Here is a 139,700-nt window from a genome sequence, read left to right as displayed (position 1 = left end):
AACCATCTCCCAACTAAAATTGGTCTTAATTGGCAGAAATCGGGCTTGCGCGCGTCTCCAAGTTTAAATCCATAAACCTAACCAATCGAGTTCGGGAAATTTCCAAATTTGAATATGTGACAAAGGACACGTAATTTTTTTTTTTTTTATGAAGACACCTAAACCCAAATCTTTTTAGATTCAGCCCAATAAATCGCTCAATGCAGCACCAGAAACTGGGTCTGTTTCCGAACGTCTATTTTCCAAAATCAATTTGGTTCAAGGTTCAAGATATGTCTGTTTGATCTGAAATTTGAGTATGTTAAATAGAAGATATAACAAATAACTTTTGTGAATAAACCATTTATAAACTCGAACCCTAAGGGTCAGTAAATACCCCTAGAATCCTAATAGGTCGGGATTTCTAGTATAGTCCGACTTTCTGTTTAAAGATAACAGAGCTAAAATCGTCTTCTTTTTAATACTAAAAAATCCTGAGAAAAATATATGTTATGATTAAAGGTGTCTAAAACATTTTTTTAGAAGGAAATCACTTCAAAATCGCAACACATCTCAGTCTATAAAATTAGTAAACCGCAAGCGTCCAGAAGTTCGAATTGCAAAAAATCTACTGATTTGGACTAATCCACCTCAAATGTACTAATCTCACTAATTATATTAACATTAATCCATTCTTAAGCTAATCTAAACAACCCTTAAGCATAAATCAATCTCCTAAGCAAGTTTAGGCATTAATCAAAGAATTAGGAGCTAAACTCACTTAACGACAATTCCGACGACATGAGTGTGATAGCGGTGGCGAGGGCTACTCACGGTTAGGTCCAAAATGTCATGGAGGCGATCAGCAAAAATGGGTCTCGGCGGTGGTTTGATTTGGCATGAACGGCGGGCGGATGGCTCGTGGATGAGTGGTGTGGCTCTTTGGCGGTGGACGGGCGGTTTGCGGACAGTGATGGTACACGGCCATGGCACAAGATGGTGGCTGGTTTGGGACAGGACAGCAGCACACGGTGCTGTTTTTTTGGGAGCAAAACAGAAAAGAAACTGAAGAAAGGAAGAGAAGAGGAAGAAGGGAGGGGGTTGTCATGAGGAGGAAGGGGGAAGAGGAGAGAGAAACAATAAGGTCATGGGAGGAAGTTGAGGGGAAATTGCAGTAGAAGAAGTTGGCGTACGTGAGGGGGTGGAAAAGTGGGAAAGAGAGGGAGAAAAAGAAGAAAGAGAGCAAAAGAAGTTACCGTAAGTGTGGGGGTGGAAAAGTGGGAGAGAGAGGGAGAAAAAGAAAAGGGAGGAAGAAGACTTTCGGCTGAATGAGAAGGGAGCGTAAAGTAGAGGAGAAAGAAGAGAGAGAGGGAAGAAAAATAATGATAGCAATATTGTTATTGTTTTTTTTTCTTTTTCTTCCAATCTCTGATTTTTCATCCGATAATTTCTTTTTCTGAAATTTTGTGATGTCACATAGTTAATCGTGGTTAGGATAGTTAACCGTGGTTAGGTTATTTAACCATGGTTATGTTAATTAAGTTGGATTTCTCTTCAGATCTGTTTACTGGACACTCGTCATTTGCCATTTTCGTTGGTTAAAATGTACTATGATTTTGAGGTTATTTCATTCTTAAAAATATTCTAAACATCTTCATTTATGACATATATTTTACTCAAGATTTTATAGATTTAAAAGAATAAGATTTCAGCTCCGTTTCATGCAAAGCAGAATCTCGGTTTGTTTTGGAACCAGTGACCTTCTGGTGTTGAAAGGATTTTTATTAACTCTTAGGGTTCGATTTTTGAAAGATTTTCTTCACAAAAGTTTTTCATCATATCTTGAAGTTTAACATATCCAAACTTCAGAGCAAACAGATGAGTTTTAGACTTCAAACCAAGCTGGTTTTGGAAAATATAATTTCTGGACACGGATACAGTTTTGGTAACGGTTGAAGCGATTTAATTCTCTTATTATAGGGAGATCTGGGTCAATATTTCTTCATGAAAAGTATTCGTTTAGGTGTCCTTTATAACATATTCAAATTTGAGAATTTTCTGAACTCATTTGGTTATTTTTTTGGAATTAATCTTGGAGATGCGCGAGTGGACCTAGTTTCTGCTAGTAAGGACCGGTTGTGGTCTTATGGTTGTTCTTGGTGTCTTGCTTGCTAGAAAATGTACATTTTGTGATTTGGTTGATTGTTGGCATACTGAGAACTTATGCATGATATTATGTGGATGGTTGTTCTATGATGGTTGTTTATTATTATTGCAAAATGTGACCTTATGGGCAATTAGATAGAAAATAAATGAGGTGTCGGGTCCGGACATCAAAACTTATTTGCTCAATAAAATAATAAGGTTTTAAAGTAGGTGCGTGCAAAGTCTGACCGATTAATTTTGAGTATGAGAGCACTTACGAAATTATTTCCAAAAGTTTTGAACAAAAAAAATGGGGTTACTCTAAATTGTTTCCAAAAAAAGGGGTTGCACAAAGAATTAGAAAAGAAATATGGTGTCGGATTTGGACGCCAAGTTTTATGTGCTCAATAAAACCGTAAGGTTTCAAACTAGATGCAAGCAAAGTTTGACGGGATGATTTCAAATACATGACCCCATATAAATTTATTTCAGAAGGTTTTGAACAAACATAAAAAAAAAAAGAGTTGCAAGGCTTATTATTTGAAAAAGGGATTTTGGTTTCTTGGCTAATGAGGAAGATAACAATGAACTTGAGTGATGGTGTGCTCATGTGATCACCTAAATACCCTGATACGTTTACACGGGGTAGTAAAACCTGTCCTGATGTGTTTACGTAGGACAATACCTAATTACGTTCGAATGCCCCCAAGTCAACGGGAAGTCGTTCGCGGATGGATTTCAAAATGATGCTCCTTACAGGAATGCCGTCTTGATGCGTATACACGGGACATTACCGTGCTCGATGGGGTGAGATGATGCCCGGTTATGCTAGATGACCGCTGACTTTTGAGTTGGTCGTGGCCGTTAGGTCATAATAATTGGAACACGCCTGAATGGTTGTGACAGTTACGCCTGATTATGGGGCAAAATTGTGTGACGCGGTATGAGACGTGTCATAATGGTTTTACCTTATAATCGGGACCCATGTGATTGTTTAAATGATGAAAAGTATGTGTTCCGGTTATTAATTATGCATGCTGTATCTATAAATGCATATGTGATGCACTAATATGCAGGGACGCGTCGAGGCGATGTGAGTTTTGTGTGGTGCGTGTTTAGGACTGCCTTCGAGACGAATTTACGTCTTAATTGGGGTTTAGGGTTTTGATTCACTGAGATTTATGTCACCCCGTCGTGGTTAACCCTTTTTCAGGGTCGTAGCATGGATATCTACTGAGTGCGGATGTGGTGGGCACAAGATGCGACACCTTTTTGGCTGATTCTACCGTTAGTAAAGTAGGTTGACCCTAATCTTTGAGGATTTTGATAGGGTCGATAGGAAGTGGCCGTAGAAAGACTTGTACTATTAAACTCCCTAAGGGTAACAGTGAATAAATGAATATGTGGTCTTCGGCAACATTTGTTGTGTTTCTACTATCCCTATGTTTGTTTGTTGGTTGAGGGTTTATATAATTCGCTTCTGCATGCGTTTAATCAAAAGAAAAGAAAAGAAAAAAAAGAATGGGTCGGCGACGCATCCTGGGACGTTGCACTTTTAATTGATCGCCAAGGGATGTGCGCGTGCCCAGGGTTTGAGGCATGACAATTACGTTCATTACTTTAATGCGTTGATACCTGCACGCCCAACACCCCTTAAGTTCTTATCTGTATATTTGTTTTCTCCAGGAGGAATGGATACCCTCTAAGTGCCTTATGTTGTGGAAGTCTTGAGGTCCAGATTAAACCAAGATGAAGTCTTTTAAAAATTTATTTAGGTCTAATGCCTCTTTTTGCGTTACATACATGTTTGTATGTCATTTTCAATAGGCAAGTGCCTCATAGATGGTAGGTAATGGTGTCTCTTTTAATGTTGTGTATGTGCATTGCGCATAGAAAAGTGAGGTCAATTAGTGAACTTACGTACCCTTTGATTCTCACAACTAATAGCAAAACATTATTGAGAATGAGGCGCATGTAATAGCAATACAAACAAGATTATAAAAGCACAAAGAAAGGAAAAAGGAAATGGAGGTTCTCGAAGCAGCTTTGGCAAGTTACAATATTGCAACTTCCTACGACTGTCCAATAAATTGCATGAGGAGCAAGACTCGTAATGTCACAACCCCAATTCCATTTCTAAGGTCTTGAGCGGTAGGGGTTATTTTCGCGACCCCAACTCCATATCTAGGGTCTTGAGCGGCAATGGTTATTTTTGCAACATCCCATACTCGTCGTCATCCCAATTTTTTTTTATCTTGTTATCATGTATATACGGAAACATGAATAAACAACTCCCTAAACAAACAACAGTTGGAAGACTGGGACAAACATCACACATAACACACTAGTTTATATTATAACAATACTTTTACAAACTCTTTTTCTACGGGTCAATTGATCCTTTTTGGAGAATTAGATGGTCTTCCTAAACAAGATCATACTATAGTTTCCACATAGGCCACGGGAATTTTCGATCTCCGCTAGCATGACTGCAGCTCCCAACACTAACGTGAGACTTCTATGCTTATAAGACTGAAAGATAAGGGAGTGAGTTTTGGGGAAAATTCCTAATTCTCTACTAGGAAAACATCTTGTTATCAAAACCTACCAAGTACAATACTCATAAACAGTGTCGATGGTAGATCAATAGCAAACTTATTGTTACATCTCAAATACATGCAGATATCCATAACAACATGCTTCAATGCATGCTTACCTTCGGCTTCTCAATGAACGAATCAACATATCATACTTATGCATAATCAGCACTCATGCAAATTCATTTAGCTTCGTTGTGACTTGACCAGGTCCTCTCGGCTCGACCGAGGCTTCCAACTTCTTGCTAGGCTTCCTGGCTCGAACAGAGTATCTCGGCTCAACTAAGGCTTCTCGAGGCTAGTTTCCCGAGGCTTCCGAGTTCAAAACCTAGACATCTTGACTCAATTAGGGTATCCCAACTCAACCGAGACATCCCATTCAATGAACGAGATATCGCAACCAATGTTGTGTGGCGACAAACGCTTTTTCCTCTTTAAGTGCATGCATAAATGTATCATACAAGGCGGTTCTTATATTTTCTCTTAGCTGACACATGCATAACTCGAAGGCATGCTCATTCCTTCGTGTGTGTTATGAATTTCTGATACTTCACCAGCAAATATGTCAAGAATAACCCATGGTCCATGATTCACTTAACGTCGATCCTCGCATCGGACTAAGCTTAGAAACGGCACGCCTTAATGCCGATCCAAGACCTTGAGCCTTGGGTACACCTCGCTTTAGTGATGATCCCGAGCTTGACAGACCTTGGTTCCAACTTGATGTGAATATACATGTATCGAGAATGACTCTCGATTCACGTTTTGATTCAACGCCAAGCACAAAGTCTCCCGTGTCCACTTGAACTATAAAAATCGTCATGATTGGTGCCTTACCAAGACCTCGTGGATTTGAGTGATTCCTATACCGATCAAGGTATAAGATCGACACGCCTTAATGTCGATTCAAGACTTTGCAGCCTTGGGTGACCCCTGCACCAAGCGAAACTTGGACCTGACATCCTATTTATGCCAAAACCAAGGCCTTATGGCTTGGGGCGACATTGCCTTGCGATGAACTCAACTCGAATGAACCCCGGCCTCATTCCGAGGTGAACAACTCAAGCACAAACATGAGCAAAACTATACAAAAGATCCAACATCCTACCCACAGCTTAACGGGTGAGCACCTAACTAGACTTGACAATGGAGACTATCACCCTAGAGGAGACATAGGGATCTTACTAACTTGGATGAACCTCAAGAACTAGTTTGAATGACTCGATGAAGGGCGATGGTGCGAGGTCGAGAGAAATAGAAGAATGGCGTGTAAAAGGGCAAGAGGGGAGAAGAGGGCTCCAAGCGAGAATAAATGGAGTGGTTTCCCTATTTATAGGCTCAAAACTCATCATTACATTTTCCAAGTGGCTCAATTATCTTTCTTAAAGTGGCACAGCTATAACATCAAGGTGGCAAGCCTAGTTTGCAAAGTGGCATGCCTAGGGTCCTAGGAAAACACTTGTCATCTTCTTATTAGACCACCTACTCCATGCCATCATGACTTAACCTACTTGTTTTGCAAGGAGAATCTTATGGTAATGATGATCATATCTTCAATGGACACCTAAGCCAATGAGTCATCAGCTTCTTATCTAAGGTAAACCTGTTGGTCATCATTACAAAATATTCAGGGGACACCTAAGTGGGGTGACTCATCATTGCAGTTAATGAGGTATTCTAGAATCTTCTATTATATCTTATCTCGATTGGTCCATTTGTCCAAGAGTCCCTTAATTCCCAAGGTGAATCTTTGGTAATCATTACCAAATTTATAAATATCTATACAAAGTGGTAAGTCATCATTCTTCAAGAATAACCTAGGACATTCTAGAAACTTCTATTTTGTCCATTTCCAAAGAATATGACAACCATGGGAAATATGCCATTGCAAGTGCATCCAGAACCGGGCAATGGCTTTTTGTGTACATCCCTAATTGACAATTCTGATACACCCGAGGTCCGTGGCAAAGCCACCCTTGGTGTGGTTGTCGTAGGCAAAATTGCCTACTTCGGCTAAGTCGGTGACCTAGGGCATGGGCTTAATTGCTGACCCTTGGGTCGGCTTTGGTCGAGAATAACAGGCTTGTAGCTAATTCAAAGCTCGAGGTAGGCTCGGGCGCAAAACCTAGCACACAGTAGGGTCCTGACTGGATCCAAGATCCATCACAATGGGTCCATGACTAGCCCATGATCAAGCATACGTAGTCCATAGTCGGCTCTCAATTGATGTGGTTGTGTGGGGGCGATTGTGACTAATGCACGGTCGCATCGGATCAAGTCATGGTCATCCACAGTCAGTAGATGACCGAACAAGATCACCCACAACCAGCACATGACTGCTCTAGATTGATCCATGATCGCCATCGATCAACCCTTATGGTCGAGTAGCTGTTTCATGGCCAAATGGCTCGGGGCCACTTACATGGTTGGTGGATTGGTTCATGGCTAATCCCTTGATCAATCCATGGCCAATCCTTTGCCTCCCTTCTAGTCGAGCCAATTAGTCCATGGTCGATCCTCAGAACTATCCATGACCAATTATTATCATTGACACACCGAACTTATAGTCATTTCTCATAGGATCGAAAATCTGGATGTTACACATAAAATACTAAACAAAGCCAGACATCATCTTAGGATGTGTATAATAATCATTTTTTTTTATTAAAACTATTTTTTTGTTCTTGAAGATAGGTTTGAAATAGAATTCCATTCAGTAACATAATTTCATTTTTCTATTATTGGAACAAAGTTTTAGTTTAGAAATAAATTTGGAACATAAATGAGAAATAAAATTTTCAACTTCTCTATTTCTTGGACTAGAAATAAGAAATAAAAACTATTTGCATCGCTTGTTTTCGCTACTAGTTGGCTGCTCATCTATCACCACCGCTGCCCAGCAAGCACCCGAGAGGGACAAATAACTAACACTAACTTCCACTAAAAATATCGTTCTAATTTTTTATTTTGTATCCTTCATAAAATTATATTTTGCATATATTATGAAGATATGAGATTTTTTTTTTTGTAATTTTCTTTTCATTTTTTAATATCTCCCACACTACGCCGGCTCCTTTCTAATATCATAACAACCTTTCTTTTGGTCCGTTGTATTTATCATAACAATTCGAATGTTTCATTTTCTCTTTCAAAAGCTTAAACTCAGAGAAAACAAACTATACGTGAATAGTCGTTCGAATAAAATCGGGTCTAACCAGAGGCTCAGGATGGTTAAACCAGCCCAACCTTGAGTTGGCGAGCAGAAGAGTATTGAGACCGTCGGTGACAAGGAAGTGTTCACCGTCTTCACTCGATATCAGTGAGACAAAAAAACGAAAAAAAAAGAAAATAAATGCAAAAACCAAAAACTTAAAGTTGAAAATCAAAAACCGAAAAATCGATGAATTTAGTTCGGTTTAGAAGTTTTTCCTAATAGTTTAGTTCGGTTGGGTTGGGTTTTTACACGAGACTGTCCGCTCATGCAATGGTGAAATCGAAACCGGCCAAAAGAACAAAGAAAGAGTGAAACGAAGTCCCGAATTTGCCAAGGAGGCGATGGGGGCCAACAAGTGTGAAGAAGCTCAGCACAAATTTGACCAGAGAATCGCTCGCCTTTCTTGATTGAATCCCGAGCTTGCCGTTGGGGAAGGACGAGGAAGAGCAGGTGACATCTGGGGTGTCGTCCGGGCGGTACCATAAGCGGACGAAGTGACGCTACCTGAAGGACCCATCTTTGTGTGGCTCTGATATATGGTCGTCCATACCAAGTGTTTGTCTTAATGCCTGACTGAGCACTTTCGAGACAGGTGTCCACTACATTCTGTCTCCCGGGCGTACGTTCATTTGCTTTTTATATCAAAGTAGTCAGATCACCGTGCCGCATAAGCTTGTGTCATCGCTGGAGCTCATTGCTCATGCAAGCTACGGGCTTTAGCATTGACCCGTGACAGCTATGCGGATGCTACCGCTAGCTAGTCGTAGAGCTGCTCCTTATGCTGCTTCCAGTACTTGTTTATGGTTTTACCTTATTGGGTATCACTCAAGATACGAATCGTAGGTAGTGATGGATATGTTGATGGGTGTTTGATTTGCTTCATGAGAGTTCATCTCTCTGACATCACTGCCTTGCTTGAATCGATGGATATTCCTGTTTGGTCTCTGCTTATTTTTCCAAGCATGTAGTTTGAATCATTGAGTGAAGTTTCTCAACTGTTTCATGGTGTTTGTAGATGAGGTGCGTGAAACCTTTGAGCTTGTTCCAAGACTTATTGATGGCTCATACGAAGAAAAAAGGCCGCTTGCTAGGCTTGGATGTTGTCCCTCTGGGGGATTTCTCTATTTTCTTTCTTGGGATCCTAACCTTGTTGTGGTACACACAGTTGTCACCTGTGAAATGATCTTTGTTGTTGCCACAATTGCAGCGTTCTACTTAGGAAGAAGACAAATATTGACTCAATGGCAACTGATCTTCAGAGTTTGATGAGTCTGCCTTTCAGCCTGCTTTTGTGTTAGTATCTCCATTTCTCGGAGGAATTTTTCCTGTGGGAATTCCTGTTTGGATGCTTCCTATAAAGAAGCTTTTCCAATCCAAGTGTTTGGGTTGACTGGAGCATTTTGCTTATCGTACTTGGTCTGGCTTCCAAATATGACTATAGTTGTGCGAACGACCTCAACAAAGAGTAAGTTCTCAGTGTTGGTTCTGCTTACAGCTTGGTGTTTGTTATTGTTTATTCCCTAAAATAGTATTGTTAATTTCTTGTCTCATTATTTCCTATCTAAAAGCAGGATATTGCTATTGCATTGAGTTTACCTGGGCTAGAATCATCAGAACTGGTATCTCAATTAGATCATACCTGAGGTTTTGGGGGTTAATTTCCTGAAAAACTCTCAACTTGAGGTCCAATCCCAATTTTGCCCCGAACATTTTTTTGTCTAAAATAATCCTCGATTTAACTGTAGCTCAAAGTTTGCCCATGCTTCCAAAAATCGCTATTGGTTTCTTCAAGATAATCAACATCAGGAGACTGCTATTATTCTATATGTAGGTCAGTGTGTTGATGAAAATGCAAATTTTGACAACAAACCTCTCAAATAATCTTGAAGAAACTAGCATTGATTTTTGAATGCATGGGTAGCTTTGGGACTAAAGTGAAATTTGCGAATTTATTCTATACGAAAAAAAAAAGTTCTGGACAAAATTGAGATTTGACCTAAAGTTAGGGGTTTCTTAGGCAGTTATGGCCAGGTTTTGGTCAATTATCTTATTGTTTCTCAGTCTCGTATCACAATATCCTTACTAAATGTGTATGTGCAGTAATTTGCATGGTCTTGGAAAAGTTTCTATGGGGGCCTGATTAGTTCCTGTTTCCTTGTATATGTGCAGGTCTCTGAATTCTTGCTACTTGGATTTGTGGTTGGCTGCCCTCTTGACCGGTTTCGTAGTCCCAATCGTGATGTACGTCTCCTTTAAACTATTATTTTCTATAACTTTTCTGTCATGCTATTTATAAATTACTATCCTTTCTGTCCTCTGTAATCAGGCTGTGCAAATGAAGGTTTTTATTGACGAGCTTTCTAAAACAGGAAAACTTGAAGGTGTTTGTTATACATATTGGGAAGAAACCTTTACGTCAAAGGTGCAAGTTGCTTTCCCTCCTTTTTCAAAGTCTTAGCCTGACGTCCTGTTTTTTCACTAAGGTCCGAATTGTGACGGTAGAAGGAACAGCATGAACCATAAATAATGCTTTAGTTTGTACAGCTTTAAGTTTGTATCCTCTAGTATATGTCCCACATAATTCGATGTGCTCGCAAAGCTGCCGATTTGCCAACAAATGCGATAGCCCTATGTTAAATAAATAATGCCTCTTCTCAAAAGTTCTGCTGCTATACAATTTGAAGGCGGTTTTCTCATCGAGACTCACTTCCTTACTTTCCCATTTGGGCTTCCAGCATTACTAGGTTGTGTTCTTAAGTGGTCCAGCGGCAGTTCCCATTGTTCACAAATGGAAAGCTAAATTCAACTCCTTTTCGCAATTGAGTGTCTTGTTGTTATTTTAATCATGGGGTGCTAATGCATTGTCTGTTTACAGAACGTGGAATTGCTGTTACAACCTTTGACGTTGCATCCAGTAGTAGCGAAGACAATAATGGACAAGTTTGCTGCTATGGGGATACTCCAGGTAATTAGCTTTTCACATCTTCCTAGGAAGAAGTAGCTCATCCCTCTTACTTTCTTTTTGCTAGCATAGATCACCGTTTCATGACTAAGTACACAAATGTCAAAGTTGAAGGTTTTCTTTAGGATAGGAATGAAAAACGGGACTTGGCTGATGAACAGGCTTCCCTTCAACACTCAAGCATTGTTGGTGCATAGCAATTAGCAATACCTCCAGGCTGCAACAGATAGAAGGAAAAAGGCGACATGGATTTTTCCTTATTGTTCTGCATTCAATTGTTTATTGAAGATATCCTATATACAGTGTGTGAACTTTTTATTTTGAGGCCACCGTCGTCTGTTGTTGAACGCTACTATTGTTTTGGGCAGGGATATTTGGATTATGCCAACAAGAAGCAGAGATCAGAGTCTTCTGAATAGGACATATGCGAGAACTTTGGTGGCCTTTTTCATTTTCAGAGGATAGCTTGCATGTAAATTGCAAATTGCGATGGTAGAAACCCAGTGCCGTTACCACCTGCTGCTAATGCACAAAGGGATGAGTAGATATTTTAACGAGTTTTGGCAATTTTTGGTTTGTACGTTGAGAGGAAAAGCACAGGAGGGTGTCAAAAGACTCTGTAACCAGTGGAATGTAGCTTGACTCTCTCCCTCTCTCACAGAGGGTACACAAGACCAGAGTACACAAGACCGTCTAACAAGTGACTGAGTGAGATTAATCACTCTCTCTCTCTCTCTCTCTCATTCTCATCAGCTAAAGCCACGAAAGATGTCGCTATGAATTGATGACCCTCAGATCGACGACCCTCTAGTCAACGCATCTGGTTGTTTGAGCATGATCTTATTATTAATGTAACTTTGATCACCGCGCGAAGATTCGATGGTTAGGAAATCCGTTTTCCCCGGACAAACAGTCTACTCCAACAGCCAAAAACTCATCTAACTTCAGCACCACGCATCGCTCATTCAAAGTTTTTATCCGCCAGAGAAATAATCAACCAACTTATAGCATCGTAGCACCAGAATATTATAACTTGCTTGCTACATCCGCAATTAGCGCCTTTAGTTTCCTGAACGATTTCATACAGCAGTAGGAAACCGGAAGCTGGACTTTATTGGCATCTTTACATTATTAACGCAGTGCAAATTCAACAACAAAACATGCGAAGTAGACATCTTAGAGGTATCCTCATGATGAGTCAAGAGGATGCTTATTTTTCAGATTACTTCTCATCCTCACAGGGGAAAAGAAGTTCCAGCGCTCATGCCACTCCCAACAGTTTCTTGATGTCCTTCTGCGACAATAACAACCGCAATGCCTCAGTCAAATAGCCAAAAAAAGTCAACAAACTTCGACTATGATCATCAAAGAGTAGACTCTCACCTCGATGCTAAGAGGAGAAGTAGTGGGTGCATAGCGATCGACGACATTTCCTTCTTTATCGATGAGGAACTTGGAGAAGTTCCACTTAATGTTATCCCCAAAGAGTCCGCCCTTGCTTGATTTCAGGAACTTGTAAAGAGGATCAGCATTTTCACCATTCACATCAACCTATAGAAAAAGCAATCAGATTCTTCATCCTCACTTTTTTTTTTTAAATTCAAACTGCAAATTGCCAGTTGCTAGGAAATATAAGGGAACTGCAGATACGACTCCAAAAAACTCTTGAGAGATAGTTCACCATATGCTCTTCATCTTCAGAGAAGGACCTCATGTATATCTTTTACCTTATCAAAAATGGGATATTCAGCCTTGAATCGAGTGCAAGCAAATTCTACGATCTGCTCATTTGTCCCCGGCTCCTGAGCTCCAAACTGATTGCATGGGAATGCTAATATCTCCAACCCTGCATCACATCAGAGTGACATCCTCTTTAAATTTTCTAGAATCTCCATATGCTAAGTGATACCAATAACCAACTGCTTTTTCTGATACGATATATCTTTATTATCCTGTTAAGGCCAGGATTCCACTAAAACACAAGATACTATGGGGCATCAGGGGAGGCATAGGAGACCTTGATTCTTGTATTTCTCATAGACCTGACTGAGTTCAGTGTAGTTTGAATTGGTCAGTCCACTGCAACAAACATACCGATAAAAAAAATTAGAACATGGTGGACCAACCCGATTACTAAAACACTGAGCTACTCCCAAGCTGAATTGCATAAAGAATTCCAAATGATAAAAGGCATGAAATATGATATTGCTTTTAACCAGATCGGCCAAGATTAAAGTCCAACCAGATGTTCCCTGTTACGGGGCATAAACACAATCCTGAGAATTACCACTGCGAAGCGACGTTGACAATCAGCAAGACCTTGCCCTTGTAGGAACCGAGATCGACATCATTTCCTCGAGCATCCTGAATAAAAAAAGGAACCCGAATCTCCAAGTCTCAGCACAGCATAACATCATGGTCCTCAAATGATTCACAACCTCTCAGCACACGGCACGACACACATGATCTCGCTCCCTGACCAACTTACCCCAACAACTTACTCAAAACTCGATATTTGAATCAACAAAATCCGATATTTGAGCGAATTACATAGATAAAAGGGAAACTTATACATCAAAGGTGCTGTAGATTGGTCCATTTTCAGATTACCACCTAAACTTTCAAAAACCTCCAAAAACAAGGCTACAGAAAGAACTTTGGAAGGCCTCAGCTTTACATAGATTACAAGAAAGTCTCGACACCAATTCAATAAAAATGTCATCTTTCTGAGCTAGAAAAATCGAAGCGTCGCTGTGAATATAAAAAAACAAAATCTTCGCTCAGAAATGACCCAAAAAAGAAAAAGAAAGGCGAACTTTATAATAGAGGTTAACATTTCTGATACGGGGCTTTGGAAAAAGGCCTCAGCTTTACATGGATTACAAGAAAGTCTCGACACCAATTGAATAAAAATTTCATCTTTCTGAGTTACATAAAATCGAAGCGTCGCTGTGGATATAAAAAAACAAAATCTTCGCTCAGAAATGACTTGAAAAAAAAAAGAAGGCGAACTTTATTATATGGGTCGACATTTCTGGTGATGGGCGACTCCCGATTCACAGTTCCCCCGCGAAATCACAAAAGGGAAACCTCGAGAGAGAACCGACCTTGACGGTGAAGTCGTAAATCGAACCCTTCGAGGACTGACTCGCCATGGCACGGCTCGATCTCCGATCGCGCGAGACGAAGCTCCGACAACCGAAAGGCGGCGGCGGCTTGATCGGCGGGCCGGGCGCGGGGAGCGACGAGATTGGGCGAGGGGAGAGAAGGGTTTGCTGAGCTACCGAAGGAGAGAAGGGAATGGGAAACGGCAGAGCAGAAGAAGAAGGAGAAGAGGAGGCGAGAGGGGCGCGGAGATTTCTGCAGCGGAGGAGCAGAGCTTTTGTAGAGGAGCAGAGCATCTGGTGTCAAAGCCGTCGCTGGTTTTCGGATATTTCAGCTGGGCTCTCACCTCTTCTTTTTTCTTTTTCTTTTTTGTAGCGTAGTTCCGGGTGGGGCCGCGGGGATTACGTTCGCACGTGGCGAGCGTGGAGCCGCCCACGTGGACGTGCCGGTTGGGTGGAACGTGGACAGACGCGCGCGCGGTTTTGGTTGGTTCGATCCGCGCTCTGCGTTAGCGCTTGTGTTTCCATTTTTTTTTCCCTTGAATTCGTACAAAGTTCGTTTTAGTGTAATTTTATTTAGGTTAACGTCACAAAAAATCTTGATATATATATATATATATTGATGGCTCAGGAATCGACGTACAGAACCCATCAGCTAGCGACGCCACATTTAAGTCATGCAAATGCAACTGTGATGACTCGAACCTCCTCCCAACCGGAAAAGGGGGAAACTCCCCAACCAACTCATCCACAGTGGGGTGGGTAAAAATCATGATATATTAATGATAAATTTATTTAAAATTATTAATTTTACAATGAAAATCTTAAAATCGATACGAAATTTACTGAATATGAGTTTTATAAATATAAAAAAAAAAAAAAAACCCAAAATCAATACTTGTGACAAAAATACCACCCGTGGTGGCGGCGTAGTGGTTGAGCTTCGCTCCTTTCTGAGAGTTCGAATCACTACGTCGTCCGCCTTTGTTGGAAAAAAACCCACGACTTGTTTGGGGCGAGAAAGGGTGGTGGTGATTCTCTCTCTTCTTCGGGGTTTACTCGCCGCAAAGTGGCGCACAGAAGTTCTCCAGACAAAAAAAAAAAAAAAAAATACTTTTGACAAAATTATCATCATTATTTTCCACTCAATTGAATTAAAAAATTAGAGTTGTTACAGCCATCAATTGTCATTTGTCATAAAACTAGTAATAACAAATGATATAGTTGTCACAATTCAATCAGTTTAGCATTTTTTGTGATATGAACCCTTTTATTTATGACTCGAAGTGATTTTAGATAATAAGCCCATTGAATAACAATCAAAGTAAGCGTGAGAATATAGTTGAAATCATAATCAAGAATATAATCATAACTACCCAACAATGATGATGACATCAACCTGAACAAAACAAGAAAGAGATACTGTAGATTATGCACGTACGAATGGTTAATCATTTATGTATTCCCAATTGTTGTCATTTTTGCACTAATGTATCGCTAATCATTGTACCAGTCACCCATTTGCACGAAGAACATGGACCACCTTCAACATGTATTTGGTACTATGGCGAAACCGACCCGATGCGACAAGGTAGTATTTAAACCGATCTTCATGGGACAGAGGCATGACATTGTTTTGTCCAGAGAGTCATGATTCAGGAGGGGGACCATATTTAATCTCATGAGGCCGATGTTTATGGAGGCAAGTAGGCACTGGAATCTCGGAAGAGGAGGTTTGGAATATGGCGGGGCGAGACGCTCCAACATCGTCGGCCTCTTCGTTATGAACCGGTACAGCACCCCGGTCCGAATCGAGCTCCCGTGCCACCCGGATCGAACTTCTGCTTCTTCTGTCGCTGACGCCACTCGTGATTTACGTGGACCCTGAGGTGATCGAGCTGCCAGTGTGATCGTCCTACTGCAAAATACTGAGTCATGACTAACTAGTAGACCCGACCATCAAGTTCTTCAGACTTCCAAACGCTTGTTCTGAGAGTTTGGGCCCAAGATTCTCTTAGCCCTGACCCCTCTTTCCTCTTCCGCTCATTTGGTCTGCAAGATTGATGTTTTTCGCAGATGGGTTATGATTATTGTAGATCCATGGTAAGATTCAGAATCAGAAGTGGCCAACAACAGCAAAGAAGTTGTTTATTCACATAAAGATCACAAAGATGACCCATTTCAATACTCAACTACGCACTGAATCTTCATAGGAATCCCAAACAACACTGCCACATATCTACAGTTACATCCAGCTGACTAATTTCACCCCAATGAACTTGCTGCAAATTTTATTCTTGAAAAGATTCATCCCTATATATGCATCAAATAGACAACCAGGCGCATCATCAGTTCATTGTTATGACATGTATCTGAAGGTTGTCGAGCTGCCTTGGCCTCCTGTATTTCTTCAGCAATGGACCTGAGTTTGGGCGTAGGAACCTGGTCCTCGGCATAGGGGTCAAACGCATTGCCTCGATGGACTCAAGCATAGGCATTAGCACTGGAGTCCTGGGCCCAACCTAACCTCAATTGACCCATGCCCAGGCGCTTGGATCCGAGGCTTGGCCTTGATGGACCCAGGCTTGAGCGATTGGGACATGGGCTCAACCTCTCTAAACTTAGGCTTGGTATCGAGGAGCCGAGCACGGGCATCGAGTGCTCAACCTCAATTCTAGTGGATCCAGGACCAGTGTTTGCGCTCATGCTTGGGACTTGGGATCTGGACTTGAGATCCCAATACCCATGCCGGCTTCTTTGGTTATTCATGCTCAAGTTAGTAGCATATGGATATTGCATATCTATTTAAGAAAATCAAATGAGATTACTTTTAAAAAAATAGTTAAAGGAAATGTCGCATTTCATGAAATCAACAAAGCTTTGATCATGTCATATATTCACACTTACTATAAATGATGTTTATGAAAAATTTCAATCTTTAGTAATACCGAAAAAAAAAGTTTGTTCAACCACTAAGATCATAATTACCCATCAACAATAATGACATCAATCCAAACAAAAATATTGTTGATTAGGTGACGTACGAACAGTTAAATGGTTCGGTTCGGTTCGATTTTTCAGTTTTACTTTTGTGTTTTTTTATTTTTCCCTACATACACCCATTTCTATAAAATTTTATTTTTTTAATTCAATTTTGTAATTATTTTTTATTCCTTTTATTTTCTTTTATTTCCTTTTCTTCTTCTTCTTCTTCATGGCTGGTCGCCGCCGCTGCGACTAGACAATGAAGAAGAAGAAAAAAAAAAAAAAAAAAAAGGAAAGAAAAATTTAAAAATGATTTAAAAAAATAAAAAGAAAAATTTTTAGATTTTATCGGTTTGGTTCGGTTAATCGAACCGAAAAAAACGAATTTTTCAAGTTCGGTTTGGTTCGGTTTTGGTTCGGTTTTTTACACCCCTACCAACCAGTACAGTACCCCGCTCCGAATCAAGCTTCTGCACCACCGAGATCGACCTTCTGCTTCTTCTGTTGCTGATGCCACTCGCGATTTACATGGACCCTGAGGTAATCGAGCTGCCGGTCCGACCGTTGTACTGCCAAGCTTCACTAATATATCTATCAACGCATGTTCTAAATGCAAATGGGTGAACCGTGTCCCCCAGAATGCTGAGCTATGACTGGCTAGTGGACCATCAAGTTCTTCAGACTTCAGACGCTTGTTCTTGAGAGTTTGGGCCCAAAACTTTCTCTTAGCCCTGACCCCTCTTTCCATTTTCATTCATTTGGTCTGCAATATTGATGATTTTTGCAGATGGGTTTTAATTTTTGTAGATCAATGGTAAGATTCAGAATCAGAAATAGCAAAGGAATTATTTATTCACATAGAGATCGCAAAGATGACCGATTTCACTGCTCAAATACACTCTGAATCTTCATAGGAATCCCAAACAACACTGCCACATAAATACAATTACAATCAGCTGACTAATTTCACGCAGACGAACTTGCTGCAAAATTTATTTTTAAACAGATTCATCCCTAAATACGCATCAACTAGACAAACTGGTGCATCATCAGTTTACTGTTATGCCTTGTATCTGAAGGTTGTCAAGCTGCATTGGTCTCCTGTACTTCTTCAGCAACAGCGAACAGCAGACGACGCTGACCGACGACGCAGCCATTGCAGCGCCCGCGATCCAAGGAGGCAGGCGGAACCCCGTGGAAGGGTAGAGAGCCCCAGCGGCGATCGGGATTCCCAGGACATTGTAGCCCAGCGCCCAGATGTAGTTCAGGCGGATCCTGGAGAATGTCGTTCTGGAGAGGTCAATCGCGGTTATGACGTCCTCCAAGTTGCTCTTCATTAGCACGATGTCTGCTGCCTCGATGGCAATATCTGTGCCCGCACCAATCGCCATCCCCACGTCCGCAGCCACGAGTGCCGGTGAGTCATTGATGCCGTCTCCCACCATCGCTACAATGTATCCTGAAGCCTGCAGATATTAAAGGTTGTGGTCCAAAGCAAACAATATTACTCTCAATGCCTGCGTGGAAAAATGTCCCGAGTTTTTTTTATTAAATTCTTCCTTTTTGGGGATGAGAATAGCATGTTCAATCACCTGCAAATCCTTCACTTTCTCTGCCTTCTGCTCAGGTTTGGCCTCTGCTATCACGGTGTCGATCCCAACATCCTTGGCAATGGAATTCGCAGTTCCCCAGTTATCACCAGTCACCATGATGCTCCTCACTTTCATCGAATTGAGGATCGATATCACCTCGTGAGCGCCCGGTTTCAGCAGGTCTGAAATCGCGATGACTCCAATCAGTTCCCGGTCTATAGACACCAGTATCCCAGTCTGCGCCATCCCTTCGGTCTCGGCCATGATCTCTTCTGCTTCGACTGGAATGGCAACGTTGTGCTCTGACATCAAGCTCTTGTTTCCCACAATTATCTCCCGGTTATGAACCACGGCCTTCACTCCATGGCCAGGGATCGACACGAAGTCGCTGGCTTCAGGCCAGGCGGGATTCTCCTCATCGTCCCTGAACTTTTTTGCGTACTCAACGACAGCCTTGGCTAATGGATGTTCGCTATTCACCTGATACACATCTGTTAGTCTGATGGGTCTTTGACGGCTCAGTCAACACAAAGCAGCCTTCGAAAAAGATAGAGAACCGGAAAAATGGAAGGACTCATACCTCTGTTGCGGCAGCCAGTTCATAAAAGTCTCTCAGCACCAGGTTTTTCAGAAGTCTCGTGTTGACCACCACGGGCTTTCCGACCGTGAGCGTCCCCGTCTTGTCGAACACTATGCAATTAACCTGCCATTTCGAGGAAGCAGAAAAGTACAGAAAAGGGTTTGAGATGTGAATTACCATGAGAGACAATAGACGCAATCAACCGATTCGAACATGTTCCTGGAGAAGTGTAATGTATGACATAAGATTGGCAACTTCTTCCTAAGATGGTTACCGAGTGAAATCATCACTTCACACTTTCAGATGAGAGATGACAGAATAGAAGGTAATATTACATATCTGGCAACGATCAACAATCTCAAGATGCTAAAATACTACATACAAATTTTTTTGAAAGGACCTAAGGTTGTGTGGCATTATCTAGGATTGTGGTCGGAATTTGACGGCATGAAAAGTTTGGATACGAACCTTGTGTGCACTTTCCAGTGCTTGGCCTCCTTTGATGAGGATTCCTTGAGATGCGCCGACTCCAGTCCCGACCATCACTGCGGTTGGAGTTGCGAGCCCTAGTGCGCAGGGGCAGGCGATCACCATCACCGATATCCCAAACTGGAGAGCGAGCTGAAAGCTGTCCATGGAGGATGGAATCCAGGACTTTGGGTAGGCATGGAACTTTCCTGTTAAAAACCATGCGAGCCAAGTCGAAAACGAAAGGACGATCACCTGCCAAACCAGATAAAATTAGTGAAATTTACGTAGCACGGGCCAGTAAGGAAGCAGTGTAGGTAATTGACATACCAGGGGCACAAAGACCTTGGAGATGCGGTCGGCGAATTTCTGTACTGGCGCTTTGGCCATCTGAGCAGACTCCACAAGCCGAACAATCTGGGCAAGCGCGCTCTCTGAGCCTACCCGAGTCGCTTTAATATGCAGGATGCCGTTTTCATTCACAGTGCCTCCGATCACAGCATCCCCTTTCCTCTTTGCCACGGGCCGCGCTTCTCCTGTAATCATGCTCTCATTGACATGACTCTGTCCCCAAATCACGAAACCATCCGAAGCTACTTTCGTGCCCGGAATGATCTTGATCACGTCATTTTTCTGTATTAACCGACTGTCTATCTCTTGTTCGCTCACCACATTTCCCTCAATATCGAGGGTCAACAAGATCGCCGTCTCAGGTGCCAAGTCCATGAGTTTTGCAATGGCCTCAGACGTCTTTCCCTTTGCCTGAACCTCCAGATACTTCCCCAGCAAGACGAACGAAATAAGCATCGAACTAGTCTCAAAGAAGTCCGTGCCTCTGAAACTCGTAGAAGTCGCGGCACTCAGCACAGAGTAAACAGAGTAGAAGTAGGCCGTGTTGGTCCCCAAGGCGATCAGAACATCCATATTGGCTGAACCATGGCGCAGAGCTTTGTAAGACCCGATGTAGAATCGACGTCCAATGACAAACTGTACCGGGCTCGAGAAAATCCACCTGAGAAGCTCACCTACGCTCATCATTTTCACAATTTTGGTGTCCAACCCGTGTTTAATCCCAGGGAGGTACATGAAAACCATGGACAGCAAGAAGACAGGGATAGTGAAAACCAAGCTCCATAGGAAAGATCTGTAATACTGCTTGATCTCCTCCTGTCTATAAGCATCTCTCCCTCCTTCACCCTGGGGAAATATCGCTGCTTTGAAGCGACCCGACCCAGTCGACTCAATTACTTCGATGAAGCTCCTTGGCCCCATCAAGTCGGGCTTGTAAGAGAGGGTGAATTTGCATACCTCGGGATCGGTAGTGACATCTTCAACCCCGGAAGTGCTTGGAGAGAATTTACCAGGATTCTCATGGAATGATCGGTCCTCACACCGTCAACTTTGAGATGTATGTTGCTTACGTCTTCCCCGGTACTGACGAGTACGGCTTCGAACCCAGTGTCCTCGATAGTCTTCAACAGGAGATCCAAGTTAGTCACCCGAGGATCATATTGGACCTGCGCTTCCTCGGTCGCCAACGCTACCTGGGCCTTTTGGACACCCTGGACAGCCTGCAAAGCCGACTCGACTGTGGAAGAGCACGAGGTGCAGGTCATCCCGTTGATGCGTATGCGGCATACTTGAGTGGTTCTCTGGTTCGTCTCGTCCTCGATCAAGGTGGCTTGAAACCCGACATCGTCGATAGTCTCGCGTATCGTTTCCTCCTGTAGGAAATTAAACACAACGACAAACTCGAGGCATGATTCCAACCGCGAAACAGAAAAATCAACCCGCCAAACATTTTACTTTGAGAAACTGCAGGTTTTGATAATAAATTCAACCTAGCAACAGCATCTTATGATAATTTCTCCTAAAAAATTCAGCAACATATGCCAAACTCATCGCAACCACGGTGCAGTGCCAGAAGATCTCATGCTCCATTAGAAATCGATACGAGCAAAAAAAAGGCAAAACATGCGCAGATTGCCCGAGATCCTTGGTATCAGAAGTCGAAAACTTACATTTACGAAGCTCGGATAGTAAAGAACCTGAGCCCTCCCGTTCAGCACGTCGACGATGGCCTCACGGATCCCCGGAAGCCTCTTGACCGCCTTCTCGACCGACCCAGCACACGCCGAGCACGTCATCCCCACAACCGAGAGCAACGCCCTCGCCTCTTCCGCCGCCACATCCTCCCCCGCCGCCGAGGCGCCTTTCGGGATCTTGGGCATGGAAGGGTAGTGCGGCCTCGGGGATAGGTCACCATGGCTCTCCTTGCGGATGCAGGTCAGCGCGAAAAGCTTCGCCGCCATGGAAATTGTTGCAGGAGCTTCGTTGCGATTGCAAAGTGGAGAAAGATTCGTTGAGATTTCGAATTTAAAGTAATATATATATATTCCTTGCTTGTCTGATAAGAATTCAATTTGGAGTTGAGGTTTGACAATTGATATTCAAAAAATTATTTTGTAATCGTCGGTGATTCCTCAGGTCCCGCCATTACTTTGTTTTAACGCTATGTGATGATGTCCAACATTTGTGCGCCCCCAAACTTCTTTTTAGGAATTTTGAAATGGAGAGATGGTCGATTTGAATCCAAATATATCTTGTAAACTCAATTTATATTCAATTAATTGCAGATCCACTGAAATTCATTAAGATATTATATGGTAATGAAGTGCGATCCAGTAGTTATTATCAGAGGGAAATTCAATTGGGACAGAAAAAAAAAAAGAAAAAAGATTTGGGTTAGAATTTAGATTCAAGCTAACATTGATACTTTATAAAGGAATTGGGCCTATCTTTCTCGTGCGATCAGTTCTTATATTAAAGTGTTGGCAATCCGTCCATGCTTCCAAGCTAAGTTAACCTTAAAGAAGGATTAAAATGACACTATGCCAATATCATTTTTTGCCCAACACTCTACAGCATCTAGCTTTCTTTGTGAATATTTCCCTTAAAACAACCATTATCATCGACTTTATCATAGGCTTTTCTTGATTTAAATTATTTCATATAAGTTGATCTCCCAATAGATATATATAATCACACAATTAGGAGAAGTAATAATCACATCACATTGTAATCAACATTAACTAAGTGGCTCAAGCAATATTACTCTAGGAGAGACAGAGGACAGAGAAGCAAAGGCCCGAAGCACAACAACAGCATCGGAGAAGATGCTAGGTTTCAGACGTTTTTAATGAATATAGTTATGGAAGAAATTCATATGTAAGGTGAAAGTTTTTGCATAAGAGTTATGATAAGTATTAGGCTGGCCGCCTTTAGCAAAAACTTTGATATGCTCACCATTGGATGATTGATGTGTGCAATGGAGCATAATTAGGTAACCAAATTATTCCACATGTCAATCATTTATAGGTGAATGTGTAAATCAATTTTTACACTAGCAATAGATCTAAAAATAAAACCCAGATATTTAATTGATATTTGGGATTTGTTATTATTTCATGAGAACTTGTTGTTTAATTAATCAAGAATTAGTTCATCTCAAGTTTCATATCTCTCTCTCTATATGTGTGTATGTATGAGTTATTTCAGATATGCAAGACACTAAAAAAGAAACCGAATCATATATCGTCAATCTGGTTACCCGAAATTTCATTTTGCACCTAGTAATTCTAAATTGTCCAAGTTTTCCGTCTCAAGTTGGAGAAAACTCTAACCATGCTTCTAACTAGTTGATTACAAAAATGGACAATAAACATTTACTTTAATTTTACTTAAGTTTGTAGGTGATGTCTGTAACCCTTACTCTGCCAATCACAGGCGTGGTTTCAAGAAAAATATAGCATCATATAAAAGGAAAGCCTAAAAGAGTAATTCAAAGCAAACTTCGTTTCCCAATATGGCAAAACTTTCGACAAACTCTGAAATTTCTTTCATGACCTAATAAAAAATAAGCTGGCAACGTGGAGTAACAAAACACAAGATGGATGAATTGAGAATTGAGAATGTCAACGTCTTCCCAAATTAATGGAAATCTGATTGACAGCTAATTATCTCGTGTGGTAGAGAGAGAAAGAGAGAGAGAGAGAGCAAGTGAAAATTTAAAAGGTGAGGGACGTTACTTGTGATGAACTTATCCGGGAGCGGTGCAATTGCGTACTAAAATTTTGTACGTTTCCCAAATTTATAGTAGCTGCCCAAGACTCGATTAAAATAATGATTGTTTACCTTTCGATCCTAACGTCGAGTGACCTCAGAACAAATGTTAAACAACTCCACATCGCTTTGCATCTTACCCAATCTTTTTATATTAATTGAGAATCGTCATAAGGGAAGTTTGCACAATGTATTTTATAAGCAGATGCAGTTTCCAACCAATTTGTCTTTGGGAATCTCGATTCGTCCGGTATCATGTTTGACTCCTTCTTGGCGCAGGTGAATCATGGAGATTCCCCCTCAGATGCAACAAGGCGTTGCGCTTAGGGCATCCCTCTTGTATTCAAAATTCGAAGATTAGCCGAGGTCACTAAGTTCCAATCTCTCAAAAATCGGGCGAATTTCGCCGGGACTGTTGGGTATTATTCGGTACATTGGTTTTTTTCAGGTATGCCAGTTACCAAGCGGTATTCTCGAGGCACCCGTGCGAAAGCGTTAGGCAGAGAAAGTCCCAAGTCAGAAATGTGATATGAAGGGGGAATTGTCGGCCGGCGTACGGCCGGCGTACTCTTATTGGTCTGAGTACGTAGCTCAAGGTATTATCTTTAAAGTTCTAGGTACGTAATTTAGGGTATTATCTTTCCAAGCGCAAGGCTCTCAACGTCCAAGAAATTGACCCTCGATTAATTATCATTAAACATCGATTATCGTTTCCCCCCAAGTGATTATCTCTCTCGATCAAGTGATTTACAAAGAGGCAAGCAGAGACGTGCAAGATGAACTTACTCGTGCGACTAAAGTACACGTTTCAAGAAATTCGTTAAATAGAGAAAAAAATATTGATCATGTCTACCGCTGACTTCATCAATATTAAAATTCCACTACACATCAATGTCATCGTTTTTTATATTTCGCTCCGCCAATCGTTGGAACAATGTCATGTCCTTCATTTCCCGTCCTAATACGTTCGCGTCCCTGATGGAGACGAGGATTCCGTCCACGTTCTTAACGTAATTATTGCCGTAAACGCTTGGTGCAATTTAAGCCGTTGGGGCATGAGAGTCATCATTAACTTAGGAATTATTATTTGGGGTATAAAGAAATTTTTGAACCTTAACGATCGGGTCGATGACGTATGCCATAGAAATAATTATACGATCAAATTCATTCGCACATCGATTATTTAAGGGCAGAGGTGTAGCTTCCGTCTTCCACCAATAGTGAACCTAATCAAAAGTTCTTATTCTAATATTGCCATTTTCAAACAATGACATCCTAGATCGGTCTCGGTACAAATATAGAAGTATTTATGCGGGGTCGACAAGGTGCTCAACACTTATAAATTTGACATATGGAGACCAAAGCAAAGTGTTTATGCGGGGTCGACAAGGTGCTCAGCACTTATAAATTTGACATTTGGAGACCAAAGCATACTCTACATGTTGCTTGACAATCAAGTTAAGTGTAAGAAATTGAAAATTTAACGATTGATAAGAGACTAAACTCACTCGATAATTGTAAATGGTATTGACTTCTTCTTTTTTGGTCAAAAAAGGGTATTGACTTAAAATGTCTAGTTTAGTCGAAAGTCACCTGATGGGGGTAAGTAAGGAGTGAATTGCCAAAATCTTTCAATAGTAGATGATGGTTAGGTTTTCACCAATGATGTTGATAAGACCTACCAAATTAGTGATATACAATGACCGAACCCCATTTATGATCAAGCGAGTCCTTTATTCTATTCTTCATATTGAAAATAGTCAACACCTAAAATTCAGAAAAAATTATCCAAAAAGTCTTAAGCTTATTGCACGGCAACCAATTCAATTTTAAGCTTTTAGATTGTGCTAATTTAGTCCTAAAATATTTGATGATTTGTCAATTTTGTTTTAAATATTTTAATTGTGCCAATTTAATCCTAAACCTTTTGGTGGTTTCTCAATATAGTCCTTTCAGTCAATTATCCAAATAATAAGTTTAAGACTAAATTAATAAATCGTAAACGTTTATAACTATATTTGTACAATTGAAAGGTGTAACACTGAATTGGCTGCCGTTTAGTAAATTTAGAATTTTTGGACAATTATTCCCCTAAATTTCAATACTTAGATTCTCCTATACCATGTATCAACGAGCTAGCAATTGACAACGTTAGCACCACATAAACCCACCTCCTGGGTTTTTCTGGTGGATTGTTGGTCAAATACTTGTTCAAATCAACATCTGTCCTTATATATCTCCCCGGAAATATTAAGAAAACGAAGGTGAAGCCGACGACCTCCTCGAACAGGACAACTGAATCGGCACTCTTGATTAAATAAAGAATCTTAACGCCGACGTGGCGTGGCTATTGTTAAAAGGGAAAGGCGACACAAATAGTTTTTAAATATTAGTTCAATGTGTAATGTAATCGTATGAATTTTAATTCATTCAATGCAATACTTAAATTTTATCTAATATGCAATGCCGCATTTGGACTTTTAATTTGTTCAACACAATACTTAAATTTTAATTTGATATTCAATGTGATTTCTGAACTTTTAAATATTTTCATATAGTGTATGGACTAACTAAATATTCACCAATAGTTCAAGAACCAAGTTGTATGAATTAAAAGTTTGGGGACGACACTACATATTAGATCACAATTCAAGACTCACATTATACAAATCAAAAGTTCAAAAGCAATAATGTACATTGAATCAAATTTTAAAGATCATTCGTGCTATTATTCTTATAAAAATCTGCTAATTCCTGGATCCTTGCCCACGTCATAAAGTTTCGTATCCCGGATTAAAGAAGAAAACGAGTGCGAAGGGCATGCGTGTCTTTAAAAGGTTTATTGGACCGTATGTCAAGAGCTAGCCACTGTCATGCGCCGTTTTTAAGGGAGATGACTTCATCTATGATGCGCTTCTTGTCTGGCTGATCAGAGGAGGGCTGATAAGTGGTCATAATTAGTTTGGAACTAATTCAGCCCTAAACAGAAAAGAATGCAACATAAATCAATTTAAGAACGAAGAAAACCATTAGCCGTGCAATGTGGAAGGACCATGCAACAGGTGATCCTTCTGAGAAAAAAACAACAAAATCTTAAATCGAATCTAGCTCGCATGCATTGTTGGATGAGATAAGCCTCACGTATAGGCGATGCCTACTCCATCAACTAGGCTTTTTTCTAATGAAATGTCGTTGGGTTTATCTAGGGCCCCGTCTATTGATAATCAGCTTGTTCCTAAGTGTAGGAGAAAAGAATCACGATGGCTTGCCATGCATCAAGATTACATTATTATGTAGCTGAGAAAAACCTGGAGATTCCCTATCAGATGCAACAAGGTGTTGTGCTCAAGACATCTATCTGGCATTCAAAATTCAAGGTTAGCCGAGGTCATTGAGTTCGAATCTCTCAGAGGTCAGACGACCATCACGAGGACCGTTTGGTAGGAGTCGCCTTCATGGGAGAGAGAGCAATAATCTATTGGCAAGTTAGTGGGGGACAAGTGATGGGCTCACCTATCTCGAATCTATATATTAAAGTGGTTCTAAGAGTAATTATAGCTCTAACACCAAAAAAATAATATTATAAAAGTCGATCAAAATTCCGCAACTAGTGCAAGACTCTTATGTTGATGCGAATCATACCTTCAAAAACTCTTCTGCGGCCTTAGGAGTGACCGGTGTTGGATTATTAAGGAGAGCACCAACTCTTAAAGACCATTTCTTACCCATGATCGAAGGGAAAATTGTCAAAAAATTCCTAAATTTGTTATATTAATACCAATTTATTCATGAACCTTTTGACTTGGTGCCAATTTAATCATAAATCTTTCATGATTATGACTTAATCTTAAATATTTTGAATTAGTGCCAATTTTGTCCTAAAACATTTGACTTGGCGCCAATTTAGTTATTCTGGTTAATTTTGGCAGATATTGTTGATGTAAACCGGATAGTTTACGTGATACAACTAATGTTGATGTGGATAATTTTAAATAATTTTTAGATTTATTTATAACAAAAAAAAATTATTTTTCTCTCATTCAACTTGCCCGTGCGACCAAACTCCAAGTTTCAAGAAAATTCGGTAAATAGAGGAAGATATTTATCGTGTCTACCGCCGACTTCATGAATATAAAAAAATCCACTACACGTCAATGTCACCGTTTTTTCTATTTCGCCCCCCAATCGTTGGACCAACGCGTGTCCTTGCCTTCCCTTCCTAATACGTTCACGTCCCCTACTGGCGACGAGGATTCCGCCTACGTTCTTATAGCAACTATTGCCGGAAATTTTCGGTAAAGTTTAAGTCGTTGGGGCATAGAAAATGTCGTCAATTTATGGATTGTTATAGGGGGTATAAAGAAATGTTTGACTCTTAACAATCGGATCAATGACGTATGACGTAGAAACAATTAAGATCGAATCCATTCGTCAATGGCGGAAGCGTAACTTATATCTTCCACTTGTAGTGAACCTAACTGGAATTCTTATTCGAACATCGTGCCATTTTCAAACAGTAACATCCTAGGTCGGTCTTGGAACGAATATAGAAGAATTTATGCGGGGTCAGCAACGCGCTCAACACTTATCAGACTACACATTGCTTGACAATCAAATGAAGTATCAGAAATTCGAAATTTAACAATTAAGAAGAGACTAAACTCGCTTGGTGACTCTGAATGGTATTGATTTAAAATGTATCTAGTTTATTTGAAACTAGAGATGAACATGATTTCGGGATAGAACCTAAAGCCGAAGAACCAGACCAATGGGAATCTATCCGGTTTCAAGTTTTAAGGTATGTAAGGTAAGTTTCAAATTTCAAATTTTTTTTTTTGTCCATCCTACTCTACTCCTACTTGAATACTTATTATCATACTTTTGCTTATTTTCTTATAAGGCGTGGGAGTGAAATCCACATATAAAATTAAATCACTTATACATCAATTTTCTGAGATTGTGGAGATTCGAACTCTCCACATCTCCCTTCCATGTGAGAAAAGTGGCCAATAGAGCACTCAAGTTCCAAAAATTGAGGAATCTATTTTGACAAGTAGGTTTCAGGTTTTAAGTAAGCGGATGAACCTGGAATGAGTTTTAATATTTTTCTTGGTCTACGTCTTGGCGCAATCCTTTGGTATCCCATAACATTCGATAATAAGTGTATAATCCTAAACCATTAGTCTAAGCTTTCAGTTTATGATTGGAATTTTACTTTGTTAATATTTCATATTTTTCATGTGTCTAAATATAAGTTGTGGACAGTGAAATTTACCAATAAGTAATGGTCATTAAAAGTAATAATTCACTACAATTGTTCAACATATAACATAAGTAAAACTTAAGTAGACTCCAGAACCGATCCTAAAACCTATGACAGGGTAGGTCTCACATTTTAGGATAAGTTTCAGATTCTATAAAATGAGGAACTCGTTTTAATGGATAAATTCTAGGTAAAATATATATGACATCCGGAACCATTTACCCCTAATTGAAACTCACTTAATGGGGTAGGTGAGGAGTCAACTGCTGAATTATTTCAATTGAAAATGTAAGCAACCATGGTTAATATTTCCCCAATGATATTGATAAGACCTATCAAATTAGTCATGTACGATGACTGAGTCCCATTTATGGTCAACTGAATTCTTTATTCCATCTTCCATGCTTAAAATTATGAACACCTAAAATTCAGTAAATAAATTCTCGTACACCAAACCAGTAAATTGTTCAGTTTGTAATCCACAAGCTAGCAAGCGAAACAAGGTTAGTACCATACAAAACCACTGCCTAGTTTTTCAATGGATCGTCGATCAAATGCTTGTTCAAATTGACATCCGTCCTTATGTGTGTGTGTGTAATTAAGTGATTACAGATTAAAAGGTCTATGTTTGTTTGGGTCAGTATTATAAGGGATAAGAAATAACGTAGAGTAATTTCAAATATTTATATAGTTAAGAAACAAATCAGGTGAAGAAATGAAATATAGATGAAGATTAAGCTAATTATTATTTCAATCATAAAATTATATGAAAAGTAATGACAATGTGATCTCACATAGGGGCAGTAATCCGCATTTGAGTAGAGATCCCACTGATTTGTGTGAAAAATGATAATAATGTGATCTCACGCAAAGGCGGTAATCCACACTCAAGCAAAGATCCCATTTTATGTACGATAAAAGAAAATGTGATCTTCTATAAGGGCGGTAGTCCGCTCGCATGTAGAGATCTCACTTAAAACAAAAGTAAAAGAAGACCAATAATATGAAGTAATAATGCCAACCAAAACTTGGTTGGTTATATTATTGAGTTATAAGAAAACTTACAGATAGCTGATACAAGTGATCAAAGATGATTACAAGTGATCAAGAGTGATTACAAGTGATTGGGAAAAGATACAAGTGAAGGACAAATGAAAGTGAAAGGATGTGATCAAAAGAGGTGTTTAGGACACGACAAGACAAGAGCACAAGAACGTAAGTAGGCTAAAGGCAAGCGGTGCCCCCCTTTCTTCTTCTACATTCCCTTTTATAGGCAAGGCTTGGATGAATTTTTTTTTTTTTTTGGACGAATTCTATAGTAGCATCTTTAGTCTCATTCTGTAGCAACATCTTCAAATTATTTTCTTCAAAAAGGAAAATGATGTTATTCTTTGAAAAACTTTTTTTGTCTTTTTCATCTTTTGTTTCTTTTGGTAATTGGTGATCAGTAATTTCCTCTATTCTTCCCCATTTTCATTTGACAAGTTGATTCCATATCAATCATCTTCATTAGTATTGCCACTATGATGGGATCGATCATCATCAGAGAAACTTGGAGATTTTGGAGGTGGCTTTGTGATTGGGAATTTCACCATGACTTTTGCTAATGCACACCCATATTAATCTAGTGACCGCATGGCAGCCAAACGAGCTTGGGCCAGTGATTTTTGCTGAAAAAAATTTAGTAATTCTGTGACCAGGTGATTTGTGATTTTGCTGATTTAGCCAGTTCAGAACTGCTTCCTCGAAAAAATTTTCTGTGAATTTAAATTGTCCCACTACTTAATCTTGAATCTTCTAAGTAGATGGAGGGGGTGTGAAGGATGAAAAGGCTAGTTATAATCAAATTCCTAGGCAGTTTAAAAAAAAATAATACATAAGATTTGAAAAATATGATTCATGATTGGTTGGTTTGAAATAGGTGCGAAAGATTTTTAAGCTTTATATAAAATGTTGAGATAATATTTCAATGACAAGACAAAAATGACTCCATCACTTTTGGAAACAAAAAAGGTAATTGCTCAGTGTTAAAATATGTTTTTTTTTATAAATTAAAAAAAAGAGCCAAGTGTGATGATCATCATTATTTTGGTGGAAAAAAGCATTCCACCAAGATTTTTAGTAATCGCAATAAGTGAAGGTCCGAAGATATGGTAATTCGGTGGTTAATCTGGCATCAAATTGTAATTGGGTATGACAATTGGGTTTCCAAATTTCTGGAGGTATGACTTGGAAAATTGTGGCTATTGACTAAGTGATGTTAATCTTATTTTCAAATGATGCAAAATGTTTAAATGTGACAGATTTAAGGATTTGTTCATAATAAGCTTGTGGTTTTGATAGATTAGTTGGTGGGTAATGCCAATTTTCTGGAAAATGTGTTTTGCATAAACTTTTGAGTTTTCATGGTGGAAATCTCTTTCAACTACCATGAAGGTTTCATGTTGACTTTTGGTGATGAATTGTGATTTGGCTAAAGATTGTGATGTTGTTATAGAAATAACAGTTAGAGGGCTTTACTATCATAGAGGAAGGGGATGGTTTTATGATAATTTCACTATTTATCATTTTAAGTGATTGTGATTCTTTTGGATTGCGAAAGGCTAATGGTGATAGGTTTAAAGTGATCTCAATTTGTTTTGATAGATTTTCTTGAGCAATGTTTGCCCAAGTTTGATTGGAGTAGATAATAATAGTGATTTTTTGGGTTTGTGATCTAGTTTGAGATTTGTATTGTTGTGATAAAGTAGTTTCTAATTTTGTTTGGGAGAGTAATAGAGATAGATATGGAGTAAGGATATGAGATATTGATTGCAGTAATGGTATTTGTTGAGCTTTGATTATGTCTAACCATATCTACAACTGAGGTGATTATAATGATGGTGGAGAATGTTGGATTTTAAGTGATTGTTGAGCTTTCATTATATTTAACCAAGTTTGGAGCTAGTCTACTGCTGGTGATTGGGGTTGTGATTCTAAGATTTCAACAATGGTTTTGCCTTTGTCTTTTTTGGACTTCAACATTGTTTTCCCTGCAAAAATACTCTCATTAGAAAATCAGACAAAAAATCTGATGATCTATTAATAAATTCAATATAAAAATCAAAGACAAATAATATAAGCAATATTTAATGCATCCTTTTGTAGTACTTCTTTTGTTGATTTACAACCAATGCCTAATAAAAACTCTTGATTTAAAAGATTGCCTTGGAATTTAGAAATTGCTAAAACAATGGCTAATATTTCTTTTTTAATGGTAGAGTAATTTTGTTGAGTTTAGTTCCAATGTTTAGAAACAAATTGCACTATTTGTTCTTTATTATTATTATTATTTTACTTGATTTAGAATACCTCCATAACCTATATTTGAAATATCTGTTTCTACTATTTCGAAAGCCAAAGGACCAACAAAATGGAGCTAAAGTATTTCTTTAACATGGGTTTTGCTTTGTTTAATAATATTAATGTGAGCTAATGTCCATGGTGGATGATTTTTCTGTAATTTTTTAAGTAAGGGTTTACATAAAATGTTAATATTTGTGAAAAAAAATCTATAATATAATTGAGAATCCCTAGGAATCTTTAATTTCATCAGGACATTTTTTTGCAAAAAGAATTGATCTTTCAATTGGTATGATAGTTCCTTGAGAAATGTAAAGTCCTAAAAATCTAATTCTTATTTGGAAAATGATATTTTGGTTGAGGAGACTACTAAGCCATTTTTCTTGATAATACATATGAATACTAAGATATGTTTAAAGTGTTGATCTATACTAATAGAGAAAATTAAAACATCATCTATATAAACTAAAATATATTGAGAATAAGGATTAAAAATGCCATTCATTATTAATATAGAAGGAGCGTTTTTCAAACAAAGGGTATCACATTCCGTTCATATTACCCAAATAATACTGCAAATGTTGTTTTGTATCTATCTGCTTCATCTATTTGAATTTGCCAAAATCCTGATTTCATATCAAACTTTGAAAATATTTTTAAGTTATGAAGTCGATTTAGTAAATCCTTTTTGTTTGGAATTGGATACATAATCCATTTTAATACTATATATAGATGTATTAAGAAAAATGAGCGTGAACTTGATGACCTCATTGGACAGGACAAGTCAATTGAATCGGCATTGATGAACTAAAGAATCTTAAAAGTCGGTCTAGAGTGGTTAAGAGGAGAATGACACATATAGTTTTTAAAGTTTAGTTCAATGTATAATATGGTCCTATGAATTTTTAATTTATTCGATGTGGTCCATGAACTTTGATATTTTTTATTTGTTTATACGTTATAGGGATTACGTTAAACATTCATTGATGATTCAAGGACTATTTTGAGCAAATTAAAAGTTTGGGGATAACATTGAATATTAGACCGTAGTTTAGGGTTCACATTGCGCAAATTAAAAATTTAAAGACAACAGTATATATTGAATCAAAGTTTAGAGACTTTCATGCTATTATCATGGTAAAAATGTGCTAAATCTTGCATTAGGAATAAAACAAGCGTGAAGGGCATGCGTGTCTTTATAAGGTTTTTTGGACCGTATGTCAAGAGCAAACCATCATCATGCGCTAGTTTTTAGGGAGACGACGTCACATATGATGTGCTTCTTCTATGGCTGCTGGGAGGAGAGCTGATAAGTGGTTATAGTTAACTTGGAACCAATTCAACCCTAAACATAAAAAGAAATGCAGCATAATCAATTTAAGAACGAAGAAAACCATTGCCCGTGCAATGTAGAAGGATCGTGCAATGGGTCATCCTTCAGGGAAATAAAAAAAACAACAGAATCTTAATTTGAATATAGCTCGCATGCATTGTTGGATGAGATGAGCCACATATGTGATTGATGCTTGCTCCATCAACTGGGCTTTTTCTAATGAAATGGTTACCGGGTTTATTTGGGGTCCTGTCAATCCAAAATGGGCTTGTCCCTAAGTGTAAGAGAAAAGAATCATGATGGCTTTCCATGCATCAAGATTACATCGTTATGTAGCTGAGAAAAAGATCGTAAAATTTTCAATCATACACTTGTGCCACCTTTGTGTAAAAAAAAAAAAAAAAAAAAAAGGTTCTTTCAGACTAGTACACTTACGCCGCATCCATATAAAATCAATTTTCATATCACAAAGTTCATAAAAGGGATATATTTGTGCCACACTCACCACAAATTAATCTTTATGTCACATAAAATCATAAACTAGTACCCCATGTTACTGTTGCTTTAATTTTGCCCAAAGATATTGGTAGGTTTTTCATGAGACATATCGATATTAGATTTTCTGTGACATGGAAATCAGTTTAGAGTGAATGTGGCATGAGTATGCTATTTTGAGAATTTTTTGTAATGAAAATTAGTCGAGGTAAACGCTGCATAGGTACACCGTTTTAGGATTTTTTTTTTATGGTATTAATCCCAAAACGAAAGAATGAAATTTATCCCCCAAGTTAATTAATCAAATTCTGTAGCTTCATTTTGGGGGCCCAATAGACTGGCTTGTCCAGCAAGAAAAGAGTCCGTCCAACCCAAAAGCCCTCTGTTTTCCAATGGCTTGACTCCTTTCCCAATTGACTATTTCGTTCTTAACCATGTCCATTGGATTGAACCACAGGCGACCGGGTCGAGTGTATAGAGTCACAGAAAATGTCCAGTTTCGTTCATGATTATCCTCGCGCATTCGCAACCGCCAATCGGAGATCGGGCAATTGACGTGACAGATCTATTAGCAATTGAGAATAAAAATGATGACACCTAATCCGAACCGATCTCTAACCAAATTTATTAGGTCCATTGCCGACCGGAAGTTCCTCATTTTCCGCCTCTCACGTTTGTGTACATGATTGATCACGGATGATCAAATTCAGACAGGAGTCGTGAGATGGGACTTCGTTTCCGAGAAGATTCTTCGTAGGGGGGACAATCTATTTCCGTCCCATAATCCTCCGGCCCACCTGTAATAATACTCCATCCTAGGATCCCAACACACCTAAGATGCGGCACCCGCAATGACCGACCCGAAGCTTGTTTCAGCGTAAAGCCAAAACCAACCAAATCGGGAAAATTGTTAAAAAAAATTCTTTAATTTATTACACTTTGAACATTTTAATTATATCAATTAAGTTCTATAACTTTTCATATTTTGCCAATTGAGTTATTCTACCCAATTGATTTGGAAATTGCTAGCGTGAGCATCGGTTATTCTAAATGACACGGCTGGCGTTGATATTGACATTTTTAATAATATATATTTGTACATTTGTTTGGTTTCTTTCCTTTTCTTTAGCTTTTCTTTTCTTTGAACTCAGGATGGCGAGGGTTGGGATGCCCTAGCCAATACTGGGCGAGAGCAATGTGGCCCTTGCTAAATCTAGGTGAGAGCTGCGCACCCTCACTTTGGCCAACAAGGGCGTTGCAGCCTTCGCCCAAGCCCTCACCGGACTAAATCCAAACAAAGGTAAAGAAAAGAATGTCCACGTTAGAGTCAGCCGTGTCACATAGGATTGTCGACTTCTACATTAGTAATTCTAGCCAAAATTGGTCTTATGAACTCAATTGGCAAAATGTGAAATATTTAGGACTCAATTGGTATAATTGAAATGTTTATAATTAAATTGTCAAAAATGTAATATATTTACAACTTTTTAACTAATTTTTCATAGTAAATTGGCAACGTGGATTCACAATGGTCTAATGCGTGCAAGAACTATATAATTCCAGAATTACTCGAAAATTAAGTTATAGAAAATTATCTTTTATGGTAGAGAGAAGGGAAGGACTTTACTTGTGAGAAATGGAAATGGTGTGATGGTTTATCTAGAGTTGTGCTATCGCGTGCTAAAAGCTTTCTAAGGACCCCGTATTCATAGTTGCTTCACCCGACAAAAAACTCATTTAAAAGAAAATAACACACCAACTACAGAAAAAAGGATTAATAGGCGTCATATTAATTGTGGACTTTTCAATCCTAATGTCGAGCATCCTCGGAACATATGTAAGGAACCATGCCCCAATGAGCCCCATACACAAGCAATAAGCGCTCCATCAACTGGCCTTTTCTAATAAAGTGTCATCGAATATATCTAGGGTCAATCGATTGATAATCGACACGTTCCTAAGTACAAGAGAAAAGAATCGTGATATCTCTCCATGGATCATAATAGCATTAGTACGCAGCTGAGAAAATATGTAAAAACTATGGAAGAACGATTTTAACAGTTAAGAATGTCCTTTCAAATATGCAATGTCACGTATTATCCTACGACGGAAGTACGGAGATGGAAATGGAGACGCAATGATGAAGAAGCTAAGGGAGATTCGAATGTAATGACTTTTAGTTGATGGAAGTCCATCTTCGATGATCAATTTATGGTTATTAGCACATATACTAGGAGATTCTTCAAAATATGATCCGACCAAGCAATATATCAAATTGAATAGTATGTGCTTCAAAAGCTGCTAGAAGCAATTATTAAGCATGCTTAATTAATTTCAACTTTTAATATTATAATTACATGCCGTGCGAGAAAAACAGTGCATTGAAATTGTATATAAAGCAACAAAATTAAGGAAGAAATGTACCAAAAAAGAAAGAAAGAGTCGGGCCAACCTAAAAGCCGACACACTACCACTGATTGGCTCAATTCCTAATTTGACCAATTTGTTTTCAATTTATTTTCTCGTCGACCATGTACGTCTGGGTCTAAGAATATCTCCGGTATCATTTGCGACTATAAACATACATTCACAACCACCGATTAGAGTCATGGTTTCTTTCGATGAGGATGGAGCAAAACACAACCATACGTAAAATCTTTTTATCGATATGATTCTTTTCTTTCTTTTCCAAACTGAATCTCTTAAGTGCATCTGCCTGGTATCCATAAAGATTATAGTGTTTTATCACAATTTTATATGTCATCTCCTGTGGCCTTGATAACTCTTATTGATAAGCAGATAGCATAAAGAGTGAACCTATTAGTTAGGTTGATATACAAATAGGGACTTGAAAAATTCGAACTCATGATATGTTAACTCTGATTTTATGAAAAAATTTGTGAGGTCATTACTAACTATTTTAAAAGCTTAAGCTGTTAGATAAATATATGATTTAATATTTAATTATTCTATCCAATTCTTCCAACGATGGACAATCTATTGCCAACCTAGTATCCTCCGGCCCACTTGCAATGAAATTCATCTTAGGATCACAGCACATGTGGATGGGGCAATTATACACGCAATGGCCGACCTAAAACATGTTTTCAGCGAGTAGCCAAAACCAAGAAAAATCACCCGTCTCTTTCGTTTTTTTAGGGTAAGTGGCCAAGAGCCTGTCCAGTTGGCCTATGATATGGACTTTTGAAGCGATTATGAACAGTCCTTTGCAATCATCAAAACGCGCATGTCCCTTCCTTTTTCTGAAGAGATCTCTTCCTCAGCTTTCCTAGTTCTCACATAATTCCCATTATTAATTGGCTCGTTATGATGAACTGTTTCCGCAAATGAAACTCATGCTCAACTTCTTCGAACGCGAGTTGCGGTATTAGTTTAATCTCTACGATATTTTGATTTTGACATAAACAATCCGCGAACAGATTAACATGGGTTGCAAGGTGCTCTCTTTTTTCACTTCCGATAGAGCTCGAAATCGAATCATGACCGATCATAAGGATGTGCACGGCACACGAGTCACGAAACACACGCATTATGGATCGCATCGAGCCGTGTCGAAAGCAAATCCTCCTCCCCAGACCGCACCCAACTCCGCAATCTCCTTTCCCCACCGCCACGGCCAACACCGCCACCGACCGCCGCCCGCTTCGGTCCTGGATCATCCCTCTTCCCCAGATCACAACGGTGCATGAAGCAAATCCAGAATCGGATGAACCCAGCCGACAAAAAAAATGCACCGCCCATCGTGCAGAGCGAAGTCCAAGTGTCGAGTGGCAAAAGGCGAAACGTCTCTTCCTGTCCCTCGAAAGAAGAGACGTCCCCGCGACCCTATCTGTCTAGGGAGGTCTGGAGGGGGAGGTGGTAGCTGGGGCAGGATTTTCTCGACGGGTGGTCGCTGGCCGAGATGAAATATCTACGAGGCACGCGCGATGGGCCGCCAGAATTCAGAGTTTTGGATGTTGGGATGCCCCGTGAAATATCGACACAAAGGGATTGTGGCCACGAGAAGGCGACGGATGATGGTTCGTGAATCTTGTGCGAGGTTGGTGGAACGTAAGCGCTTACGTCCCCGGCCAATCACTTTTGCTTGTCCTTATTTTGCCTCCCATGCCGCAAGATTCCGACCTTCCGCGAAACGTTATCGGCTGTGGCAGTGTTTGGTGCGGACCTCTCTTCCCTGTGTCCCCCACCACAAGGGCACTGGACCGGTGTCGGCTTGGTCAATTCAACCGGAAAAAGGTCCCAACTTTCGAACGGAAAAGGTTTTCAATTGATTAAATAGGTTTAAACGGACGCCACCCACTGATCTAGCTCAATCTTCTGAAACGCTTTTGAAATCACCGTCTCATCTTTGGTCTCAAGTCATCACCACAAAATTCATGGTCTCCAACCTTGACTAGGATAGACCTGGATTTGAGATTTTTCTATTCTTCTTAGGGAATCATGTGTACTTTTTTTTTTATTTTGATTGTTGGCCATTTTGGGGGTTGTTTATATTTCTATTACCTTTTCCTTTCCTTTAAATATAATTTATAAACTGACCCAAACGAGCATAATTCACATGCCCATACAACATCCAAATTAATAGCATAATTCACGCACGTATACCCGCACACGCGAAAATTTATTGAATAATCGCGGTCCACTTTAGCCCAACCAAACCTCATTTATCGAATTATTCAATTCTCACGTAAAACTCATTTTATTTTATAATTCATAATTGTGGGCTCCGTTTATTGAAAATGTGTAAGTAAGAGAATTGTTCCGACCGTGGATACTGAACAATCATATACAATGAAAACAGAAGAAATAAGGAGAGGAGGAGGAGGAAGCAAATCCCGAATCTGCGAGCAGGCTGTCCTAAATGCCACCAAACATAGTTTTCCTTGGGGAATACATGACTTGGTTGACCGGGCCGCCGCCAATTCCATTAGTCCTACCATCAGTTTGACCTATGAAACGGGTCATCACTGACTCGTTCAATGGATCAAATCCACCGGTTCGATTGTGATAACGAGCAGACCGATTCACATCGACTAGTTGTCGAGATTGACCCGACGTAACTGTGCACGAAGTAAATTCCCATGGTCCTTTTAAGTCCCTCACTATTTAGCGAGTAGATAAACGAAACCAATATAGCTCGGCGTGCTTGTTCTCTCGTTGTCGAACGTGTTAGAGGTCCTTGTCAACGTTTGACACACGACAATTCTATGAATGCTGTTTGTATGGACGGGATAGATTTTGTCCTCTTCGAGGACTAATCTTGCAAGTAAACATCAATAAACAAGAGTATCCCATTCGAATCCACATACTTGGGGCGCGCAAGTGGGTAGGTTTGACCACGCAAAAGCAGCAAGAAAATCACATGTTGTTTCGGTGATTTCGCCAGGCACGGCGACCTTGAATTGCGGCCCTTGAAAGCTGCATGGGGGCAAAATTTAGAAAAAGAGGCGGCCACTTGCGGAGCCTTTAGTCAATTTGGCTCTTGGTGAAATTTGGGAGCTTCCATTCGAAGCCTTTCGCCAAGGACAAGCATCATTTCAGGGTAGAACCGGAAGTTAGAGAACCAAATCTATGGGAATTAATATGGTTCTAAGTTTTAGGATATGCATGATAGTTTCCCCATTTCAAAAATTGGGAAACTTGTTCAAACGGATAGATTTTAGGTTTCAAGTGAAACTAAGAACTTGGAAGCTGGAGCAAATCTTTGTGTTTTTCTTGTTTAATTTATTTGTACGATCCTGTGGTATTTAATGGTATTCAATAATGGGTGTGTAATCTAAAACCAATGGTCCAAATTCTATTTTCAGCAATATTCATAATTAAGATTTTTACTTTATTAATATATCATAATCATCATGTATTTGCGGATTATAGCAAATGATATTATTAGATGTAATGATTCACTAGTAGAGGTAGAACATGGATAAACACTGGAACTGACCTTGGAACTTGTGATGTGGTAGGTTATAGGTCAAAAAAATTAGAGAGCCTATTTCAACGGATAGATTTCAGATTTCAAGTAAAATTTTGACGGAACTTGAAACTGTTAACTTCTATCTTCTACCGAAATTGGAAGCGGAGCCCTCGTGCGAAACTTCGACAATGCTGCCGATAGTTATATGATTAAAAAAAACGTCGGACTAGGAAACTTAATGACGACAACGCGGTAGTTTGCGCGAATCATGTGGGTTGAACGTGATGGGATGGGTGCTGAGCAAGTCATCAAGCACTTGTCGTTTTAGCAATGGGGGATTGGCTGGGCAGCTTGCTTTTCTCTGTGGTCATTGTGGGTCTCGTCATTTTTTTTTTTAAAGATTGAATGGTTCGAGCGAAAGCGAAGCGTTAGACCGTTTAGGTTTCCAATGAGCTTAAGGCCTTTTCATGACCTACTTAGATCGGTCACCTAATTTGATTTGGAGATGCAATTTCCTCCCATAATTTACATTGGTCTTCGATTCTAGAAAGGTCGCACGCGCAGAAAACTTTGACCCTTCAATACAGTCAGTTTGGGATGGTGAAACGTCAAAACATCGCCATGAGTTGGTTAGTCAGATCATAGTACCACAAAAGACCGGCGCGGAAAAATGACCATCAGTCCCGTCTCCCTTATTATTATCTTTGTAAATGGGAAAAATTAGGTGATCAAGTCTAATCATGTTGTATGGATGCTGATTAAGTTATAAGTTTCAATTTTACCAATTTAATTCTAAACTTGTGCGTGAAATTTTGATGTAATCATTTAGTCAAATTTTATCTGTGGAATTGATAAGTTCATTTGCATTTTAATCAAGGCTTTATGAAAAACTTCTCTTAGATTAAAAAAAAAATTAGAGAGCATCATGTCCTCAAAATCCTTGTGACGAAGTAGCTATTTACAGATATATTGTAGCCTATATATATTATGTATAAAAAAAAATGAATTGAGCCAATTTCACTATGTTTTTGTGCCTTTGATTAACACTAAATGATATCTCATCTCATTTCCTTTCGACTTTGATTTGACGTCAGTGGGGCTATTAATTTCACCATAGTGATTAAATTAATGAGAAACATAGGAAGGATATTCTCTAATTAGTGAGTAGGAATAAACCATGTTGTGATGTTGATGTGCTTTCCTTTGTCTTTTGACAGCTTGGGCTTATTCTGCGGTGGTGGATGAACTTGAGTTGTAAATGTGCCTATATGTCAATTTGCAAGATGAACACTAGTGATATTTGCCATATAAGAAAATGAGACATATGTCTAATTAAACCCCTAAGATCACGAGATACAACTTTATAATTATAGTAAATCGAAAATAGACATCCACTTTATGGATGATTAATTTGTTGGAACAGATAGAATCGATGCTCGGGACATTTATAAGGGATCTTTCTGGCAAAACAAAGCGGATGTTACATTATAAAGAAGCTGGAATGGTTAATCGACACGCTTATGAAGGCATGATCTTAAAAGTAATGGACAAATTAGGCAATCGAATATATTCCGATCTTAATAAACATATATAATCTTTGCCTTTGTTTTGATGGTTCGATGCTGCCATTCCTCCAACACTTTTAACATATAATCAATTATACAAAGCACCAGATATGTCCCGTATTATAATTGTTGGATCTTATTTAATGAAAGAAGATAATCTTAAGTAATATGTGTATATGCACTTTAACGTCCTTTTGATTTTTCGATCACGTCATCATTCTGCTCATTTATTGAAAAAAAAAATCTCTAGAAGGAATTTATTCCGATACTGATGACAATTCTCTTGCACTTAAAAAGAGATCAGTGCATGCTCACTGTATGTATCCCATATTTTATTTCGACATAATTACTCAAAACCCCCTGTGATATTTTGCACCATTGCAAAATTAAATTTTGAAAAGTTACAGATTACTCTCTCGTCTTTACCTTATATGTGCAACAGTCCTTGAGCTTTGAAAAGTTAAGTGCCACCCACTGAACTCGGATTTTTGCTGAAGTTGTTAATAAATTTGTCCATGTTACCCTGAAATGTTACTTGAAAGAGGAACTATTCATTTTTTTGACCAAGATAACTATATAAGATGGTTAATATAAATTAAAAATAAATAGATAGGATGCATAGTTGTGATGAAACTAGGAATCTTTAGTAGAGGTTTCTTTGATAAAGAAAAATGACTTAATCCATTGTTAATACTTAATCGTGGTGCAGACAAAAAAACCAGCCATACCAATAAGAATCAAAGTGTAAGGGAGTAATCCGTAACTTTTCAAAATCTGGGGGTTATGATGCAATGGCGCAACAATTGAGGGGAATGATTGGGAATTTTGTGAACATGATTTTAGGATAGAATCTATAACTTGAGAACCGGATCAGTGGAAACTTGTCTAGTTCTCCGGAACTTGAGAACGGGATCAGTAGGAACTTGTCTAGTTCCAAATTCCAAAGTATGTATAGTAGGTTTTAAGTTTCAAAATTTAGAATACTTGTTTTGATGGATAGATTCCAAAATTTAAATTGGTGAAACCCCAAACTTGAAATCTGTAACAAGCTTTTGTATTTTCTTGGTCTATATTTTTGTGTTAGCCTACGGTATTCCATGATATTCGATGATAAATGGTTCATAATCCTAACTTTCATTTTATGACTAAAACTTTTACTTTATTAATGTTTCATATTTTTCGTGTGTTAAAATATATAGTTACTGAATTGTAATAATAGAAAATGATAATTATTAAAGACAATAATTTATTGAAATTATTCAATTAATAATAAAGATGGAACATGGATAAATTCTAGAACCTACGAAATGATAGGTTTCAAAGTATACAAAGTGGTTCTAGAAAATGATGAATATTTTTAAACGGGTAGATTTCAAGTTTCATATCCCAAGTGAAATTTGTTCGAAATATGAAATGGCTCGCCTTTGTTGTAAGATGATGTCAAATTTAAAGGAACTTTTGGGCACTTGAGCCTTTTATCTATTTATGTTATTATTCGAACTTCGTACACATCATTTTATTGTTTTTTCTTTTTAGGGGCCAAAATAAGGACAAACGAGTCAAAGACGAAAAATCTTACGTCAGTTGATGTCGGTACGTCGGTCGCGTGCATTAACTTCCTGGAAGAAGAAGGAAGAATAAAGAAGAGACCAATCTTCTCAAATGAACCTTGACAAAAAGGCCTTGGGAAGCACCAAAAAGGCGAAATAAAAGAGAACCTTATCGAAACGGCATACGAATGCGAGCCCGTCGACCACCACACCGGCAAAAATCCAACTTCGCTTCTTCCAAGAAAAGGGTAAGCAAAAATGCCACTACTCTCGAGTCACGGGTCATAACTGACCACGTCTCACGGGGCAGGCCCACACACAATGCGACCAACCCTTGCATGCTCCCATTTGTCGAAGCTAGATATGCCAGACGGATAGGTCGGATCGAATCGCAAATTGTCCAGTTCAAATTGATTTGTCGAAGCTAGATATGCCAGATGGATAGGTTGGACCGAATCGCAAATTGTCCAATTCAAATTGATTTGATTTTCATACAATACAAATATAATGATCATCTCTAATCAATCGATAAATAACTCGATCCATATTATTAAAACATATTTATATTTAGCTATATCTAGAGTAACTTATATTTCAAAGTAAGTGAGTACAAGTTAGAGTGAAGAAAAGTCATAAAGATGGCTTGGTTTGGAAACTTATTTAATGCCTATATTGTTCTAGACTCATCATTTCAAATCCGATTATGATGCATTTGCTAACTAACTCATATGACAATTCAGCCTATTAAATATAGGTTAGAAGATGAGTTTATGACTCGTTTTGATAGGTGCAGGTGGCACGTATGAATCAACCCCATTTTAGCTGCTAAAAAGAGACGAGAGGTGCACACAATGTGACAATTGAGATCGAGTGGCTTCACATGCATTTGAAAAATGAAATTTTTTCGCACAGCATAACAATTCTTTTGTATGCTCGATGCACGCAAGTCTAGCTCCCTCATTGTTCGATACGTGCACTTAAGTATTAAACGCAATAATATATAACTCACATGAATGAAATCAATTGTAAAGCATAAAAATAATGAAATTCACATCATCATGGTTAGGCTACATCGTAATCCTAACAAAAGAAAATTAGAACATAATAGAAGAAAAAGTAAAAATATAAATCAAATCCATCATCTTGAATCAAAGAACAAGAATTCTGTTACCACTTTTGTCTTCTTTTCAAAATACTTGAAAAACTCTTAGAAGAATGAAAAACGATCTAACTCTTTCCCCTAAAACCCTAGCTGTCTCTCTCTCTCTGTCTCTATTTATAGGATATATCCAAGATATCTATCTCCCAACGCTTGCAGATAACATTGGGAACAAAATCAAGAATTTCCTGATTTGATATCCATCTTTCACTGCTGCTTTTATTTGAATTTCGATAGTTACAATTATTTTCCTTATCCTCTTCATATCTCATTATTCTGCATAAATAAGAAAAATTCAAATAATCAGAAGGAAATCCAAATATTTTCTCACAGATAATGCATTAATTACTGTCTAAAATAGGTAAAATAACCTTATTTTTATAGAGTTATCACTCATGCTACGGCTCGCACGGTTTGGGCGGATTCCATGCATTTTCCACTCATAAAAAGCACCATCCACCCCACTCTTCGCACATTCTTGCGAGAACTTGGGCTTGGGCATTGATTACACTCATAACGGTGAATGTCAAATGTTCTTGCAATTGTGTAAAACTCATATATTCTTTCGTAGAATCAATACACGCGATCGACTTTAACTCAACTCGTGTGATTATGATATTTGACGGGTGCCAACATTACTCAACTAGCTCTCTCCATTTAGAAAATTTCCCTAAAAAATCCGTAACCAAAAGGAATTTTCTCTCTCGGATCTAGATCGATTCGATCGGACGGTCACGGTCACGGTCACGGTCACGATCACGATCACGATCGATGAATTCGCAGGCGCCAGACAAGCGGTGCATCATCGTGTTCCCAAGACGCACCTCTCTCCTACTTCTTCGCGGGCCCCACCCCGGCCCGGCCAGGGGGAGGAAGAAGCCGACGCGTCCCCGACGTCCCCCCGACGTCCCCGTCGGGAAGCCGTCGTCAGCGCCCCGTCCACGTGGCGGCAGGTCGGCGGAGATTCGCGGAAGCCAAAACAAAACAAAGCAAAAGCAAAAGCAAAGCAAAGCAGAAAGCTGTAGCGCAGCTCCCGAAGGTGGGGGAACACACGCCCGCCCGACCTCCAAGCGGCCGTCCGACTCGCCACGTGGCGGCTCCCGCGGGCCCCGCGGGCCCCACCTCGCCCCCCAGTCGTCACCTTCACCGAACGCGCCCTGGTCGCGGAGCCACCTCGACCCTTCCCTCCCCTTCCCCCTCCCCCGTCCTATATACAGCCGCGAACCCTCGGCTTTCTCCGCCATCGAAACGCTCTCTCAGCCTTCTCCCCGTCTCTCCTCCGTGCGGATTCGCGTTCTCGTTCTGATCTCCGTTTGTTCTCGGTCTCCCCGAGCGATCGGTTGAATTTTTCTTCTCCGGTCTATTCGTTTGGTTTGGTTTGGTTTGGTTTGGTTTCGTTCCTCCTGTGATTTTAGCCGGATATGGAGAAGCTCGCGCTCACGCTCTCCGGCCTGCTGGCCAAGGTGGCGTCCGACTTCCCCGACCGGAGGGCCATCTCCGCCTGCGGGAAGTTCGACCTGACGCACGCCCGGCTGCAGGAGCTCGTCGACCATGCCTCCGCCCTCCTCGCCGTCTCCGGCGTCGGCGCCGGCGACGTCGTCGCCCTCACCTTCCCCAACATCGTCGAGGTACGTCCCCCACACCCCCGATCGTCGAGCCAGTTCGCGAAGTACGGCCGCATGCATGCCTTTTTTTTTTTTTTTTTTTTTTTTTGGGTGAGGATTCTCGTTTCCGCGATGATCCGATGGAAAATTGCCGATGACGATGTTTGAATTCGTCGCGGTAGCGATGGCTTCCCGATGACGAGTTCGATCGTTTTTGTGGAAGATGGACTAGGAAAATGCGGGATGGGAAGACGTTCCTCCGTGCTTCGCAGTTCTTCGAGAACAGGGGGACGGAAATGGGGTCGATTTCCATGAAAGAAAAGTGCGTCTAAGGCATGAGATTTCTGTGAGCGCGTGATTACTGTTTAACATGAAGTTTTGCAAAAGCTAATCGGAATAAATTGAACAGGGTAGAGCATGAAAGGCATCTTCTGTCGTGTTCTGGGTTCTTTAGGATGTACAAGCATCGATTTATGGAAAAACAAGTTAGAATTCATGAAAAGTAGATGGATGGTTTTAATGGAGTCCAACACTGACAACCCATTTGTCTGCATATTCTGAAAAAATACGTGCTTGGATCTCTGCTGTGTGCGGCGATTGGTATGTTGCTTTGCTGATTGCAAAAGTGTGTTCTGTTTTGCAGTTTGTGATCATGTTCCTGGCAGTAATCCGATGCCGAGCCACAGCGGCTCCACTCAACTCCGCCTACACGGCGGAGGAGTTCGAGTTCTACCTCGCTGACTCGGAATCCAAGCTCCTATTGACACCGAAAGAAGGAAACCAGCCAGCGCAGTCCGCCGCCTCCAAGCTAAACATCCCCCACGTGACCGCAGAGCTTCACTCGCCAAATTCCAAAATCACTCTCTCTTCGACCAAGGTAGAGCCGAGCGTTGACTTGATGTCCAAAGTCGTCAATGAACCCTCAGATGTGGCTCTGTTCTTGCACACCTCTGGCACCACGAGTCGCCCGAAAGGTGTGCCACTGACTCAGCTCAATTTGGCTTCATCGGTTCAGAACATCAAGTCGGTGTACAAACTATCGGAGATGGATTCTACTGTGATTGTGCTTCCGTTGTTCCATGTGCACGGCTTACTTGCTGGATTATTGAGCTCTTTAGTTGCTGGAGCTGCCGTGGCCCTCCCGGCGGCTGGTAGGTTCTCAGCATCCACATTTTGGGCAGATATGATTTCGTACAATGCCACTTGGTACACAGCAGTCCCTACAATCCACCAGATCATCCTGGACCGCCACCTCAGCAAGCCAGAGCAGACTTACCCGAAGCTGCGATTCATAAGGAGCTGCAGCGCGTCGCTCGCACCATCTATCATGGCTCGGCTCGAGGAGGCATTTGATGCACCCGTGCTTGAGGCTTATGCAATGACGGAGGCTGCTCACCTGATGGCTTCAAACCCCTTGCCCGAAGATGGGCCGCATAAGGCTGGGTCAGTCGGGAGACCCGTGGGGCAGGAGATGGCGATTTTGGACGAGCACGGGGCCATACAGGCAGAGGGTGTGAGCGGTGAAGTGTGTATAAGGGGACCGAACGTGACCAAGGGCTATAAGAATAATCCAGAGGCAAATAAGCAGGCCTTCCAGTTCGGGTGGTTTCATACGGGTGATCTTGGGTTTATGGATTCAGATGGGTACTTGCATTTGGTTGGTCGGATCAAGGAGCTCATCAACCGTGGAGGTAACTTCATTGGAGTGCTGAAATATGGCCATTTTGTTTGCCATAACTGTGTTTTGAAAGTAGCTTCGATAGATTCTTTGTTGTGGCCAATGTGGTAAACTTCGGTTTATGCTTTGCAGGGGAGAAGATATCACCAATTGAAGTCGATGCTGTGCTTCTGGCACATCCAGATGTTGCTCAAGCAGTTGCCTTTGGAGTCCCGGATGATAAGTATGGCGAAGAGGTAAACAAACATTTCATTCTTCATTGCTGTGTTGCCTAGTGTTTCTCCTAAAGAATCAGCTCTTTCTGTTCATCGATTTCCTGAGAGATTGAACATTTCTTGAGGCGGTAGTCAAAACTTAGATGACTAGGAAGGACATTTTCGCTCACAAGTTTGGAATGATCAATGCCCGGTTGGTTCATGTGCAGATTAATTGTGCTGTGATTCCGAGGGAAGGTGTCGTGGTAACAGAGCAGGATGTGATCCAGTACTGCAGGAAGAACCTTGCAAGCTTCAAGGTCCCGAAGAAGGTTTTCATCACGGACTCCGTCCCGAAAACTGCCTCCGGGAAGATCCAGCGCCGGATTGTGGCGGAGCATTTCCTCGCGCAGATCTCAACTGCCAAGGTCCCCAAGTTTGGTGCTTAATCATCTCCTTAAGAGCGCGCGAATGTTAAGGTCGGAGTTCATTTTCAGTACCAAATATCAAGTAGGTCGTCCCAAACTCGGGAAAAAACCTAAGCATAAGGGTTGACTTTTTGTCCGTCTCTATATTGCTGACCGGCATGCTCTCTTCACCGATTGCCGGTGGTAGAATGGAATTTGCATTCGTTCTTTGTACATACGCATATTGGTATCAATGAAAAGAAAAATAACGTTCTTGTCCTAAGGAACTTCATGATGACTAGTTCATATCATGGCTTTCATCTTGGTCTGAAATCTTCCCTCTATGACATGACTGCTGCAAAATTCAAGTACTGAACACTACACAAGAAAATTAGACCACAACCAGGAGACACTATTACAACCGGTCCAAAGGCGAGCCGTCGTTGTGATGGATCGGGAAGCAAGAGCTTCTGGCTGGACTGTCGCGCTATCATCGAACCTCCCCTCTCAAGGGCAAGCGACAGGTCGCATTTGCATACACGGAGCCGTCGCCGGAGCTATATGAGAAATCTTATTTCGAACGTAACAAACGTCCTTAATCCATCTATAACCAAAGTCATAATAGTTTACATCATCCGGAGGAGCAGATAATGGTAATTTTTCGCAATCACTAGCTAGATACAATGGCCAAAGTCCAGAAACTAATCAGGCAAATTGGCTGGAACTCCTCCCGCGTGCGATTCAACGAGGTCGTTCCTTGCTTGAAGAGCTCGAGCGCGTTGCTTGATTACTCTACAAAAGAGGCGCTTGATTATCGGACTTATTTCCATGTTCTTCAACCGTTGCGTCCATTCCCAGTCGACCCCAGGTGCTGCCGTGCACGTCATGGAAAAGGGACCGCCATTTGCGCCGCCAAAATGCTTTCCCTTTCATCAGTTGTCGACGGTCATGAGGAGGTGGCGACTTTGCCTTCGCTGGCATGGTTCGTTGCGACCGTTGCTTAGAAGTCAATTAGTTCGAGCTTTTATCTTCGTGAAAAATCCCAACTTGGTCTTGTGAGCTCAGTTCACATGCACCGTTGGATGGAGGTAAGTCTTCTATAAAATTCAAATAATCCAACGGCGTATGTGCATTGGTTTCATGTGCACCGTAATTATGCAATAACAGTTCTCGATGTGCGTCGCCATTTAGCAAAGTGTGAACGTCTCTCAAAGGCTCAAATTTTGTTGACTAGATTTGACACGAAATCAAACTTCATTGAGAATTAATTTTTTGAGGGCCTTCCAACAATAGCCCTTTGCCCAAATCAGACTCGGGATATTGAGATATCACCCTTCTTAATCTTGCTCTTTAATCTTGAATGTACCAAAAATCCTGTGATCATTCCCTATCAAGTGATATTTCCGTGTAGATTTTATCACAATTCAAAAATTTTCCAATCCTTGATAATCGCCACAATTAGAATTAAAACCAAGGACATATCACAACCTTTCAATTGTCCACTCGACTATTTTGCCAATATTCGATAGCAACAACTTTCTGTAATGGAATTGCATTTTCAAAAAGTTCGAGTGCCCGGGCTCTCTCAAGTACATACCAATTCACGACTTAGATTCAAGTTCTTAACATGCAAATGATTTTTCAATTAGGAGTTGCCACTAATCTTTTTTTGGTAGGTCGATCAGAAACCCAAATAAAATAACAAGAGATTTACTTTACTTCTGCAAACCAGACTAAGCCAAATCGTGTACCTCACCCAAGCTATCTCGGAGTTGAAATAAGGAAATCAATCGATGACAACATGCTTCAACCAACTCTTGGGCCTTGTGGAACAAACTCAAGGCCATTGAAGAGCCAACTAATTAATCACACTGATGTTTGTCATTTTCTAGCTACATGTGATGTCATTCTCCATGTCACAATCAAAATTTTGATTTCGCCCTCACAACAGCTCTTTCTCCCTTGTTTCCTCCCCCCCAAAAGAAAATGATATGGAGCTTAAAGAAGAAATTTTGTCAGAAGCTCATCATAGTAGTATAGTATTCATCCAGGCAGCACAAAGATGTATTAGAATCTGTGCTAGCATTATTGGTGGAATGGTATGAAGACAGATATCGTGCTCATGGGAGTGAGCACTGGTCTAGGACTGACCCTGGACCGACCCAATCTTGCCGGTCCTAGTATGGTTCCCAGGGAGACTGGGTCGGTCTTTGATCCTAGGATTCCTAGACTAACACTGTACGAGTTGGTCCTCGATCCTGAGAATTCAGGGTTGGTCCAACCCATATGTCAGTATCAATTAGACGGCCGATGCCAATCAATATCCACATTAGTATTAGTTGACACAAATGTAAAAGTTTTATGATTGAATTGACCAAAAAAATCACTGGTTGAAAGTATCTGCATTTTTAAGATAGCATTTAAATGTCTCTAATGCCCCCAATTTTGTAATGTTGTCTTCATTTACTACCAAAACTTTAAGGCATTGCAAGTTTAGTAAATGCTCTAGTGTTCCTTTGGGCAAACTCTCAATACGTGTTCCAGTAAGGTCAAAGTATCTTAAGTTTACCAACTTTTCCAGACCCTCAAGCTCTTCAAGACTCTCGCAGTAACTAGCGTCCAACTTTCTTAAAGATGTGAGCTTCCCTAGATAAGGAATATGGCGCAATTCCCAACAACCTTTAAGCAATAGTGCTCTCAAGTTTACCATATATACATAAGTTAAACACACCAATTTACACCTAACTTGCTCGCCACATCTGAATAGCCCAAAAGCGTGGCCACAACCTTCACCAAAAAGGGGCTTGGGGTAAACCTAACACCTCTAGTACTACGAGAGTACATATTTCACTATTTTGTACATGATCTCTTATGAAGTGATGTCAAATTTCAATATCCTTTACTCTTGAATGGAGAATGGGATTCTTTCTGAGATTAATTGCGCTTGTATTGTCGCATTTGATTTATTGAAAAGGAATTTTTTATGGAGCAAAAGGGATTTTTTTTTTTCTAACAAATCATTGTTTTTTGATTTTACCTAATTTTATGGGTGTTGTGATCTCCAAAATAATCAATCATACGAAAATAAAGCTTTTTCAAGTTCTTTATGTTTGCTTTCGGGCTTGACAAAAGTGAGGTGCTCATTTTGCTAATGAGTTACGACTAAAGGCTTAGAAGCAACTTTGGTAAAAGCTCAACTTGGGACATCTGTTTGTGGGGTGCTTGATCCTCTGTTAAGGATACCGGTTGGTTACCCGACCTTTCTCAGGGGATGCACCAATCGACCAGATGAGGGCTAGCGACCTTGAGCCACAACGAAGCTCGTTGACCCAAGCCTTGCTGTGGTTGGGTGAGGCTCAGCCTCACATTTGCTGGGCGAGGCCGACCTTGCGCGGCTTGGGCAAGGCTGACCTTATCCTGAGCCTCTTCATGCTATTTTCCAAATTAATATACACAATAACCCCCTTTGGGTGAGTTATTGTATATATTAATTTTTATCAATTAGGAACTCCAAAAATTTATGCCCAAAATTCATCACACAATATGAAGCACTTTACAACATGTGCTTCCCAAGATCATATTACATTTATCAAGCAACAATTTTTGCTAGGAGATTGAGTAACTATTAAGTGAAAAAGTTGAATCTCCACTTAATTCTAATAGCTCATATAATTTGAGTCTTTGTTTCCACATATAGAGCTTCTTCCTTTTCATCTGACTTTAAGGGTGCTGTGATTTTTAAAATGATAAATTGTATAGACATTTCTTTAGATGAGAAATGGCTTTTACTTCAAAATCCTTCCCCACTAGAAGTGGAAGAGACGGAAAAAAAGAAAGTTAAGAGAGTCTCCTCTCTTCTTCAAATGAGCAGAGTGAAGGCATTTATAGGCGAAATAGGCTACCTTAATGGAGCTCGCCTCATCTTGAGGTCGTGCTTGCTCCGACTGGAGGCTACCTCTTTTGGGGCATACATTTTCACCTTCCGAAGTTCGATTTGCGATTCTTGGACAATTGGAAAGCGTGAGATGAATGCTTTCTGATGAGCCCATTATTATTAGATGAAATTGTGAAGTCATGGACTTGAAAATCCAACACCAAACGACGTCGTTTTGTCATTCCGATGAGCTACGTCAGCTTCAAAAATTAATAAAAAAAAATATCACATCGGATTTCCAGCCAGTTAAATCGGCATTGTCATTAAAATGATCGTTTTTCAAATTTGTTGGCACTTAAGTCATCCAAAATAAAATTTTGGCACCAAAGTGAGCGTTGTACATTACTTTTGACACTTTTACTACGGCTGGGGACGGTGGCTGCGGTAGCTAGGGTTTCACAGAGGGGGGTGATAGCGGTAGCGATGCAACTGACGGTGGCGACGGAGGTGAGCAGAGCCCGTCATCACCTGTCCACGGCGAGATGCGTGAGTTGTCCTCGTGGGTCCGGTCGGCACAACATGGCGGTGAGGTGGGTAGCAGGCGTCAGAACGTCGATCGGCGTCGAGGTGGAAATCTTTCTAAAAACCTTCAACGGTTGAACGGAAACGTTACCAAACGCACCCTTAGGAGTTTAACGATAAGCTTTTGGAACCCATTTGTCCCCGCAGATTTCCAACTGTCGGAGATTTTTAGGCAAAATATCAAAATGGAATTTTTAATGGAGCAAAAGGGAACAATCGGATTTCTAAAGTAGAGCCCTAAGAGCTTGTTTAATTTTTTAGCACAATTTTAGAGACAAGGGACTTCCACTTTTTTTTTTTTTTTTTTTTTTTATAAAGAAATCGGTCCAAAAAGTCTATCAATAAATATATCAACATATCATGCTTATGCATAACCGGCACTCATGTAATTTCATTTAGTGTCGTCCTGGCTTGACTAGGTCCTCCTAGCTTGACCGGGTGGTTGTCGTATGCAAAATTGCCTACTTTGGCTAAGTCAGTGACCTAGGGCATGGGTTCAAAGCTCGGCCCTTTGGTTGGCTCTAGCTACTCGTGGCTGACTTAGAGCTTGTGGTAGGCCTGGGCGTAGAACCCACCCAAGCGGGTCAGGCCCAACTAGCCTTGGTTGGGTTTCACTCAGCTTGAATTGGGCTTGAACAGCAAGCCCAATTCCCCTGTAAAAATACTCCCTTGGGGGCCCAAAAGAAAAAAGGCCAAGTGGGCTAGATCTGTGATCTGGCCCGGCATGACTTCTTTAGGGGACAAAAATTGGGTCAACTGAATTGAGCAAGAAAGCTACGCATGATCATATAAGGATTAATTTAAAATAAAGAACCTTTTAAGTTATGTGATAACTAATTAAGGATTATTTGAGATGTGACATATAAAGCACCACCTAAATCCAGGGGTGTCTAAAGTTAGATCCAAAGGCATGTTTTTGGCCCAAAAGTGCTTTTATAACCTTTTTAGCTCTTAAAGCTTATGGAAATATTCCGAGTTATGTCGAAGTCTCATGGCAGCCTTGGTTAGAAAAGGACCAAGGAATATTGAGTAGTCCAAAAATATTATTCTTTCGGAATAGGGTTAATACCCTCGAAAAACCCCAACCGGTATACCCGTGACAAATTTACCCTAAACTATTTTTTTGACCACCAAAAACCCCAAACTGGTATATCTTTGATAAATTTACTCCAAACCGGTACACTTGTGACAAATTTACCCTATGTTAATTTTCATTAAATTATACTGCAAAATTATTGAATTAAATGACATGTGACAGTTGACTGGTATACCAATTTGTGATTTTATGCTCTGTTTATCACAGTTTACAATTTTTATGATTTTTTGAGGTATTAATCCAATTTAGCGGAGGGTATATTTGTCATAAATTTACTAATTTGGGGTTTTTTTGTGGTCGAATAAATTAGTTTGGGGTAAATTTGTTATAAATGTACTAGTTTAGGGTTTTTTTTATGATCAGTCGGGATAAATTTATCATAAGTATACCGGTTTAAGATTTTTCATGATCTAAAAAATAATTTAGGGTAAATTTGTCACAGGTGTACCGGTTTGGAGTTTTTCAGGATATTAACCATTGAGAATATTAGTGCTGTAACTATTTGAAAATATAAAAATGAATAATTTACTTAAATAAGTGGTTACTTTGCTTAGATTAAATTAGAATTAAGAAATAGTCGTTTTCTCTATTGAATTTAATTAATTTTAGATTCATAAAACGGTATACCATTATTTTGTCGAAATTAGTTTAGAGATATCATACTGAATTCTACGTATGAATTTTGACAGATCGTTCCAAATTGGAAAATAATGTTACATGGAAGGTAAAAGGTGAAATATTTTTTACGTTGTACGCATTAAGAATGATCCTTTATTCATTCTAGAAAGTCAAACCATGGGTTATAAACCAAGGCCCATCGCATGTTTTATTTTCAATAAAAGCTGTAAAACATGATGATTCTCTTTATAACATTTTTAGGTTTTTATAGCTCGATACTATGGTGAATGAACGAAAATGGCGTCGTACAAGGTAGACGCATCCAATTAAGTCATTTCATAATTTAATTCTGTTAGTTTCAAATTATATTTAATCATGCATCAGTAAATGAAGGGCGAGGCTAGTTCATCGTCACTATGGCTCCACATGACAACCTTCCCCAGCCCAAGAATTTCTATTCTTCTCTTCCCCAGAACAAAAAAAGAATAGAAACCCGTTTGATAACGGCAAGTTAATTTTTTGTTCCCGGGAATGGTTTTGGAATAGAAACGAGAAGTAAAAAAAAGTTACTTCTCGTTCCCGGCCAAGAATTCCCAGGAACAAAAATAAGAAACAAATTGGGCAACCCTAATTTCACTTTCGCGATCTTCCCTTTTCACCTCTCCCTTCGTCCGCTCACCTCTCTCCGATCTCATCTCCAGTCGCTTCTCTCCGGTCTCGTCGCCGCCGGTCTCGTCACCGCCGGTCCCTGCCGCCGGGTCCCGCTCGTCGCCTCCGCCTCGCCTCTCTCCGGTCTCGTTGCCGCCGGTCTCGTCACCGTCGGTCCTGTTGTCGCTGGTCCTGCTCGTCGCCTCCGCCTCGCCTGTCTCCGGTCTCGTCGCCACCGGTCTCGTCACCGTCGGTCCATCCTCCCCACCGCCACAACCAGACCCTTCTCTCTCCTCGCTCCGCTCCCCTGAAGACCCACTTCGCGTTTTGCCCGATAAGGCTGCCTCCGCCGTCGCCTCGTGCCGCTTCGCGGTCGGTCCGTGCGGTGGTTTCGGCTCGCAGGCTGTTCGAGGAGGAGCTTCCGCGGCGCGGTGGTGGTCGCCGCGCCTGGGTCGTTCCGGAAGTCGGAGGAGGAGTGGCAAGCGGTCCTGTCGCTCCGTGCGGTGGTTTCGGCTCGCCGGGCCATTCGAGGAGGAGCTTCTGCAGTTATGTGCTAGTGAGTGTTATTGGTTCTCTTCTCATGATCAGAAGGTTGTTTATGATCAGAGATACTTGATACTAACGCTCAGGCAGCAAAATCCGCACAAGATAGCAGTTTCGAGACAAGGTCATGAAAGCCAACAACTTCTTTCCTTCCCCCTTCTTTCGTTCCCCCCAATATATTGTAGGTGTTCGCTGATATATCTCATCAGATTTTTAATCTATTATGTTCCATGAAGGCAGAAGTACTTGGTCTTGATCCTAGAGAAGTTGATGTTCCAGTTGTTCGGGGTCACGCGGTGGTGACAATGTTACCTTTTTTATCTCAGGTTTGTGTTGTATTCTTCCTAATAAGAACTTCTTATATGTTCAACAGCGAGCCTATTAGAAATTGCACTTTCTGTAGAATGCTAAATGTCAGTTGGCATTTTCAAAATCTGTAGACGTCAATTTTGGCAGTGTTGACATTATATCACATTCCGTTAGTCTCTTCAGTTTTGGGTTTCAGGTCGTATAATAGTGCTTTAGCTATTCTAGTGATGTTCATTTTGCTTAGGGCTTGTGACAAGCTCCGGAATACCAAGGCTCCCTGAGGAGTACACTGTTACCAGCAAGCATTTTTGTTTCCCAGACACTCGACTGCATGCTTAATCATGTTAGAGTCTGTAAATTCTTTAAATTCACGAGCCATTTCGAAGATGTGCTATGCTGAGAAGTTTCTTTATGAGAAGGATGAGATTTTCGCAAGAATCACTTCTTAGGTCCATGTAGGCATATCTCTACATTCGATTTACCAAAGCTGCCTTGGCAACCTATCCACTACCACTACACAAGAAAAGTGTTGATAAAGATCTTTGTCAGAATAAATGGGACACCTCACGTGTGAAAATATGCACAAGGTGATGATTGCTTTGTCTTGGGCTATAGGTAGAAGCAAGCAGTTATGGAGAATATCTTAGTTTATGATTATTTTGTCTGGTCCTTATAAAGGAAAACAACGGAAATTATCAGAAAGTATGTAAAACAGAGCAGCATGCATCTGTTGTTGTTACGGCTAGGAGGATTACTTGAATTTTGATGATAAGTGGAGAAGTTTCGTGCAGTGACAGAATTGTTGAATATATCAAGTTCTCCTCAAGTGAATTTTGAGGTCAACTCAAAACTGGATTTTTTTGCATCTATTTCCACAATGAAATGATGACATCACGTCTTAGTCTTCATTTGTTTGCTTCCTTTGTTATGTCATGAAGCCGACTGAATCGTGTACTCTGTGTTTTATGATTTTAGGCTAAAAGCTGAAGCTGGCTTGGCAACTCTCTCAATGGCGAGTCCTTCTTCGGCCTTTTGAGTTGTGATCCGATCTCTTTCATGAACTGGAAAGTTGATGGCTCTTTTATATGTGGACTCATTTCACATGGTCACATAATGTGAAAATGAAATATGCAGGCACATGCTGCTATGAAGTTCGCCGATGCGTGCTGCGTAGGTTGAGGGGCTACTTTGGCATTGTTCAGTGTTTATTTGTTGCTTCTCGGGTTTGGTGCCTTAAATAAAACTTGTCAAGATCCGATCCTCTTACTTCTCTTGAATTCAAAGTAAAATGACCAATGATTTTCTCTATTGTTATCCCTTTTTTTTAGGTTCCTGTTGGGTGCTAAGGATTTGTTACTGCATGAGTGCTGACATCTTGGTTACTTACGAAGTCTTATACTTTTCACTTTTCATCAAAACAAAGGTGAAGGGGTGAATCTGCCACCTGCAGTGCCATCGCCTCCGATCGCCTCTCTCCAATCCTACTGCCTGCAATCCCGTCGCCTCTGGTCAAGTTTCTCCGGCTCGCATCGCCTCTGGTTGCATTGCCTCGTGGTCGTCTTGCCCTAAATCAGGTTTGTTACTTTGATTCTTTCTCATTGTACCTGTTCTAGTGGTGATTCTCAATTTTTCTGAAGTTGAATGTGTCGCCTCTGTCGCGTTGCCTCTGTTTGTGCTCGCTTCTCTCACATTGCTTCCCCCGTGCTTGTGTCGCCCTTGATCAATGGAGGTAGAGTGGATACCTGGACCTAATGGTTCGGGATATGCATGTAAAATGAAGGAAAGCTTCATTTCTTGGATGTAGCTAAGCATGTTGCGCCTTATGCACATATATTTACTGAATTTTATGGTTGATTTAGATTGAATAAGGCCTATGCGATCTGTCTCTCTCTCTTTCGATATGACGCTCGCTCTTTCTCTATTTTCTCCTATCAATTGCATACCTGAAACTCTGCTGTAATTTGTCAATGTTGCTGAAGTATTGATTACTAGAACAACATGTTCAGTTTATTATTTTTATATGCCTGATTCTAGTTGTCATTGATGCTTGTGTGAAGCTTTGGGTATGTACTTCATCAAACTTTTTGTGGCAATTTTCTGATCAAACTCTGAGTTTGATTTGTATTACTCCGCAATTTCGTATCTTTGTGATGGACTTACTGTTTTGGCTGAAACGAAGTGCTAGATGAATTTTTTTGACCTCGAGCCCTTCTAGACATAAAAAATACACTTCTAGAGCTTCGATTTGATATGTCGTACGCCCATAATGGATGTCGTTTGCTTGCTGAAAAACACATTTGAAATCTGTCAATTCTGCAGTAGTTTCAGCTTGATTTGTGTTTACTAATCTTGCTGGTTCTTTGTTTTGAGGAGCAAATTGTCTTGAAAAAATATACAATAATGGAATGAAACATTTGAGAATTTAAACATTGCACTGAATAGCTACCCAATGTTTATGCACTGAATAGCTATCCAATGTTTAGAGCTATAAAGACATTTTGATGCTTGTGTCTTTCTTTAGTCTAAAAGATGGTGATGAGAAAAGAAGACAGCAGCATGTTGCACTTTCTTTTTAATTGTCTTGAACTCATATGATGTTCAACTAGTGAAGGTTACATGGCATCCCAAAAAGAGGCATTCATCGCAAAGTGGACTGAGCCTTTAACGAACTTGTTCGTCAATTTGTTGGTAGAAGAGGTCAAAAAAGGAAATCGCACCTCTTCTACTTTCAACAAAGTAGGGTGGAATAACATACAGATAGAATTCAACAAACGAGCAGAACTTCAATATACTGCAGTACAGTTGAAGAATAAGGTGAACAAATTGAAAAAGCAGTATGCTAGTTTCAAGAAGCTTCTTTCACAATCCAGATTTGGCTGGGACAATGTGAACAAAAAAGTTGTTATTGATGATCCGAGCATATGGGAATCTCATATCAAGGTATGATTTAACCTTTGACCATTTTCATAGCACTATATATGTACATCAAATATGTTTAATTGTATTGCTGATATATGTCATCATTGTGAAAATTGCAGGATAATATTGAGTGGGTGAAATTCAAGAAGGATGGGTTTCCTCAATATCCTGACTTGTGTATTATATTTGGCGATACATATGCTACTGGGAACTATGCATCAGGAAATGTCGAAGATATGGTGATGTCGGATGAACTTAATATTGGTGGTGATGATGCAGACAATGGACCAGAGGACTTTGGTGCACAGCATGTTAATGAGGAAGATGTTATGTCTGACAAAACTCCTACTCCAGTTCATGACAAACATAGGATGGATAAAACCCCAAATACTAAGAGGAGAAAGAAGAGTCAATCATTTACTATTGCTAGCACCTGCAAAGCCTTGCAAGAGATGATCAAAAGTAGGGTTAATCAATCTGTGAGTGGTTCTGTCAACTCACAAGTGACATCACCACCTACAGACCCATTCTCCATATCTGTGGTGATTGATACCCTACTTGCCATGCCTATGTTGGACCCAGATCTCTATAGCAAAGCAGTGGAGCGAGCCTGCGATAATGCCACGTGGAGGGAGGCTTTTATCAAAACCCCAACTGAATTGAGATATACACTTCTCCAACGTCTTTAGTGGATGTTAGGAAATGTGTCGTGGATTGCTTGGAGTTTTATCAGACTGTTTTTTATGTTTTTGGTTGTTATTTTGTTGCGACTTTTGTATCTATGTTGTGGTTTGGATATGATGGATTGTGCTGAATTTTTATATTTAGTTTGAATTTTCACTCTATTACTTACGTTATTGGTTTCCATTATTTTTTTTTTATTTTTACATATATCTATATTGATTTTCTTATATTTGTGTAATGGCATAGGTACTATGGAAGATGAATCAAATAGTGTGTCTAATGAAGAGGTCGCAACAGTTGAATGGTATTTGGATGACTTTGATATTGACATAATAACAACATGGTTAACTCTTGCTAATTTGGACATGTCTTTGCATACGAAAGAGCCTATTAGGGATAGTAAATTATCAGGAGCCGAATGGGTAAGGGAAATTGTTTATGGACATTCCGATAGGATATATGAAGCATTCAGGTTAGAGAGACATGTTTTTCTTAACCTATGTGATCTAATGAAGGCAAGAGGCTGGCTGAAAGATACTCGATATGTAAAGGTTGATGAACAAGTTGGGATTTTTTTATATATGGTTGGTCACAAAAACACAAATAGAGATTTATGTGAGAGATTTCAACGTTCGGGACAAACAATCAGTAAGTTCTTCACTCTGGTATTAGAAGCGTTTCTCAAATTATCAAAAGAGATTATCAGGCCGCCTTCTTTTGATATTGTTCCAGAGGAGATTCTTATCGATCCTAACCATGCACGTTACTTTAAGGTATGATTTTAATATCAATTTTACATTATTAAAATATATATAGTTGATAATATTGTCTAACGCTATAAATTCACAAAATCACAGGGCTGCATTGGTGCTATTGATGGCACCCACGTTGATGCATCCGTCCCTATATCAAAACAAATCCCATTTAGAGGCAGGAAAGGGACTACCACTCAAAATGTGATGTGTGCTTGTTCATTTGATATGAAATTTACCTTCGTATATGCTGGGTGGGAAGGATCTGCCAATGATTGTCGGGTTCTCTCGGCAGCACTTGAGACTCCTCGATTGCAATTTCCTCGACCACCACCAGGTATTTGTTTTCTCTATATTAAGTGATTTTTTTTTTTTTTTATGATTGTATAGCTATTGCATATCATAACAAATTTATATATATATTTTTGTAGGAAAATACTATGTTGTAGATTCTGGTTATGCATCACTTCCAGGATTTTTAACTCCATTTAAAGGTGAACGGTATCATTTGAATGAGTATATGGGTAGAACGAGAAGGCCCAGAACAGCAAAAGAATTGTTCAATCATAAGCATTCTTCATTGAGAAATGTTATCGAGAGGTCATTTGGAGTATTAAAAAATCGCTTCTCCATTTTGACACACATGCCTCCATTTTCAATTCGAAAGCAAGTATATATTGTAATTGCATGTTGTGCTCTTCATAATTATATTCGCGACCAAGACAAGATGGACAGGAACTTTGCCTTTTATGGAGATCCGGATTATCCACTTGGATCTACAGAAGACGAGGTTGTAGATGATGCATCACATGATGAGGCGGCTGAGATGAACATGATCAGGAAAGATATTGCAAATATGATGGCAAGGGATCACAATATGCAAGAAATTCCATGACTTTTTATTTCTGACTTTTGTGACGTGTTTTTTGTTTTTTGGTGAAAACTTTGTGCTTGTGTTTGTAAACTATTATGAATACATTTCTATTAATAGTATTAAGGTCATCCAATTCTATCTCCATGAGCATAAATGCCATTGAATGTATCATAAATATGGACAAATAGAAGAGAAGCAAATAGTAAGCTATTGTATAGTTGACACTTCAAGACGTACAAACCACCATCCGAAGTTTGTATGCTAGTCAAGAAAGAAAAAAAGCAAAAGAGGAGAAGAAAAACACATCTTTTATCAAAATTAGCCAAAACCTTATAACGACAGCAAGGTAATTCGGAAGAAGCAAGGTAAAAATTAACATCAAAATGGAATGCATCGACGGTTCAAAATGCAAGAGACCGAGGTCTTTACTAAGTGTTTTAGGAGTATACTATGAATTAAATGCATAATGACAATAAAGCCACGTCATGCATGCACCATTCCAACAGTTGAAAATTTCCAACTCCAACCCGACATCTATGTCAATATTAGAAGAGACTAAAATCCCTAACCACGAATGCACTAGTATTACAATTTTTTTTTTTTTAAAGAGTAAAAACTTAGTCCCAAGGAAATGAGCATAAATTAATTTGGCCGACAATATTACGTGTGCTTTTTTCGCAATATTTGCTAAAATTCGCAAAAAGAAAATATATTATTGAGAATTATAGTTCAAAACATCATTTTGTGAATACCGATTCCAACAAAGCGCTACATAAATTCAATACGCTATAAAACATATGTAAAGATCCTCACACATAGATATAAAATAATAGCTCACGTTCCATTACAATACCACTTATGTTACAAGCATATTCAACTACAATGCTTACACTTAATCAAATGTATTATTAATCTAATAATATTTGATCTTGCCAATTTTTATGTAATACCTAATTTATGCATTTTTCTTATTTTTAATTTTTTTTAAAAATAAAATTTGGAATAGAAATTTTGTGCAGTTACCAAACGTGTTTCTGTTCTTTTTCTATTCTAGAAATAGAAATTTGTGCAGTTATCAAACGTGTTTCTGTTATTTTTTTGTTCCAGAAATAGAAATTTTGTACAGTTATCAAACGGGTTTTTTTGCTCAGAAATTGTTCCCCAGAATAGAAATAGAAAAGAACTATTTCTGAAAAAAAATTGTTCCCCAGCCAAGAAATGTTGCCATGCGGACCCTATATGACTAGATCCACTCGTTGTTCAGTGGATAGACAAAATTGGTCTTGATTGTTCCATAGTTGACAGGTTTCATCTAACTTCGTTATTTTCCTCTAATGTTTCCGTAAAGTTTAACATATTGCTATTTAGAAAAAAGAAAGTAGTATTTTCTTTGTCATTACTGTTATAACTACTTATGTCTTCTTCACCTCTCCATTCTCAAAAGCAAATTAACCTTGCGAAATTTAATTTTTTAATTTCATTAATTTAAAAAATGCTAAGTCTCTTCATTTACTATATCAAAGAACTTATCTCTCTTTTTTTCTTACTATTGACGAGACACTGTTACATAGAGCATGTAAGACATTATCGGAACATATCAAAATACACCAGAAATATCGAAATGATAAAGTTATGCACATCAAGGCATTTGGATTTTTTTTTTTTTTTTTTATAAACACTCCATGACCGATATAAATTCTTTCAATGCAAAATGAATGAAATTTTACTGTTATTTTGGAAAAAAAATTATTTTATGAAGGACTTTGATTTAATTAATGTAAGGCTAGCGAGGGTGACCCTTACCTAAACTAGCAAGGGGAAGGGCTGGCAAAGAGCTGTCTAAGCATCCCTTGCCCAAGGCCGGTGAGGGCAGCTCTCACTTGAGGTCGATGACCTCCATCAAGCATTGACTAGGCCTGGTGATGGTTCATAGAGGGAAAAAGAAGATGGCAAAAAGAAAAGATAAATAAAAAAAAATTAATAAAAATTTCTAGAAGGATATTATAATATTACTAAAATTTGTTAACATCAATATTTGTTATATTATATAGAATGGTCAACATCTACGTCAAAGATTTCCAATCAAAATTGACAAGATAAACATAATTGGCGAAGCATGAAAAAGTTTGTAACTTAATCGATATAATTAAAAAGGTTTATAATTGAATTGACAAAATTATAATAAGTTTTGAATTTTTTGGACAATTTTCCCAAAATTACACCATAACCAGGAGATACTATTACGACCAGTCCATCCCTTTCGAGTCCAATTATTCTTTTTTTTTTTTTATCTCGATGGGCTTGACATCGGTGTAACGATTTTAGCTCGGGGAGCAAGAGCCTATGGCTTGACTATCGCAGAATCGTTGAACCTACCCCCGCAAATGCGAGCAACAGATCACATTTGCATACTAATTGAAAAGGTTTTGACATGAGTATTCACATTTGAGAGTGCAAATAAACAAAGGCTATGAGAAAACTTGTTTTGAACATAACCAACATCCCATCTATAATCGAAGTCACGATAGTTTGCATCACCCGAAGGAGCAGAAAATAGTTATAATTGCAATAAAAATCGTTATGTTCTTCTTCTCCTGATTACTAGCTGGTAACGAGGGCTAAAGTCCTGAAACTCAAAAGGCCAATTGGCTGGAACTCCGTCCGGGGTGCGGTTCAACGACCTCGTTCCATGGATGAAGAGCTCAATCGCCTTGGTTGCCAACTGTATCAAAGAGGTCATGGACGGATTCCATATTCATTAACTGATCCACCCATTCCCAGTCGACCGCCGATGTTGTCGTGCCTGTCGTAGGAAGCGGATCGGCACTTGGGCTACCAAAATCCTGGTAAGCTGCGTTGCAGGTATCTCCTCGCACGTTCGCTGCCGCTGGAGGAAGCGAATTGGTTTTTCCGTTGCTGCAAAAAGCCTAGGAATCAGCGGCCTAGAAGTTGTCATTTCACACGGCCATCATCGTCGTCATAGGATTGGAGCACGCTGTGCCGCCAAAGGCCAGGGAACTGTCAGCATGGGTATCTTCTTGTGAAACGTTCATCGCAGTTATAGGAAGCGTGTGAAATTTTGTGGGACCACTGTCAACCTTTCTAAAAATTTAAGCTATTAGATTGATTTATTATTTAAATATTCTAACACTGAAAGCTTGGTTTATTATTTAAATATTCTAACACTCCCCTGCTTAGTACTAAGCGTGGAAATTTAATTAGGGAGGCAAATAGGGGTCTAGAAGATTCGAATTCAAGACCTCCTAACTCTAATACCATATGAGATTTTGTGAAATCACTGTCAACTGTTTTAAAAACTTAAACTGTTAGATGAAATCGTGATTTATTATTTAAATATTCTAACAAAGTGAATGGCTATTCATGTCTCCAACAAAAGCCAGGGAATCAGCGTCGCTGCGGACGTTCCTCCGTCGTCATCAGCGAATCCAGGAAAGTGGGGCTGCAGATATCCTGTGGAATGGTCCACGTCTCGATCCGAATCATGCTAGGAGGTGGATCGCCAGCAGCGTCCTCGTTGAAAGCTGGGGAAGCGGCCAGTTGAGCACGAGCAGTGGCGACAGTTGCGGGTGACGACGCGGTGGAAGGATCGTCGACGGCGTTTGCGTGATCGTAGCAGAGCGGGCGTGCCTTCTTTGCTGGTCGATTCTCTACCTCAAGTTGCACTCCGCCGTGCAGATCGCGGCACACTTTCTTGCTTCCTTTCGCCGCGTCTTTGTTTGCTGATTACGCATAAGACAGCCTCTGTTTCCTGCATGATATATTTAAACGAAATAAATTTCCTTCCGGCTGACAAGGAAGAAAAAAGAATAAAAAGATATTATAACCAGCGAAAATACATGTATGTGTCGGGCGGGTCATGTCAAATTAAAATTATATTATTAAGTAAATTATTCCGAAAGTGGTCTATTTAATAATTGCGACAGAAAATTTAAACCAAGCATGACCTGTTTATTAAATAGGTATTGGAACATTATCAATAGAACCCATTAAATGGATCAAATTTAGTAAGCCCTATCAAAATGTGCCAAAAAAAAAAAAACAGAATGAGATCTTTGAAATAAATTTAACTTTTATGATGAATTTCACGAAATTGATTGTGCTCGATAAGTTAATTGTATTCTAAACATAATCAAATAATTTTTTAGAAAAAATATATAATATTAGGAATTTTATGCTTACTTAATAAAGAGGAAAATACAATTTTCTGAAGAAATTTATATGTAATCTCTATTTACTTATCTTACGGTCACTATTCGTAAGAAGTAGAAGAATATAGCTAAGTTCATTTAAATTAGTCAATGTTTCCTTGTATTAAAGAAAACTTGTACTAATGAGTGTCCATTGAACACTTATTAATCATTATTAAAGATAAGAAATTTTTTATCTTCGATGAAGTTAATTACAAGAGAAACGTCTATCTATTTACTCTAAGCCTCAAAACACTAGCGTATTGGATTTTTTTCCCCACCATCTTTATTTTAAAAAGAAACCCGATATAACTGTTTATTCATAATCTTGAGAAAAATCTCACTCCCCCCCGAATTAGTCCTCATAATATTTAATTGGAATAAGTCATCCTCTCCCTTTGATTAAAAAAGAAAAGAAATTGAAAGAAATTGAACAACTAAATACCTATATCAAACGTATGATAGGATGACTATGGCCTACAATGTATATGAAACCCAAAATTGAGTCATCGTAAAAGCAGATACTATCTTGATCAATCAAGTCATGATGAGAATGGCCGATTTTGTATAATTAACTTGTTGATCAAATAATTTTGTTTTTAACCTAATCTTTTTCGCAGTTCATCGTGGACGAATCATCAAGGCACTTATATTATTGATCAAACCCTAACTGATGCTTTAAAACTGGAGCAAAGTAGTTAGGATCCATAGAAAGCACCAAATTTATGTAGTGCCATCCGTCTCTAAACATACAAAATTAAATTGGCAATGGCTAACCTAGATTGGACATCGCGTTTATACCAACCAAACGCATACATTATGGGCGATGCATCGAGCACTTGTACATGATCTTGCTTTGTGATTTGCTTATGTCCAGCTGGCACAAGTAGTTGGATCAGATTCTTGTTCACCTAACTGGTTCGGACGATCTTTTGTAAGCCATGCTTTCAGATTTCAAAAGCTTGACCAGATTTTTTGATGTGAAATCAAATTCCGTTTAAAATTTGATGAATTGGGTACATTGCGGAAATGTTTTCAAGGTTATTTCAAAATTTCAGGGCCACCGGGTAAAAAAGGACCAAGAAAAACGAATGACCCTAATATATATTTATTTCGGAAAATTAGTAGCTTAACTATGTAGAAATAAAATTAAAAAAAAAAGTTATTCAAATAACCATATTCATTACTTGGCTACGATAAAATTAGAATTTAGAAATAGTAATGTCTTTGTTAGATTAGGCTTATATTAGATTCAAAAATAGTTAACGTTATATTGTCAAAGTTAATTTAAATATTTTGTACTAAAGTCTATGCTTCAATTTTGACTAGTCGTTCCAAATCATTAACGAAAAGGTATAGCAATTTCCATCCATATTTGACTAAATCATCTTAATAGGTAGGCCTTAATGCTTTTCATAGTTGCGCAATTTTCCTTAACTTAGTTATTTTCCTCTAATGTTTCCATCAAATTTTTAACTTACTGACTATTGCGATCTAGGGAAAAAACAAAACTAGCCTCTTCTTCTTCATTGTTCATATGACAACTTATATCTTCCTTGCCCCTCCTATTAGGGGTGAGCATTGGTCCAATTCCAACTCTAGGGCTAGTGATAAAAGGTCCAATTCTCGATTTTAAGTGCGGATTGAGTCGATAGTTTTCTTTTTTATTACGGTTCTTGTTGTTACGATTCTCAAAAGATGATTGAGGACAGATGTGTTTCTGAGCACCTAGACAAAAATAGCATTCATTTGGATATCTATGAGTTTATAGGAAATGAACTCAAAATTCCAGCAACTAATTCCTTTAACAAGACTTACTTTAGGCCATATATGTTAATTTTTTACAATCGTTTTGCTGAAATTACTTCCAAACAAGTAAGATAAGTATTTCGAGGATGACAACTTGCACAGAGAGAGACACACTTGTAGCCTTGCAAGGAATAGAAGGAAAAAGAATTTTATCTGCCGAATCTTTGACTCACCCGAGGATTGGACTGGATGACAGTTCAATCAGCTCCAATTCCAAGACCAGATGGGCCGATTCTGATTTCCACAAACTTAGAACCAACCTTACTTGGTCCAATTCCAAGTGCCAGGGTGAGAACCAATTGATACCTCCTATTTCAAAAGAAAAACGATTGATATAAAAATATTAAGTCTGTTTAGTTATTATATCTAAGAACTTTTGTTTTTGTTACTTTTTTTTTTTTTTTTTTTGGTCGGATTGTTTTTGTTACTTAGAGTAAATAAAAACATGCTAAAAATATTGATGCAAAAAGGTCATGCACTTTGAGGCATCTTGATTTTTTTTTTCAATAAATTCTCCATGAACAAATTAGTCAACTAGCAAAAACAGAATTTGGATTCAATATATGGGGACATTTTTAACTAATTAAGAATTTATAAATTATAACAATTCAATGCTATGTTAACTATTCAAAAGTATATAACTTATAATTGACAAAACATTTTAAAGGAACACTATTCTTCATCAATATTTTGAAGGGTTAATAACACTAAAACCTCCAAGTTAATCCATCAGTGTCAAATTTACCATGTATGAATTTGTGTCATAAAAACTACTGAATTGGTGCACTGGTGCCATATTTACTCTAAAACAAATCGATGATTTACTACAATTTTGGATAAATATGGCAAGAGTATATCAGTTTACAATAAATGCGGTACATATATACTAGTTTAATATTTTTTATGACAAAAAACTTAATTTGGGGTAAGTGTGGCAATAGCATACAAATTTAAGAGTTTTTGTAACATGAAAATTAGTTTATATTAAATGTGCTACGGACGTACTAATTTCGTACTTTTAGTGGTATTAATCCTATTTTTAATAAACAGTTAAAATGATTTAGATAATTGTCTCTCAAAAAGTCATATGGCTTTCAAATTAAGTCTCGAATTGTCAATAAGCCTAAGTATAACATAAATAAAATTTCTAAAATAAAAACATATATATTATTATTAATATAGCTGAAACAATTTAATACAAGTTACAAGCAAAACGGAATTTTGTTTTACAATGTAGAGACATCTTTGACTAATTAAGAAGTTATAAGAACACGCTGCAGTATTAACTATTGAAAAAGAAATCCCTTATGATTGACTAAACATTTTAAAAGAACGCCAATAAGCCAATGTTAAATGAATATTTTAAGATAAAAAATTTAAAAAATGCAGATAATTATCCACTACAAAGTCATATACGAAGTAGTCCTTGGTCATTTGTATATGGAAAGAAAAGTTGTTTCTCACCGTGTAATGTTAATCTCAACGCTTGACATATACAAAAGAATACTCCACGTACCAAAACTTGGTACAAATGAACACATAAGTGTCAATACTTCTAAAATATACACATAAGAGCCACTTCTTTTTTTATTTAAAAAAAAAAAATTGGACAATTAAGTGCTGGCTCTGACAACACTTGCTGAAAATCCGATGTGACATTATTTTTTTTTAATAAAACTAGTCTGCGCAACTTGCAAGAATGTTCACTCAACAATCCTTGTCCCAAAACATCAGTCTAGCCCAAAATTTGACTTTAATATAAGTATTCATTAAATTAAATTATTTTTAAAAAGTAGCAAATCAACAAGAGCCTCCATGGCCCTCGTCGCCACCGTCCACCATTGTCGAAAAGGGCCGACAACAATAAGGTAAGGGTTAGTCGAGATTGTTGACCCCCTAGCCAATGGCTAGTCGACTGTAGGCGAGGGCTTGTGTACCCTCCCCTAGATTGGGCCAAGGGCCACTATCGGCTGAGGTGGGGTCATCGCCCTACCCCACCATAGCTAGCAGTAGCCTTAGCCCCTCTAAGGGAGGGTCGCGACCCCTCACGCCAAATTTAGGCAAGGGCTTGCACACCTTCGCCCACCATTAGCCAGGGTAGCCGGCCATTAGACGAGGCTCGACGACACTAACCAACCATTGCCCCCACCATTGTCAACCCCTTGTAGCAATGGTGGGGTGGCGACTGAAATGGTTTTGGAGGCCCTTGTTGATTTGTTGCCTTTTTTTATATTTATTTTTTAAATTTAATTTAATTAATATACATATTAAAAATCCAAAATGGGGGTTTATCTAGTCACATTAGTGCAATGTGGAGAATTTTTTTTTAAAGAAATGCCACATCATTCAAAATTTTCGCTAGAAAAAATCATGTTAGTTGTTTGGCTGGAAGTTCTCACTGTTGATACTTAAGTATTCATTTTTTCTCGGATATTGGTACTTAAGTGTACATTTTAGATGTTCCGGCACTTATGTGTCTATTATGCCAACTTTTTGCACTTTAAGTATTCTTTATCCTAACAAATATGAATTTCTAATTCTCAACTTTAAAACACTACTTGAAATAATAAAATTGACAAGTTAATTAGTATTAGGTCAAAATATTTAGGACTAAATTGATATTCATGCAATAAATTTAGGACTATTCTCATGCTTTTCCCTCTATAAATGAATTTGAAAGGAGAGGCATATGTTGCACAAAAGTAGGGGGTTGGATAGATAACTTGAAGATGTTCAGTTTTACATACCTACTTTTTAATTTATCCTTTACTCTTTTTTATTTATTTATAGAGAAATGATTGCGTAATAGTATTTAATTTACTATGAGAATAACAATTTATTTTAGATCGCAAAAAATCAAATCACAAATAATTATAAATTATTGTAAGACTCACTTCTTCAAGAATTTGTGACTCATAATAAACCGTTATTGTCATATTATCCCAATAAGTATTATGCTAGTAAAATCCTATATATATAAGGCTTCAGTGGGGGATACTAACTTTAAAAATTGACTCTATATAGTATTGATGACAAGTTCCTATCATGGCATTCATCTCAGTCTGAATTCTTCACTCTATGACATGACTGCTGCAAAATTCAAGTACTAAACACTGCACTAGAAATTACAACATAACCAGGAGACACTATCACAGCCGGTGGACCGGCGAGCCAGCTTGTGTGCATTGGCTGCACTGTTGCGGTCATTGAACCTCCCCCAAAGGTGAGCAACGGGTCACATTTGCATATATTGAACCGGGCATCTTGCAAATATGAAGCGACGGATCTTCCGAGCATCGGGGTGCTTATGAGGGATCCCACCGAGTTCTGTGAACCTTCTCAAATCCTCACCAGAGCTGTGTGAGAAATCTTATTTCGAACGTGACAAACATCCCATCTATTATCAACGGCATAATAGTTTACATCATCTGGAGGAGCAGATAATAGTAATTGTCGAAATTAAGAACATGATGTTCATCGATTATCCTAATAACTAGCTAGATGCAGTGGCCAATGCCTAGAAACTAATCAAACAAATTGGCTGGAACTCCTCCTAAGTGCGATTTCAACGAGGTCGTTCCATCCTTCCATGAAGAGCTCGAGCGCGTTGCTCGACAACTGCACAGAAGAGATGCTTGACCGTCGGACTTATTTCCATCTTCTTCAACCGATCCGCCCATTCCCAGTCGACCCCAGGTGCTGCCGTGCCCATCATAGAAAAGGGACCACCATTTGGGCCACCAAAAGCCGGGGCAGCTGCCGGGCAGGTATCTTCTTGCATGTTCGCCGATGTCGGAGGAAGCGAATTGGCATTTCTAGTGGTGAAGCTGATGTTATTCCGTGGAATGAAGACTCCGTCTTCGTTCAAAGCCGGGGAAGAGGATGGTTGAGCTTGAGCGGCAGCAGTAGTTGAGGATGGCGATGCAGTGGCAGGAACGTCGATGGCGTATGTGTGATCATCGCGGAGTGTCTGTGCCTTCTTTGCCCGTGGATTCTCTTCCTCAAGTTGCACTGGGCCGTGCAGATTCCGGCGAACCCTCTTGCTTGCTTCCCCCGCGTATTTGTTATGAATTACGCATAAGACACAGTCCGTTTCCTGCATTATATTTAAAAAGATTAAATTATCTTTTCCTGTTATACAAAAAGGGAAAAAAAAAATTAAACAACAAAAATACATATAAAAAAAACGATGGAATAATTATGCCTTATAAATGTATATTTAATCTATAACGTGAGTCAAAATGGCGGTACGACAATATTGTACTTTTCAAATCAATCATGGATATTTGTAACATTTCTCAAATAACCTATTGATCAAAGAATTTCTTTTATACCCTAATATTTTTTGCAGTCCATTGTGGATTGTGGATGGATCAGTCAAACACATTCATGTTATCCATCAAATCATAACTATTGCGTTGAAATTCGATAGAACTAGTTAAGATCCATTAAAAGTGTCGAAATTAAGTAAGCAAGCATCTTTCGTTTTTCAACATACCAGATTATCGAAGGTTGACACAGAATGAATAATGTGTTTAAAGTATTCATGTCGACAAGAACATTAAGGAAGATATACCTACCAAACGGTGTATTTAGGATAATTAGCAACCTAACAGAAAAGGGAAAGAAACACTTACGTTGCGGGGATGCTTCGAGTACTCGTACATGATCCAGTGCCCATTCTCGGCCTTGTCAGCTTTCGCGCTCGAGCCGGCTTTCGGTTTGAAAGTAAAGAGTTTCTTGTAGCCAATCACGTCACCTTGCAAATCCTTGAAATCGGAACTCTGTTCGCCCTTCCAAGAACCTGAGCCAGCGGTCCTGTCCACCCTTGATCTGTTCTTCTTCTTCAGCACTGTGAAAACATAGAACTTCCCGCCCCTATCCTTGTCGAAGATCTTCCAGGGGTCGCCGCCGCCGTACACGTCACAATCGCGGATGAGGTTGGGGTCAGGCAGTAGTTCTTCATTCAGCCTCCGCATCAAGTAATCGGAAAAGAGTTCTTGGTCGGTGGGTTGAAAGCAAAACCCGGGATGCCTAGTCGCCATGGTAATGAACTCGAAAGGAATGACAGAATGTCTTCTTCTCTGGTTTTTGTTGTTTTCGAAAGAGAGATGTTCGCTCTCGTGTGCTTTTTATAAACGTTGGACCGAATGCTCTCGTAGTGAAGGCCACAGGTTTACGTACGCGGGTAGGACATCTCACTCCCATATTTGATGGGTTTTTATCTTGAATCTTGACAATTCTCGTATAAATTGTATTACGTGGCATCATAGGATATAATCCATGTAATTAGCCATTAGATCTCAATTTCTTTATTTGCTAATTTCCATCCGGCACAAGCAATTGGATTTAGATTCTTGATCGTAGAACACGTACAAGAAGCAATTCCGTGCTTTTGAATTTAAAAGCTAGGCCAGATTTGACGTTGTGTAATCAAATTCCATGGGAAATTCGATGAATCGGGTACAAATTGCATAATCATTCAAGGTTATTTCGAAATGCTGTGGCCACCGCATGTTATCTTTTCAAGAAATGTTTGATAACAATACATTTCCTTTTTTAGAAATCATTTGAGAGATTTCTTAAGCCTGATACCACGATAAAATCAACAGAAAGAGGCGTCATTCCCAGCACACTTCGCACCCAATTTAAGTCGTGTTATAACTTGACTCCATTATTTTTAAAACATATATAATCACGCATCGTTAAATAAATAGTTACTGACTTATAACCAATTGTGCATTGCATGCACATCTCATGCACATGCCACGTCATTATCATGTATACACGTAATCATAAGGATGTCAATGTTCATTGTTCTTTAATTTTGCTCCCAAGAATGTTTGAAAAGATTAGATTTCTTGTAAATTTCTCTTTCCATCAATGCTAATTTTAACACAAGTAAAATCTAAAATTAAATGGAACACAACCACCCTTTTAATATACATGAGACAGTCACGGGATAAGTCCAAAAAGTTCTAAACTTATTGTACGGCAGCCAATTCAATTATAAATCTTTCAATTGTGCAAATTCAATTCTAAATCTTTTAATAATCTTCCATTTTAGTCTTAAACCTTTCACTTGTGTAAATTTAGTCTTAAACCTTTGCAAATTGAAAAATTTAATCCTAAACCTATTATTTGGATAATTGTCCGGAAGGATTACATTGGCAAATTGTCAAAAAGAAAATTATGATTAAACACAATTCAAAGGTTTATAACTAAATTGACAAATTGTCAAAATGTTTATGACTGAATTGACAAGCCATTAAAAGGTTTATGACTAAATTAGCATGACTAACATGTTTACAACTAAATTTGTCACGGTACCATAAATTTAGAATTTTTTGGACAATTTTTTTGATGCCCACAATAAATAAAAATAAAACATGTGACATTCTTAATTATGATAAGAGCTTGGTTAACACCGTTACAAAAAAATATTAAGGGATAATATCCTGAAAAACACTAAACTTGTACACTTTTGACAAATTTACTTTAAACTAATTTTTTTTTTTTCATGAAAAACCAAAAACTAGTACACTTATGACAAATTTACCTCAAATGACCACAAAAAACCCCAAACTGCTATATTTGTGATAAATTTACCCCAAACTAATTTGTTCGATCGCCACAAACCTCAAACTGATACACATATAACAAATATACCCTTTGTTAAATTAGATTAATATCGAAAAAAATCCCAAAAATGGTACAATTGTGACAAACATATAGTAAAATCCCAAATTAATATACCTGTCCACTATCACAAGTTATCCCACTTAGTAATTTGACAATAAAATTTAACAGAAACTAATAGAGGGTGAATTTGTCACAAATATATTAGTTTAGAGTAAATTTGTCAAATATGTATCAGTTTGGGGTTTTTGGTTAAATTTGTCGCGGACGTACCAATTTAGAGTTTTTCAGGGTATTAATCCAAATATTAATGATGCCAGTAGGTCCACAAATTCTCTTTTACATGGGGTGAGCAACTGGCACGTTAATTTGAACTATTCAGATACAATAGTAAATATCAAATGCTAGCCAATTCCTTTAAATTTTTTACACTAGTTTCGAACTTGCATAATTTAATATTTCATAAATTTTTGGGCCATATACCCAAAAAAAAAAGTGAAAAGGAATATTAATATTTGAAAAGTCATAAATTAGAAAAGTAAGTATTAGGCATGCGGAGGATGTAAATTCTAGACTTTCAATTCTTTCAAATGGGTCAAATTAGGTAAGCCCTATCAAAATGTGGTGAAAAAAAAAAAAAACAGAATGAGATCTTTGAAATAAAATTTAACTTTTATGACGAATTTCACAAAATTGATTGTGTTTGATAAGTTAATAGTATTCTAAACATAATCAAATAAATTTTTTAAGAAAAAATAAATAATATTAGGAATTTTATGCTTACTTCATAAAGAGGAAAGTACAATTTTCTGAAGAAATTTATATGTAATGTCTCTATTCACTTATCTTACGGTCATTATTAGTAAGAAGTAGAAGAATGTAAATAAGTTAATTTAAATTAGTCAATGATTTATTGCATTAAAGAAAACTTGTACTAATGAGTGTCCATTGAACACTTATTAACCATTATAAATGATAAGAAACTTTTTTTATCTTCAATAAAGTTAATTACATGAGAAAAGTCTATCTATTTACTCTAAGCCTCAAAACACTAGTGTATTGGATATTTTTTCCCCACCATCTTTATTTTAAAAAGAAACCTGATATAACTGTGACAATAATCTCACTCCCCCCCGAATTAGTCCTCATGATATTTAATTGGAATAAGTCATCCTCTCCCTTTGATTAAAAAAGAAAAGAAATTGAAAGAAATTGAACAACTAAAATACGTATATCAAATGTATGATAGTATGACTATGATCTACAATGTATACGCAACCCAAAATTGAGTTATGGTAAAAGCAGATACTATCTTGATCAATCAAGTCATGACAAGAACGACCGATTTTGTATAATTAACTTGTTGATCAAATAATTTCGTTTATAACTTAATCTTTTTCGCAGTTCATCGTGGACGAATCATCAAGGCACTTATATTATTGATTCAACCCTAACTGATGCTTTAAAATTGGAGCAAAGTAGTTAGGATCCATAGAAAGCACCAGATTTATGTAGTGCCATCCATCTCTAAACATACAAAATTAAATTGTCGATAGCCAATCTGGATTGAACGTCACGTTTATACCAACCAAACGCATACATTAAGGGGGATGCGTCGAGCACTTGTACATGATCTAGTGCCCGTTCTCGGCCTTCTCGACTTCCGCAGTCAAGCTGCCTTTCAGTTTGAAAGTAAAGATTTTCTTGTAGCCGACGAGCTCGCCTCGCGAATCCCTAATTTCATGGCTCTGTTCGCCCTTCCAAGTACCCGAGCCGACAGTCCTATCCACCCGTGATTTGTTCTTCTTCTTCAACACGATGAAAGCATAACTTCCCGTCCCTATCCTTGCCAAAGACCTTCCAAGGATCGCCGCCATACACGTCGTAGTCGCGGATGGCGTTGGGATCGGGTAGCGGCTCCTGATTCAGACTCCGCAACAAGTATTGGAAAAAGAGTTGCTCGTCGGTGGGTCGGAAACGAAACACAGATGCCTAATCGCCATCATAACGAACTCGAAAGCAATTGACAGAATCTCTCCTCCTCCTTTTCTCTAGCTCTTCTTGTTTTCGAATGAATATTTTCGCTTTTTATTATTTATTGTTTTGTGCTTTTATAACTGTAAAGTGACTACTTTATAGTGAAGAGAAAATGATGAGTATACCGAGGTAGAAATGGATTACTTATTTTGAATCTTGATAATTCTTGAATAAACTGTGTTGCGTGGCGTGAGATTATTGGGGGACGTAATATCTAGGACAAATCAAATTGTTACTATTGATCTTGCTTTGTGATTTGCTTATGTCCAGCTGGCACAAGTAGTTGGATCAGATTCTTGTTCACCTAACTGGTTCGGACGATCTTTTGTAATGCCATGCTTCCAGATTTCAAAAGCTTGACCAGATTTTTTTATGCGAAATCAAATTCCGATTAAAATTTGATGAATTGGGTACATTGCGGAAAATCCGTTATGACATTATTTTTTAATAAAACTAGTCTGCGCAACTTGCAAGAATGGTCACTCAACAATCCTTGTACCAAAACATCAGTTTATCCCAAAATTTGATTTTAATATAAATATTCATTAAATTAAATTATTTTTAAAAAGCAACAAATTAGCAAGAGCCTCCATGGCCCTCGTCGCCACAGTGCCACCATTGTCGAAAAGGACTGACAACAGTAAGGTAAGGGTTAGCCGAGATTGTTGGCCCCCAGCCAATGGCTAGTCGACTGTAGGCGAGGGCTTGTGTGCCCTCCCCTAGATAGGGCCAAGGGCCGCTATCGGCTGAGGTGGGGTCATCGCCCTACCCCACCATAGCTAGCAGTCGCCTTGGCCCCTGTAAGGGAGGGTTGCAACCCCTCACGCCAAATTTGGGCAAGGGCTTGCACACCTTCGCCCATCATCAGCTAGGGTAGCCGGCCATTGGACGAGGCCCAATGACCCCAACCAACCATTGCCCCACCGTTGTCAACCCTTTGTAGCAATGGTGGGGTGGCGACTGCGATGGTTGTGAAGGCCCTTGTTGATTTGTTGTCTTTTTTTTTTTTTAATTTAGTTTTTAAATTTAATTTAATTAATATACATATTAAAAAACAAAATGGGGGTTTATCTAGTCACGTTAGTGCCATGTGGATAATTTTTTTTTAAAGAAATACCACATCATTCAAAATTTTCGCTAGAAAAAAATCATGTCGGTTGTTTGGCTGGAAGTTCTTGCTATTGATACTTAAGTATTCATTTTTTCTCGGATATTGGTACTTAAGTGTTCATTTTAGAAGTTTGGGCACTTATGTGTCTGTTATGCTAAGTTTTCGCACTTGAAGTATTCTTTATCCTAGCAAATATGAATTTCTAATTCTCAATTTTAAAACACTACTTGTAATAATGAAATTGACAAGTTATAAACAATTTGATTATCTTGAAATCCACGGTTCAGACCATGAAATAGAAAAGAATTAAGATCCGCGGTTGTGAAATATGACAAGTTTCTTCGCATGCATTGTGCATGTGTCAAATAAAGTGATGGATGCAAGTTAGTTTTAGTAGGAAAATAGAGAAATGGGGAAAAGTATTAGAGAAGTCCTAAACACATTGTATTTATGTCAATTTAATCTTAAACATTTTAATGGTGTCAATTTAGTTATAAATCTTTTGACTTAGTGCTAATGCAATCCTTCGGGCTAATTTTGATTAGATATTGTTGACATGGACACCGGCTAGCTTTAGCGACATTGCCAATACTAACGTGGATAAATTTTAATGACATTTTAATAAATTTTTTTATTTTTTAAAATTTTCTATTTTTGTTCTTCTTTTTTTTCTCTCATTTCTTCTTCTTTTTGCCAATGACCAGCCACTAGCCATGGTTGGGCGAAGTAGCCTTGCCTAGCCATTGTGAGGCCGAGCCCCTAGGCAAGGGCTCCCCTTTTCCCAAGCAAGGGTCAACACCTCGCCATGCCAAATTTGGCGAAGCTACCCTAGCCTAGGCGAGGACCAGCCTTGCTAGATTTGTTGAGGGGAGCCCTTGCTTAGGCGATTGTCAACCTTGCCTAGGCAAGATTTAGTGAGGCCAACCATTGCTAAGGTTTGGCCTCGCCATGGCCAATGCTAATCATTGCCTATGGCTGATGGTCAGTTATTAGCAAAAGGAAGAAGATATGAGAGAGAAAAAATCGGAAAAGATATTTAAAAATAAAAAAAAACTAAAAAAAATTAAAAATTATCTATGTCAACACCAACAGTGTCACATAAGTTAGCTGGCATCCATGTTAGCAATATTTGGCCAAAATGAATAACTTAAATAGTACTATGTCAAAATATTTAGGACTAAATTGATATTCATGCAATAAATTTAGGACTATTCTCATGATTTTCCCTCTATAAATGAATTTCAAAGGAGAGGCATGTGTTGCACAAAAGTAGGGGGTTGGATAGATAACTTGAAGATGTTCAGTTTTACATACCTGCTTTTTAATTTATCCTTTACTTCTTCTTTTTTATAGAGAAATAGCTGCGTAATAGTACTTAATTTACTGTAAGAATAACAATTTATTTTAGATCGTAAAAAATCAAATCACAAATAATTATAAATTATTGTGGGACTCATTTCTTCAAGAATTTGTAACTTATAATAAACTGTTATTGTCATATTATCCCAATAATTATTATGCTAGTAAAATCCTTATATATATAAGGCTTCAGCGGGGGATACCAACTTTAAAAATTGACTCTATATAGTATTGATGACAAGTTCCTATCATGGCATTCATCTCGGTCTGGATTCTTCACTCTATGACATGACTGCTGCAAAATTCAAGTACTAAACACTGCACTAGAAATTACAACCTAACCAGGAGACACTGGCTCGCCGGTCATAGACTGCTGCAAAATTCAAGTACTAAACACTGCACTAGAAATTACAACCTAACCACGAGACACTATCACAGCCGGTGGACCGGCGAGCCAGCTTGTGTACATTGGCTGCACTGTCGTGGTCATTGAACATCCCCCAAAGGCAAGCAACGGGTCACATTTTCATATACTGAACCGGGCATTCCGCAAATTTGAAGCGACCGATCTTCCAAGCATCGAAGTGCTTATTAGGGATCCCAGCGAATTCTGTGAACCTTCTCAAGTCCTCACTGGAGCTGTGTGAGAAATCTTATTTCGAACGTGCCAAACATCCATCTATTATCAACGGCATAAAAGTTTACATCATCTGGAGGAGCAGATAATAGTAATTGTCGAAATTAAGAACATGATGTTCATCGATTATCCTAAGAACTAGCTAGATGCAGTGGCCAATGCCTAGAAACTAATCAGACAAATTGGATGGAACTCCTCCCGAGCGTGATTCAACGAGGTCGTTCCATCCTTCCATGAAGAGCTCGAGCGCGTTGCTCGACGACTGCACAAAAGAGATGCTTGACCGTCGGACTTATTTCCATCTTCTTCAACCGATCCGCCCATTCCCAGTCGACCCTAGGTGCTGCCATGCCCATAATCGAAAAGGGACCACCATTTGGGCCACCATAAGCCGGGGCACCTGCCGGGCGGGTATCTTCTTGCACGTTCGCCCATGTCGGAGGAAGCGAATTGGCATTTCTGGTGGTGAAGCTGATGTTATTCCGTGGAATGAAGACTCCGTCTTCGTTCAAAGCCGAGGAAGTGGATGGTTGAGCTTGAGCGGCAGCAGTAGTTGAGGATGGCGATGCGGTGGCAGGAACGTCGATGGCGTATGTGTGATCATCGCGGAGTGTCTGTGCCTTCTTTGCTCGTGGATTCTCTTCCTCAAGTTGCACTGGGCCGTGCAGATTCCGACGAACCCTCTTTCTTGCTTCCCCCGCGTACTTGTTATGAATTACGCATAAGACACGGTCCGTTTCCTGCATTATATTTTAAAAAATTAAATTATCTTTTCCTTTTATACAAAAAGAAAAAAAAAAAGAAATTAAACAACAAATATATATATAAATGATGGAATAATTATGCCTTATAAATGTAAATTCAATCTATAATGTGAGTCAAAATGGTGGTATGATAATATTGTGCTTTCCAAACCAATCATGGATATTTGTAACTTTTTTCAAATAATTTATTGATCAAAGAATTTCTTTTATACCCTAATCTTTTTTGCAGTCCACTGTGGATTGTGGATGGATCAGTCATAAACACATTCATGTTATCCATCAAATCATAACTATTGCGTCGAAATTCGATAGGACTAGTTAAGATCCATTAAAAGTGTCGAAATTAAGTAAGCAAGCGCCTTTCGTTTTTCAACATACCAGATTATCGAAGGTTGACACAGAATGAATAATGTGTCTAAAGTATTCATGTCGACAAGAACATCAAGGAAGATATACCTACCGAACGGTGTATTTAGGATAATTAGCAACCTAACAGAAAAGGGAAAGAGGGAAAGAAACACTAACGTTGCGAGGATGCTTCGAGTACTCGTACATGATCCAGTGCCCATTCTCGGCCTTGTCAGCTTTCGCGCTCGAGCCGGCTTTCGGTTTGAAAGTAAAGAGTTTCTTGTAGCCAATCACGTCACCTTGCAAATCCTTGAAATCGGAACTCTGTTCTTCCTTCCAAGAACCTGAGCCAGCGGTCCTGTCCACCCTTGATCTGTTCTTCTTCTTCAGCACTGTGAAAACATAGAACTTCCCGCCCCTATCCTTGTCGAAGATCTTCCAGGGCTCCCCGCCGCCGTACACGTCACAATCGCGGATGAGGTTGGGGTCAGGCAGTGGTTCTTCATTCAGCCTCCGCATCAAGTAATCGGAAAAGAGTTCTTGGTCGGTGGGTTGAAAGCAAAACACGGGATGCCTAGTCGCCATGGTAATGAACTCGAAAGGAATGACAGAATGTCTTCTTCTCTGGTTTTTGTTGTTTTCGAAAGAGAGATGTTCGCTCTCGTGTGCTTTTTATAAACGTTGGACCGAATGCTCTCGTAGTGAAGGCCACAGGTTTACGTACGCGGGTAGGATATCTCACTCCCATATTTGATGGGTTTTTATCTTGAATCTTGACAATTCTCGCATAAATTGTATTACGTGGCATCATAGGATATAATCCATGTAATTACCCATTAGATCTCAATTTCTTTATTTGCTAATTTCCATCCGCCACAAGCAATTGGATTTAGATTCTTGATCGTAGAACACGTACAAGAAGCAATTCCGTGCTTTTGAAATTTAAAAGCTAGGCCAGATTTGACGTTGTGTAATCAAATTCCATTGGAAATTCGATGAATGATGTACAAATTGCATAATCATTCAAGGTTATTTCGAAATGCTGTGGCCACCGCATGTTATCTTTTCAAGAAACATTTGATAACAATACATTTCCTTTTTTAGAAATCATTTGAGAGATTTCTTAAGCCTAATACCACGATAAAATCAACAGAAAGAGGCGTCATTCCCGGCACACTTCGCACCCAATTTAAGTCGTGTTATAACTTGACTCCATTATTTTTAAAACATATATCATCACGCAACGTTAAATAAATAGTTACAGACTTACAACCAATTGTGCATTGCATGCACATCTCATGCACATGCCACGTCATTATCATGTATACACGTAATCATAAGGATGTCAATGTTCATTGTTCTTTAATTTTGCTCCCAAGAATTTTGGAAAGATTAGATTTCTTGTAAATTTCTCTTTCCATCAATGCTAACTTTGACACAAGTAAAATCTAAAATTAAATGGAACACAACCACCCTTTTAATATACATGAGACAGTCACAGGATAATTGTCCAAAAAGTTAGGATCCACAAAAAGCACCAAATTTATATAGCGTCATTTGTCTCGAAACATACAAAATCAAATTGTCAAAGGCTAACCTAGATTGGACATCGTGTTCAAACGCATACATTATGGGGGATGCGTCAAGTACTTGTACATGATCTAGTGCCCGTTCTCGGCCTTCTCGACTTCCGCAGTCAAGCTGCCTTTCAGTTTGAAAGTAAAGATTTTCTTGTAGCCGACGAGCTCGCCTCGCGAATCCCTAATTTCATGGCTCTGTTCGCCCTTCCAAGTACCCGAGCCGACAGTCCTAACCACCCGTGATTTGTTCTTCTTCTTCAACACGATGAAAGCATAATTTCTCGTCCCTATCCTTGCCACAGACCTTCCAAGTGCCGCCATACACGTCGTAGTCGCGGATGGCGTTGGGATCGGGTAGCGGCTCCTAATTCAGACTCCGCAACAAGTATTGGAAAAAGAGTTGCTCGTCGGTGGGTCGGAAACGAAACACAGATGCCTAATCACCATCATAACGAACTCGAAAGCAATTGACAGAATCTCTCCTCCCCCTTTTCTCTAGCTCTTCTTGTTTCCGAATGAATATTTTCGCTTTTTTTTTTTTTTTTTTTTTTTTTTGTGCTTTTATAACTGTAAAGTGACTACTTTATAGTGAAGTGAACATGATGAGTATACCAAGGTAGAAATGGATTACTTATTTTGAATCTTGAAAATTCTTGAATAAACTGTGTTGCGTGGCGTGAGATTATTGGGGGACGTAATATCTAGGACAAATCAAATTGTTACCATTGATCTTAATTTGTGATTTGCTTATGTCCAGCTAGCACAAGTAGTTGGATCAGATTCTTGTTCACCTAACTGGTTCGGACGATCTTTTGTAATGCCATGCTTCCAGATTTCAAAAGCTTGACCAGATTTTTTATGTGAAATCAAATTCCATTTAAAATTTGATGAATTGGATACAACTGCGCAAATGTTTTCAAGGTTATTTCAAAATTTCAGGGCCACCGGGTAAAAAAGGACCAAGAAAAACGAATGACCCTAATATATATTTATTTCGGAAAATTAGTAGCTTAACTATGCAGAAATAAAATAAAATAAAATAAAGTTATTCAAATAACCATATTCATTACTTGGCTACGATAAAATTAGAATTTAGAAATAGTAATGTCTTTGTTAGATTAGACTTATATTAGATTCAAAAATAGTTAACGTTATTTTGTCAAAGTTAATTTAAATATTGTGTACTAAACTCTATGCTTGAATTTTGACTAGTCGTTACAGATAATTATCCACTACAAAGTCATATACGAAGTAGTCCTTGGTCATTTGTATATGGAAAGAAAAGTTGTTTTTCACCATGTCATGTTAATCTCAATGCTTGACATATATAAAAGAATATTCCAAGTACCAAAGCTTGGTATGAATGAACACATAAGTGTCAACACTTCTAAAATATACACATAAGGGCCACTTCTTTTTTTTTTTTTAAAAAAAAAATTGGACAATTAAGTGCTGGCTCTGACAAGACTTGCTGGAAATCCGATGTGACATTATTTTTTAATAAAATTGGTCTACGCGACTTGCAAGAATGTTCACTTAACAATCCTTGTCCCAAAACGTTAGTTTACCCCAACTTTTGACTTTAATATAAATATTCATTAAATTGAATTATTTTTAAAAAGCACCAAATCAGCAAGAGCCTTCATGGCCCTCGTCACCACCGTCCCACCATTGTCAGAAAGGGCCGACAATAGTAAGATAAGGGTTAGCCATATTTTGGCCCCTAACCAATAGCTAGTCGACTATAGGTGAGGGCTTGTGTGCCCTCCCCTAGATTGGGCCAAGGGCCGCTATCGGCTGAGGTGGGGTCATCGCCCTACCTCACCATAGCTAGCAGTGGCCCTGGCCCCTCTAAGGGAGGGTTGCAACCCTCACTCCAAATTTGGGCAAGGACTTGCACACCTTCGCCCACCATTAGCCAGGGTAGTCGGCCATTGGACGAGGCTCAACGACCCCAACCAACCATTGCCCCACCGTTGTCAACCCTTCATAGCAATGGTGGGGTGGCGACTGCGATGGTTGTGGAGGCCCGTGTTGATTTGTTGCCTTTTTTTTAATTTAGTTTTTAAATTTAATTTAATTAATGCCCATATTAAAAATCAAAAAATGGGGGTTTATCTAGTCACATTAGTGCCATGTGGATAATTTTTTTTTAAAGAAATGCCACATCATTCAAAATTTTCGCTAGAAAAAATCATGTTAGGTGTTTGGCTGGAAGTTCTCCCTATTGATACTTAAGTATTCGTTTTTTCTCGGATATTGGTACTTAAGTGTACATTTTAGAAGTTTTGGAACTTATGTGTCTATTATGCTAAGTTTTCGCACTCTAAGTATTCTTTATCCTAACAAATATGAATTTCTAATTCTCAACTTTAAAACACTACTTGTAATAATAAAATTGACAAGTTACAAACAATTTGATTATCTTGAAATCCATAGTTCAAACCATGAAATAGAAAAGAATTAAGATCTGCGGTTGTGCCTAATAAGTGATGGATGCAAGTTATTTTTAGTAGGAGAATAGAGAAATGGGGAAAAGTATTAGAGAAGTCCTAAACACATTGTATTTATGTCAATTTAATATTAAACATTTTAATGGTGTCAATTTATTTATAAATCTTTTGACCTAGTGCTAATGCAATCCTTCGAGCTAATTTTGATAAGATATTGTTGACATGGACACCGGCTAGCTTTAGTGACATTGCCAATACTAACGTGGATAAATTTTAATGACATTTTAATAATTTTTTTAATAAATTTTCTATTTTTGTTCTTTTTTTTTTCTCTCATTTCTTCTTCCTTTTGCCAATAAGGGCGCGTTTGTTTGCACCGTGTTTCTGTTCCCGGTGAACAAAAATTTCTGTTTTTGTTCCTAGGAACAAAAAGGAAAAACGCGTTTGGGTGCGTTCTGTTCCTTTTTTGTTTTTTTGTTCCCAGAAACAAAAAGGGAACAGAAATAAGAAACAAGAAATTTTTGTTTCTTATTTCTAAAACATATTTGAGGAACAAAAAGAAACAAAATCGTGTTCTCCCGCGATCCTCTCCTCCCCGCAAGCGTCTCCACCGTCGTCTTCTCCGGCGCCTCCCACTCTCCGGTGCCGACAGCAGCCTCGTCTCGAGACCATCGGCTTCTCCACCGTTGTCCTCTCGGCATCGACAGCCGCTGCGAGTGTCTCCACACCGTGAGCGGGTGACGTAGCTGGGTCGCGGGTCGCTGGGCAGCGACGGCGGCTGCGGTGCGGGGCTCGGCCGTGGGGTCTCGAGCGGCGAACGTCTACAAGCAAAGCGGCGAGGACGGTCGGTCGAGTCGTGGGCGGGCGCGGGGTCGACGATCGAGCGGATCTCAAAGTCGTGGGTCACGGCGCGGTGAGATCTGATGCGGCGGTGGCGAACGAAGGCTCGAGACCTGCAGATGTGTCGATCGGGTGTGAGGCGGAGGGGCGGTCGCCGATGCGGTGGCGGCGAGGAGGTGTCGAGCGCGGTCGCCGATGCGGTCGAGGAGACGACGGTGTGGCTCGGGTCACCGTCGGCACGGCGCGGTGAGGCCAACCTCGCGCTGGCTAGGCGAGCTCGATCTCGCCTAGATCCGGCGAGGCCGAGCTCGCCCGGCGGTCGGTGAGGCCGCCGGCCCTCGTCGGCCGATCGCCGGCCATGGCCGAGGCCGGCGACCGGCCAAAAGAAGAAAAAAGGAAAAAGAAAAATAAAAAAAGGAAAAATAAATAAGAAAAATAAGAAAGAAAATAAAATATTAAAATTAAAATATTAAAAAATTAAAAGAAAAAAATTATACAAACTTACCAAGCGTGTTTCTATTCTTTTTATATTTCTAAAACAGATTTACCAAACGCGTTTTTTTGTTCAAAAATTGTTCCCTGGAACAGAAACACTTTTTTTTATTTATGTTTCCAGAAACAATTTTTAAACAGAAACGTTACCAAACGCACCCTAAGCAGCCACTAGCCATGGCCGGGCGAAGTAGCCTTGCCTAGCAATTGTGAGGCCGAGCCCCTAGGCAAGGGCTCCACTTTTCCCAAGCAAGGGTCAACACCTCGCCATGCCAAATTTGGCGAAGCTACCCTAGCCTAGGCGAGGGCCAGCCTTGCGAGATTTGGTGAGGGGAGCCCTTGCTTAGTCAATGGTCAACCTCGCCTAGGCAAGATTTAGTGAGGCCAACCATTGCTAAGGTTTGGCCTCGCCATGGCCAATGCTAATTATTGCCTATGGCCGATGGTCAGTTATCAGCAAAAGAAAGAAGAAATGAGAGGAAAAAAAAATTGAAAAAATATTTAACAATAAACAAAACTGAAAAAATTAAAAATTATCTATGTCAACACTAACAGTGCCACATAAGTTGGCTAGCATCCATGTTAGCAATATTTGGCGAAAATGAATAATTTAATTAGTACTACGTCAAAATATTTAGTACTAAATTGATATTCATGCAATAAATTTAGGACTATTCTCATGATTTTCCCTCTATAAATGAATTTGAAAGGAGAGGCATGTGTTGCACAAAAGCAAGGGTTTGGATAGATAACTTGAAGATGTTCAGTTTTACATACCTACTTTTTAATTTATCCTTTACTTTTTTTTTTATAGAGAAATGATTGCGTAATAGTATTTAATTTACCATGAGAATAACAATTTATTTTAGATAGCAAAAAATCAAATCACAAATAATTATAAATTATTGTGGGACTCACTCCTTCAAGAATTTGTAACTCATAATAAACTGTTATTGTCATATTATCCCAATAATTATTATGCTAGTAAAATCCTTTTATATATATATAAAGGCTTCAGTGGGGGATACCAACTTTAAAAATTGACTCTATATAGTATTGATGACAAGTTCCTATCATGGCACTAGAAATTGCACCATAACCTGGAGACACTATCACAACCGGTGGACCGGCGAGCCAGCTTGTGTGCATTGGCTGCACTGTCGCGGTCATTGAACCTCCCCCAAAGGCGAGCAACAGGTCGCATTAGCATATACTGAACCAAGCATTTTGCAAATATGAAGTAACCGATCTTCCGAGCATCGGAGTGCTTATGAGGGATCCCAGCGAGTTTTGTGAACCTTCTCAAGTCCTCATCGGAGCTGAGTGAGAAATCTTATGTCGAACGTGACAAACATCTCATCTATTATCAACGGCATAATAGTTTACATCATCTAGAGGAGTAGATAATAGTAATTGTCGAAATTAAGAACATGATGTTCATCGATTATCCTAATAACTAGCTAGATGCAGTGGCCAATGCCTAGAAACTAATCAGACAAATTGGATGGAACTCCTCCCGAGCGTGATTCAACGAGGTCGCTCCATCCTTCCATGAAGAGCTCGAGCGCGTTGCTCGACGACTGCACAAAAGAGATGCTTGACCGTCGGACTTATTTCCATCTTCTTCAACCGATCCGCCCATTCCCAGTCGACCCTAGGTGCTGCCATGCCCATCATCGAAAAGGGACCACCATTTGGGCCACCAAAAGCCGGGGCACCTGCCGGGCGGGAATCTTCTTGCACGTTCGCCCATGTCGGAGGAAGCGAATTGGCATTTCTGGTGGTGAAGCTGATGTTATTCCGTGGAATGAAGACTCCGTCTTCGTTCAAAGCCGGGGAAGAGGATGGTTGAGCTTGAGCGGCAGCAGTCGTTGAGGATGGCGATGCGGTGGCAGGAACGTCGATGGCGTATGTGTGATCATCGCGGAGTGTCTGTGCCTTCTTTGCCCGTGGATTCTCTTCCTCAAGTTGCACTGGGGCGTGCAGATTCCGGCGAACCTTCTTGCTTGCTTCCCCCGCGTATTTGTTATGAATTACGCATAAGACACGGTCCGTTTCCTGCATTATATTTAAAAAAATTAAATTATCTTTTCCTGTTATAGAAAAAGGGAAAAAAAGAAATTAAACAACAAATATATATATATATATATATATTTAAATGATGGAATAATTATGCCTTATAAATGTATATTTAATCTATAATGTGAGTCAAAATGGCGGTACGATAATATTGTGCTTTCCAAATCAATCGTGGATATTGGTAACCTTTCTCAAATAACTTATTGATCAAAGAATTTCTTTTATACCCTAATCTTTTTTGCAGTCCATTGTGGATTGTGGATGGATTAGTCCTAAACACATTCTTGTTATCCATCAAATCAAAACTATTGCGTCGAAATTCGATAGAACTAGTTAAGATCCATTAAAAGTGTCGAAATTAAGTAAGCAAGCACCTTTCGTTTTTCAACATACCAGATTATCGAAGGTTGACACAGAATGAATAATGTGTCTAAAGTATTCATGTCGACAAGAACATTAAGGAAGATATACCTACCAAACGGTGTATTTAGGATAATTAGCAACCTAACAGAAAAGGGAAAGAGGGAAAGAAACACTAACGTTGCGAGGATGCTTCGAGTACTCGTACATGATCCAGTGCCCATTCTCGGCCTTGTCAGCTTTCGCGCTCGAGCCGGCTTTCGGTTTGAAAGTAAAGAGTTTCTTGTAGCCAATCACGTCACCTTGCAAATCCCTGAAATCGGAACTCTGTTCTTCCTTCCAAGAACCTGAGCCAGCGGTCCTGTCCACCCTTGATCTGTTCTTCTTCTTCAGCACTGTGAAAACATAGAACTTCCCGCCCCTATCCTTGTCGAAGATCTTCCAGGGCTCCCCGCCGCCGTACACGTCACAATCGCGGATGAGGTTGGGGTCAGGCAGTGGTTCTTTATTCAGCCTCCGCATCAAGTAATCGGAAAAGAGTTCTTGGTCGGTGGGTTGAAAGCAAAACCCGGGATGCCTAGTCGCCATGGTAATGAACTCGAAAGGAATGACAGAATGTCTTCTTCTCTGGTTTTTGTTGTTTTCGAAAGAGAGATGTTCGCTCTCGTGTGCTTTTTATAAACGTTGGACCGAATGCTCTCGTAGTGAAGGCCACAGGTTTACGTACGCGGGTAGGATATCTCACTCCCATGTTTGATGGGTTTTTATCTTGAATCTTGACAATTCTCGTATAAATTGTATTACGTGGCATCATAGGATGTAATCCATGTAATTAGCCATTAGATCTCAATTTTTTTATTTGCTAATTTCCATCCGGCACAAGCAATTGGATTTAGATTCTTGATCGTAGAACACGTACAAGAAGCAATTCCGTGCTTTTGAATTTAAAAGCATGTTATCTTTTCAAGAAATGTTCGATAACAATATATTTCCTTTTTTAGAAACCATTTGAGAGAACTTTAAGCCTGATACCACGATAAAATCAACAAAAGGAGGCGTCATACCCAGCACACTTCACGCCCAATTTAAATCGTGTCACTCCATTATTTTTAAAACACATATAATCACGCATCATTAAATACCTAGTTATAGACTTGCAACCAATTGTGCATTGCATGCACATCTCATACACATGCCACGTAATTATCGTGTATACACGTAATTATAAGGATTTCAATGTTCATTGTTCTTTAATTTTGCTCCTAAGAACTTTTGAAAAGATTAGATTTCTTGTAAATTTCTCTTTCCATCAATGCTAATTTTAACACAAGTAAAATCTAAAATTAAAATGGAACACAACCATTTTAATATACATGAGACAGTCATGGGATAATTGTCCAAAAAATTATAATCCTATTATACAGCGGTATTTCAATCAAAAATCTTTTAATTGTGCAAATTTAATCGTAAACCTTTTGACGATCTTCTATTTTAGTCTTAAATCTTTTAATTGTGTAGATTTAGTCTTAAACTTTTGAAAATTGGCAAATTTAATCCTAAAACCTATTATTTGGATAATGGTTTGGAAGGACTATATTGGTAGATTGTCAAAAAATTTATGAGTAAAAAAAATTTAAAGGTTTATAACTAAATTGATAAATCGTTAAAAAGTTTATGACTAAATTGACAAATTGTCAAAAATTTTATGATTAAATTGACAAATCACTAAAAGATTTATGATTAAATTAGCATCATTAGTAGGTTTAGAACTGAATTTGATGTGGTACCAAAAATTTAAAATTTTTGGACAATTCTTTCGATGCCCACAATAAATAAAAATAAAACATGTGACACTCTTAATTACGATAAGAGCTTGGCTAACACCGTTACAAACGAATATTAATGATGCCAGCAGGTCCACAAATTCTCTTTTACATAGGTTGGGCAACTAGTGCATTAGTTTCAACTGTTGAGATACAACAGTAAATATAAAATGCTAGCCAATTCCTTTTAATTTTTCACACTAGTTACAAACTTGTTCAATTTAATATTTCATAAATTTTAGGTCAATACAGCAAAATAAATATTTAAATAGAGTAAAGGAATACTAATATTTGAAAAGTCATAAATGAGAAAAGTAAGTATTAGGCATGCGGAGGATATTAATTCTAGACTATCAATTCTTTTAACATTTTTGGATGTCATACCCAACTATTAAGTTCTTTTATCCACTTATTAAAAATCCAATTAGTCTCTCTTTGCAAAAAAAAAAAAAAAAAAAAAAATCACTAATCTCTTATTTTAGTTGTTACTTATCAATTTTTTTTTCTTGAAATGAACATTCTTAAATTCATAGATTTCATAATGTTTATACCAAAAACATTAAACTTGTGTAACAGGTAAAATAATGATGAAAAAATGATTCTTTAAAAATAAGGAAAAAACCGCCCAAAACACTAAATTATATCTACGATAACATAATTACACCACTTCTTTTGACACAAAAAAACCCCAAATTTGTCCTCATGTAAGATATTTACTTATTTGGAAAAAAAAAAACATTTTCATTCCAAACAGTATCCAAGTGACATATTTATATCAAACTTTTAAACTCTAAAATTACATCCATGCAACACATTTATCTCAAAATTTGGTGTAAATTGTGTCATAAAAACTAACTTGGCGTAAATGTGTCACATGGGTTTTTTGTATCATAAAATAAGTTTGGACTAGATGTATCATATGGGTATAACTTTTGGTTTTATTTTTTTGTGTCATAAAAGAGTTTGGGATAAATATGTCACGATATGTATAGTTTAGATTTTTTTTTTTTTTTTTTTTTTTGTGGCTTTGTCACTTTAAAAAAATGATAGAAGATTGACATAAACAAAACAAAAAGAAAAATCACTTTAGAATGTAATATAAGAATCTGATCAAACCTCACTAGTAATTTTAGGTTTCTTTTTCCCCTTTTTTTTTTTTTTTTTTTTTTCTTTTGGCTAAATTCTGTTATTTAAGAAGAAAATCACTTCAAAAGGGAAGGTGCAATCAACCACTTATTTTCTTTAAGGAAAATTCTAAATAAAAATCTAAAGTGACCTCATTTTTTCAAATAAGACGTGAAGCGGACCCTGTTCCAATAAGAGCCTAAAATGCTCACATTTTCTCAAATAAAGACTTGAAATTGATTTTATTTCAAATAATAATCTGAAGTGTTTATTTTAATTTCAGAAGAAGGTTTAATTTTTTAGCTGGTTAGAGCATTTCCATCGTTTACCTTTTTTGAGTATTTTTTTGTCCTTTTCTCCCTTTCTTCTTTTTTTTTTTTTTTTTTCTAGTTATCGCTTTTCCTCTTTGTCAACGGTTGACCCGAAGAGGGCTAGGTGATGGTCACTCTCAACCATGGGCATGGCAAAGAAAAAGAAAAGAGAAAAATAGAAATAATTTGCAACTAAAATTGTCATTTGACAAAAATGCTTTAGATCGATCAAAAAAATTCAGCCAACTCGCAACAAGATCATACCTTTATTTGAAATTATCATAACTACTTCAAAGTCTAAGTTGAGACTGATTTAACACAAAATCCACTTTAAACATTTATTTGAGAAAATAAGAGCATTTTAGACTTTTATTTGAAATTTTTTGTTTTCTAATAATAAATAGATCCAATATAAAAGTGAAAAAAAACTGAAAAAAGAATATAAATATGAAGCCATAACTTTAAATAGTAATTGAATGATCACGGTAGTTTTATATATTTCATGAAAATGGAGTGCATTTAGCTTATACAAGAAGTACAAAATAGATTTTCTATAATTTAATTTTCATGGAACTTCTGAAAAAGAAAATATTAAATACCGGCTTTTACAATGATAAATGTTTATTATACCCAGCTTCTGCAAAACTCCCATAAAAGCAGTTGCGCAACTAGGGTTTTAGCATCATCTCTCGTACTCTCCCTTTCCCACACTCTGTTCGGCCATGGAAGACGCCGTACCGCCGCCGTCGCCGCCGCCGGCAGCCCCGCCCCCGGCGGCCGCGCCGCTCCCCTGCTGGAGCAACGTAGTGAAGGCCCAGCCCCAGCCTCCGCCGAAGGCCGAGCCGCAGGACGGCGCGGCCGCGACGCAGAGGATCTTCGTGGGCAGCTGCGACTCCTCGAAGGGCGTGTCGGTGGCGGTCGTGGACGCCAACGCCATCATCGAGGGCGGCGAGAGGCTTCGGGGCCTCGCCGACAGGTTCGTCTCCGTGCCGGAGGTCATGAGCGAGGTCCGCGACCCCGTCTCGCGCCGCCGCCTCGAGCTCGTGCCGTTCGCCGTCGAGACCATGGAGCCAAGCCCCGAAGCACTCAATAAAGGTACTTTGGTGGAGGAATTCGAATTGCTGTCGCTCTGGTGTATAGACTGCTCAGGGGGAACTACTGGGCTCGTCGTGTTGATTGAGCTGAAATTTCGCTTGTCCTTTTTTTTTTCTTTTTTTCTTTTTAAATTATTATGGACGTAAAAGGTGATTATGAGAGCTTTTGGGGAAAAGATTTCGCTGGGATTGTCGTGGTAATTGAGCTGAATTGTCAAATTTTGGGGGGTTTTATGGTATAGAGGGTGATTTCGAGAGGTTCGAGGGGAAAGCTCTTGGTATTATGTTCTGTAAGAAGCTTTGGGAGATATATAACTTGCTCATGAAAATGATCCGCCTTGTCTAAATTTTCTCATTCAAACATAAGTGGAAATTCATAAGGAGTGATAGAAGTAGTTATGCCTGTTATAGGTAATCAGGGTACTAGAAATTGGAACTGCAGAACTAAATCAAATCAAATGGATCTAGAGAAGTTTTGTTGAGGCGCAGTTCCTATGTGCAAGTTTCCCGTGCTATCTGAGCATGGATGACAGAAACCAAGTTTTCACCAAGCCAAATTTTGTAAATTTGACATGGATATTCGTTGAATAAATAAATTCATAGGTGGAGACATACCTGCTGAGGGATACCGCAATATTTTCAAATGGCAACACATGGCCAATCAGCATGACCTTTTTTTGTTGTCATTGCTTGTTTTAGTCCATTTTGATTTTGTCATTTTGCTAAATCCATTTTGCTACTTTTGCCGCAAACATGATTATATATTTTTGAATTGGTTGTTAAATAGAATTGTCCTATCATTTCAATTCTCATGAATTAACTGTAAACTAAAGTGGAAATCAGATCTGACAAAAAAGTAAAAATATTAATTAAGGGAGCAGTAATAAAATCAAGTTCCCGGTTTCTGAAAATTAAAGCAGTGACCGTGTTTCCGTTTTGGTCTTAGCTTATTTATTTCTTGCTTGTCGTTCTTGTGTAGCTTCTAAGACTTTGGATGATTTTTCTTATATATTAATAAGCTATGCTTTGGACTTCATAGAAGAGTTTGAATGTCAATTGGCTTATATATATTTTGTCGCATTTGACAGTTATCAAATTTGCCCGAGCAACTGGTGACCTGCAAACTCTTTCCGATGTTGATCTGAAACTCATTGCCCTGACATACATGCTTGAGGCTCAAATTCATGGCACTAACCATCTGAGAGATTTTCCACCACCTGTACATACAGTTAATATTAAGAGGCTTCCTGAGAATGACATGCCTGGATGGGGAAAAAATGTTCCTAATCTGGAAGAGTGGGAAGCATTAGAACATGAAGCTGAGGAGAAAACAAATACATCATCGAGAATTTTACCACTGAAGGACTTAAACCTAAACATTATTCCAGAAGACAACCTTTCTAAAGATGATTCTGCTGGTGATAATCACTCTGTGGATCATGAGAATGTGGAAGGAAGTTCAACAAAACATAGAAGATTTCCCCCCAAGAAAAAAGAGATTGCAATTGAAGGCAAGAAAATGGTAGCGGATGGAGTTGACGCTTCTCAGGGACAAGTTGACGATAATGCTGGTGATTGGCTGCCTGCTGTCAGTAGAAGTACTCATAGAAGATTTCTTAGACGCAAAGCTAGACGTGAACATTTTGAGACGCTATCTGAGAAAGAGAGTCAAGAAGATGCCAAGAAGGATATTGATGACCACTCTATGGATGATATCAAAGGCTCGGGAGAGCAATTACATCAATGTCCTGAAGAAGTGCTACCTGCCAACGGAACTTCTGAGGAGAGTAAGATTGTCAGAGGGGTGGAGGGCAGTGAGGACCTTTCTTCTATCTTGAAACAAATGAGATTGGAGGAAGATTCAGCATCAGCTCTTCGAGAAGGGATAGAGCATGACCTTTCTTCTGTAGTAATGGAATCTGTTGATGCATCTGAAGCTGAAGCTGTTGACCGAGATGATGTTGATAATGCCAGTGAAGAAACAGATCAATTGGAGATCTCAAGCCAGGCTAATGAAAGCAATGATGCATCTTATTTAGATGATGAGAGTAGTGAACAGAGTTGGGTGCTGAGATCGTTATCGGAATCCAGTGTAGCTTGCGTTACTGGTGATTTTGCAATGCAAAATGTTATCCTTCAGATGGGGCTACGCCTGCTTGCTCCTGGGGGAATGCAAATACGCCAACTGCACAGGTTTGTATCTAAATATAATATATGTAATGACATGGTGATTTGTTTTCTGATTTTCTTTGACATCAGCCTGCAGTTCTTATAGAGAATGCCAACCTTTTGAATTTCTCATAGTTCATACTAAAGGTTTCAGCTGACTTCCCCTTACACTTAGTTTTTGTCCCCCCTTTTTTTTATCTGGTTAGTTCAAAGTTGAGTTCGGCAATAGGATATTTTAACTACTAATGGAAATTGAGCTTGTCTCATTCTCCAGATGGAATCAAATGTAGGAAGTGGTCAGAGGTTAGAGTTCACTTGGTGTAGAAGCTTTTTTTATTTTTGTCTCTTGCTGTTCCATCAGAAGGGACAAGAACTTGCGGAAGTAAGAGCCATTTTTTCTGGAAAAAATTTATGGCTAGGGGAGGAGAGAGGGAAGGAAAGGAGAAGGGGGAAACAGAGCAGGAACAGAGGTTTTTTTTTTTTTTTTTTTTGGGGGGGAGGGGGGACAATTGTTTTGTGGGAAACCATGGTGGTTCTTCAGCAGTTACGGCTGTTGAATCTTTGACTTTCAGGCATAATGTTTTAATGTTTTTGGAGGGCTATGCTCACTCCCTTTGACCTGGATGTCACTGGTTTGAATCACAGAAATAGCCTCCCTGCAAAAGCTGGTATGGCTATGTGACCTTACCCTCCTGTACCAGTGCACTGGGGAACTTGTTAGCTTCTATTGTTCTTTTTACTTATACAAAAAAAGTGCAACGATTTTTAATGAACTTCATTGTCAAATTACTCAAGTTTTGTTTCGTGTTCCCAGGTGGATACTGAAATGCCATGCTTGCTATACTGTGACTGCTGAAATTGGGAGAGTTTTCTGTCCAAAGTGTGGAAATGGTGGAACCTTGCGTAAAGTTGCTGTCACAGTCAATGAAAATGGAGTTGTGTTAGCAGCCCGTCGACCACGTATTACTTTACGTGGCACCAGAGTAAGTATATTTGGGTGCTGGAAGCTGCAAGTTTTATTCTTTAATTTTAATAGAAGGTGGATGTAGTCATCATTAATGTTATTGTTATGTTGAATATGTTTTTTGGTTTGTCTATGAGCATGTTGGCTCTTTTTGCTAATTTTAATTTTAATTGTTGCATTTGTTGCTATAATCTGTCCTTATTTTTTTTTCAAATTTTATTGTTCTTGGTAATCTCTACTTTTATAATGGGAACCGTTCCAACTTTTGCTTCATAACTATGATATTGTGAGGATTTTTCAGTTCTAAAAAGATGCAATTTCTTTGCGCAGTTTTCACTGCCATTACCCCAAGGCGGAAGAGATGCCATTTCGAAGAACCTCATTCTACGTGAAGATCAGTTGCCACAGAAGTACCTCTATCCTAAAACAAAGAAGAAGGCAAATAAGCAGGTGAATTATCTTCATTGTGTTGAATCTTTCTTGCCATAGCAATTCACTCAATTAAAACTTGGAAACGTTCAAGTTCCTTTCCTTTTGCTTGAACTAAGGCTGCATTAAATTCCGTTGCACAGGGAGATGACTTGTTCTCTTCAGATGACGTGTTCTCCCATCACAGCGATAAGACTAGTTCTTTTCAGCCTCCCGTAAGGAAGGCCTTGGCAGTTTTCAGCGGAAAGAGAAATCCGAATGACAACCATTATTCCCGCTCTAGACGTAGATAGATCTTTTGGCAATCTCTCTCTATCTCTCTCTCTCTCCTGCTCGCACGCCCAGGGTGAAGTGGTGGTGGGTGGAATTTTTGTTGCTTAAGTATCTAAGCGTGCGCCCCCAGGGTGAGGGGGAAGGGTGAAATTTTTGTTGCGCAAGTGTTTAACGTTTTGCTTCAATAGAGATGCAAATTTGCCTGTTTTTATTAATTGTGAGGTCCAAAATATTGACATTACGCAGATTGAGTATAATTATGTTTTGATATATGATGGCGATCTCACGATGTGGGGCTTCGGCATATGTTGTTCTTACTTCCTTCATCCGGGACGCAGAACTGAATGCACAAAAAGGAAAAAGGGCAATGTCACTTGCATCGTGGGTTGGGCATTCTGAAATAGGTACTTTAGTTTTGTGGATGGGGAAAGCAAATTGGAGACACAAGTGGAAGTTCCCTAAACATGGCCATTCAGTTATTTGGGTACAGACGAAAAGCTCTTACAAACTTGTATGAAGATGGTCTAGCCGCACGTGCCCATAGCCGTTATTTGCTAATGTACAAGCTTATTAACAGTTGGCCTCGCATCAAGACTCTTGATTGGCCAGAGCCAAATGCTTAGTTCTGTACGCTATATCATCGGTGTAGCTCACCGGTGATGCTACACCGGTGATGTTCAGCTGCCATTCTTGGCGTTCTTGAGGTTTCGAAGTGCCATCACCAGCTGTTGTCTCTCGCCCTCCACCTCAGCGAACTTGAGGCTTATCTGGGAGTATCTTTCTTGCAGATCCTTTAGCTCGAGCTCCATTGCCTCGTTCCTCTCCCTCAACAATGCCAATTCAGTTAGTAGCTGGTCGAAGTTGCCGAAGTTGCTGTCTCTGGCATTGGAACCGGAGATAAAAGCTTCATTGTCCAAAACAATGTCATAATGATCCCTGCAAGAAATAAAGAACCAAATTGTTACCACCCTACAAATACAAGAATAATTCATACAAAATGATCTTCAGCTGGCTAATTCAATTCGTCCTACCCATGGATCGCATTGCCATTTTCACCAGGCTTGTGTGACGCATTGCACGTATTTTCCGATAGAGTGTCCGATTCTTCAGGTGTCACACCTGTTGGCATGACTTCGTCAATATCTTCACATCTCTGCATTTAAGACGAAGCGTCATATATCACTGGAAGCATCTAAGAAGCAGTGAGACAAAACTCCGTGAACTCTCTGCATTTCAAGTCAACAACGAAGCAGTACATATTTAGTCCTTGACACCGAATTTCTCATCCTTCAATGAATGTGCCTAGTAGCTCGACTAATCTCCTGTTCATTCTGTAAATGTTTAGGCATGATCTTACCGATTGATCCCCTGCCTTAACATCTCAAGCTGCTTGTCTCGTGTAAATATCTAATTTGTACCAAGTATAAAGCAGCTCTATGCATCATAAGACAAACTAGGATTACCTTTTCTCGCAACCTGCTCTCTAACTCCTCAATTATGTTTTGCAGGTCACTTTCCCTAGCGAGGAATGAATCCTTCATGGAGTCAAATGCAGCTTGCTTCGATTGGATATGGTCCTGTCAGAAGCAGAAGTACAAGATTTAAACATGGCAGGGAGGCAATTTTGAACTAAAGTTGATCCTCCGTAAGGCAACAAGTTTGATTTGAACAGCATTCTTATTCTTATGTGGCAATAATAGAAACAATCACAAAAGCGAAGAGGTTCTCAATACCTCAAGCAATTTGATTTTCTCCTGTAGACTTGTCAGCTCTTTGTTGCTGCTAGAAACTTGAGCAAGCTTATTACTTCTCAGAGTACCATTTTTTCCTTCCGAAACTACTGCTCGCCTGTTCCTCTTTTTCTCAGTCACGGGGAAGGCGTCTTCCTGCTTCTTGAGATCACCCTTTGGCTTGATTGCTAGTTTTGTTAGTCGTTCTTTCCACGATTTTTCTTCAAATTTTGAGCTTTTCATGTCATCATGCTGAGCTTTAAGGTTTTCCAATTCCGACTTTAAGCTTTCAATAAAGATTTCCTTTTGATCTTTCATTTGCCTCAAGGTATTTAACTCCATCAGTGAATCTTCCATCTCTTTCTTCAGTGAAGCAAGGGCACTGACCAGCACATCTCTTTCTGCATTTCCTTTTTCCACCACAATCTCAGTTTCAGCAAGTGATTTTTTCATCTGTTCCAACTCTGCAGTTAGATTTTCCTCTTGATTAGAGAGGAAATTGTTGTCCGTGCTCAGCCTTGTTATCTCACTTTTCAACATTTCTATCTCCTGCGACAAACTTCTTTTACAGTCTTCAGTCTCAAGCTCCTTCTGATGTTCAAGCTGCCTAGACTTTTCATTGATTTCCAAAACCATCTGTTCAATCTGATCTGTTTTCACTTTTATTTCTCTGGAGAGCTCTTCCATTTTTGCATCGTAATTGCCTCGAACAGAAAGGAGCTCTTCATTAGCTTTCTGGAGTGTTTCCTCCAGTTGACTTTTCTGTGCACGCAGTTCTCGAGCTTCTGTCAATACTTTCGTAGTCACTGCCTCATTTGCCTCAAATGTTGACAACATTTGCATGGAAAGTCTCCTGAACTCCTCCTGTATCCTTTCAGCAACATTTGCATATTTCCGTCTTGTCTTCTCAGCTACATTTGCATATTTTTGTCTCACTTTTCTTAGAGCCTCCTCTACTCGGATGGCTCTTTGCTCTTGCTCTACTTTGGCATGCGTTATGTCTTCGAGAGCTGCTTCAAATTCTTTTGCCTGCTTCTCCAGTTCTTGTTCCAAGCCACTAATACACGTTTCAAGTTTGTTAATGTTTGCAAGAGCATCTGATAGAGATTCTGACTTGCTCTTGAGGTCATTTTCCAATATTTGAATGTAATTTTCCGGTTTACTTCCATCAGTCAAACAAGAAGTGCATTGATATTGAATATTCAGTTGTTCCTCAAGCTGGAATTGTTCCCATTTGGATGATATCTCGTGATTTTCCTGCCTCAATATTTCATAGTCTAGTGCAAGCTGCTCCATCTGCATCTCCAACTCATCCTTTTCCCTCTTGCAGTTAGCTATTTCATTACGAAGGTCATTGATATTTTGGTCGAGCTGGATTGGACCATTTGCATCTGTCTGGCCCTTTATGAGAGCTATCAATGCCTTCTGGTCCTCATCTTCAACTGCTTCAATTTTGAGTGTTTCTTGATCCTTCTGCTTCAACATGTCATCTAGTTCTTTGACGGCAAGAACCAATTCAGCATTTGAGTCCTGTGTCTTTTGAAGTTGCAACCTCAAATGAGCATTGACCTCCTTCTCATGACTCAGTTCTTTTCTTAATTCTACCAAGACTGCCTGCAGATCTCCGCCCTCAAAATCATTTTTGAAGGCCTTGAATTTCTCAGATACTTCCTTGAGTGAATCCCTCTCCTCCTTCAATCTAACATTTTCTTCTGAGAGCCTTTGAGCCCTTTTGGTCTCTTTCACGATTTGCTTGCGAAGAGTTTGCAATTCCAACTCTGAAACATCTGCTTGTCTAGCCGAAGCAAATAACTCAGCCTTAAGCCTTACAACCTCACTGTGAGAAGCCAGTTCTGGTTCTTCGCTCGTATGAACATTCTGAAATTTAATCTGGGAGTCATCTGTACTCAAGTTGCCATCAAGATTTAGCGACCACTCCCACTTTGACCTCTGATGTTCTTGGTGAGCTCTGGCTGATTCATCTGCTATCAGTTTCTGAGGCACTGAGGCATAACCAAGAGACGAGAGGAAGCTAGTCGGGCTGTGTTGGATGAAGTTTCTTGCTTTAATCTCTTGAGGTGAATTTAATCCGGAGCTGCTCTCAGAGCTAGATATTGTAAGATTTGATCCACTAGACATCCTAAATAGGCCGTGTAGATCGGCATTGTGATTGGTCGTACTTAACTGTCCTTCTGGAAGACTGTGAAGGAGAATCTCGTCATTTTCCATCGGCAACTAAAATAGGAAAACATACCAATAACATCAGAAAAACCTTGAAGAAAACCTTTTACCATGAAATTTCTGAAACTTCATCATATACAACTAAAAGACAAGATTGTTCCCGCCAAAGAAATGAATGTTTTAATTAAAAATGTTGCCTTAGTTCACTGAAAGCAATCGACTTATGGCGTACATCAAGAAAGCTAGTCTCAGTGGTTTCGTCTCTTTTACTTTCACTTGCTTGGGACCTGAAACTCTTGTCTTTCATTTCTATTTTTGAACCTTCATCTTTTTCCACCATTCTGCACATGTTCAGGCAAGGGAAAACCCCATTCAGACAACATAATCAGAACTATGAAAACATGAAAAACTGAAAAAAAGTTGATAAGTAAAGCTTGTGCCTCACCTATGATTAGAAATCTTCTTGGATTCTCTGGACACAAAACCTCTGTCGAAACAAAAGCAATTGAGATCTAATTCTTGTCGTCTGTACACATGTCAGAGATTGTGAATCCACCTAGTAAAATTGTCAATTGACCATTATAAGGGTACATCATCTGCATACTGTAATGGTACCAAAGTATCAGACAACTAGAGAGCAATTCATTCTGAACATTTCATACCGTTGACACGGGATGAAGGGGGAGATTCTGTGATCTTCCCAGGAAGAGTCTTGAATCTCCGGCGCAGTTTTCTATCTCAAAGTCAGTACTTTCGCATCACGAGGAAAACCAAAGACACATTCATCCATTTGACACCAAAACTGTACACCTGAATCAGTATCACACTTTCAACACACTGCTTCAATTCAATCACTCAATGACATAGACCTGCAGTTCTGTATATTTTTATTTATCCATTTTATAAATTAGACTGTCTGGGTTGCCCGCTTAGAACAAAAAATTAGACAGATTCGTAGAAGAAAAAAAAAATTGTACCTTTCAGTCAAATTTGGGTGCATTGGCTATGCAACAAACATCAAAATGCAGTCTACCAAGACAAAAAATAGATGCAAGACTTTTCCAGCTGTCACCTTGTTTTGCATTTTCTCACAAATTTTTACAAACCAGTGCTATTGCATATAGAGAGAGAGAGAGAGAGAGAAAGTTGAGTTACCTGGAGTTGCATGAAACTGCAATCTCAACAGACACTTCTCTCATCTTGTTCTTCTCGCTTCTCCACCATTCTCTGTGCCCCGAACACCCTCCCCCACCGCCGGAGCTCGTCGGCGGTATCTCCGGTCACCGGAAGCTCGAGCTCGCCGGAAAACCACCAATGCAGGTACGCATTGCGTCAACGCGGGCCAAGCAGGAGGACCCCAGATACGTATCGCAGCTCCCTGAAGACATGTAGTACGACTTAGCTGAGTTCACCATGAGAAGGAGCGAGCTTCACGACATGGGAACGCGGTCAGCGAATGAGCCAAAGAACACGGATCTAAGGAGCTCTCTCTTTATCTTTGTGCCTGTTCTGTATGTGCATTCGGTTCTAAGCGTTCTCTCTCTCTCCTCTATATGAACAGTCTTGTCTCAGTTTCACACCCACAGAGAGAGAGAGAGAGAGAGAGAAGAGTGCAGTTCCTTTTCTTTTTTATCAATTTGCTGCTTTGTTTATGGTATATTATAAGCTAAGAAAGATTCACTGGAGTCTGATTTTCTGGGGAAGGAAAGATCACGTTTGCTGAATCGGAGAAGCTTCCATATCATTATTAAATCAAAGGGTCATTGCTCAATTGCATTCTTTAAAATTAGGACATCAACATGTGGCTTCTTTTACTAGTGATTTCAAATCAACCCACATGTATATAGTTTTCATTAGGACTCCCTTACCATGTTGTTATTCGAATCGCAATACAATTAATTTTCGTTAGATTATTCTTTATTAATTGGCTATTATGCTTTTAAATTCAACTTTCTAACATGATATCAAAATCAGATTTTGTATGAGTTTATATAATCTACACGGGGCCTGGTATTATGAATGAAGAGCACGAGAGAAGCGAATTGTCCCTACCATCTTTTAGGTCCTCTCTAAATGGATCAAGTCATCATACCATCCGCACCATGTGTGTCCCATAGTCATGAGAATGGATTCTTTTGACTCTTTTAAATTGCATTTGCATTACATTCCTTTTTGCAATATGTGGGGTTTGCTTCGTCTTTATTTCGATGTACCCTTTTTGGCTGCAAGAACCTTCCCCGCCATTAGTTCTCGGTCTTTTCGTAAAATTTGTACCTTTCTCGTTTGGTGAAAGCAGGCTCTTCATGGACCATTAATATTAATGTCTCTCGACCAAAATATAGAACAAGGAACAATAATTACAAAATTTGGACCCTACCCCTTTAAATAAACATTACGAGCAACAAACACTTTCTGCTTCATAATACTACAGAAATATCCTGGCTTCACACGTGGCAACCGAAAAATGTTCTTGCGTAATTGATCAAAGCATCTATGGATTTTCAGCTTAGAAATTGAAGGTCGTTTATTTTGATCTTATTAATTATGTGCAAACTGCTTTTAGATTTAACCTTCTGCATGAAATCAGAGAATAGACTTGAGATGTTTCATAGAGATTATCAACTGTTCCATAGACCTCTAACACTCGAGTCTATGTGCTCATACTCTTGGATTATTATAATCAGTTCAATTCATCACCTTCAAAACGTTCCCTGCTTCTTCTTTTTTTTATTTCCTCACATAATTAACCATTTATTAGCTTGTGTTAATATTTTTGTCTAGGATTAAAAAATAGAGATACCAATGTGAAGTACTTATCACTTAATATTAATTGCCATGCACGATTAGTTACTCAATACTCCATTAATCAATGTCGCGTTACTACAGAAAAAGGAGCAAGATTCACTTAGTTTATCGCATGAGAGAGAGAGAGAGAGAGAGAGAGAAGGGAATGCTTCCACTGCAGGGTAAGAGACAAGGGTTGCTTTGAATTCCAACTTATAACTTGGCTTCAAAGTCGCAATTGCCAGCGATTTGGGCGTGAGATCAAGGTGAGATTCACTCTCGACCAGAAAAAGAGCGCAGACAAAGCCCATCGTGCTTGCCGGGTCAAAGCCTGCGTGCGTGTGCAGACACCCGACTCCCCACCCGTTTCCACGCTGTCTTGGTTCAGCCGCTTGACCATCCATGCTCACCAACCTCAAGGTGCAAACGAATTGGTTTTCTTCGTCCCGTGATGACCCATTCCCATAAGGGCGGGGAGTGATTGTTAGGCAGAAGATCTAAATAAGGAATGGCTCCTAACAAGTTTCTAAGATGGCAAATGAAGCAAGAATGATCAAGAACTTGCATCGCGCGGGAGGAGAACAATTCAGAAATATATATTTAAAAACTGGAACTAATTTAAGGAAGTGCATTTTGTTGTCTTGGCAAGTTTTGCTTTAGAACTCTGAAATTAAGTGTGCTCAAATTAGAAAACTACTAGGATAAGTAACCTCTTGGAAAAGTACCAATTCGTACGCCAAATGACAATTGTGAAGCTTAGTATGCAATCAGCCAAAGCGAACAACAACTCGAGATAGTTAAATCCAAGGTGTCACAATCCCGATATGTAGCTAGGTACATGCAAATGGATCGGTCCAGGACAAGTAATTTTGTCGTCTCGGACCGATTTGTTCTGGAACGATCCAGGCACAGCCCCTCTTCCGAATTAATGCATTCTTGCTAGAGAGGAAAGTTTCTCTGTTCATTTTGAAAGTGCTTGAATCGTAACTTATACTTTCAATGTTGGGTGTTTGGTGGCCAGTCATGCCATAGTCTCATGCGAAACCATAAGAAAACATGTCTAATTTCCAGCCAAAAAATTTAAAAAGAAGACGTTCTGTTAAATTAAGCAAAGCGGACATGATTAATTACGTTATACGGTTGCTAATTCACTAGAGAATGAGAAGTCTAACGCTAATTTCCGGACTTCAGGACAGATGATCAAGAGGGTCATGATCACTATATGGTCCAGTTAAGCTGTGTCCAGCTAATGGTGATGGATGAGAAGGACTCTTAAACTACCTCTTAATCAATGGCCGTTCTGATTTTCCATTAAAGGTTGGCCGGTAATCAAAATAGAGCCATCATCATCTTGCCTGATGGCTACGTTTGTCATGAAAGTCGCCAAAAGATTAGACATTCCAGCAGAGATTAAATTAAAGCCACGTGACATTACATTAATTCCCAGATCTAGGGTTTTACTGAAAGGAAAGAGCCGTCCCTGATGTCCAAGGGTTTTCAATTGATTCCCAGCCGAAAGGGCCGAACCAGTTGGGCTCATTGCCTGGCAAGAACTGCGTATTGTCACAAAACAGAGATTGAAAAGAAAACAAAATCAAGAATAAAAATAAAAATTCGAGATCTTTTTTTCGCTTAAATGAAAGCTTTTAAATATATATATATATATATATATATATATATATATTTTAATATATATATATATATTTCAGCAAGTTGCCTTTTGCTTCTTATGATGCCAAAACATTAAGTCCACTTTGATCCTGTTTGGGCCCGGCTAAACGTCGTCAGCATACTAATTAGCTTAACACGCACCAATAGAGTTCCATTTCATGTGACATGCTATATCTAAAGTATCAACTGGTTTCTGAATGATTTAAATTTTTGGGGAAAATGATAAGCTAGGGGTCTTAATCTTGGTATTTCATCTCAAATTATGGGTTTCCAAACCTAGCTCAGATACAATAAAACTAATGGGAGTGCATGGCCCAATACCTTCTTTCAAGGAGATCGCTGAGTTCGTCAATATATCAAGTTGGACTCACATTCACTAAAAAATGTAAGCCAATGAATTATGAGCCAACTAGGATATATTAACTACTCCACACTATATCAATTCTCCGATTTGAGATTTCTCTAACATAACTCACTCACACGTGCATCCTAACAAAACTCATGCCCGTTATCACATAAAGTTGAATCTTGCGCATATAAATGAATGGCTTACATTCAATATATAAGTTTTCGGCTCAGTTCCAGCAAGGTCTGGAGCCGATTCTGAAGCAATCATAGGATCCAAGATCGGGCCTAACGTAGCCTATCAGAAGAGTCGCGCAAGAGAAGAAAATTAAAGCTCAGTCTGAGCGTGACACTACTGGCCATGAATCGTGTTTGCTTGATAAGCATGATCATCTAAACTTTTGACTGCGGACTCAACTGATCTCCAGTCCATCTGCATCAGATTACACTCCGATCCATAGGGTGATCAACTCGGCTTTCTACGTTACTCCGAGCGAGAGAGAAGCTGTAGTTCCACCATGAATTTCACCGCCTCCAGATCAGATGACCGTTCAGTCGATACCTTTTCACAATACTCTAGGCACAATATAAATAAGAAGCGGAACCTAACCGGCGAGATGAAGCTCGTACAAACATGAAACTCGGCAGTCGTTTGAATTGAATGTATGCGTGAAAATGAGCTCTTTACTCTCATCTTATATCATTAACCTAATAATAAAAATGTACGGACATGATCTTAATTTGGCCGGCCTAATTAAAGAGATGTCTAGGCCGGCCATGACGCTCTTCATTTGCTCATCACCCAAGTCATCCTCCACAAATTTTCTCCTGTATTATGGACTCCAACTATTTATTCTCTCACTCCATATTTTTGATGATCGCAACGAAAGTAGTATCAAGCCAAGGCAAACTCTAAAGACCAAACACGACGAGGAACCAAATATACAGGTACATAAGTAATGAGGCAAGCTGGAATATATTCAAGAATATCATCATCATCATCCAGCGGCAGGAGAGGGAGTCAGCAGCACTCGTTGCCATTGGCCCGGATCAAGAAGATCATGAAGAAATCTGACGATGGCGTGGAGATGATCTCGGGCGAGGCACCGATCGTGTTCTCGAGGGCTATCGAGCTGTTCGTCGAGGAGTTGACCAGGAAGTCGTGGATGCTGGCCGCGGAAGATAAGAGGAGGACGCTCCAGAGGGACGACGTCGTGTCTGCGATCCACGGGACCGATGTGTTCGATTTTCTGGTGGACTTGGTCTGTGTTCCTGATCAACAGAACGAACGAAAAGAGAGTCCAGTTGGATCTGAGACCGAGACGGTGGGATCAAAGAGGACCAAAGTGGGACCTTGATTCAAGTCAGCTGTACATAGCAATGGACAGCTTTCACTAGTTAAAACATTTCTCTTTGTATGCTTGTTGGAATTTATATCAATGCAGGCATCTTGTATATATTATGTGACTTCCTAAATTTGAAGAACTATTTACTTGCTTTTCTCAAATTAGAAAGAAATCAATAAAGTCCTCATGCATCGGTTAATCACTGAACTTTAAGAAATCGAAGGAAAATTGGTAGGATAATGCCATATATAGTTAGAAAAGTATCTTATGAATTTAGTGTATATGTACGAAACTCAATCCGAATCATCGGATTTGATGGGAGTTGTCATATTTAACGGTTCGAGTTTGATTTCATATATGTAAACTGCACCCACATAATAATTTCTCGATACAAAGACAAGACTACAAATAGCGTAAACCATGGATTTCGATTCCTTTTTTCCGTGGTCATCTTAGACTTGTCCGTGATTTTGGATACTGGACAAAAGCTACAGAGCCTAGAAGCCATTGGAAGAGTCTCTCGTTGACTGCGACATGAGATCATGCGTTTGGCTCGAGCTAATGTAGAGTGGCTAGATCTAGTTCGTTTAGTTTCGTGCGGTGTTTGATCGAATTATTCTTGACAAAATAGTCTATAGATAGCATACGCAATAGATGAGATCTAGGGTTGTTGGAAGGCCTTCATACAAAGTTGCAGGCTACTTAACTTTACTCCTTTGCTATATCAAATCAATAGCTTTCCCAAAAATTCATCCTAGACAATTGTACAATGGTTCCTAGGAAATAAAATTTGTACACATGGAAGCATTAAGAATGATCTTTTTTTTTCCTTTTTCTAAGAGATTGGCTTAACTTGCAATGTCGTCAGTTATCATAAACTTCGCCATCCAAGTGGTTTGATAATCGGCAAAGTCTTAGTTGCAATATATATGACTAAGCTGTAAAAAGACGTGTACCAAATGAAAACTCCTATATCTCCTTGATCATAATCATAAAGTTACTTTAACACTCAACCAAAAAGTTTAAAGTGATAGGGATAACATATAGAACAAATAGATAAGCAATATGAGATACTTTAACACCCTTTTCACGTGCAAATCAAATTAAGATTGACATATGAAATTTGACAATTGAAGATTGCACATGTGAAATAATTGGGGGCAAGACTTAACTCTAATATCATATTAGAATGTCCAACCTAAAAATTTGAGTTAATAAGCACAAGGAGAGCCATATGTTATAACAAGTATATGAATCTCGCAAACAAGCGACATATGATAATTTCACGAATCAAAAGCAACTTTAGCGTAAACTCAAAAATATCACCCTAACCCGAACATCCCAATTATACATCGATGATTAGACCCACGACACTATAGTAACATTGACAAAGAAAAAATGGAAATAATACGCGATAATTTTTCATAAGGTACCCTTCGATAATGCTCAGTCTCTAGGCATATGTCCAAACATGTAGAACCTTATGCTTGGGCAGTCTGCTCTCAAAACAAGAGATAGGGCCGTCCTCAATGCTGGGCCTGATGACCTATTTTCCCTAGCCTGACAAGCGTCATTATCTTGTCAAACTCCCTTCCACATTATCGATGCTAAGTGTCCAACCCCACCTATTTTGTCCTCTTTTTTTTATTATTAATTAAATTGACGTTCCTTGTTGGAAGAGCTTTACTACAAGATCGTCACTAATTAATTATATTATCTTTGATCAGTGACTACCGTTGCTTAAGGTTGTATAAACACATGCTTTACGAGGATTTTTACGGATGCTGAAAGCAATATATCAAGTAAGGATGGCGTTCAAGCAAATTTCTATTTTTCCTCCTGACTTGCAGGGTAAATGTACGTTGAGTTCTACCTTAAGGAGACGAAATGAGATTTTTTTTAAGTGAAATCGAAATGAGTAAGTTGATTCTCTTTTATTGGAAAGCTGGAAATAAAGAGTTAGCATTTCTGGCATTCATCACCATATCCATCTTTTATCGGCAAGAGATCGATGATTGAATATGTTTAACAAAGGAAAAAAAAAAAATCTTAGCACCCTACAGGCATATACCATATCATTCACCAATTCACCCCATTTACGACTCCTTTCCAAGGTTGCACCATTGTCAAAGGACAAGTGGCACATGCTGGGGGATAATACATCTTTTTTGATAAAGTCCCAAGTATTAAAAAAATAAGGAAAATACTAATAGAAAAAAGACCAATAATTCTTTTTCTTGTGACGTTCATACCAAGGGAGTAAGAGTGAGTAATCAACTATATAACGCTCGGTCTTTTGTCCTCTTTTTACCAAACTTACAACTACCCAGCAGTTTCCAGCACTGTCAAGAACAGCTTCTTTCCTTTTCCCTTCTCTTGACTCTGATCTCTGGGTTCAGTGCTTCATTGCTGAGTCTGAAACTTTTTCGTCCACTCCTTTTCCCTTCTTTCGACAAGTTTTGGGGGCTAAATTGAAGGAGTAACTGATGGCAGAGGAAGACCAGAGAGCTGCATATAAGGCACCGGCACCATTTCCACGACCAACACGACCACCACCACCACCACCACTGCCAGCAGCTCCTGAAGAAAGAACTTCCCGTGCTAAGACAGAAGAAAAAGAAGCTCCGGAGAATAATGTTTCACCAGCTATTGCTGAGAAGAATTCACCTGCAGTCCCTCAAAGTAAGTAAAATCTCTCTCTCTCTCTCTCTCTCTCTCTCTCTCTTTCTCAGAGTAATCCACATGAGGATGTCATGCAAACTTTGAAGAAATGATTACTGTCTTGTTTAGTTTTCCAAAAGATTGTGGGTCTGAATGAACTCGTGCCAATTTGGTTCATTATGGGAAGCCTTACGATCAGTAGTCCCAGTTTTGTTGATTGTTTTCAATGTTCAGGTGATATCAAGAAAAACATATTACTGTTTGAATGGATGAGCTGATGCTGGAAAGTATCTCTCATACTAGGTTAGAAACTAGTAGGTAGATTTTGATTAAGTTTGGACTGATTGACCTATAATAACGGTACACATCATGAGATACAGCATTTGAAAAAGAAAGAGACAAGGAAATTGTCTAGAGGTAGACATCCACTCAAACCCAAATTTATCTATTGCAAAAAAATCTAGTCTTTAGTTGAGAATTTTGTTGTTTGCAGAGGTAGCAGATCCTGTGGAGAAATATTCAGGGGGATCAATTGACAGAGGTATATTTCAAGAAAATTTATTTTACCTGAATTTAACATTTTTTTCCTTGCAATGGCCTAAATTTCACTTTGATGAGTCATGTAATCTTTGCTTATACTGTCTGTTTTCTCAGATGCTGTTCTTGCAAGAGTTGAAACGGAGAAAAGACTGGCCTTGATCAAAGCTTGGGAGGAGAGTGAGAAAACCAAAGTAGACAACAAGTGAGAGCCTCAATTCCTCACTAGATATGAAGTATTTATGACATTAGAATCAGAGTTGTGAACTGCCTGTTCTGTGCTCAGTGTCTCAAATTATACTCGGATTGAATTTTGAAACAGGACATATAAGAAGTTCTCAGGCATTGGAGCATGGGAAAACACTAAAAGAGCAGCCATAGAGGCAGAACTAAAGAAAATCGAGGTAATTACGTCTTCTGTATTGCCTTAATAAAACACTAAAGCGAAGCTTATGAAACACTGAAACAGGATGACTGAAGAATCGTCTGAATACAAAGCCTCTTAAATTGGTTTTTTTGCTGACATTCTCGCACGACGACCTGCAGGAGAAACTGGAGAAGAAGAAGGCCGAGTATGCAGAGATGATGAAGAACAAAATAGTCGAGATTCACAAGGCAGCGGAAGAGAAGAGGGCGCTGGTTGAAGCCAAGAAAGGCGAGAGTTTCCTCAAGATCGAAGAAACTGCGGCGAAGTTCCGGGCCACTGGCTATACTCCTAGAAAGCTTCTGGGTTGCTGCACCCGCTAAAAGTTCCCATGGACATAAAAAAATTCTTAGCTTAAGTTATAAAAAGAATCATCAAAATAAACGGCTTGTTCCAGTGATTCTGCATTCTGCTTTTGTTCTTTGCTGTGTTCATGATATTTCTTGTGTACAGGCACTGTAATTTCAGTTCGTGTGGCTTTAATATGACAAAATGGATTTATAAGGTGATCTTGTCTGTATTTATAGCGCAGGCGGCTCTCCTTCCATGACCAAGAAGGGAGGGAAGCAAGGTCTAATGGGTTTTAAATTCTACATGGTGAGGGAGGCGAAATAGCTCTGTATATCCCAAATAAATCATGCACATAAATGGCGAATTCTGCTTTATGAAAAAGGAAGGTTGAGAATTTTTCTTTTCCTCTTTACCGAAAGGGTCTCATAGACGAGTGTTCTTGAAACACGAACTCAACCCATTTAAACTTTTAAAAAAAAAAAAAAAAAAAAAAAAAAAAACAACAACAACAACAAAAAAACAAAAAAATCAACTTTCAATATAGTGATTATGTATGACATGAGAAGAAAAGATATTCATTGAAGTATATGATTTTTTTTTTAAGTTCACATTATTTTCAACTATTTATTAGCTCTCAACATCCCCATTCACGTTGAATTAATTATATTATCCTTTATAAGTCCCACTCTTGTATTCCTTGTCTCTTTTTTTTTTCCTTTGTTTTAATTTTTTTAGAGACGAAACTATCCTAACTCCTCTCAAAAAACATTTATTAAGGTTTATTCTTGATTTACGATTATTGTTTGCTTTCTTTTTTTTTTTTTTGTTTTCTTTTTCTTGTTCTTTCTCCATTTGAAGCAAAATTTATGAACCTCTTTTCGAAAAAAAAAAAAATTATTTGGTAGATAGCTAACTAGTTATGTGAAAAAAAAAAAAAAAAATAATGATTTGATTATATTTCTATATTTTTTTTAACTAGGATTTAGTATTCATTTCGTTTGATTATAATTTTAATATGTGTCATTATGTTGCAATCCATATATTTTAACTACTCAACTTTCATTTTTTTTAATAGTGAATCTAATAGTCAAATATTTAATTATTTATTGTGTGACGCATTTAATATTTTGAGTGACCTTGATTTGTTCTTCTATTTATAGCAACATGCTTCAAAATGACAGTTAATCAAATGAGACTCAATTTTTCTTCTCTGACGTGCAACTAAAATATTATATTGTTCGCGATAATTACCTTCCCCATTGTAACCAAGAAGATATATTTGTCTCTCTTTAACTTTTTTATAAATACAAGTAAACTTGAACAAAAATTTGCGTTCACACACTACTCAAAAGATCCTCTTGCATTAGAAAATTTACTCGGTAAAGTTTTAAATGAGTTTGTTGACATGATTAATTGCAGTTCTCTGTTCACAATTTCATCATTCAACAAATATATTTAATCAAGACATAATATCGTCTTCTATAGTGACTGCACTACAGAAAATAATATAATGATAAATGAAATAGTTGTATATAATGCATACATTAACTATGATATTGAAGTTCAAGAGAATAATCTAAAGATATAAAATAAACAATTTGTAGATAGAACTAACATTTCTTATTACAACAATCAAGAATAAGTTCAGAAGAAGACAAATATTAAGGAAATGTTGAATGTAAAGGTGTGGAAGAAACGGCTAAGGTGAAAAAAAGTCATTTGAAAAGGTGTTAGTAGTTTTGTCTTTTAATAAAGGAAAAAAATCATCAAAAACCACAAATTTTGCTTAAAATGACAAATTTACTCAAAACTTTTTTTGCAACATGAAAAACCCGAAATTTACTAATTGTAACACATTTACCCCAAAAAAAATTTCGTGCACAAAAAATCATGAACTTCTATGTGTATAACACATTTATCCAAAACTATATGACATTTTGGTCTTTTTACATCGCCCTCGCCGCCGTCGAGTGAGGGTGGCCCTCGGCTGGGTTGGGTGAGGGCACCTCTCGCTAGGCCCTCGTTAGCGTCGAGCAAGGGCCTCCTTTGCCAAACCCGAAAAGGGCCACCCTCGCTGCCCTCACCCAACGTCGGTGAGGGTGACCCTCATCGGACATCGGCGGAGGGAAGAGAGAAGAAGAAAAAAAAGAAAAAAAATACGAAAATGCCCTTGTTGGGATAAATGTGTCACAATTTGCAAAGTTTGAGAGTTTTTCATATTACAAAAAAAAAGTTGAGATAAATTTATCACTTTGGACAAAGTTTAGAATTTTTGGTAGTTTTTTCCTTTAATAAAGTTGAAACAAAAAAAAAATAAGAAAAGAAAAACAAGAAAAAAAATCTTAAATTAAGAAGGGGACCCGTAAAAGATAACATAATCAATTCAACGGGGATTTAGAGTCAGAAGCTAATAAGAAGTGAAAATAGCACAAATCTTTCTTAATTGTGAGCTCAACAAATGGATCAAAAGCTATCCTAACAAAATCTTTCATTTAAAATACTAGGAAAGCCTAAGGTCCTGTCCAAGCTCTCACGTTTGGGCACAAAAGATGACTTAGGCTTACTGGCTAGTCTAAGAAAAATTGGGTCAAGCTCAGGACCCACCCACCTAAGGTCAAACTGTTTGAGAGCGGTTTCATCGGTTCACGAGACGAGACGCAACAGTCAAGCACGACTTTAAAAAAGTCATGAATGTTGCGCTAAATGCAGAAAAAAAAAATTGTGTCGATTACACAACCGATTTGGCACGGCGTCTTCGACATTATAGGAAGCTTAAATTGTTTGTGCAATCCCTCATTTATTAAATTGTGGCGTTACTTCATTAAAGAGAATCATTGGGATTTGTCCCGATAACCATCATTCCCATAAAAAGAAAGGTAAGAGATTTGACTCTTCAATTTCTTAAATGATTGGGATTAAAATGATTTAATTTTAAGTATAAATTTTGATTTTTATACCTTATAAGGAAATAAAACAAAAGCTTAAGAACGAAAGTTAGAATAGGAATAAAATAAAATTTATTAAGAAAAAAAAAAAAAAAAACAAATGTGACTGTTGAAGGGATCGAGGGAGAGATTCCAATTTGAGTCCTCCGGAGGATGACGCGAGAGACTATCTCTGTTCGTGTCCGAGTCACACTACAGGAGTCAACCCGGGTTGGTTGGCGTGAGGACCGGAAGAACGATCATGTCTGACGATGAAAAACAGTTGGGGGAGAGAAAAAGGACATCATAGACATGGATTGTCCCGTGGATTAAGCAACTCTTGTTTTCTCCTGTGTCGTCTGGGTGGGGTAACGGGGAAGGAGGACAATGTCGCGACCACGTGCCCGTGATATCGGCTTTTTGGACATAAAGGTCCTTGTCTCCTCCATCCACCTTAAAAGTACCCCACTCTGACACAGCCTTTCTTCTCTTCCCTTGCACTGCAAGCGGCATTTCCGCTCTCGGGCAGCGTCTTCTTCTGCTGTATAGAGCCGGAGCAGCGTACCCTTTCTCTCTCTTTCTGTTTCTCTTGCTGTACGAGTTCACAGAGAGAGAGAGAGAGAGAGAGAGAGAGAGTGTGTAGATGGGCGTCGGAACGAGCACGTTCGTCATCAGATGGATCAACTTCATCACTATGGTATAATTTGTATTCTCTTCTGGCTTTGGAGTTGGGATTTTCCTTAAAGTAGCCTCCTTTACGTTGTTTGCTCGCTATGTCGGAGTACCCATTTGGTTGTTGTTCGCTTTTCGACGGCTTATGTTCATGTTCTTGCCATTTTCCCACTGTTACTGTGACTAGGTCATGGTGTCACTCGGAATGCCGGTCTCTGTGTCGCGCGCATTCTTTAATTTTCTGCAAAGTCCTGTCTTTTTTTGGCCTGTAAGGCTTTCTAGCCATTGGTTATTTCGGATTGGGTAACTGTGATTTAGATGTGGAGTGTACTGAAGCTTCGGTGAGGGATTTTGCAATTGCAGCAACCTTTGTTCTTTTTGGTGACTTCATTGACTGAGTGCTCCGCAGTAATTTCGTGAAAATGTCGAAGTTCCGTGCAGAAATGTTAAAAGGATGGAAATGTGTGATCTTGATTCAGGCGTGAATTCTCTGTTTCCTTGTTCGTGCAGCTTTTGGCTGTTACTGTTATAGGGTTTGGCGTGTGGATGAGCACTCACGATGACAATTGCCGAAAGTCCCTCGCTCTTCCTGTTGTGGGTCTTGGGGCATTTATATTCATAATGTAAGTCTTCTTTGCTCTTGTTCTTAATTTAATTTGCTATAATGCTTGGTTTAGTATTCCTCTCCATTGCTTTTTATCACCAATATGTAACGGATAGCTTGCTTGTTTTGACTTTCAGATCAATAATTGGCTTTCTCGGTGCATTGAAGAATAACTCAATACTGTTGTGGGCTGTATCCTTATCACATTCAGTGGAAATTTTCATCTCTAGAGACAACTGCTATTTTTCCCCTTACATATTTTTGCCTTTTTGCAATGATCTCAACTTGACACTTTACAGTACTTGATCTTGTTATGCCTGATATTGGTGGGAATCCTTGTGTTCACCGTGCTAGCGTAAGTATATCTTACAAAAGCCTTTGTCATTCTGTAATTTATGCTTCATGAGCTGGGGCAGGCTTTTAGATTTTGGGGGGAAAGCCTATTATAGCAGAATGATGCTCTGCCGTTATTTGGAAACAGGGTTTGCTGAGTTTACAAGCTACTGGTATCCTCTCTTTTCAAGTTTATTAAACTTATACTCTCAAAAGATCTGTACATCTTATCAAAGCTTGGTAAATAACTATTTTGCGTACTAATACTTCAGATCCAGATTATGAGTTGAAATTCTAGATAAATAACTTCATGGGTTTCCTATCCTAATCCTGTATTGACTCAGATGCTGAAATATTTTTGTGCATTTTTAGCTTCATTGTGACAAACAATGGTTCGGGGCACAGCGTAACCGGTTTAAAGTAAGTATCCATTTACTTCAGCTGACAGCATCAGAGTTGAACTACCTTATTCACATAACTGTGTCTTCTCAGGTACAAAGAGTATCAACTTCAGGATTACAGTTCGTGGTTTCTAAAACAAGTGAGTGTTGAATTAGAAACCTGCCCTTTATTTTTTGCCATGCCATTCTTCTGAGTTTTCGTTGTCTTTCTGCTGATTGTCATAACTCAGACTCAATTTGGCTTTTCTATTCAGTTAAACGATGCACATAACTGGGAGCGCTTGAAGAGTTGTCTTGTGAAATCTGAGGACTGCGACAACTTATCGAAGAAATATAAGGTCTAGTTTGTCACTTGGGGTTCTGATTGGTCTAAATGATTATGTTGTCATTATTTGAGACTAACTGCTTTGTGATTTCAGACTCTCAGACAATATAAATCAGCAAAATTAACTCCAATTGAAGCTGGTTGTTGCCGACCCCCATCTGAGTATGTTCCTTTGTTGTCTCTCGACTGAAAAAGATTCTTTTCCTCATTCCCCTCCTTGCTATAGACCCCTACTATAGGGATTTGATATCCATCTCAAATTTACCTAATTATATTTGCAAAATTTGAAAAGATAGATGACAAAATCAGGAAACTGAAGTCCATGCCATTTCTTTTGGAATTGTTTGAATGAAATTCTACGTTAGCAAAAGTTGTTTGTACCTGATGTAATTTTTTTATTTTCTCATGAACCTTTTTTTATTCTAGGTGTGGTTACCCTGCCGTGAATGCATCATACTACGACTTGAGCTACCACCCCGTCAGTTCCAACAAGGACTGCAAACTCTATAAGAACTCCCGAGCGGTGAAGTGCTACAATTGTGATTCGTGCAAGTAAATGTCATTGCTTTAGTGCCTGCTTCTCTTATTTCTCCCTCTGTTAGGATATGTCTGACTGTCACTTGCTGTCCTAGGGCTGGTGTTGCTCAGTATATGAAGATCGAGTGGAGGGTGGTTGCAATTTTTAACGTTATCCTGTTCGTTGTCTTGGTAAGGCAAAACTAAATCAGAAGATAAAGGGCTGTTCTAAATTCTTGTTTAGATGTTCTAGTTGGTGTTTTTCCTGATATTCTTTTCACAAATTGCCCTTCTCCAGTCTGTGATATATTTCATCGGATGCTGCGCAAGGCAAAATGTTGCCCAATATCGCTCAAAAGCTTGAGGAAAAACAGGCCCATAATCTGGAAGGATTCACTATATCCAAAAGTCGAGTTCTCTTCAAACAAGACATATCTGAGAGCGAGCCATTGTCTTCTTTTACGCTAGATAAAATATGTCGGGTTTGTCTCTTCATGGAGATTTGTTTTGTGAACACAAACTGTGCCTTGTGAGCTTAGTAGTTTTAAGTATGAAGTGTAGACATTTACTGTTTCGAGTACTTCTTTATTCATATGTTGTTGTCTTGTGGAAGAAATGTTCATTCGTCAATGTAAGTAAACTTTATCATAGTTTCTCTTCTCTTCTTACAACTTTAAAGTTACGGGTGATGAAAGGTATCATTCGTCAATTGCCATATAAGGAGAAATTCGATATTTGATCCGTAAAAGTTGTAGCTGGTCGAAGACTTCACGCTTAATGAGAAATCAGGTTTTTTTTTTTTGCCCCCTATGGGGGATGAGAAATCAGTAGAAGAGATCACATTATATCTTAAAGGGGCGATTTGAAGAGTTGATCTCTTTTGTGTATCGTTCACACAGTTTACCCATCTTTCACTCGGGGAAAAAAATTAAATTTGCACGAAGAAGTGAGCAGCACCAGCGTGTAATTCTAAATTCAAAGTGCCAAGCTACCACAGAAAGGGTTAATGAACACGCTATGAATGAAGTCGTTCCTTACATTGAGTCCTGTATCGATTAAACAAGTGGATTGATACAAGGTTAAACACCTGATGCATCCGCCAGATAGCTCTTAAATCTAGTGGCTCCACACTTAGAAGCTGTCCAGCTTCCACAGGTTCCAGGAAATCGATGCCTTAATGGCAGGACAAGTGAAACCGGAAGCTTGAAGATGATGACCATGGACGCAGAAAAGAAGCAGGACACCGGAAACACTGTCTCCTGATTGATTGACCCTGGTTGATCTCCTTCTTCTTTATCAATGACAAGCACTGTTCTCTCATAACAACATCGATTGAAGCGCTGAACCAACGTGATGAAGCCATTTCATCTTTATACAGGACTCGGATGTCACTGCAACAAGGATCACTTGCGGATTCTGATGCCAGGAATATCCTTTAAACCCATCTTTAGTGCTGTCTTGCGGAATAGCGCCGGAGGATTTTTCAAACCAATGGACTCACAGAATCGGTTGGCTAGCTCAACAAGTGTTGTTTTGTCTCTGCCAATCTCCCTGATCGAGTTATAGTAGCCAAGCCAAGCATGGTATGCTGCTTCTTTGACACTTGTATCAACTTTTGCCATTGAGTGCTCCATCTGCAGCAGAGAGAATCTTAAGCAAGACAAAAAGGAAAGGCGAGCCAAACTTTGTTACTAGCTAAAAGAGTGTCAAAAGCCTGAAGAGAAGCACTAGCAGAATTGATCTTTTGATTTTGAGCGAAACCATCCTATTGCTTATCCCGAGAAAAGGGAAGAAACTGTTAGTAGTTTTACCTGCAAGGATGATTCCCCCCTAAAAAAGTTTACATTGTCACTTTGATCGCTTATTTTAAACTTCAGAAGAAAATTATAATTAACATTACAGTGTAAGTTAGGATATTTACGCATCAACTTATCAAGCACGACAGCAGTAAAAGCTACTCCTATCAGGTTCAATGAGCAACATGTACATGTATAAGCATACAAGTGGCAAAAGAAGAATGGGGCAGATGATTACCCTAACTTTGACATCTGGCTCCACAGATGGTACAGGGATTCTATCAATGGGCAGATCTTTCACTTCATCCAGGAAATATTCTTCCCACGGTGCAAGCAACAAAATTCCTTTTCCTTCTTTCCCTTCCCGTCCTGTTCTCCCGAGACGATGTATATACTGTTCTCTGTCAGAGGGTATACCCACCTGAATTGAACTCAATATTACTCCCAGAAGAGAGAACGACACTCGACAAACTTAATATGGCAGCAATATTCATGATCATTTTTCCTTAGGATTTGCTTAGAAATCAAGCTCAATGCCAGCACCAGCCTTTTATCAGACAAAATACTTGACTATTTTACCAGGAAAATGTAAATTAGACTCTCAAATCTTACTAGCATACCTGGAGGACCAAGGTAACATCAGGGTAATTCATTCCACGGGATGAAACATCAGATGTGACAAGTATCAGTCGCTTTGATTCTCGAAACTCATCACTTATGCGAGTTCTGTAAAGTTGAGGCTTCCTAGAATGCATCTCTCTAACATTCATCCTCATTTCGCGAAGAAGTAAATACAGGAGCGATGTTACCATCCCCGTTGTACAGAATACAATGACCTGAGCATAGTGATATTGTTAAACTGGTAGAAAATGACATCATTAGAATAAAGAATACTCCCATTGATACCTTGTAATCAGGTGCCTCCAAGATATGCTCCTTGAGAAAATGATAAACAACTTGAAAATGCATGTCATGAGGAGCAACTACATAGGACTGCTTAACCTGCAACGACAGGTAAAATATGTGTCCAGCTAATCAAACATAGAGAGGAACCATGGGTACATGACACATACAATATGATCCTCATTCTCCTCATAATCAGCTGAAAATAATAAAAGAGAGAGAAATGAAATAAAGATGGCAGTAAATTAGTCCATTATTAGTACTCATGCTTGTGTTGTAACCACCTCCCACATTTGGAATACAATACATGACTACAAATAAAGGGCAATCTTGGCTCACTCATAGTCCCATATTTTGTCACTTTAAACTACCACATCCCAATATGCCTGCTCATGCTGACAGTCAAGTGACCATAGCAAACTTAACAGCTTGAGACACCCGGAGAGAAAGTTAGATGTCTTAGACTACTTATGATGATCACCATTCAGCATAACACCACAACATACCTGGGCATGAGTCTCCACACAACCGACACCCACAGTGTCAATGTAAGCATGTTCTCTTTTTAAGACAAGCTGAGATATCCGGCGAACCTGCACAGTTATGATGAATCAGAGAAATGCCATGATAAGCTGAGTTTCTATGATTTCAAGATCCAAAGAAGAAATAAGTATCAATTTTACCTCTTTTGGCATGGTCGCAGAAAATAGAAGAGACTGTTTTTGACGAGGAAGACAGTCAACAATTTTCTCCATGTCTTTGCGGAATCCAAGGTCTAGCAAGTGGTCAGCTTCATCAACTATGAGCATTTTCAGCCCCATCAAACGTACGGATATACCTGATTTATTCTCTACATGATCCAATAACCTACCAGGAGTTGCAACGATTATCTGCAGAGGGATGAAGAGAGTATATATTTTTTGCATCAAGTTCAAGGTTTGTTTAGATATGTGTATCAGTCTATTTTTACACTGCATAGACATCCAATGTCATAAAATGATAATTTATTTAGAAAAAGATTCAGGACGCGCATATGAAGGCTAACCTCGCATGAATCAGATTCCAAACGTTTCTGGTCATCTTTGAAACGAGTACCTCCAACAAGTGTTTGCACACCAATACCATCATGGTACTTTAGCAAAGCTCTAGCTTCTGCAGCTAACTGACTGGCAAGTTCTCTTGTGGGGCAAAGGATAAGAACATATATTGGAGGCACCCGCTGATTTTTATTGCTATGTGACTTTAAAACTGTTTCAATAGCAGGAAGCTGTTTGAGTATAAACAAAAGCGTCATGGAACTTGATGAAATGAATGATGATAAGAAAGGAGCAGCGATCCTACCAAAAAAGCCACACTTTTCCCAGTTCCAGTTTTAGCTTTGATCACAGCATCCTTGCCTGTCAAAGATCAGACCCTAAAACCATCATCTACCAACATAGGATCTTAGCATCAACAGGGGAAGATAATGTACTGTGGGGTGAATGCATTAATCTAAAAAGTGTACAAATATGATATTTGGAAATGAGAAATCTCTTTGTGCGTTAAAGCATTATCATTTTCACACTTTCTTTAATTTCCACAATCACAACAGTAAAAAATTTTGTAATTGAGAGAGATATTTGACTCAAGAAGGAAGACATGGAGAAGGAAAAATAGTGCCAACTGCCAGCCAAAATTGAAAATGGTGAAGCAAGCTGTCGATCTAATTACAGGGCACAAAATAGTGACACAATCAGAATAATCAATCGATTATCTCTTTGATACCTAAACTCCAGAACAGATCAAAGTATGCAAGCGTTTCAACCACTTGAAGCATTTGATTATCTTCTCCCTTGTCAACTCACAAGCTCCCAATTTTCAGAAAATTAGCATCTTGCTGACTCACAAGGCAAAGGGAACTCATCCACAAAAATTCACAAATGCTATATGTCTAATGCATGGAAATGGATTGATGAATTGTGTAAGCTGCTCTATGTGAAGTAATATGTTATTAGGAGATCTAAAACCCAGCAACTTGTGCTTGTGCTTTATTGATGTGTTGATTTAGCCCTAAAAAGGCAACGTAGTGATTAATATACAAGATAGCATAGCTACTACCATCAAGTGAGAGCGTAGCTTCCTGCACTTTGGTCATTCGAACATACCCAGCTGATGAAAGAGCCTTAATCGACAATGGTGATATGTCACATTCGTCAAACCTGGAAAAAGGAAACACAAAATGACCAGAGGCACACAATAAAACCCACAGTTAAACCCATTATAACATCCAACAACTTCGGACTTTTTCATTGCAAGAAATTCAGTGAATTGATGAACCATCTTTGGAAATAATATCCCATACATCAACCAATCCACTTATCTGTCATGCAATAATCTTCTGTTTACTCAATTACACTGTTCTATTCCACTCAAGCAAAAGCAATGGAAACTAGAGAAACCGATTGTTGACTTGATATTCATATGGAGAAAGGCCTATTATACCTTTTCTGAGTGAAAATGTAAACTTCCTCCATGTCCTCACCCTGATTTTCTGCCGATTTCTTCTTGCTAAGCTCATGCCTAATCAACTCTACATGTTGTGAAAAATTAGTCTCTTCCTCAACAAACTTTAGAGGCACCCTCTTCTTGATCTTGATATCATACTTCCCGAGAGAAGCGTTACTTCCCCTCTTCCTCATGTTTGTGCCTCCATTCATTTTCTCCACCTTCCCCGACTCATCTCTGCCCGCACTCAATCTTGGCCACCTCAAATTACTAGCATCGGGCCTTCCCGCATCATCTGCCGTGTCGAACTCTGATTCTTCATCACTAGTAGAAGAATCACTATCATTCTTGAAATACACCCTTTTCCTTTGCCGCGAAAAGTTCTTACTTTTCACAAAACCACTAACACTCCTTGAATCCTCTAAGTCTGCCCGATCAGCCGTCAACCCATGCGACGATTTAAATCGATCATTCCTTGAATTACCATCTGAATCACTCTCGCCTGAGGAACTCTCATTTCTCTGGAACCTCCGATTACTCACAACCGAGTACTTCCTACTCATCACATGATTGGGCCCACCAAAACTTCTCAAATCCACATTCTTGCCACTACCAACAACACCACCATGCCTCTCCACCAACTTCCTCAAATCAATCGGCGACCTGGTCGGTCCCGGCCGCTCAGTCGCCAGCCGGATTGGCGGCGGAGGATCCTTCAGCGGACCGTCGTCTTCATTCCACAGGTCCTCCGCCCCTTCCTTCATGAACCGGTCGGCTAGGGCTTTGACGTGGTCTTTCGGAGACATGGGACCGTGAGTCGTCGTCGCCGCCGCCGCCGCCGAATCGCCATAGCCCGACGCGTCCGGCTCGCCGGCGAGCGTGGCCCTGATCTCGGACCGAATCCGAGCCTGGTAGAGCTGCTTCTCCTGCTCGAGGAGCCGCTTCTCCTTCTCCCTGGCCTTCTTCTCGTGCATTCGCTTCCACTGCCACTTGTTCAGGCCTCCCGGAAAGGTGCGCGGCCCTCCTCCCATGGACCTGGAGAAGACGAGGCTCGAGAGGCTTCCTGAAGAGCGTTCCAGGAGGTCCGAGAAGCGGACGCGATGCTCGCGAAGGAGAGATGAGAGCATGATCGCGAGTTTCGCTCCTTGAGGTTCACAGAGAAAGAGAGAGAGAGAATTAGGGTTTTAGCGGGAAGAAGACGAAGAAGAAGAAGAAGAAGAAGGATGGACAGGGTTTAAGGTCATTTGATAATTATGACCCAAAAAGAAGGGTCATTTGGTAATTATAGCTCGGGGAATTTTCAAGTTGGCCCTTGGATTTTGGTTTAATTATCATTGGGCCTCTATAAAGACAAGGTTTTACTTCTTTAGGCCATTGATGATTATTTCTAGGATAAGATTGACCCGAAATTAAGAAAAGGGTGGTCTCTTCGATAATTCGTAATAGACCTGATCAATGAGTGGGTTGGACCGATATCAAGCATCAAAGCCCATGTCAGGATCTTCCCACGATATTGAAAAATATTGTATTTTGTTCATAAGATTATGCGGCTGAGGCACGCTTAAATAGGCAGGCTCGAGTTCTGTTCCAAGTAGGAGTAATTCTTCCTTAGGCTAGTTTAAGCGAGTTTCAAGCTGGGTAGTTGTTCAAATCCCCACCTTCTCGGGGGATGAGGTGAGGACGCGTAAGTTTCAGGAGTGAGTTTCGATTCTCACGCCCTGCAAGAGATATGGCAAAAATCTGAGAGTGAGTGTAGAGTAGGAATAGAGTAGAACTGACAAAAAGAAAAAAAAACTGGGTAGTTGAGCTCATGATCAAGTCTAATGGCTACAATTAATGCTTCCTAATTTTGAGATTCTTTCCTTGCGCTAATTTTTCTTTATTTTTTTTCCTTCTATTATAATAACCGAAGATAATAATAATTTGTTTCTTTGGAAAATCCTTTCCCTAACTAAATTGACAAAAGCACGAAAGCGGGGGAGCAACCTCTGCTGCAAGGTTAAAAGTTCCTAGTTTGAATATTATACAGCAAACTGTCAGGACCTCTTTTTCAATATAGGAGTCTAATGCCTTTCTAAGGGAACTTGTCTCTGCATGTAGGGGTGATCATAGTCCGAGTTGGGCCGATCCGATGCCTAACCCTAGGATCAATCCATACAATGTCGGTTCCCAATTTTTGGGACCGAGGACCAACCTGGTCGAACGGAATCGGGGACTAGCCAATAATTTTTTTATTTCATTTTTTATTCATTCAAAAGTAAAACTCATTAATTCAAATTACATATCAAACCAAACTATAAATATAAGTACATATTCAACATAAATTTAAGATAAGGTTATCATAAAAAGTTCACACTAGTTAAAAACAACAAACTATATAAATGATCGAAATTGCTAATAGAGATAAAGTGTTTCCATCGCTGAAGCATACTATAATTTTCTTGTTTTTGATTTGTCTTTGAATCATTCTTCCCTTCAGGAAATGGGATGAGATAGGAAGTTTAAGAGAAAATAATTCTAGGCCAAAAAATGTTTTCTTGGCATCTTCTCCTGCAATCATCTATTACTAATACTTGTAACACTATATGCAAAAATGATTCATACATTCAATCAAGCAAAGTCTAATCAACCAATAATTAAGCTTCACACCACTTGATAGGCACATCATCATAACAACGGCAATACTATTATTCAAAAACTCCTTCCATTTGACACAAACTCAAAAGAAAAGTGCAACTGAATAATTAAACCATAAGAAGAATAAGACAAGAGGCTAAAGACATTTTAAGCCATTTCACAACACTATTCACCCATTTCACGGCGTGAAGAACGTGGCTGGGTTTGCTATCTATAAGAAAAACATTAAAAAATATTATATATTAAATATATTTCTTTTATCAATATATATATATATATATATATATATATATATATATATATATATATTATCAGGGTTGGTTCGGGTTGGATCAACCCTAAATTTCTAGAACCGAGGACTAACTCGCACAGTACTAGTCCTGGAATCTTAGGACCGATGACCGACCCGGTCCCCTTGGAAACCGGCCTAGGACTAGCAGGGTTGGGTCGGTCCAGGGTCGACCCTAGACCGCTGCTCACCCCTATCTGCATGTCTAGTTCGATGTCTCTCTCTAACCAATCTCTTAATCCGGGAGATAATGGAGTGAGAATTCGCAGGAAGAAGAGCAATGAAGGCAAACTATCTAGCTTGCCACATTCGAAGAAAAGCGGCCCGAGAAAGCTTGAACAGCAACTGAGGAAAAGACTTTCCCTCCGAACACTGAACTAAATCAGACAACTTTATTGTCCTAGTCGCTGGGTACTCCATCAATAAGATGAAGCAGAAGAATAAATACCCTTCTAGACTTGCAGAGAAACTGAAGATCCAAAGAAGCAAGTGATTTCTATCCTCAAGACAGCAGAGTTACACAAGCTGCGGACTGGAGAGACGAGCGAGTTCCACTTCTAGGATCTGTTTTCTGTCGCTAAACAATTATGCATGGCTAATAAAAGCAAGTGCCTCGGGATCCAAGGACTGAACCAGACCAGCTCAAGCCAGGGGGTACCCTTGAACTTTTTAGCATCAGCAAGTTCCAAGCACTTCCCTGCGGAGAAAACATCATGGGAAGACAACCTCTAAGATCACTCTTATCAGTAGTTGAGGGGGGTTAGGAGCAAGAGAGCCACGCAAATTACGATTAATGAGTGCATAATCTCGCATTGTACCTACTTCCTCATGCCCCCTATTGAGTTGATATGAAGACACTGACAGTAGCTAGCAATAGCTTCTCTGATTTTTATATGAATGAATTACGATTATCATTACGCAAGACCCCATAGTAACGATTGCCCTTAATCACCCGTTTCAGATTTTCCAGGTCAGTTATGCACAGATGTAGTCAAAGATTGTATCGCTTCTTCTATTTTCGCTCCTTTGCCAACGGGCGAAGAGCTTGTCTCTTGAGGAAGATTTGGAAATGAGCTAAGGCGTTTGACCAAACCTGCTGCCAAGACGAGTCAGGTACAAAATTTCGTTCTTTTTTTTTCATGCTAGAGTGAAGTCTTGTATTCCGTAATTGAGAGGGAAAAAGGAAAAGAAAAGATTACCAAGAGAAGCTTGTCTAAATGTGTAGACCGAGTATGGAGACTCGTGCTGCAAACAGCCCGGGTTCGACATCTTTTATTGAAGAACCATTCCTTTTATTTTGGAGTACGCTTCCTATTGTTTCAAAAAAAATTCTTGTTTTATGCAATGTTTAGATTTAATTAAGTTTCATCTTGAAAGTTTCACATTGAAGAATTTAATTGTGATTTTATTTCGAAAAATCTAATCATGTCATATATATATAAGAGGACTGATAAGATGAGATTTGATGGTAGTATGCACAATAAAAGTAAAAATTTGTAAACAAATGGTTGTGCTAAAATAAAATAAATGAAAAAAAAACAGTCTATATCAAAGTATTTATAGATCTACTAGACAATTGATTCATAAATTTGATTGACAACATTGAAAAGAATTAGATTTTTTGGAAATCTCTCATCTAGATAAAATTAATATTTATGGAAGTAAAAACCTACATAGAAACAGAGGTGGGACAAAAACCATTCTTTTTTGTCCAAATCTTAGGTGTATAACTATAAGTGCCGTGGATTTTGTCTTTTCGGTAAGAATGGATTTAGTTACATAGGGTTGGAAGGATTTAGTTACATAGGGTTGGAACCATTCTCTTTTTGTGCAAATCTTAGGTATATAATTGTAAGTGCCCCTTATCTTCTGTTTTCATTTCCTCTCTCATAGTCTCACCATGTCCATCTCTTCAAGCCTTCGAGGTAGTCTCTTCGTCTTCTCTCTACTCATCTGCACGGAGTGATTAATTCTCTTCCTCTCCCTTTCACGCTTCTACCTTTAATCACTGAATCATCTCTGTCGATACAAGTGTGTCCCGGGAGAAGTACACTAATAGTGTCATAAGATGTGTACGGCACTTACTTTGGTGCCAAAAGTTTCCGTCAGATCACTGAAGTGCCAAATGTGAGAAACTGGCAAGATATTTCGGCCAAAATGATTACGTGGTTTTTTTTTTTTAATTTACAAGGCCTTTAAACGATGTCGTTTTCCGTCCTCCTTAAGAGAACGACGTCATTTTGCCGTCCTAAGCGGATGGCCTCGAGAAAACAACATCACACAACTCATTTGGTTTTTTATTTTTATTTTTTATTTGGGGATTGAAATTAGGTTTTTTTGTCCAATCCTCACCCAACGCCGGCTGAGCAACAACGCCGGCTGCCATCGCTCAGTCGCCATTGCTCGGTCAAAGTCGCTCAGCTTCCGTTGCTCGGCCATCGTCGCTCAGCCTCCGTCGTAGTAGCACCGTGTTCCAATCTCAGTAATATTTCACTAGCTTCAACATCTTCAAATTCTTTGAGCTGGGACTGCATCCAGCAACTTCGAGTGGGCGTGGAGGGCGAGCCTCTGGCGACTTTGGCCTTCAATCGCGAGCCAGTGGCAGCACATGAGGGAGCATCAGCCCGGGTCGCCGGAGCCTAGGTATTGGAAGATGTAGGCTAGGCACTCATCGAGGAGATTAGAGATGGAGAGGGAGAGATCGGGGGTGGCACACTTGTCAGCAGCCTCCCCGAGCACTGGCCAGATCATGGCCTTTGACTTGGCCATCGAGTGGCCGTCGTCAGGGTTGGGGTCGGGGTTGGAGCTGCAGCCGCCGAGCGTAAGGGTCATCAAGGACGGCGACTAGCCGGAGATTTAGGGTTTTGAATTAGTTGACACACACCAAATGGCGTTGATTTGTTGTTTAAATACTGACTGTACTCTTCGGCGAGCCACATTAACTTCAAAAATTAATAAAAAAACGCCACATCGGATTTCTGGCCAACCATATCGGAGTTGGTACTAAAATGATAACTTTTGACACCAAAATAAGCGCCGTATACAACTTATGGCACCCCTAATTCTTTTTATTGTTTTATCTATGTTTTCTTTGTCGATTAACCTATTATGAATATTCCATTAGAACACCCTAAGGCAATAGCTTTTATGGCCAAGTTGTCACATAGGGGTGTCAAAAAACCGTCCCAAAAACCGAGCCGAACCGAAAACCAAACCGAACTGAACCAAAAAATTTGGTTTTTTCGGTTCGGTTCGGTTCGGTTTTCGGTTCTCATTAAAAACCGAAATTTTTTTATCGGTTCAGTTTTTTATCGGTTAATCGAACCAAACTGAACCAATAAACCGATAAAATCCTAAAACCTTATTTTGGTTCGGTTACTTCTTCCTCAACGATTCCCCTCTCTCTCTTCACCGAACACTCGCCTACAGCCCTCCTGCCCGAGCCATCACCACCGCTACGATGAGCCCCTCACCAGCCTTGAGTCCACGATGGACTCATCTCCTGAACAGTAGCTTCTCTTCCACACCCGAGCCTCCACCAAGACCCACCGCCTAGACCAGCCGAGAAGCATTACCGGCGCCCGACCTCCACGTCCGACCACACCTGGTGCTTAGCGAGTCACGGCCGACAACCTCGGCCGTAGCCGGAACCCCCTTGCCCTCGCTGGCCTCTTCACGGTGGAAGCCAAACTTTGCTCAGAACACCCAAACAGAGACCCAATCTAAGGTTTCGACACACCCCTACCATTCGAAAACCATGCCTCAGCGACGCTTGCCTCCGTTTGCTCCAATCTAAGATTTCGACACACCCCTACCATCCAAAAACCACGCCTCAGCGACGCTTGCCTCCGTTTGCTCGATCAAAGAAAGGGGCAACAACAGCCACAAACAAAACAACACAACGAGAACGAATATTCCCCACACAAACTTTCAGATCCAGTTTGGGCATTATATCAAACAACTGGGGTGCGCTACTATAACGAGGGATTTTTGGGTCCACCGAAGCTCGACCCACACTGGGACTCTTGACACACGACGAGGAAGACATCATAAACAAAATGCGGGGCGACGCCGGCCGGAGCTTGCGGGAGCCGGACGGCCGGGAGCTTCGGCCCATCGCACCCAAAATAGGGCAAGAGCAGGGGCAAGCTTACCTGTTCAGCTTACGTCTTACGGGCGTTGCCAAGAAGGTCGTTGTGTGGTTCGTCGACGAACAGAGTAACCAAAAAACCAAAAACCAAAAACCAAAAGCTAAAAACCAAAAACCGAAAAACAGAACCGAAATTTCGGTTCGGTTCGTATTCGGTTCAGGTCTCATTTGGTTCGGTTCAGAAGTTATTTCTAATGGTTCAGTTCGGTTCGGTTTTTTTGAAAAACCGAACCGAACCGAACCATTGACACCCCTAGTCACATATCATTCAGGTCAGGATTGCACGAATGGAGTCAAAGCTTGTATTGCTTCTTTGTTTTCACTCCTTTGCCGGCAAGTGAAGAGCTCATCTTTGGAGGAAGATTTGCAAATAGAGGAGGAGCTAAGGCGTTTGAATAAACCTGCTGTAAAGACAATTCAAGTATTACAAAATTCTCGAATTGTGTAGCCAGAGAAGAAAGACGTAAAATTAACAAGAGGGCTTTTTCTATGTGCACAGACCGAGCATGGAGACACTTACGATTGCGTGGATTTCTACAAGCAGCCCGCCTTCGATCATCCTTTGCTGAAAAATCATTCGTTCCTTTTCAATGTATACTCTCCTTTGCCTTGATGAATGTACTTCCCTAAGAGTCCTACACATTTTGGGTCAAAGTGTGATCACATACTCTACTTTGAAAAATTGCAATCAAATCCTTGACTTTTTGAATCCTTGCAATCAAGTCCCTTCTATCAAGGTGTTAGCCCTAGCGCATATGCTCAGAGATATTAAAAAGTGCTGTGCAACAGCGACACTTTACTAGAACTTAACTGCATCTGGATTCAAAAAGTTGAGAAATTGATTGCACTTTTTCGAATGTTTATGATTTGAATACACACTTTGAGGAAAAATGTTTTGGACTTTTTGGTGTGGCTTTCCAATTTTGTTTCTAATTGAATGGGTTTTGCTAATAGATGAGGCCTAGTTCCTGTCCTAAGAGAAGTACGAACCTCGAAGGTCGTCGGCAAGTGGAGCCAAAAGTGCGTCCATCAAGCGCTTGGACTGCCCAATTGGAACAGTTCCGATCAGAAGAACAAGCAAGGAAGAGCTCATTGCGGCCAAAATGCAGGCCAAAGTTCTTGCCCTGAATGCCGATCCGAACACTCAAGAATCACCTGGCGATCATGTAGGTAAAGTAATCGTTCCTTGCCGTATGGTACACTATCTTTCCGCATTAGCCTTTCAATCGTAGCAAAATGGGAAGAGGACATCCTTAAAAGGGATGGATCGAGTTGATAAGACAATGACTTCTCGCCTGAAGCAGCAACTGAAGTTTCTGATTTGTTCTTCGTTACAGTTTGCCGTCGTTCGGACCAAATTTGATTCGGGAAGGAGGTACGATGGAGGGGGAATGATCAGCACCATAGAAAAGCCACCTTGCCAGGGGTCACAATACAGTGGAGGCCGAATCAAGATATCGAGTGGCGCTGAATACATTCAGGCCGGGTGGATAGTAAGCAACTTACTTAAGTCAAGTCAGCAGAACACATTTCATTTCATCCTTGTTTGATCGTTCAGCATTGTAATACGAGGAGATGTTGCTATGATTCAGCTTTTTCATTGCCATTAGGTCAACAGACTAATCTTCCTTCCACATATTAACTTTTGGCTTGTGAACATTCATTCCTCAGGTGAATCCATCCTTGTACTCGGATGACAAGACTCATTTGTTCATTCTCACCAAGGCAAGTTTTTGTACATTCGCAATATTCTATTTCTCTTTCAATGTGCTACCAAACGATCTGACTTGTTTAATTATGGACAGGTGGGCGGGACAGGTTGCTTCAATACACAGTGTGGATTCGTTCTCGTGCGCGCGGACCACCCGGTGGATGCGGTGTTACAGCCTGTCTCTCAAAACCCAAAGCCAGTGTGCACGTATAATTTCTTCATCTATCGAGTAAGATTTGGATGTATCGAAACTCAATTTCCTTTGTGTTTTTTCACCAATTTCGCATCAAATTCCGTATTGCAATCCCTTCATGTAGTCTACCCTAGCATTCTTTCACATATATGTATGTGTGTGCATACATGTGTACAGGATCCACTTAGTGGATCGTGGTGGCTAGAGCTCGGTGAAGACTACACGCCGGACATCCCCAGTCCGCCCATGGGACGCGCCACCAAGCCGCACGACGAAGCCTCTTGTTGGGACATGACCACCATCAACGGGAACCATGAGACGGAGGCCGCCGAAGACACCGAAACGTATGTCGACCAGGACAAGTACTATGGGGTCGTGGACTTAGGCCATCAGGATGCCCCACTCCACCGTGTCATGAAGTATGGCGGGGCCGGTGGTGCCACCGGCACCTAACGAGGTCTGTGAGAGATTTTTCCTTTGCTTTTGGCCATCGATAGCTTGGAATTTCATATAAGTTCTCCATCTTGCAATGTCACGTTAAATACTAAATAAGCAATCTGTATTTGTACCATGGCCATCCTTGCAAATAAATATTATAACCCCATGGACTCCATCGTAGCAACAATATACCTACCTGCTCCTTCTTTCCCATCAAATAAAAATCATGATCATTTTACCAGAAAAGGTAAATTAAACTCTCAAATCTTTCTAGCGTACCTGGAGGACCAATGTAGCATCAGGGTAATTCATTCCACGGGATGAAACATCAGATGTGACAAGTATTAGTCGCTTTTATTCACGAAACTCGTCACACATGCGAGTTCTGCAACGTTGAGGCTTCCTAGAACGCATTGCTCTAACATTCATATTCATTTCCTGAAGAAGTAAATATAGGAGAGATGTTACCATCCCTGTCGTACAGAATAATGCAATGACCAGAGTACAGTGATATTGTCAAATGGGTATAAAATGACTTCGTTAAAGTAAAGAATACTCTCATTGATACCTTGTATTCAGGTGTCTCCAAAATGTGCTCGAGAAAATGGACAACTTGAAAATGCACACCAATATGCCCGCTCATGGTGACAGTCAGCATGACCGTGGCAACGTCAACAGCTTGAGATAAGACCTAGAGAGAAATTTAGATGTCTTAGACTACTTATGATGATCAACATTCAGCAGAGCACCTCAACATACCTGGGCATGAGTCTCAACATGACGGTCACCTGCAGTGTCAATGAAAGCATGTTTGCTTTTCAAAACAAGCTGAGATATCCGGCAAACCTGCACAGACATAAGAAATCACAGAAAGGTCATGATAAGCAGAATTTCTACGATTTCAAATAGGTATCAATTTTACCTCTTTTGGCATTGCTGCAGAATATAGAAGAGACTGTCCTGGACAAGGAAGACAGTCAATAATTTCCTCCATGTCTTTGAGGAATCCGAGGTCTAGCAAGTGGTCAGCTTCGTCAATTATAAGCATTTTCAGCCCCATCAGACATGAATATTCCCGATTTATTCTCTACATGATCCAACAACCTATCAGGAGTTGTAACAATTATCTGCAGAAGGTTGAGGAGAGACTACATTTTTTGCATCAAGTTCAGGATTTGTTTAGGTACGGGTATCCATCAATCTTTACATTGCATAGACATCCGATGTCATAAAATGATACTTTATTTAGAAAACGATTCAGGACATGCATGTGAAGGCTAACCTCGTGTGACTCAGATTCCAAACGTTTCTGGTCATCTTTGAAACGTGTACCTCCAACAAGTGTTTGCACACCAATGCCGTCATGGTACTTCAAGAAAGCTCTACCTTCTGCAGCTATCCAACTGGCAAGTTCTCTTGATGAAATGAATCATGGTAAGAAAGAAGCAGTGATCTTACCAAAATAGCCACCCTTTTCCCAGTTCCAGTTTTAGCTTTGATCACAGCATCCTTGCCTGTCACAAGTCAGACCCTAAAATCATCCTCTACCAACACAGGATCTTAGGATCGATAGGGGAAGATAATTTATTGTAGGGGGAAAACATTAATCTAGAAAGTGTACAAATGTGATATTCGGAAATGAGAAATCTCTTGGCGCATTGAATCATCATCATTTTCACACTTTCTTATACTTGCATTGTCAACACTTAAAACTTTTGAAATTGAGAGACATTTTACTCAACAAGGAAGACATGGGGATTAGTGCCATAAGTTATGTACGGCGCTCACTTTAGTGCCAAAAATTTCATTCGGATCACGCAAGTGCCAAAAATTTTGAAAAACAATCATTTTAGTGCCAACGCCGATCCGGTTGGTCGGAAATCCGACGTGACCGTTTTTTATTAATTTTTGACGCTGATGTGACTCGCCAGAGAGTACAGTCAACATGTAAACCACCAAACAACGTCATTTGGCATCTTCAACCGCAAGTCGAAACCCTAAATCCCCAAATCAAGAGAGAGAAGCCATGGTGGCGGCGTCTTCTTCCCTGAAGAACAACACTAGCACCAGCACTCTCTGAGCAGAGTCTAATCCACCATCTCCATCTGCGCCCTCCTTGTTTCATTCACACTCATTGTCTTCTCTCTCTCTGTGCACCTTTAACCCTCCTTCTTCCTCCTCCTCTTCCACCTTCGCCTCCTATTTTCCCATCACTTCTTGGCCAAGCACGGTGGCCGAGCACGGTGGCCAAGCAAGCTAGGTCGGCGAGGATGAACAAAAGAAAACCCTAATTTCAATCCCAAATTAGTTATGCGGCATCGTTTTTCCTAAGCCATCCACATGACGGCAAAACGACGTCGTTTTCTTAAGTAGAACGAAAAACGACGTCATTTAAAGGGTTTATAGTTTTTTTTTTAAATATAAAAGCCACGTAATCATTTTGGCCTGAATTTCTCGCCGGTGGCACCAAAATGAGCGTCGTACATAACTTATGGCACTCATAGTGTACTTCTCCCAAGACATGGAGAAGAAATTGTAGTGCTAAACTGCCAGCCAAAATTGAAAATGGTGATTGGGCCAAAACAAGAAATTGAAAATGGTGAACCAAGCTGTAGATCTAATTATAGGGTAGAAAATGGCAACACAATCAGAATTATCAATAAGTTAATGACCACGAAATCATGCAGAACCTTTGACATCTTGGGGATAAGTACACTAATGATGCCATAAGTTATGTACGGCGCTCACTTTGGTGCCAAAAGTTTCCGCCGGATCACTTAAGTGCCAAATCGGAGGAAAAACGATCACTTTGGTGCCACCGACGACAAATTCCGGCCAAAATGATTACGTGGCTTTTATATTTAAAAAAAATAATCGAGAAGCCTTTAAAACGACGTCATTTTCCGTCTTCATTAAGAAAACGACGTCGTTTTGTTATCCTATGTGGATAACCTCACAAAAACGACACCGTTTTTTTTATTTTATTTGGAGAATGAAATTAGGGTTTTTTTGTTCGCCATTGCTCATCCACCGTCGCTTGGCCGTGGTCCCTCAGCCACCATCACTTGGCCGCAGTCCCTCGGCCACCGTCGCTCAGCCGCCATCCCTCGACCTCCATTGTAGTTGCTTGCCACAGCAAGACAAAAGAACAAAAAAAAAAAAAAAAACGAACAGAAAATCCCGAGAGAGGGAGGTGTCGCCGATGAGGGCGGAGGAGAGGATGGCAGGGCCACGGCCGCCGCCTTCGTAGCAGCTGGTTTCGCCGACAACCTCCGTGGCGTTCCAGATCTTCGCGGCTACCATTGGCCGAATCACTCATGCTTCTAGAGATTCTTCAAGGTCGCGTTTCCTTTGCACCTAACGATATTTCTTGGGAAAAGGCAGTGGTGAGACTGAGATTCGGGGATTTGAAAGGTTGATAAGGTGATTGAAAATGGGGGAAAACTTGCGAAGGCGAATGCGTGGTTTCTTTTCTGGAAAATTACTGGTGATGATGGTTCTGCGCTGCTAGTGTTATTGATTCGGTGCTGTTGGTATTGCTGGATCTGTTCGGGGAAGAAGACGACACAAAACGGCGTCGTTTGGGGATTTAGGGTTTTGAATTTGGGGGAAAGACACAAAACAGCGTTGTTTTGGTGTTAGGATGCTAAAACGACGTCGTTTGAAGGCCTAAGTGATCCAATGGAAGTTCCGGCGTGCCACATCAGCATAAGAAATTAATAAAAAAAGGCCACGTCAGATTTCCGGTCGATCGGATCGGCATTGGCATCAAAGTGAGCGTTTTTCAAATTTTTTGGCACTTAAATGATCTGACGGAAACTTTTGGCACCAAAGTGAGCGTCATACACAACTTATGGCACCATTAGTGTACTTATCCCGACATCTTGTCTCTTTGAAACCTAAAATCCAGGTAACAGGTCAAAAGCATGGAAGCGTTTTAACTACTTCTGAAGCATTTGACTGTCTTTTGCCCTGTCAACTCCCAAGCTCCCAGTTGTCAGAAAATTAGCATCTTGCTGACTCACAAGGCAAACGGAACTTCTTCGGAAAATTAGCGTCTTTTGCTCGCAGTTGTCCCGAACACGGATGCTCTTCCTGAAGTCACCCCAAAAGAGTGTTTCAGGCGAGGTAGCCAAGCTCACCATCATCAGGTCCGAGTTGCTACAATTAATTTTCCCCCCTAATTTTTGGTTATTTTCTTGTGCTAATTTTCTTTTATTTTTGCTTCTATTTCAACACCCCAACGAGCGGGATTCGCTCTATGAAAAAATCCTTTCCCTAACTAAATCGAAGAGAAGCATGTCTACTTACACATTTTCCAGGCTCGAGACTTTCTTCGTGACCTAAACAACCACTTAGTAGTTGGCATAAATAACTATCAATTTATTAAATATGAAGCTGAAGAAAACCCTTCTAGACTTGCCCAAAAATTGAACACCCAAAGAACATTTGATACCTATCTACAAAACAGCAACGTTGCACGAAAGTGCAGAGTGGAGAGACTTGCAGGTTCCACTTCAACCATCTGTTCCCTACCCCCTCAACTTGCTACACCTGTTGAACCGTTTATTAATAATTAATTGGACATCAATCACTTTATTTTGCCATTTTTAGCCTATAAACAAGTATCATAAACCAACCCTCCCTCTCCCCCTGCCCCTCAACTTCGTTAGACTTGTCGAACCATTTATTAATTGGACATCATTGACTCTATTTTTTCCCATTTTTAGCCTGTCAACAAGTTATCTTTAATGCACTCTTAGTGCATCCTTTGGACCTTTCCTCGTCATTCACTGATGGTAATGAATGCATAGTTGGCATTGTACCTACTTCCTCGTCTCTAATTGAGTTTGACGTAAAGATACCGAGGATTTGCTAATTCTACTGAAAGTTGCTTTCTCAATAGCTTCTCTATATCTATAGGTACATATACACATGAATCAACAATCATCATTGCACAAGACCCTCATAGTGATTTTTGTTCTTACTTATCTGTTTCAGTTTATCCAGTTCAGGACTGCAAAAATGAAGTCAAAGATTGTGTGGCTTCTTCTATTTTCACTCCTTTGCCAGCGAGTGCAGAGCTTGTCTCCTGAGGAATATTTAGAAATAGAGGAGGAGCTAAGGCGTTTGAACAAGCATGCTGTCAAGACAATTCAGGTACAGAATTTCCTTTCGTTTTCCCGAGTTTAGAGTGAATTCTTGCATTCTGTAGTTGAGGGGCTAAAAGGAAAACATTTATGAGAGAGTGGCTTGTCTATATGCGTAGACGGAGTATGGAGACATGTACGACTGTGTGGATTTTTACGAGCAACCCGCATTCGATCATCCTTTGTTAAAGAACCACTCCTTCCATTTCGGGGTATGTGGTTCCTATCATTTCTACGTAAACGCTTTGTGTTCTTAAGATTGATAATTTGTTTTGCTAAGTAAATGAGTTATTCTTATAGATGAGGCCTAGTTTTCATCCTGAGAGAAGAACGGACCAGGAAACATGGTCAGCGAGTGGAATTAGAAGCGCGACTATCAAGCGCTTAGACTGCCCTACTGGGACTGTCCCTATCAGAAGGACAAGTAAGGAAGAACTAATCGCGGCCAAAATGCAGGTGAAAGTTCACGCTCGACGCTCTGATCCAAACACCGTCGAGGAACACGGCCTCCATGTAAGTAATCTAATCTTCACGTAGGTAATCAAAGTACCAGGCTGGTACTAGCAAATCTGTTATTTTTTTCTTTTCTGTTATTTTTTTCTTTTCTCCTGCAGATTGCTATCGTTCGAACTGAATTCGGCTCCCTAAAGAAGTACAATGGAGGAGGCATGTTCAGCAGCGTGGAAGTACCAAAAGCCTGGGGGGCACAGTACAGCGCAGGCCAAATGAAAATAGAGAATATCCCTGATTTCATTCAAGCTGGGTGGATGGTAAGAACCTGGATTTTAGTTAGCACACATTTGATCATAATTACTTGTTCTGCATAGTTTTTGTTCTTATGTTTCACTTGATGATGGTGATATCCAAATGCCCATACAAGCTTTGAGAAATCGTGTTTTGCAACTGCTATTCTAATTATCTCCAGATGAGCATGTGTAGATTTCCCCATTTGAGATTTTCTCAGATGATATGAGAAGATGCTGCCATCTTCCTGCTCTTTTACTTCATTTGGTTAACAAATTGATTCCTATTTGGCATCTTATCTTCTGCTCATAAACTCCCTCAGGTGAATCCGTCCTTGTACTCGGACAATCTGACCCGCGGGTTCATCTTCCAAAAGGCAAGTCTCCACACGTTCACGAGATTCTACTCTTTTGACATATTAACGAAGGATCTGATCGTTTAATACTTCTGCACGAGTGGCTAATTTGCTGCAGATGGGCAAATCATCTTGCTTCAATGTCCACTGCCCGGGGTTCATTCTCGTGCGTTCTGATCACCCGGTCGATGCAATTTTCGAGGCACATTCTCACACGGGAGGACCGGTGTACACATACAATTACTTCATTTACCGGGTAAACCTCCGATATACCAAAACCCCATTTCCTCTCGCGGATCAATTATTTCCTATAATTACATTTTTATTCTTATTATCATTGTTAATACGCAGGATCCGACAAGTGGAGTTTGGTGGCTAGAACTAGGCGAGGACTCCATTGTGGTTGGGTTTTGGCCGCGGAAGATATTCTCTAGCCCCGGCTTGCAAGACTTGGCCACTTACTTGGAATGGGGGGGCCAAACGTACAGCCCGCCGGATGTGAAAAGCCTGCCCATGGGGCGCGGCGATTTTCCGACCGGCGACGTCAAGTTGACCGCCTCTTGTCAGGACATCACCACCATCACAGAGGCCCACGACCAGGTGCCTGCCACTGACACCCAAGCATATTCCGACAAGGAAAAGCATTATTTGGCCATGGACAGAGGCTATCTGAAGGGCCCTCTACAGCATGTTATGTTTTACGGCGGCCCCGGCGGGGCCACTGGCTGGATCTAGTGAAGTCCAATAACTTGAGATTTCTTTTTCTTTTCAGGCCAATAATTTGAAAATTCAATTTTCAGACATGTATTTAAATGGAATATGAAATGTGGTATGCGACGTGATTTGGTCATTGAAAGCATCAGATTTGTAATCTACCGTTTGCAATATCAAATCTAGTCTACCACTCTTAATTTATTATGAATCATATTAACAACTACTCTCGAGACACTTATTAGTAAAATTTAATGTATAACCATTGGGTGTTTCCTGTAGTGGTCGGACATAGTACATGAAAGATCAATATATTAAAGGTTGCAAAAGTCTTTAACTAATGGCATAACAAGTGCCTTTATTAGCTATATATATCACAAATTTAGATAAACTGGCAGCATCTTACATTTGGGTTGTAATACAAAAGAGAGTTTAGGATAAAAGAGTACCGGCAGACAATTTTCAGAGAATTTATGACCTTTACGTTTCAAAATTGAGACATTTTTTTAGCAAGGTAAAAATCACCATGTAGTATCTTCTTACTGAGAGCGACAACATTTTGGTCCAATCAAAAGCATGTCGTACATCCATGTCTAGACTCAAGTTTCAGAACTAAATTGCTTCGATGATGCCATAAGCAGTTTCATAGAGTAGGGATATAATTTAACATCTCGCTTTCTTTAAACATAAGATCGGAATCGTTTCGCCATGAACCGTTGATCAATCAATCTCTTAGGATGAATTGCATTTGGTCATTCAACACTAAAGATGGTTGTTGCTTGATCAAGTCAAGCTACCTAGTCAATGGACCTCCCTATGTCCCAATGGCTATAACCGTTGAATCATTAAATTGTTTTTCCCATTTTTAGCCTACCCACAATCATCATTAATGCATTACTGGCATTTTCCTCTTGGCCTTTGACCTCTCCAGTGTTCTTTCTTCTTATTCATTAATGACTACTTATCTCGGTATTAGCAAGTGCAATAATGCTGGGAACTAGAACGACTATTCCTTTAGACCCCTCAAAGGCCATAGCTTTTATCGCCAATTTGTCACACATCGCCCTGGTCAGGATTGCACGAATGGAATCAAAGGTTGTGATGCTGCTTCTGTTTTCACTCCTTTGCCAACAAGTGAAGAGCTCGTCTTCGGAGGAAGGTTTGCAAATAGAGGAGGAGCTAAGGCGTTTGAATAAGCCTGCTGTAAAGACAATTCAGGTACTAAGAAACTCTTGCATTCTGTAGCCGGAGAAGAAAGATGTAAAATTAACGAGAGAGCTTTGTCTACGTGCACAGACCGAGTATGGAGACACCTATGATTGCGTGGATTTCACGAGCAGCCTGCATTCGATCATCCTTTGCTGAAGAACCATTCGTTCCATTTCGATGTATGCTTTCCGTTGCTTTGATGAATGTACTTCCCCAAGAGTCCTACACATTTTGGCTCAAAGTGCAATCAAGTCCTCAACTTTTGAAAAATTGCGATCAGATCCTCAACTTTTTGAGTCCTTGAATCAAGTCCCCTCTAGCAACGTGTTGGCGCTAGGGTCACGACTGCGCCACATATGCTCAAAGATATTAATGAGTACCACGAGGGCTTTTGACGTACAACATCAACAAATTTGGCTGACACGTTGCTAGAAAAACTTGATTGCATCGAATTCAAAATGTTGAGGAATCGATTGTGCTTTTTCGAATATTTATGGTGTGAAATCACTTTGAGGGAGAAATTTTCTTTCTAATTGAATTGAATGGGTTTTCCTAATAGATGAGGCCTAGTTTTCGTCCCAAGAGAAGGACGAACCTCGAAGGGCCGGCGGCAAATGGAATTAAGAGTGCATCCATCATGCGCTTGGACTGTCCACTTGGAACAGTTCCGATCAGAAGAACGAGCAAAGAAGAACTTATTGCGGCCAGAACGCAGGCCAAAGTTCATGATCCGAACGCTGATCCGAACACTGAAGAGGCGCATGGCCTTCATGTAAGTCGAGTGATCCTTCTTTACCATTCAATACATTATACCTTCCCCTTTAGCCTTTTAGTCGGAGGAAAATGGTAAGAGGACTTCCTCAAAGGGGATTTGATCGAAATGATAAGATAATCATGACTTTACACCTGAAAAAGCAATTGAAGTTTCTGATTTGGTTTTCATCTGGAAAAAGAAATTCCTTATGAATCATCTAGTTTCAATGCAAATCACATGTGGAATTAGATTGTAGACTTATGTAGATGCACAAAGCCATCTTTATCATTATACTAGAAATTTCATGGAAAGTATATTGGTTTTACTTTTTCCCACAAAGAAAAAATTATTCTTG

General features: G+C 39.4%; 16 protein-coding genes across 19 annotated transcripts; 8 read left to right on the top strand and 8 right to left on the bottom strand.

The window, feature by feature from the left end:
- The first annotated feature begins 8,673 nt into the window (after window positions 1–8,673).
- On the top strand, window positions 8,674–11,618 carry LOC120286149 (putative pre-16S rRNA nuclease). The gene is made up of 7 exons (XM_039313259.1): window positions 8,674–8,725; window positions 8,951–8,955; window positions 9,507–9,554; window positions 10,105–10,176; window positions 10,262–10,357; window positions 10,811–10,900; window positions 11,266–11,618. The coding sequence occupies exons 1-7, from the start codon at window positions 8,674–8,676 to the stop codon at window positions 11,314–11,316; spliced, it is 414 nt and encodes a 137-aa protein (XP_039169193.1). The 3' UTR covers window positions 11,317–11,618.
- A 269-nt stretch (window positions 11,619–11,887) lies between these two features.
- On the bottom strand, window positions 11,888–14,345 carry LOC104443800 (probable phospholipid hydroperoxide glutathione peroxidase). The gene is made up of 6 exons (XM_010057326.3): window positions 14,005–14,345; window positions 13,185–13,261; window positions 12,915–12,976; window positions 12,625–12,743; window positions 12,281–12,448; window positions 11,888–12,191 (listed from the first exon to the last, which is right to left on the bottom strand). Exons 1-6 carry the CDS (start codon window positions 14,296–14,298, stop codon window positions 12,159–12,161), a joined length of 753 nt encoding a protein of 250 aa, XP_010055628.2. The 5' UTR covers window positions 14,299–14,345; the 3' UTR covers window positions 11,888–12,158.
- Window positions 14,346–17,834: 3,489 nt separating this feature from the next.
- LOC104443796 (probable copper-transporting ATPase HMA5) lies at window positions 17,835–22,009 on the bottom strand. Its single transcript, XM_010057321.3, is given in 7 exon segments — window positions 17,835–18,452; window positions 18,579–19,058; window positions 19,159–19,281; window positions 19,627–19,881; window positions 19,957–20,960; window positions 20,963–21,350; window positions 21,648–22,009. Coding segments are annotated over 7 exon segments (2,958 nt in total). The 5' UTR covers window positions 21,939–22,009; the 3' UTR covers window positions 17,835–18,035.
- A 23,609-nt stretch (window positions 22,010–45,618) lies between these two features.
- Window positions 45,619–48,568, top strand: LOC104443795 (oxalate--CoA ligase). Its single transcript, XM_010057320.3, has 4 exons — window positions 45,619–46,018; window positions 46,638–47,685; window positions 47,805–47,908; window positions 48,097–48,568. The coding sequence occupies exons 1-4, from the start codon at window positions 45,812–45,814 to the stop codon at window positions 48,313–48,315; spliced, it is 1,578 nt and encodes a 525-aa protein (XP_010055622.1). The 5' UTR covers window positions 45,619–45,811; the 3' UTR covers window positions 48,316–48,568.
- A 22,025-nt stretch (window positions 48,569–70,593) lies between these two features.
- On the bottom strand, window positions 70,594–72,234 carry LOC120293576 (NAC domain-containing protein 72-like). Its single transcript, XM_039313258.1, has 2 exons — window positions 71,827–72,234; window positions 70,594–71,285 (listed from the first exon to the last, which is right to left on the bottom strand). The coding sequence occupies exons 1-2, from the start codon at window positions 72,232–72,234 to the stop codon at window positions 70,755–70,757; spliced, it is 939 nt and encodes a 312-aa protein (XP_039169192.1). The 3' UTR covers window positions 70,594–70,754.
- A 6,819-nt stretch (window positions 72,235–79,053) lies between these two features.
- On the bottom strand, window positions 79,054–80,697 carry LOC104443794 (NAC domain-containing protein 68-like). The gene is made up of 2 exons (XM_010057319.3): window positions 80,262–80,697; window positions 79,054–79,712 (listed from the first exon to the last, which is right to left on the bottom strand). The coding sequence occupies exons 1-2, from the start codon at window positions 80,667–80,669 to the stop codon at window positions 79,182–79,184; spliced, it is 939 nt and encodes a 312-aa protein (XP_010055621.2). The 5' UTR covers window positions 80,670–80,697; the 3' UTR covers window positions 79,054–79,181.
- Window positions 80,698–86,822: 6,125 nt separating this feature from the next.
- Window positions 86,823–88,476, bottom strand: LOC104446014 (NAC domain-containing protein 72-like). Its single transcript, XM_010059929.2, has 2 exons — window positions 88,069–88,476; window positions 86,823–87,507 (listed from the first exon to the last, which is right to left on the bottom strand). Exons 1-2 carry the CDS (start codon window positions 88,474–88,476, stop codon window positions 86,977–86,979), a joined length of 939 nt encoding a protein of 312 aa, XP_010058231.2. The 3' UTR covers window positions 86,823–86,976.
- Window positions 88,477–91,804: 3,328 nt separating this feature from the next.
- LOC104443793 (RNA-binding protein NOB1) lies at window positions 91,805–96,351 on the top strand. Its single transcript, XM_010057317.3, has 5 exons — window positions 91,805–92,242; window positions 93,330–94,434; window positions 95,225–95,393; window positions 95,705–95,824; window positions 95,947–96,351. Exons 1-5 carry the CDS (start codon window positions 91,870–91,872, stop codon window positions 96,094–96,096), a joined length of 1,917 nt encoding a protein of 638 aa, XP_010055619.2. The 5' UTR covers window positions 91,805–91,869; the 3' UTR covers window positions 96,097–96,351.
- Window positions 96,352–96,444: 93 nt separating this feature from the next.
- Window positions 96,445–101,682, bottom strand: LOC104443792 (thyroid receptor-interacting protein 11). 4 transcript variants are annotated; one of them, XM_018874331.2, is made up of 8 exons: window positions 101,143–101,682; window positions 100,650–100,797; window positions 100,433–100,543; window positions 100,220–100,328; window positions 97,810–100,041; window positions 97,540–97,653; window positions 97,108–97,229; window positions 96,445–97,012 (listed from the first exon to the last, which is right to left on the bottom strand). In XM_018874331.2, exons 4-8 carry the CDS (start codon window positions 100,325–100,327, stop codon window positions 96,754–96,756), a joined length of 2,835 nt encoding a protein of 944 aa, XP_018729876.2. In that variant the 5' UTR covers window position 100,328; window positions 100,433–100,543; window positions 100,650–100,797; window positions 101,143–101,682; the 3' UTR covers window positions 96,445–96,753. The 4 variants fall into 4 exon arrangements, with proteins under 4 accessions (XP_018729876.2, XP_039168130.1, XP_039168131.1 ...); XM_039312196.1 differs by lacking the exon at window positions 100,650–100,797; XM_039312197.1 differs by lacking the exons at window positions 100,650–100,797; window positions 101,143–101,682 and having other exon boundaries at window positions 100,433–100,562.
- A 4,064-nt stretch (window positions 101,683–105,746) lies between these two features.
- On the top strand, window positions 105,747–106,160 carry LOC104443791 (nuclear transcription factor Y subunit C-2). The gene has a single exon (XM_010057315.3). The coding sequence runs from the start codon at window positions 105,747–105,749 to the stop codon at window positions 106,143–106,145; it is 399 nt and encodes a 132-aa protein (XP_010055617.2). The 3' UTR covers window positions 106,146–106,160.
- Window positions 106,161–108,430: 2,270 nt separating this feature from the next.
- LOC104443789 (remorin) lies at window positions 108,431–110,264 on the top strand. Its single transcript, XM_010057314.2, has 5 exons — window positions 108,431–108,815; window positions 109,288–109,335; window positions 109,449–109,536; window positions 109,654–109,735; window positions 109,878–110,264. Exons 1-5 carry the CDS (start codon window positions 108,620–108,622, stop codon window positions 110,076–110,078), a joined length of 615 nt encoding a protein of 204 aa, XP_010055616.1. The 5' UTR covers window positions 108,431–108,619; the 3' UTR covers window positions 110,079–110,264.
- Window positions 110,265–113,317: 3,053 nt separating this feature from the next.
- LOC104443788 (tetraspanin-10) lies at window positions 113,318–116,471 on the top strand. The gene is made up of 11 exons (XM_010057313.2): window positions 113,318–113,667; window positions 114,153–114,265; window positions 114,384–114,438; window positions 114,546–114,601; window positions 114,952–114,999; window positions 115,072–115,120; window positions 115,235–115,318; window positions 115,400–115,467; window positions 115,732–115,857; window positions 115,938–116,013; window positions 116,120–116,471. The coding sequence occupies exons 1-11, from the start codon at window positions 113,614–113,616 to the stop codon at window positions 116,183–116,185; spliced, it is 795 nt and encodes a 264-aa protein (XP_010055615.2). The 5' UTR covers window positions 113,318–113,613; the 3' UTR covers window positions 116,186–116,471.
- Window positions 116,472–116,768: 297 nt separating this feature from the next.
- LOC104443787 (probable DEAD-box ATP-dependent RNA helicase 48) lies at window positions 116,769–122,214 on the bottom strand. The gene is made up of 10 exons (XM_010057312.3): window positions 121,002–122,214; window positions 120,618–120,718; window positions 119,862–119,917; window positions 119,566–119,787; window positions 119,204–119,410; window positions 119,027–119,113; window positions 118,524–118,619; window positions 118,238–118,453; window positions 117,856–118,038; window positions 116,769–117,455 (listed from the first exon to the last, which is right to left on the bottom strand). The coding sequence occupies exons 1-10, from the start codon at window positions 122,129–122,131 to the stop codon at window positions 117,225–117,227; spliced, it is 2,529 nt and encodes an 842-aa protein (XP_010055614.2). The 5' UTR covers window positions 122,132–122,214; the 3' UTR covers window positions 116,769–117,224.
- Window positions 122,215–126,616: 4,402 nt separating this feature from the next.
- Window positions 126,617–130,437, top strand: LOC120293575. Its single transcript, XM_039313257.1, has 7 exons — window positions 126,617–126,751; window positions 128,424–128,501; window positions 128,580–128,672; window positions 129,418–129,573; window positions 129,752–129,805; window positions 129,886–130,020; window positions 130,162–130,437. The coding sequence occupies exons 1-7, from the start codon at window positions 126,617–126,619 to the stop codon at window positions 130,435–130,437; spliced, it is 927 nt and encodes a 308-aa protein (XP_039169191.1).
- A 449-nt stretch (window positions 130,438–130,886) lies between these two features.
- Window positions 130,887–133,725, bottom strand: LOC120293574 (probable DEAD-box ATP-dependent RNA helicase 48). The gene is made up of 6 exons (XM_039313256.1): window positions 133,595–133,725; window positions 131,705–131,825; window positions 131,345–131,509; window positions 131,182–131,268; window positions 130,991–131,113; window positions 130,887–130,895 (listed from the first exon to the last, which is right to left on the bottom strand). Exons 1-6 carry the CDS (start codon window positions 133,723–133,725, stop codon window positions 130,887–130,889), a joined length of 636 nt encoding a protein of 211 aa, XP_039169190.1.
- Window positions 133,726–135,447: 1,722 nt separating this feature from the next.
- On the top strand, window positions 135,448–137,406 carry LOC104446011. The gene is made up of 7 exons (XM_018873089.2): window positions 135,448–135,582; window positions 135,692–135,784; window positions 135,873–136,085; window positions 136,187–136,342; window positions 136,639–136,692; window positions 136,790–136,927; window positions 137,023–137,406. Exons 1-7 carry the CDS (start codon window positions 135,448–135,450, stop codon window positions 137,404–137,406), a joined length of 1,173 nt encoding a protein of 390 aa, XP_018728634.2.
- The last annotated feature ends 2,294 nt before the right edge of the window (window positions 137,407–139,700 follow it).

This window comes from Eucalyptus grandis, chromosome 5 (genome assembly GCF_016545825.1).
Source record: "Eucalyptus grandis isolate ANBG69807.140 chromosome 5, ASM1654582v1, whole genome shotgun sequence".
In the NCBI taxonomy this organism is placed as follows: domain Eukaryota; kingdom Viridiplantae; phylum Streptophyta; class Magnoliopsida; order Myrtales; family Myrtaceae; genus Eucalyptus; species Eucalyptus grandis.
This window is presented reverse-complemented; position numbering and strand designations above follow the sequence as displayed.

What these genes read in the sequence shown, in the direction of transcription:
- LOC104443794 (XM_010057319.3), bottom strand. Translation starts at nt 80,669, where the DNA reads ATGGCGACTAGGCATCCCGTGTTTTGCTTTCAACCCACCGACCAAGAA. An exon ending in ACTCGAAGCATCCTCGCAAC is followed by an intron (nt 79,713 to 80,261) that starts GTTAGTGTTTCT and finishes AATATAATGCAG; the next exon opens with GAAACGGACCGTGTCTTATG.
- LOC104446014 (XM_010059929.2), bottom strand. Translation starts at nt 88,476, where the DNA reads ATGGCGACTAGGCATCCCGGGTTTTGCTTTCAACCCACCGACCAAGAA. An exon ending in ACTCGAAGCATCCTCGCAAC is followed by an intron (nt 87,508 to 88,068) that starts GTTAGTGTTTCT and finishes AATATAATGCAG; the next exon opens with GAAACGGACCGTGTCTTATG.
- LOC104443789 (XM_010057314.2), top strand. Translation starts at nt 108,620, where the DNA reads ATGGCAGAGGAAGACCAGAGAGCTGCATATAAGGCACCGGCACCATTT. An exon ending in AGGGGGATCAATTGACAGAG is followed by an intron (nt 109,336 to 109,448) that starts GTATATTTCAAG and finishes CTGTTTTCTCAG; the next exon opens with ATGCTGTTCTTGCAAGAGTT. An exon ending in AAAACCAAAGTAGACAACAA is followed by an intron (nt 109,537 to 109,653) that starts GTGAGAGCCTCA and finishes ATTTTGAAACAG; the next exon opens with GACATATAAGAAGTTCTCAG.
- LOC104443787 (XM_010057312.3), bottom strand. Translation starts at nt 122,131, where the DNA reads ATGCTCTCATCTCTCCTTCGCGAGCATCGCGTCCGCTTCTCGGACCTC. An exon ending in GGAAAAGTGTGGCTTTTTTG is followed by an intron (nt 119,788 to 119,861) that starts GTAGGATCGCTG and finishes ATACTCAAACAG; the next exon opens with CTTCCTGCTATTGAAACAGT. An exon ending in GTGTGGAGACTCATGCCCAG is followed by an intron (nt 118,620 to 119,026) that starts GTATGTTGTGGT and finishes CTGTCGTTGCAG; the next exon opens with GTTAAGCAGTCCTATGTAGT.
- LOC104443793 (XM_010057317.3), top strand. Translation starts at nt 91,870, where the DNA reads ATGGAAGACGCCGTACCGCCGCCGTCGCCGCCGCCGGCAGCCCCGCCC. An exon ending in CAAATACGCCAACTGCACAG is followed by an intron (nt 94,435 to 95,224) that starts GTTTGTATCTAA and finishes TCGTGTTCCCAG; the next exon opens with GTGGATACTGAAATGCCATG. An exon ending in TTACTTTACGTGGCACCAGA is followed by an intron (nt 95,394 to 95,704) that starts GTAAGTATATTT and finishes TTCTTTGCGCAG; the next exon opens with TTTTCACTGCCATTACCCCA.
- LOC120286149 (XM_039313259.1), top strand. Translation starts at nt 8,674, where the DNA reads ATGCGGATGCTACCGCTAGCTAGTCGTAGAGCTGCTCCTTATGCTGCT. An exon ending in TTCGTAGTCCCAATCGTGAT is followed by an intron (nt 10,177 to 10,261) that starts GTACGTCTCCTT and finishes CTCTGTAATCAG; the next exon opens with GCTGTGCAAATGAAGGTTTT. An exon ending in AAGAAACCTTTACGTCAAAG is followed by an intron (nt 10,358 to 10,810) that starts GTGCAAGTTGCT and finishes GTCTGTTTACAG; the next exon opens with AACGTGGAATTGCTGTTACA.
- LOC104443791 (XM_010057315.3), top strand. Translation starts at nt 105,747, where the DNA reads ATGAGGCAAGCTGGAATATATTCAAGAATATCATCATCATCATCCAGC.
- LOC120293576 (XM_039313258.1), bottom strand. Translation starts at nt 72,234, where the DNA reads ATGGCGACTAGGCATCCCGGGTTTTGCTTTCAACCCACCGACCAAGAA. An exon ending in ACTCGAAGCATCCCCGCAAC is followed by an intron (nt 71,286 to 71,826) that starts GTAAGTGTTTCT and finishes AATATAATGCAG; the next exon opens with GAAACGGACTGTGTCTTATG.
- LOC104443792 (XM_018874331.2), bottom strand. Translation starts at nt 100,327, where the DNA reads ATGGTGGAAAAAGATGAAGGTTCAAAAATAGAAATGAAAGACAAGAGT. An exon ending in AGAAAATCAAATTGCTTGAG is followed by an intron (nt 97,654 to 97,809) that starts GTATTGAGAACC and finishes TGCTTCTGACAG; the next exon opens with GACCATATCCAATCGAAGCA. An exon ending in AGAGCAGGTTGCGAGAAAAG is followed by an intron (nt 97,230 to 97,539) that starts GTAATCCTAGTT and finishes TCTTAAATGCAG; the next exon opens with AGATGTGAAGATATTGACGA.
- LOC104443788 (XM_010057313.2), top strand. Translation starts at nt 113,614, where the DNA reads ATGGGCGTCGGAACGAGCACGTTCGTCATCAGATGGATCAACTTCATC. An exon ending in GGGGCATTTATATTCATAAT is followed by an intron (nt 114,266 to 114,383) that starts GTAAGTCTTCTT and finishes TTTGACTTTCAG; the next exon opens with ATCAATAATTGGCTTTCTCG. An exon ending in ACTCAATACTGTTGTGGGCT is followed by an intron (nt 114,439 to 114,545) that starts GTATCCTTATCA and finishes GACACTTTACAG; the next exon opens with TACTTGATCTTGTTATGCCT.
- LOC104443800 (XM_010057326.3), bottom strand. Translation starts at nt 14,298, where the DNA reads ATGCTCTGCTCCTCTACAAAAGCTCTGCTCCTCCGCTGCAGAAATCTC. An exon ending in TGAGAAATACAAGAATCAAG is followed by an intron (nt 12,744 to 12,914) that starts GTCTCCTATGCC and finishes GATGTGATGCAG; the next exon opens with GGTTGGAGATATTAGCATTC. An exon ending in AATATCCCATTTTTGATAAG is followed by an intron (nt 12,449 to 12,624) that starts GTAAAAGATATA and finishes CTTTTTCTATAG; the next exon opens with GTTGATGTGAATGGTGAAAA.
- LOC120293574 (XM_039313256.1), bottom strand. Translation starts at nt 133,725, where the DNA reads ATGGTAGCCGCGAAGATCTGGAACGCCACGGAGGTTGTCGGCGAAACC. An exon ending in TCCCTCTCTCGGGATTTTCT is followed by an intron (nt 131,826 to 133,594) that starts GTTCGTTTTTTT and finishes AGAACTTGCCAG; the next exon opens with TTGGATAGCTGCAGAAGGTA. An exon ending in TGGAATCTGAGTCACACGAG is followed by an intron (nt 131,510 to 131,704) that starts GTTAGCCTTCAC and finishes TGGATCATGTAG; the next exon opens with AGAATAAATCGGGAATATTC.
- LOC104443795 (XM_010057320.3), top strand. Translation starts at nt 45,812, where the DNA reads ATGGAGAAGCTCGCGCTCACGCTCTCCGGCCTGCTGGCCAAGGTGGCG. An exon ending in GGAGCTCATCAACCGTGGAG is followed by an intron (nt 47,686 to 47,804) that starts GTAACTTCATTG and finishes TATGCTTTGCAG; the next exon opens with GGGAGAAGATATCACCAATT. An exon ending in ATGATAAGTATGGCGAAGAG is followed by an intron (nt 47,909 to 48,096) that starts GTAAACAAACAT and finishes GTTCATGTGCAG; the next exon opens with ATTAATTGTGCTGTGATTCC.
- LOC120293575 (XM_039313257.1), top strand. Translation starts at nt 126,617, where the DNA reads ATGGAGAGGGAGAGATCGGGGGTGGCACACTTGTCAGCAGCCTCCCCG. An exon ending in ACATTCAGGCCGGGTGGATA is followed by an intron (nt 129,574 to 129,751) that starts GTAAGCAACTTA and finishes TTCATTCCTCAG; the next exon opens with GTGAATCCATCCTTGTACTC. An exon ending in ATAATTTCTTCATCTATCGA is followed by an intron (nt 130,021 to 130,161) that starts GTAAGATTTGGA and finishes ACATGTGTACAG; the next exon opens with GATCCACTTAGTGGATCGTG.
- LOC104446011 (XM_018873089.2), top strand. Translation starts at nt 135,448, where the DNA reads ATGAAGTCAAAGATTGTGTGGCTTCTTCTATTTTCACTCCTTTGCCAG. An exon ending in GCGGGTTCATCTTCCAAAAG is followed by an intron (nt 136,693 to 136,789) that starts GCAAGTCTCCAC and finishes AATTTGCTGCAG; the next exon opens with ATGGGCAAATCATCTTGCTT. An exon ending in ACAATTACTTCATTTACCGG is followed by an intron (nt 136,928 to 137,022) that starts GTAAACCTCCGA and finishes GTTAATACGCAG; the next exon opens with GATCCGACAAGTGGAGTTTG.